This window comes from Drosophila hydei, unplaced genomic scaffold, assembly GCF_003285905.1.
Source record: "Drosophila hydei strain 15085-1641.00,03,60 unplaced genomic scaffold, DhydRS2 tig00000060-arrow-pilon, whole genome shotgun sequence".
Classification (NCBI taxonomy): domain Eukaryota; kingdom Metazoa; phylum Arthropoda; class Insecta; order Diptera; family Drosophilidae; genus Drosophila; species Drosophila hydei.
Genome location: NW_022045656.1, coordinates 3,151,393 through 3,257,100, shown reverse-complemented (window position 1 = coordinate 3,257,100; position 105,708 = coordinate 3,151,393). Strand labels below are relative to the sequence as shown.

At 39.1% G+C, this 105,708-nt stretch overlaps 22 protein-coding genes and 1 non-coding gene across 41 annotated transcripts; 13 read left to right on the top strand and 10 right to left on the bottom strand.

The window, feature by feature from the left end:
- Positions 1–19,117: 19,117 nt before the first annotated feature.
- On the bottom strand, positions 19,118–20,491 carry LOC111593787 (RE1-silencing transcription factor-like). The gene is made up of 2 exons (XM_023306809.2): positions 19,819–20,491; positions 19,118–19,717 (listed from the first exon to the last, which is right to left on the bottom strand). The coding sequence occupies exon 1, from the start codon at positions 20,478–20,480 to the stop codon at positions 19,860–19,862; it is 621 nt and encodes a 206-aa protein (XP_023162577.1). The 5' UTR covers positions 20,481–20,491; the 3' UTR covers positions 19,118–19,717; positions 19,819–19,859.
- A 12,263-nt stretch (positions 20,492–32,754) lies between these two features.
- On the bottom strand, positions 32,755–37,895 carry LOC111593403 (KAT8 regulatory NSL complex subunit 3). Of its 10 annotated transcripts, none has more exons than XM_023306179.2 (8): positions 37,657–37,895; positions 36,388–36,698; positions 35,809–36,335; positions 35,304–35,749; positions 34,994–35,228; positions 34,773–34,841; positions 33,710–34,444; positions 32,755–33,653 (listed from the first exon to the last, which is right to left on the bottom strand). In XM_023306179.2, the coding sequence occupies exons 1-8, from the start codon at positions 37,795–37,797 to the stop codon at positions 32,872–32,874; spliced, it is 3,246 nt and encodes a 1,081-aa protein (XP_023161947.2). In that variant the 5' UTR covers positions 37,798–37,895; the 3' UTR covers positions 32,755–32,871. The 10 variants fall into 10 exon arrangements, with proteins under 10 accessions (XP_023161947.2, XP_023161939.2, XP_023161964.2 ...); XM_023306171.2 differs by having other exon boundaries at positions 34,773–34,844; positions 37,657–37,894; XM_023306196.2 differs by lacking the exon at positions 37,657–37,895 and adding an exon at positions 37,444–37,510 and having other exon boundaries at positions 34,773–34,844.
- Positions 37,896–39,057: 1,162 nt separating this feature from the next.
- LOC111593696 (ATP-dependent RNA helicase DHX8) lies at positions 39,058–43,162 on the top strand. The gene is made up of 2 exons (XM_023306635.2): positions 39,058–42,427; positions 42,491–43,162. Exons 1-2 carry the CDS (start codon positions 39,175–39,177, stop codon positions 43,036–43,038), a joined length of 3,801 nt encoding a protein of 1,266 aa, XP_023162403.2. The 5' UTR covers positions 39,058–39,174; the 3' UTR covers positions 43,039–43,162.
- LOC111593700 (cytochrome c oxidase assembly factor 5) lies at positions 43,035–43,517 on the bottom strand. The gene is made up of 2 exons (XM_023306647.2): positions 43,218–43,517; positions 43,035–43,156 (listed from the first exon to the last, which is right to left on the bottom strand). Exons 1-2 carry the CDS (start codon positions 43,416–43,418, stop codon positions 43,115–43,117), a joined length of 243 nt encoding a protein of 80 aa, XP_023162415.1. The 5' UTR covers positions 43,419–43,517; the 3' UTR covers positions 43,035–43,114.
- A 228-nt stretch (positions 43,518–43,745) lies between these two features.
- LOC111594064 lies at positions 43,746–44,558 on the top strand. Its single transcript, XM_023307196.2, has 2 exons — positions 43,746–44,324; positions 44,387–44,558. The coding sequence occupies exons 1-2, from the start codon at positions 43,821–43,823 to the stop codon at positions 44,525–44,527; spliced, it is 645 nt and encodes a 214-aa protein (XP_023162964.1). The 5' UTR covers positions 43,746–43,820; the 3' UTR covers positions 44,528–44,558.
- Positions 44,559–44,763: 205 nt separating this feature from the next.
- On the top strand, positions 44,764–44,835 carry Trnah-gug. The gene has a single exon. It is a non-coding gene; the product is annotated as a tRNA-His (tRNA).
- Positions 44,836–44,960: 125 nt separating this feature from the next.
- On the top strand, positions 44,961–45,625 carry LOC111594192. The gene is made up of 3 exons (XM_023307390.2): positions 44,961–45,184; positions 45,240–45,356; positions 45,416–45,625. The coding sequence occupies exons 1-3, from the start codon at positions 45,014–45,016 to the stop codon at positions 45,608–45,610; spliced, it is 483 nt and encodes a 160-aa protein (XP_023163158.1). The 5' UTR covers positions 44,961–45,013; the 3' UTR covers positions 45,611–45,625.
- An 80-nt stretch (positions 45,626–45,705) lies between these two features.
- Positions 45,706–46,302, bottom strand: LOC111594302. 2 transcript variants are annotated; one of them, XM_023307543.2, is made up of 2 exons: positions 46,055–46,302; positions 45,706–46,004 (listed from the first exon to the last, which is right to left on the bottom strand). In XM_023307543.2, exons 1-2 carry the CDS (start codon positions 46,235–46,237, stop codon positions 45,711–45,713), a joined length of 477 nt encoding a protein of 158 aa, XP_023163311.1. In that variant the 5' UTR covers positions 46,238–46,302; the 3' UTR covers positions 45,706–45,710. The 2 variants fall into 2 exon arrangements, with proteins under 2 accessions (XP_023163311.1, XP_023163321.1); XM_023307553.2 differs by having other exon boundaries at positions 45,706–45,992.
- Positions 46,303–46,394: 92 nt separating this feature from the next.
- LOC111593069 (sentrin-specific protease 8) lies at positions 46,395–48,567 on the top strand. Of its 2 annotated transcripts, none has more exons than XM_023305659.2 (3): positions 46,395–46,667; positions 47,344–47,575; positions 47,640–48,567. In XM_023305659.2, exons 2-3 carry the CDS (start codon positions 47,477–47,479, stop codon positions 48,177–48,179), a joined length of 639 nt encoding a protein of 212 aa, XP_023161427.1. In that variant the 5' UTR covers positions 46,395–46,667; positions 47,344–47,476; the 3' UTR covers positions 48,180–48,567. The 2 variants fall into 2 exon arrangements, with proteins under 2 accessions (XP_023161427.1, XP_023161418.1); XM_023305650.2 differs by lacking the exon at positions 46,395–46,667 and adding an exon at positions 47,169–47,285 and having other exon boundaries at positions 47,640–48,527.
- A 461-nt stretch (positions 48,568–49,028) lies between these two features.
- Positions 49,029–50,291, top strand: LOC111593060 (putative gustatory receptor 59b). The gene is made up of 2 exons (XM_023305638.2): positions 49,029–49,988; positions 50,055–50,291. The coding sequence occupies exons 1-2, from the start codon at positions 49,035–49,037 to the stop codon at positions 50,220–50,222; spliced, it is 1,122 nt and encodes a 373-aa protein (XP_023161406.2). The 5' UTR covers positions 49,029–49,034; the 3' UTR covers positions 50,223–50,291.
- Positions 50,292–50,597: 306 nt separating this feature from the next.
- LOC111593688 (sentrin-specific protease 8-like) lies at positions 50,598–51,739 on the bottom strand. Its single transcript, XM_023306587.2, has 2 exons — positions 51,369–51,739; positions 50,598–51,304 (listed from the first exon to the last, which is right to left on the bottom strand). The coding sequence occupies exons 1-2, from the start codon at positions 51,465–51,467 to the stop codon at positions 50,765–50,767; spliced, it is 639 nt and encodes a 212-aa protein (XP_023162355.1). The 5' UTR covers positions 51,468–51,739; the 3' UTR covers positions 50,598–50,764.
- A 370-nt stretch (positions 51,740–52,109) lies between these two features.
- On the bottom strand, positions 52,110–58,359 carry LOC111593674 (fatty-acid amide hydrolase 2-A). 2 transcript variants are annotated; one of them, XM_023306565.2, is made up of 4 exons: positions 58,270–58,359; positions 54,539–54,853; positions 54,257–54,476; positions 52,110–53,457 (listed from the first exon to the last, which is right to left on the bottom strand). In XM_023306565.2, the coding sequence occupies exons 2-4, from the start codon at positions 54,737–54,739 to the stop codon at positions 52,274–52,276; spliced, it is 1,605 nt and encodes a 534-aa protein (XP_023162333.2). In that variant the 5' UTR covers positions 54,740–54,853; positions 58,270–58,359; the 3' UTR covers positions 52,110–52,273. The 2 variants fall into 2 exon arrangements, with proteins under 2 accessions (XP_023162333.2, XP_023162342.2); XM_023306574.2 differs by having other exon boundaries at positions 58,233–58,298.
- Positions 58,360–58,513: 154 nt separating this feature from the next.
- LOC111593733 (cytochrome b5 reductase 4) lies at positions 58,514–60,535 on the top strand. Its single transcript, XM_023306722.2, has 2 exons — positions 58,514–59,932; positions 59,990–60,535. The coding sequence occupies exons 1-2, from the start codon at positions 58,629–58,631 to the stop codon at positions 60,276–60,278; spliced, it is 1,593 nt and encodes a 530-aa protein (XP_023162490.2). The 5' UTR covers positions 58,514–58,628; the 3' UTR covers positions 60,279–60,535.
- A 327-nt stretch (positions 60,536–60,862) lies between these two features.
- On the bottom strand, positions 60,863–64,685 carry LOC111595070 (succinate dehydrogenase [ubiquinone] flavoprotein subunit, mitochondrial). 2 transcript variants are annotated; one of them, XM_023308630.2, is made up of 6 exons: positions 64,616–64,685; positions 64,402–64,485; positions 61,744–63,153; positions 61,476–61,678; positions 61,261–61,411; positions 60,863–61,184 (listed from the first exon to the last, which is right to left on the bottom strand). In XM_023308630.2, the coding sequence occupies exons 2-6, from the start codon at positions 64,456–64,458 to the stop codon at positions 61,005–61,007; spliced, it is 2,001 nt and encodes a 666-aa protein (XP_023164398.1). In that variant the 5' UTR covers positions 64,459–64,485; positions 64,616–64,685; the 3' UTR covers positions 60,863–61,004. The 2 variants fall into 2 exon arrangements, with proteins under 2 accessions (XP_023164398.1, XP_030081917.1); XM_030226057.1 differs by having other exon boundaries at positions 64,402–64,675.
- A 275-nt stretch (positions 64,686–64,960) lies between these two features.
- LOC111595091 (cathepsin L-like proteinase) lies at positions 64,961–65,415 on the bottom strand. Its single transcript, XM_023308654.2, has 2 exons — positions 65,272–65,415; positions 64,961–65,213 (listed from the first exon to the last, which is right to left on the bottom strand). Exons 1-2 carry the CDS (start codon positions 65,308–65,310, stop codon positions 65,016–65,018), a joined length of 237 nt encoding a protein of 78 aa, XP_023164422.1. The 5' UTR covers positions 65,311–65,415; the 3' UTR covers positions 64,961–65,015.
- A 111-nt stretch (positions 65,416–65,526) lies between these two features.
- Positions 65,527–66,970, top strand: LOC111594984 (facilitated trehalose transporter Tret1-like). The gene has a single exon (XM_023308487.2). It carries the CDS (start codon positions 65,609–65,611, stop codon positions 66,968–66,970), a length of 1,362 nt encoding a protein of 453 aa, XP_023164255.1. The 5' UTR covers positions 65,527–65,608.
- Positions 66,971–67,890: 920 nt separating this feature from the next.
- LOC111595082 (facilitated trehalose transporter Tret1-like) lies at positions 67,891–69,436 on the top strand. Its single transcript, XM_023308641.2, has one exon. It carries the CDS (start codon positions 68,058–68,060, stop codon positions 69,384–69,386), a length of 1,329 nt encoding a protein of 442 aa, XP_023164409.1. The 5' UTR covers positions 67,891–68,057; the 3' UTR covers positions 69,387–69,436.
- A 326-nt stretch (positions 69,437–69,762) lies between these two features.
- LOC111593153 (facilitated trehalose transporter Tret1-like) lies at positions 69,763–71,868 on the top strand. 3 transcript variants are annotated; one of them, XM_023305773.2, is made up of 2 exons: positions 69,763–71,054; positions 71,575–71,868. In XM_023305773.2, the coding sequence occupies exons 1-2, from the start codon at positions 69,824–69,826 to the stop codon at positions 71,619–71,621; spliced, it is 1,278 nt and encodes a 425-aa protein (XP_023161541.2). In that variant the 5' UTR covers positions 69,763–69,823; the 3' UTR covers positions 71,622–71,868. The 3 variants fall into 3 exon arrangements, with proteins under 3 accessions (XP_023161541.2, XP_023161527.2, XP_023161535.2); XM_023305759.2 differs by having other exon boundaries at positions 69,763–71,141; positions 71,575–71,867; XM_023305767.2 differs by lacking the exon at positions 71,575–71,868 and having other exon boundaries at positions 69,763–71,536.
- Positions 71,869–72,795: 927 nt separating this feature from the next.
- Positions 72,796–78,593, top strand: LOC111593284 (transmembrane protein 164). 4 transcript variants are annotated; one of them, XM_023305986.2, is made up of 5 exons: positions 72,796–72,880; positions 75,581–75,965; positions 76,393–76,585; positions 76,654–76,754; positions 77,889–78,593. In XM_023305986.2, the coding sequence occupies exons 2-5, from the start codon at positions 75,630–75,632 to the stop codon at positions 78,228–78,230; spliced, it is 972 nt and encodes a 323-aa protein (XP_023161754.1). In that variant the 5' UTR covers positions 72,796–72,880; positions 75,581–75,629; the 3' UTR covers positions 78,231–78,593. The 4 variants fall into 4 exon arrangements, with proteins under 4 accessions (XP_023161754.1, XP_023161728.1, XP_023161745.1 ...); XM_023305960.2 differs by having other exon boundaries at positions 72,810–72,988; XM_023305977.2 differs by lacking the exon at positions 72,796–72,880 and adding an exon at positions 73,776–73,895.
- Positions 78,594–79,724: 1,131 nt separating this feature from the next.
- On the top strand, positions 79,725–91,503 carry LOC111593935 (sterol regulatory element-binding protein cleavage-activating protein). Its single transcript, XM_023307018.2, has 7 exons — positions 79,725–79,993; positions 84,597–84,947; positions 85,068–85,251; positions 87,664–89,971; positions 90,401–90,603; positions 90,660–91,014; positions 91,078–91,503. Exons 1-7 carry the CDS (start codon positions 79,725–79,727, stop codon positions 91,254–91,256), a joined length of 3,849 nt encoding a protein of 1,282 aa, XP_023162786.1. The 3' UTR covers positions 91,257–91,503.
- A 247-nt stretch (positions 91,504–91,750) lies between these two features.
- On the bottom strand, positions 91,751–92,395 carry LOC111593501 (UPF0587 protein GA18326). The gene is made up of 2 exons (XM_023306272.2): positions 92,083–92,395; positions 91,751–92,028 (listed from the first exon to the last, which is right to left on the bottom strand). Exons 1-2 carry the CDS (start codon positions 92,330–92,332, stop codon positions 91,790–91,792), a joined length of 489 nt encoding a protein of 162 aa, XP_023162040.2. The 5' UTR covers positions 92,333–92,395; the 3' UTR covers positions 91,751–91,789.
- Positions 92,396–92,426: 31 nt separating this feature from the next.
- Positions 92,427–92,883, top strand: LOC111593509 (COP9 signalosome complex subunit 9 homolog). The gene is made up of 2 exons (XM_023306300.2): positions 92,427–92,589; positions 92,666–92,883. Exons 1-2 carry the CDS (start codon positions 92,512–92,514, stop codon positions 92,816–92,818), a joined length of 231 nt encoding a protein of 76 aa, XP_023162068.1. The 5' UTR covers positions 92,427–92,511; the 3' UTR covers positions 92,819–92,883.
- LOC111593504 (zinc finger HIT domain-containing protein 3) lies at positions 92,856–93,559 on the bottom strand. Its single transcript, XM_023306287.2, has 3 exons — positions 93,421–93,559; positions 93,200–93,369; positions 92,856–93,141 (listed from the first exon to the last, which is right to left on the bottom strand). Exons 1-3 carry the CDS (start codon positions 93,483–93,485, stop codon positions 92,939–92,941), a joined length of 438 nt encoding a protein of 145 aa, XP_023162055.2. The 5' UTR covers positions 93,486–93,559; the 3' UTR covers positions 92,856–92,938.
- Positions 93,560–105,708: the final 12,149 nt, after the last annotated feature.

Sequence of the window (105,708 nt, the reverse complement as noted above, 5' to 3'; positions counted from 1 at the left end):
TATTAATTGATATTATTATAAATGTTCTTCCAATAAAAACAAAATTCGAGACTCACAAATTGGCAAATTTGTTGAAGTAAAAGTTCTTATTATGTGCACTGCGACCTTTTTCTGGTTCGTTCAACTCGGCAGAGGCAGACAAATTGAAACTGGGTGCAGACATTTGTCTGTGCATCAATTGGAACATACGCTCACTCACACACACACACACACCATTAAGCAGAAGGTGTTGTCATAAAACGTTGTGCTAACGGTATTTGAACATGTAAGTGAGGCGCTAAGCGTCAAACGGTTCTTCTAATGGGCCACAAGAACACATTACACACATTACGTGTAAAGATGAAGTAGTCAAAAATTGATTTCAAACAGAATGTTGGCCCCTTCGGCAGACCCCAGATTGATGCCAAAAACAAAAAAATAACAGACGTGGAAAACCGGTTACCGACCTTAAGGAAAGTTGTTTTTTTTTATGCCCAACACGAGTTTTATTTTATATTTATTTTCTGACTACTTTTACGCGATAATTGTTTTGATTAAAGATTCGTTGTGAACGCAATTTGAGCATTGAACTTGTTTTTTTTTTTCAGTCGAATATCTCATAAATGCTGAGGGCTATCCTGTCGAAAGTTGACTGCTACATAAGCAGCACTATGCGCAATGAAAAAGATATAGAGTTGATTTATGGTATCAATGGAATATTTTACCATATGTTAATTAACGATTTTACAACCCTGAATTAGGGCTAAGAAAGCACTGCGAGATATATTTATATATATAGTTTAATTCGCTTTCTTCTTGGCTTCGTCACTTATGTCATCAAGCATATATCGCATAAAATAAAGTTTCTATACTTATATATATATTCAAACTTTGCAGTTCCCCAATTTATTTAGTCTTAGCTGAGCTTCTTCATTTTTACATAATTTTTAGCATCTATCAAACATCGCTTGATCTCTAATTAAACATGTTGGCAGTCCTGCTGTAAACTAGTTTTGTATTGCTTATGTCATCAATCAAATATCGTATCGTTTGTCAATCAATACGTACGAAATATCAAAACACACAATTATTAAATAATTACTTATTGGACATTAATTGCCGACATTTTTATTATTATTTGGCCACAGCAACAACATCAACAGCAACTCAAAGTTTTATAGGGGAATGCACAAAAATGGATGTACGAAAATTTGTGCAACGCCTACGAGCGAGCGAAAAATAAATCAATATAAGGCCAAGCCAACTCGCATTTATGACCAAACAAAATTAAGCTGAAGTTTATAGATATAGTGGATACACCGAGAGAATAGCCTGTGTATTTGAAATGTTAGCCCTTTCACATTATAACCTACAACCATTAATTTCTCTCAGTGCACTCGCATTACATTTATTCCTTTTTCAAGTGTTTTTTGTTTTGTGGGCTCGTGTTTCGTTTTATTTTTGCATTCGTCAACTGAAATAAAGTGCAAAGCTTTTCTTTTTCCTTCTCATTTGTTTTTTAATGTTTATTTAGTTTCTGTTTGGGTTTTAGTGCTTGGCTTTTAATTTCGTTGAAAACTTTTTTGCCGACATTAGTGAATCTGGGAAATTCAAGCTCAGCTCGGCGCCTTGTTAGAAAAAAAAAAATATATATATATATATATATATATGTATATATTTATATATACATATGCATAATTATGTGATTGTCGCCTAGACTCGTGTCTGTATTTCGATTTCATTTCATTCAAGGGGCATGCATCAAACGGCAGCCATTTTGAAATACTGAGTGCCTCAAAGCGAGGCAACACAATAAGTAAATATATATACATATATATGTGCATAAATATGTATATACATATGTTGTATATAGGCACAGCACACGTGCGAGGGCAGTTTAATCCGTATTCGTGCCTAGAATTCTGGCATGGATAATCACATTATTGGAAAGTTTTATTATTGAATGTTAAATTCTTGGACAACAATGGCAACTGTCAGCAAAGCAAGTATCCCACTTGTTCACAAGATTTCCACCTTGAATGAAAAAGGTAAAATTTCATTCTGCGAAAAAGAGAACAACACGACTCCAGTTCAACAAGATTTTTCATAAATCAAATACTCACTCGTTTTTCACCAATTCGGTGGAATTTTCAATAGCTAAACACCGCAAACCACTTAAAACAGGCAAATAATCAGCACAAGCCTAATGCAAATTAAATTTATAACAATATGATTCCTAAAATTTGTAATTGTAATTCCAAATAATTCGTTTTTCATTACTCAAAGAACTGCCCTCATATCTATCTTTACCAAAATTCAGGCAAAAGGTTTCTCTGATGAGTACCTTTTATTGTATGCCACGCCGCTAAGGCAAATATTTGAGGCCTGTTTCAACAACGGAGCCAACACAGATGATGATGATGATGATGATGATGATGATGATGATGATGATGATGATGATGGTGATGATAATGAGACAAGGCCAGCGTTAACTTCTCTTTGGAACCCACTGTTTTATTCGTTTACGCTTTTGTTTGAAGATTTTGACGCACTTGTCGCTTGAGTGTGCGATTGTTGGAATTGGTAAATAACACACACATATATACATATATATAGATATATATATACAAGAAGTTCACAAATGCAACTTTATATATATTTATCAACATTGTTAAAGAAAAGTTCTTCTTTAAACAATTGTTTTATTGTTTTATTCGCCTATAAATGCTAATCCAACCGGATGTTTTGATAGATAAAAAGAAATAGATACATGTGCTCCTTGAAGGCCTTTCACGTAGTGCATAATCAGTCAACTTGATGAAAGCCAAAGGCCTAAACAAGCAGCCTTGTTAGCAGCCCGAAAGCAAAATACCAGCGCACACATATACACAACAACAAGAACACACATAATTATGTGCGCGTAAATGCCTAAAAGTATCTTTTTTCTGTATTTGTAACTGCGTGTGTGCATCTGTATCTGATTACTTATGTATGTGGCCTGTTGGCTGTGTTGCCCGGGCTCAAATTGCCAGGGCCCATAAGCAGTCAGCGGCGTGATTTGCATTTTAATGCGACTTTGTGTATGTGTGTGTGTGTGTGTGCGAGTGTCTATGTGCACAAATATGCCCCGTGGATCTCTTTTAGCCGGCTCTATGCCCAGTCCCTCAGCGTCTTCGGCGCCTGTGGGGAGCTGGTAACCATGCCCAATTGCCCAGCAGCAATTTGTTGTACACAAGAAAAAAGCAAAGATAATTTAAAATAATTCAATATAGTTTAGAGTTAAGCAACTTTTCTAATTCTATTGAACTTCTTATTTGTTTTATTTTAATTTATACTGGGCTCATATTGGACGTAATTTCAATGTTTTTTGTTTTCAATTTCCTTTTGCCTGCCAGAAAGCAATCAAAATTTCGTTCAGTGTCTCCACAGCAAGTACAGCACACTTGTGCTCGCAACATATTTTGTGACTTGCCTAATGCTATATGGAATTTGATTACAATGTAAACCCCAACAATAATAATGACAACAGCACCAGCAACAGCAGCAACTACAAAAACAATAATAAAAATGCTGAAAGCAAAAGCCAAAAAGCAAACTCAAACTCGAAATTCCGAATCCAATTTGATCTCGATGAACAAAATTTTGTTAAATGAGCTGCAAAATAATTGCCAGCCGAAGGCATAGACTTGTTTACAGTTTGACAAGCTCAGACGGTGCGCGGTGGGGTGAGGTGGGTGTTATAGAGCAAACCAACCGTTCACCCCCTACCCCCTTCCATATCTATTATTATCATGCAGCTGCGAATTACGCAATTTGCTATTTAATTTTGTGAAAATATTTGTGCTCCGGCGGCTCAGAAGTTGCCTTTTAATTAAACTCCTGGTCATGCCCCCGCCTCCACCAGAGCCTCCTCGCCATTCGCCTTGATTGATTACAGTTAGTTGGGCCAACTGTTGCTCAACTGTTTGCATTCTATAACTGAACAACGCCCCAAACTCTGTCACGCCCTTTTTCGCGCCCGTAGAACTCTGCACAAGCACTTCCACTGGAGCCCGTTAATATTCTATTAACTTTTTTCCATCATGATGCTAAACGGGTTTTCTATTTTTATTTTGTGTCGGTTGGTTGCTGTTGCTTTTTTCTTTCTTTCATCTTCTATCGTCAATCTTGAGAATTGTTGCCAATGCGGAAGCTCCCTAGCACTTATTAAACTTCATTGCTTCGACTGCTCTGGCCCATTATCATCGCCCCTTCCATCAGAAGCCTCGTTTGCAGAGCTTGTGGCTCCTGATTGTTACATCGTTTGATTGATTGATTGTCGCTTATTTTGTCGCAAAAGCAGCGCAGAACCAAAGTTTAAGCCCTCGTCTCTGTGTTCTTCCCCTTTCATTTTCTTAAATGATTCTTAACTTTATAGCATAGAATTACACTGTAAGAAAAATATATTCTTCTAAGTTAAATTGCAAAATTGAATAACAAAAATAACTTAAGGAAATTTAATAATATTATTATATTAGTATATATATATTGCATTAACAATGTGGCATTACTCAAGTTCAATTTTGTATGATAAGAGAATATAAAGAGATTGAAATTTGTATAATTTTCTAACTCAATCGAAGCCAGTTTAAATCAAGGCACACCTAGCAGTGTATTAGACGAAATTCTTTTTCTATTTATTTCTCTTTCTTTGTTAAAGTGTGTTGGTCATGCTTACCTTACTCAATTTCTTGATCGCTGCCTGTGCCAATTCTTTTTTCTCTATTTGCTATACTGGCTTATAAAATATATAAGACATTTTTTTATATTTTTTATTTTTATCTCTCGTTGTCATTTGCCTGTTCCATCAAAAATACATTATGATTTGTTTGCTGTTTTCTTGGTATTTTATTTTTGTTTATCTGGGACAACATTTTGGTAGCGTCATTTGTTTTAAGTGGGTTTTGTTGATCCGTTGATCCATCATCAATTTCGCAAGCGTCCTTCAGAAATCTATTCATCATATTGCAGACCCCATACCACACACACTCAAGCTCTCGCCCTATATACCTCTCTCTCTCGCACTCTAACTTTGACCACGCCCTGCGACCATATAAAAATTCCAATGCATCGACGAGAGCTTCGCTTTCATTTTGGACATTGATTTTGTTTTCAATTTCATTTAATTTCTTTGAGCTCTTCTTTCTTTTAACTTTTTTCGCTTTGACCATAAAAATGTTTTTTTGGGCATTTAATTTTAATTCAGTGTCATTTGGTTGTAGTTTTTTTTTCTGTTTTACTTTCTAAACAAAATGCTTTTTGCCGAGAAAATTCATCAGCAAGTTTTGTATAATTTATTAAGCTTTTGTTTTCCTTCTTTTTCTTTTGCCGCTGATTTAGCCACATTTTGTTGCCATTTTTCTTGAAGCGGCTTTCTTCCGCGCTTAATTCAAGCGCACGTTGTGCTCCACACAGCGCAGCAATTAGCGTAATTTAGTTGCACTTAGCCAAACGGAAATAAAATTAAAAGTTTTTTTCTCTCGCGCTTTCAAGAAGGGGAAAAAACGTTGCAAGTGCTTTGAAAATATTATTACAATAGTTGTTATTCCCCTTTTTCTTGTGGTTTGTGGCTAGATTTCCTTTCTGCCTGCTCGTTGGGAATTTCTTTAGTCGAAAAATAGCTAATTAATTTATTAATTATTATTACTTTTTACCGAATTTGTCGTCAAAACTTGCTTCAAGTCACACAAAGTTGCCCCTCAACTTACTTGTCAGCTAAACTTCTTTAGTAAGCCCAGCTCGACTACAGCTAAGCCCATTGGCCTGCATAAGTTGGCTAACTTTGACGTAAGTTGGCTTAAAGGCATTACCACGCCCATTTGGCCTTACTTAACGCATTGCGTGCTTTCGTTTCAAATGGGATGCTTCTCACACTCCACAGGTAAGCGTCAGCGTCTCATTTAGAACAAAGTTTATTTTATTTACACTTGAAAAAAAGTTTGTTCGAAACGGAAAAGCGTGGAAACATTTCTTCTTCTTTCAGTGCATTGATACTTTTTCAATATTATTTTATTTGTAACTTTCGGAAGTTTTTTTTATAACTTTTTTGTTCTGTCTTTAGTTTCTTGGTTTTTTTTGTTTCTTATTTTTCTTCGAGTGTATTTGCAACGTTTTCCTTGGCCAAGACTGCGTGTCGTATGCCATTTGAATTCCCTTTTCGAGTTTGGCAAATGAAAATGCTGATTTGCTTACATCGAGGCACATTTTTCCCAACTTTTAATGAGCTACATAAACTTTAATGTTTGCCAAGTATTGTTGTTGCTGTTGTTGTAATAACACTAATACCAATTGATTTGCTTATAATAAGTGTGGCTAACAAGCATTTGGGTCACATTAAATAAATTCGCACTTAAATTTTTAGCAGGCATTAAATCCTGTCATGCTTTCGCTTATTAAAATTCCAGAGAAAATCAATACACGAAACAAAAAATACAAAATAATATTGAAAATATACATAAACGCAAGCGCAAATTTCCATATGCATTTTTGTATAAAAACTGTGCGATAAGCGAAAACAAATTAAAAATTTGCAAGAGCACAAAATGTACCAAAACGCCCACACTCGAGGCCCTATAGTCCGGCGCATTTATCTACAATTAAGTGCAAGTGTGGAGAGATTATTCGAATAAAATTGTATTATTGCAAGCAAAATATAAAAACCCCGAATGAGATAAAGATTCCATTGAATTAAAAAATAAAACCGAGGCAGAGGAGCCTTATCGAGAACCCCATTGAGTCATATATTGCTAATGATAGCCGGCCCACACTTCCATTTAAGCACTCATAAAACTGTGTCACACGACTGTTTGAAGGCAGTTGTGTAAAGAGTCGTATCTAAACGAATTGTTCTAGTCGAGTGTGCTTCACTTCATGTTACCCTGTACTTATATTTCAATTACATTAAAACACATTGCCTTGCACCTTACCTAAGCTAAGTATATAGACATGAGAATCGCATAGAAAGGCTATATTATAGAACAAACCAGGTTGAGAACGGGAAAGTCAACAGTGACACGAGAGAGAGAAAGAGAGAGAGAGAGAGAGAGAGAGAGAGAGAGAGAGAGAGAGAGAGAGAGAGAGAGCGAGAGAGAGAGAGAGAGAGAGCGAGCGAGAGAGAGAGAGAAAGTGAGAGCGAAACAGAGAGAGAGAAAGAGAGAAAGAGAAATAGAGAGAAGAAGGGAGATCGAGAGAGAGAGAGAGAGCAAGAAAGAGAGAGACAGAGAAAAAGAGACAGAGAGAGAGAGAGAAAAAGAGTAAAAGAGAGAGAGATCAGTGAGAAGTGCAACATTTAAAGAAAACAGAAATATATAATGGAGACACAAGAACTGAGCTAATGAGAGTGAAATATAGAAATACATAGAACCCAATTGAATCAACCACAAACAGAGCTAAAGTGGAAAGAGGCAAATAAAATCAGTGAATGAAAAGGAATTTGAGAAAAAAATTAACTAATCCTATTTTACACATTTACCAATAGGTACAGGGTATAAGGAACAGCTAATGGCCAATACGAGCGGTTACATCAGGAGGTAACATTAATTACGACTTGTTTTAATGGCTGTACATGTAATAAACGCTACTTTTGTTGACTTTGGTATTAGATAAGAACTTTAAACTAAGCTGCTTGTAATTGGTTAAAACACAAGAATTTCATACATTTATAAAAAGTCTATATATTATGGATCTGGAACCGTGTTCGAAGTATCACGCGAAGGTCACTTTTTTGTTTCTGCTTTGGCTTCAAGCTGTGAGATCTGTATGAGGTGTTTCATTCTTTTCATTTCTCGCTCTCATTCATAATGCAAAAGCTCCATTGTGCGCATAATTTATGCGGTAAAAGCTTGTCACGCCCACACACACTCACACACACTTTCAACAAACTATGACTGGGGAAGCTGTGCCTGTTTTGCATATTATTATCCTTGTGCCAGATTGATTTTAATGGCATGTAGTTCCAGATCCTTTGAAGTTTCTACTTGATTTGTGACTAGAAATGGATGTAGCTGAAAAACTGATTGAGCGATTGATCGATGGATTAAGGTATTTGTACACTAACCCATATATTGATCTACTCATTGGGTCGGGGTACATCATAGTCGTGCAAACCTCGCCATTTCAGGGCCTTTACGCTGGTGGTTTTTAGTTGTTGTTCGTTGTTTTCCACATGCTTCCCTTATTGATTTTTCTTTTTGCGCCCAATATTAAAAATAAAAAGAGGAAGCAAAAAGAAAACCAAAACAAAAGAAAATGTTTTTTAATTGCATTATGCAGGGCATTTCCCAACAAGTGGGCGGGGAACGGGCAAGAGGACAACTTAATTTCATTTGCCATGCCGGGCAGGATGCATGCGGTATCTGGCTGTAGGGCACGGAGCTGGAGGCGTGGTGAATATTTGTGTGCGGTTGTAGGGCTCGGCATTGTGGACTTAATAGTTCGAACTTTGCTTTACACTGATTTATACATACTGGTAAATGAAAAGAGAAAGAGAGAGTCAGAGCGATAATGGAACCTGATGGCTTTTCACATTTCCGTTCATTTTCATTTATGTGTGTGTAGGAAGGAGAAATTAGTTCAAGGATTTGCCAACTTTTTGGGATGTTCTATATATATATATATATATATATATATATATATATATACAGCCAACACAATAGCAAATCCAGCTCAAAGCGCATTCCAATACCTTTCAGAGTCGACTAGCAGATATCCTCTAGTCAGCTAGAACGTCCGTTTTTTGTGCACAATAATATATAGTCATAATATATAGTCACGAATTTGATTTCTTTTAACTACTTGTCCATATAAACTGAAGAACTGAACAGTATTCGAATATTTTTGCATTCTAGAGTATATATGTCAAAACTGATTGATTTTTGTTAGTTTTAACCATACCATTACAATATACACCCTTCATCTGCCCTATACAATTATAAAACAGCAACTGTATAAAGGAAAAATATCTTAATGGCTTTCTTTGCTGCTTATATATAACCAAATATTATATATGTCTATAAAGCTCTTATTATACTGAAAGTCTTCTTCAACTATCATTATCCTATATGCTTTTGGCAAGTGGATTTTCTTTCACGTTTACAGCTTAAATTCTCAGACTATTAAAGAAGACTTCCTTGTTCAAGATGTACCCTTGAACGGCTGGCTGTTTTTATCTTTTCTTTTGCACTCTTTATTCCAGTTCCAGTTCCAGTTCATAAATCAGCTTGTGCTTCGGTATGGGCATCATCAATTTGGTAAGCCAGGTAAAACCATCTCCCCCTTAGCTAAGCCACAGCGAAATAAATCGTTGATGTGGCACGTGGCACATTTGGTTATCGCTGCTATCTCTGTGCGGCAACTGGCAACAGCCACTGTCTGACCAAGAACTATTAACAAATGAAAGGCCAATAAACTAAATGCTCAACATCTGACAGTTCAATTAACTTCCAATGAAGGACTTGGAATGCAAAACTACATAAAGGATTCTTCCAGGAGCGTACATAAAAATGCTAATCATCTGCTCATTAAATGCGCATCAGGCAATGCTGGCTCCCAGGCTTGTGTTAATGGCAACACCCAACAGAAAGGTCCACGTCCACGCCCACTATCTACACCCCAGCTGCGACAGTTGGCCCGGGCCAAGCTGCTGCTGCTGCTGCTGATACAGCTGTTGTCTGAAAGTTGAGCAAAAATCTGCCAAAAAAATGGAGCATGAGCAGGAGAAGGTAGGGCATGGCAGGAGGAAGGACAACTGAGGGACGCGCCTGGTAGCTGGTGTGTCTGTGCAGACTTCTTAACTGCCTGTGAAACAGGCCTCAGCTAGCTAAATATATAGATACATAACTGAAAGGCGCCTGCTGTCAAATCATCTGTTTAAATCGATTTTCCTTTTGTTTGTAGTGTGCGTTTGTGTCTGTGCGTGTGTTTGGGTGTGCCTTTATGTACGTTCTCTTCCTTTTTTTCGTTCAGTACGAACTTGGATGCTGCAACCCAACAAAACTTTTCACTGCAAAACTTTTGTGTGCCTGATGAATGCAACTTTGCTGAGAAATAAAAAACGAAGAAAATAAAGAAACTCAAGTATGATTAGCCATAGAGACAAAACAGCAAAGAAAAGCCGCAGAAAAATTACCCAAAGAAAAAATAAGCTCAGTCATAAAAAAAATTTAGCTTAAGTCTGAATAAGTTGGGCAAAAAGAATTTTATTCTCAAAAATGGCAAGAATAAGATGAGCAAAAAATAAAAGAAAATATAATTTTTGATCTTAACTATTTTCTCAAGTCGGACTAAAAATATAATTGAAGTTTGCTATTAAAATCACAAAAGGAAAATTATAAGGATTTCAAATAAGAAAAGGGAATAAGAGAAACTTCACATTTAATACAACATGGATTAAGCATTGATTACCAGTGAGTCAATCAATAAATCAAACAAGCAGTAAGTTTGCTAAAAATTAAAGTTTTAACTAATACAAGAAGTTTAGAATATACAGTTAGTCAATCAATCAATCAAGAATTTGAATATTTGAAATGTATTTGTATATTATAGTTTTTTATTCTTTTATATTTTTATTAAATTGATGGCGTTTTAGGCATGTTGCAGATTTTATATATATATGTTAACTGTTAAACTGACACGATCATTTCAGTCCAAAATAATATCAAGCGATTTCAACAGTTCTCCGACGTCTGACTTAATTGACCCCAAAATAAAAACGCCGAAAATTGCCTTAAAAAGCAGAAGAAAAAACCTAAAACCTAAACAAATCACAGATCCAATCGCAGATCTGTAGCCGCCTACGGCCGACAATTTTTGCTCATTAAATAAATCAAAATGTGTTGACCATAAAAGTCTATTTTTGTTTTGTTTTTGTTTTTGTATCTGCAATTTAAATAATCAATTTATGCAAATGTGGTGAAATGATCAAAAATTATAGTTGACCGAAACAAAACAAAAAAGCAAAAAAAAAATAGAAAAACAATGTCAATTTGTGGGCCAAACAAATTTCGGGTGACTCAAAAGTGGCTGACAAGGCTATGACGTAGACTTCAGGTTTTAATTATTCTCCAATTCAGGGCTCACGAAATAGGTTTAATTTCACATCAATTTATTCCATACATATTAACTTTGTTTACCCGACGATTGTCAGCTTATTTAACTATCAATTCCAGTTAAGTAGAAAAATTAAGTATTGGCACACTTTACCCGAGCTAAAGAGAACTTACAAGAAGATAAAACTTTTATAACTGTACACATAGTAATTGCGATTACATATATGTATAAGCTGTTTTTATTCACTGATTTGATCTGATCGAATATGATCTTCGCTTTGAGCGGTACGTGTCATACAAAAACACAGTAATTAAAATTCCCCAACGAGGCTGCAACGCACGTTACGTGACCTGGGCATATGCTGAAAAATTTAGTTAATGTCTATCTGATAAAAAGTTAAAAATAATAACTCATTTTAAAAACCAAATATTACGAGCAAACACGCAAAATGTTCAATATCATAGTTATGCAAGCGAAACAGCGGGGGAGAAGGCAGGTATTACTATAACTAAAAAAAACTGAGGCCAACTCGTGCCATCGCAACGATCCAACGCCACAGTGAAGACTGTCCAAGAGAACAGAGCTTTAAAGCGTACTTTTATTGCGCAATCAACTATTCTTGTAGTTTTGGAATGTATAATTTTTAATATTTTATGCAAGCGGAGCTGTTCACTTAATGTAGTCCCGACTGTACCACTAATTTGAGTTACTTTTATTTGACGCTATCAATTCAAATGCTGATAGAGAACAGGTTCTATTGCTCGGCTTGCGGCTCTTGTCGTACTTTTTTTTTAATCACGCGAAGGTCGCAGCTGAAGAGCAGTAAAAATTTTTGAGATAAGGCTGAATATGAATGATCAGCCATATAAGAATGAGCATACATACGTTAACATTTATGTTAAACTCTCCATACAAGTGCACAGGTAAATATATATATAAGTTAACTTATAACACTTAGTTAGCTTATAACACTTAATGTAAGGTATTATTCAACACTTATTATCGGGTGCTAGACAAGTTAAGGAACAGCCCTGGCAAGGGCAACTCTACTTACGCCGGTGAGGCTATGATTTGTAAAAATATAGATCAGTCTCGTGTTTTAACTCGTACTGATAGGACATGCTAAAAATTGGTGTCATATAAGTAAAACTAAAAATAGTGAATATAATAAGAAAAACCAATAAAATTAACTGTTTCGATTATTCAAAAAAGAACAATTAAAAGCAGGGTTAAAAAGCGTTCTTCCAGTAAACCGCTTAAATAAATATTCACTCCGTCATTTGCTCGTTAAATGGCTTATTTCATTGTCTGAGCCCGAGGCCAGCAATAAGAGGCACAGTCGCCTCTCAACCTAACTTTCAGTCACCACAGGACTGGAAATCATATAATTGGCGCCCAACTAGTGGTCGGACTCCACAACCAACAACAATTAAGACAGCAGCGCGGGAGCTGCAATTGACAGATCTTATAAAGGGATTTTTTTTTTTTTGTTTTGTGTTAGTTGAATCTTGTAAGTGGATACTCTAGCCAAAATTTTTCTTCAAACACAAAAAGTGTTAAAATTTATTTTATAAAAAAATACCTAGGACTAGCGAGTATTTTATATTGCAATTGCATGTAAAAAAAAAAAAAAAAAATTAATGATCAGAACCAAGTGAGAGTGACTACTTTGGGAATTTTAGTGGCAGCAATTGATCATTCAGATCGTCAATAAAATTACATTGTGTTACTTTCTGTGTGTCTGAAGTTGTGCATGCAGTTCTCGTAGTTCAGAGCTGTGACGTAATTCGACCCATCTTCTGACGGTCCGTTTTATTTTTCGCGACCACTGACCTGCGCATGTCTCGGTTCAACCAATAGAGAAACCCTCGCAGGCAGTCTAGCGACTCAGATTCCGACTGTGCAGTTCTCCCACCATCAGGTAGAATGGATGTAGATCAGCTTACGGAAGTAATAAGGACGGCTATCAGCAAAGCTTTAGCCGAACAGGCTGCTGTAAACCAGCAGAGGGAGCATGCATGGACTCAAAAAATTAATGAGTTAGCTGAACAAATAGCAGATGCATCCCCATTAGTTAGAAGTTCTTTTTTGAAAATGCTGAAGACCAGACAAAAGGCCTTTGCAGACCCAGACGAGACGTTGCCGTATAACACATCAGTCGTGGCTACCATTAGGACCATAGATGAGCAACCGATCTATACCAAGCTTTACCCATATCCAATGGGAGCGGCTGATTTCGTTAATAAAGAAATCAAAGATCTACTAAAGAATGATATAATTCAAAAGTCCGTCTCTCCCTACAATAACCCAATATGGGTAGTAGACAAGAAGGGCACTGATGAAGCGGGCAATAGGAAAATGAGGTTGGTAATGGACTTTCGTAAACTTAACGAAAAAACCGTGCCGGACAAATACCCTATGCCAAATATATCAATGATATTGGGGAATTTGGGGAGAGCCAAATTCTTTTCAACATTAGACCTCAAGTCTGGTTATCACCAGATCATACTCGCTGAACGCGACCGTGAAAAAACCTCTTTCTCTGTGAACGGGGGGAAATACGAGTTCAAAAGACTCCCCTTTGGATTAAAGAATGCAGCAAGCATTTTTCAAAGAACCATCGACGACATACTGCGAGAGCAGATTGGCAAATTTTGCTATGTTGATGTCAATGACGTAATCATCTTTTCAGAAGATGAGGAATCCCACATTAAACACGTGGATCGGGTCCTAAAAAGCTTATACAAAGCAAACATGAGGGTCTCCGTCAAAAAGTCACGTTTTTTTAAGAAAAGCGTGAACTTTCTTGGTTTCGTAGTCACCAGCACTGGCACCACGACGGATCCTGAAAAGGTTAGGGCAATACAGGAGTATCCAGAACCAAAAACGCTGTTCGAGGTTAGATCATTTCTAGGCCTCGCAAGTTATTACAGATGTTTCATTAGGGACTTCGCCGCAATAGCAAGACCCATCTCGAATATCCTAAAGGGTGAAAATGGAACAGTCAGTAAGCATAGGTCCAGAAATATAAAGGTTCAATTCTCTGAAGTGCAGCAGAGGGCATTTCAGAAGTTGCGCGATATTTTGTCATCCGAGAATGTAATGCTCAGGTACCCCGATTTTAAGAAGCCATTCGATCTAACGACCGATGCTTCGGCTCACGGCATAGGTGCAGTTTTGTCTCAAGAGGGTCGTCCTATAACAATGATTTCAAGAACATTGAAGGACAGTGAGGTTAACTATGCAACCAATGAGAGAGAGTTATTGGCCATTGTATGGTCACTTGCCAAATTAAGGCACTATTTGTATGGGGTGAAAGACATTAATATCTTCACTGACCATCAACCCTTGACCTTCGCAGTTTCGGAATCTAATCCAAATGCGAAAATCAAAAGGTGGAAAGCGCGCATTGACGAGTCTAATGCACGTATCTTCTATAAACCTGGCAAGGACAATCTGGTTGCGGATGCCTTGTCAAGACAGCAGCTCAACGCTATAAATGAGCAAGAAATTGAGTCCTGCGCAGCAACGATCCACAGTGAGGTATCTCTCACCAACACCATTGAGACGACAGACAAACCCTTGAACTGTTTTCAAAACCAGATAGTGCTAGAAGAGGCGCGTTTCCCCTTAAAACGAAGTTTTATTCTTTTTGGAAATAAGAAACGCTACTTGATCAGCTATACATGCGTCGAATCGCTGCTAGACGAGCTCGAAGATGTAGTCTCACCCAAATGCGTAAATGCTCTCCACTGTAATTTACACACGCTTGCAATGATACAAGATGCATTGGTGCGAAGATACCCAGCCACAAAGTTCTGGCATTGCAAAAATCGCGTAGTGGACATATTTGCGGTTGGAGAAGGAAGGGAAATCCTCACAGTCGAGCATAATAGGGCCCATAGGTCTGCACAGGAAAATGTTAAGCAGGTACTCTCGGAGTACTACTTTCCACGGATGGCAAAAATTGCCAAGGAAATGGTACAAAACTGCAAAACATGTGCTAGGGCTAAGTATGATAGACACCCCAAAAAACAAGAGCCACAAGAAAAGATAGAAGAAAAGATCAGAAACGCTCAGACGACGCTCAGAGCTAGGGAGAACGCAAAGCGGCAGAATAGAGTCTTCGATGTTGGTGACAAGGATTTGGTCAAGTCCAACCGACGGCTCGGAAACAAACTCACACCTTTATGTGTCGAGAAGGCCGTGGAAGCAGACCTGGGGACCGAGGTCCTCATTAAAGGAAGGGTGGTCCACAAGGACAACCTAAGATGACTCCCTTGTTTTTTTATTACACCTTTTATTATAAGCCGCTAGGCAATTTAGAATAAGTTAGATATAGTTTTTCAATTTACCTTTAGCCACTTGGCATAATTTTTATAAAACAATTTGGTGGCGGGTACACCCGATGCCGGTGATTTAGAGCAGACTAGGTCCACTGAAATGCGACTAATGAATGCCAACAGTAGACGGATAGAAGTAAACACTGAGGTTCAAGACCAACTTAACCAGTTAACATTTGCTGTCAGTGGAGTTCTCGGGATAGCCAAAACTCACAAATTGATTTTATTGATTTATTTATTTGAAACACTGAAACACTGTCCAGAAACAGAATGCGGACGATGGAGTTGCAAAGTTTAATGCTTGCTATTACTCTCGCGAAGGCTCATTGTTAGCCCAAACATTTTGGACTCCTCAGATTTAAAATCAATTTGGCTAGAGGAATCCATCAACACTATACATTTTATAACCAAATTCCCAAAAATTAAAAAAGCCTGCAGAAAAATTACGATTTATCCTGTCGTCCACAAGAACCAGCAACAGCTCTATTCGCCCCATAGTTGGATGCTAAGCCAGAACCACAGCATGCAAATCTACAAGCGGAATCGTTGAGGAAACCCCCTTGTTCACGGCACCACCACCAACAGTAGAAGCTCATCAGCCAGCAACAACTAACGAACTCTTCGCGGCGGCAGAGCCAAGCGACTCTTCATCCATACTAGAACCAAGTCAAGAAATCCCCAAAACACCGCCAACTGCATTAATTCAAGAAGTTTCACAGCCACAGGTTGCTCCAACCGCTGCCCATCTCTGTCGACACCTGCCACGGCTGCCTGCTCATCCTCATCCTCATCGGCAGCGGCGTCACGTCAACTGCAGCTGCCGGCATTGTCGGCAGTTGCCGCACGGCAACAGCAGCTACTGCTGAACGGCTCTCTGAAGAGCAAGACGAAGACATTTCCTGCGTATCGAGCATCGGTGCGCAGCGAGAGCGACGACAAGGAGTACAGGGCGGCTAGCAGCAGCAGCAACACGATACCGACGACGGGCAAAAGTCGGCCAAGATCAGCGGCAAGAACTGTAACAATCTGCTGCACAACGCCGGCAATAAGCTAAGCGTGAGCAGCAACTCCTTCGGCCTATACGCAGCATCTGGCATCATCGCCCAAGAGCCCTGTCTCCAGCAACGGCCATCTGAACAAATACTGCCTGACGGACTTGACGCGCCGCAAGGCCGAATTCAATCGCCAGCTGAGCGCGCCGACAGACTACACACATCACTCGTCCAGTAACGGCTCATAGCATCGCTGGAGTGGTGGGACACAGTCATCACGGCCATCACGGGCACGTGCACGGCCAGTCATCGACGGCGCCAGCCACACTCAAGTCGCTGCAGCTGCACAACTTTGGTATGCATCATCCGATGCCAAGGCCCACGTCCACGTCGTGCACCAACAGCTTCAACAGACGCCACATACGTAGGCGCAAGAGCAAGCTTAGTAAGCGCCTGCTGAACGGCGATAGCGAAGAATCAGTACGCTGCTCATACTGCTCCGTATTGAATGTGAATGAGAACGACTTGCGGATTTCATTCGAGAACACCTGCACCGACTCGCTGGTCACCGCTGCTAATATGCGACCAAGGAACCGAAATGGTGCACTTTGATGATGTGTCGTTGTACGGCACTCCGAAAGAGGAGCCATATGCTGTGCTTTAATCTGCATTGGCTTCACTCTTTGGTGGATCATCGACGCAAAGAAGTCCGCGAAGCACTTGCGAGGAGTCGTCGCTGGAATTGGGTCGGTCGAGGACGACCTTACACTTGAGGGGGGGGTAGTTAACTTATAACACTTAGTTAGCTTATAACACTTAATGTAAGGTATTATTCAACACTTATTATCGGGTGCTAGACAAGTTAAGGAACAGCCCTGGCAAGGGCAACTCTACTTACGCCGGTGAGGCTATGATTTGTAAAAATATAGATCAGTCTCGTGTTTTAACTCGTACTGATAGGACATGCTAAAAATTGGTGTCATATAAGTAAAACTAAAAATAGTGAATATAATAAGAAAAACCAATAAAATTAACTGTTTCGATTATTCAAAAAAGAACAATTAAAAGCAGGGTTAAAAAGCGTTCTTCCAGTAAACCGCTTAAATAAATATTCACTCCGTCATTTGCTCGTTAAATGGCTTATTTCATTGTCTGAGCCCGAGGCCAGCAATAAGAGGCACAGTCGCCTCTCAACCTAACTTTCAGTCACCACAGGACTGGAAAACATATAATTTATATATATTTGTTGTTATTCTTCTTAAGTCCTATACGATTTATGCATTTAACATAGGCGTAACTAGAATACTGACCTTTTCTTTATTTTTTGTCTGTGTTACTGATGTTGCTGTTGTAGTTGTTGTATTGCACAGCTTGTTTACTTTTTGCTTTGTGTTGCTCTTCTTCGTCGTTGTTGTTATTGTTTTTATCGGCATTCGGTAGATTTTTCGTCAAGTTTTCGTTTTCATTCTCGCCTGGTACGTTTTTTGGTATTTTTGGCCCAAAAGGACGAAGGTTCGTGCGCTCTCTCGCTCTCTCTCTCTCTTTGTGTTTGTGGCCCGCGCACACTCAGCAAATTGATTTTCACTTTTGGCCAAGACTGTCAAAAAAATAACACACACACAAACAAATACGCTCGCAACTCTGGAATTTTCACTTGTGCCACTTTTTTTTCGCTGTTTTGTTTTGTTGTTGTTGTTTTTGTTGCATGTGTTGTTGTTGTTGAACAGGTTTGCATTGGCTATACAAATTCTTCACCTGGGCCCAAAAAATCAAAGTAGCAGCAGCGAAGCCGGCAGCGGCAACGACAACGACAAATTCCAACTGCCTTTTCCTGCTGCCTTTTCTTTGCACTAACACAGGCACACAAAAACGGACACACACGCACACTTACTCACACAAACAAACACCCAGAAAGCAACAAAAATTCTTTCACTGCCTTTGGCTTTGCCTTCCTTTACTTTGCCTTTGCTTTTGAGTTTTTTGCTGTTGTTGTTGCCACTGCTGATGCTGTTGCAGAGGCGAACCGGTTTTTGTTTTTGCACTTCACTTTGTATTTGTTAGCTATAGCTGATGCTGCTGCTGCGCTACAGTTGACAACAATTCAGAAATTTATTAAATTTAATTGAAATTTTATTTTTATTGTAAAAAAACGCGCTACAGTTGCACTCGGCGGTTTTTTGTTTGATTTCCATGCGTATGCACCGTTATTCCGTTTTCGATTTGCTTCTTCTTTGCACACTCACACGAAATCACTTCTTTTTTATTGCTGTTTCACTCGCACTCGATATTTAGCCGCTCACATTGCCGCGACGCGCTAACACCAACCGTTCCAAGTCGAAGTCGTATGCAGACTAAACACTGCTCTTATACCTGCGATATGAATTACCGCTGCTAAACTCAAAATGGCTGTGGCGTTAACAGCAACGTTCTCTCATACTTGTAATGTACTTAACAGTGGCAGAGCGCACAATAGATAACATTTCTGCTAACCGACTGTTGTATTTAAATTTCATACTAATTTATTTAATATAAACAATTAAAAACTGTATTAAAATATATCGTTTATTGTTAAACTTACTCGTACATTATATACAAAGGCACATTCACTTAGTACCCACTAAATATATCTAAGGTTAATTGTATTTAAAGTGATATTAAAATGTTTAATTTAAAAATAAGTTAAATATTCTTTTTAAAAAAACTTAGTATTTGGTAACAAGAACTTATGAATTTCACTTTCAATTTATTCGGCAACAGTCCATATAAACGTTAATTATCGCTTTCGAAATTTGAGGTTTTTCCACTTTGCGAATGGGCTTCAAAATTGTTTCCGTTTAGTTCGTACTTATACATTAAATATACTTATATACTATTATTGACATATTTTCTATTGCTGACAACAATTTTGTCCACTGTTTGCGCTTGCTGGAAGATTTATTCTCTCTATTCCCTACACTTTAGTACAATACATGGCTCCGATTTTAAGTCTACGTGAGATTATCTTTGATTGAAGAATTGGCTAAATCAGAGAAGGATCTATATATCGCGCCGATCCTTTGGCATACTTGTTTTCCGTCCTCTGTATGTGGCGCATACTTGCGCATTCCTCATATCTCTGCCAAATCCTTATCTCAATCATAAATTGAATCATTCATTTCATTACTAATTTCATTTGACTGAATATTGCTTGATTTTCTATTGTGATTCCTTTGTAGACTGAATATTCCTTTGCCCTGTATTGTGATTCCTTTCCATTCCAACTAAATGCAGCTGCACCTGTTTATGAATACCTCCAATTCCGGTTGCCAGAATATAGATCTAAAATTTAGATTAGATTAGAAACGTATTGGGAAATAATTTATGCTGTTCTCTCTTTCTCTCTCCCTCTGTCTCATCAAGGTGTTTAAAAAATATCTCACATGTGAAGATCGGTCGGTGGCTTTCGCTATGTATATTGATGTTAGAGCTCCTGGCTGACCACCTCTGCGGGCAAAAGCTCCACAGGGATCAAGCGAAAGGCTTCGCCTTCCAATGAGACATTGCAATACATTTCACCTGGTATGGGCTTCGCTTGCGGACTCAATGGCGTCACCAATTGCAGCACTGTAACTGGGCCCACAAGCAATTGCTCCTGCTGTTCCTGTTCGCTCTCTATTTGTTTATCTTTCGTGGCTTTCAGCTGTTCCCTTGGTCGTTTTTGCTCCACTGAATCCGACTTTAATTGTTCCGCCGGCTTCTCAAAATCTTCGTAGGCGAGGACAGTTATGTTGTGTTTCGATATATCCTCCGTCGGATGCTTGTTGCCCATATGACGCTTCAGATGCGCCCGAGTGGCTGCCGCGTAGGCACAACAGGGACAGGGAAATCTTTTGGAGCGCCAGTGCTCCTTGCCGTGGGTTTTTTCATGACGCTGCAGATTGTAGAGCCGTTTGCTTGAATAGGAGCATTTGGGCACAGTGCAGCGAAATACAATGGAGTACTTTTTATTCTTTTTCACTACATCCATCATTAAATTGTAATTTAAATGCAAGATTTCCGTAAATTTAACTTTTATTATGATGCGCAGGCGATAGCTAGTCATCCGATAACTAGTGGCGGCCAGTCGATAAGTTCACACGACATTTTCACGAATGCTCTAAATAATTTGTTTAAATAAATAAAAATTTTATAAACTATATTAAAGCTTGCGGTTACATAAGATTTTTATTTAAAACTAAAGCAATTTTTAATGCTTTCATTTAATTTGATAACCAAAATATACACCATATTATTATATCTCTAATCATTGGTTGGTATATTTACCAAGAGAATTAAAAAATACTAAAAAATACCAACAGAAATTCACGCGCGTTTTAAATTGAATATTTTAGTCTGTTAGGCACTCGACGATGTTATTTGCCCAGTTCGTCTCTTCACTGTAAGTTTTGCCTCTGCTTATGTTACACTTCTCTTAAACTGTTAACTTTAAATTGTAATGCTGCACATATGTAAGTGAGTAGCTGTTACCATTTATGTTATTACTAACTTGCCACTGTTACTAGCTCTTATATGATGTTATTGATAAATATACACAGCATCTGTTATATTGTTAGCAGTCTGTCACAACAAATAACTGTTTTGGCTGCCTTCGTTGCGCTATTGCTGGCCATTTTTTCATTGAGCGAATATAACATTCGAAGTGGGCGCAGTTACATTCAGCACCTCCCACCCACAACAAGTTCTGGGTCACTTGGGCACACTTTGCCTTTACCTTTAACGTTTTGTCCCGCAACAGCTGTTGCTCGCAAAGGGCTATGGGATGGGGCGGCTGCCTTTGATTGCCTTTTATCATTGGGCGACAAAAAGAAAGCATTAAAAACAGTTGTTGCCGGCCATTAGCCACATTGTTATAACGGTTAAACTAACATTGTTGTTATTTTAGTTCTTCACCTATTTCATAGAGTCTCTTATTTTTTCTTGCAAAATAATGTAAAATAAAATATAAATAAATTTACAAAATTTTCATATTTTTCTAATTTAATTATATTACAAATACGCCAATCGAATAATATAAAAAAATGAATATAAAAAAATATTATTACAATTTACAATTATTTATATATTGACAAAATCGTTCAATGTTTTAATAAATAAATAAATTAATAATTTTTAATATAATCTAAAAATATTAACAATAAATTTCTAAAGAACAATACAATTTTTTACTAATGTAACAAGAAAGGAAAATATTAATAAAAACTAATGTATGTATATTTATATATATATATATAATGTATATTAAAAATTTGAATTTTTTTTCCTTCGGCTCAACTCATTTACCTGCATTTTAGCCAAATTTCATTTTCTTCTACATTTATGTAAATCATTTTCGTTTCGGTCAGGAAATGAAAACGTTGCAATAAACGTGAGCCACGGCCTGAACCCAAAGGTCAAACGCAAGCGGGACGAACTGGACTCGTCGACAAGATACCAGGTAGCTCTGCCAATGTGCAATGTGCCATGCAATGAGTTTCATTAGCCCCCACTTTAAGCACTTACTGTCCACCGCCCCACTTTCAACCTCTTGCCAAACCCACATGCCCCCGTTGCAAATTTTGCACACATGAATTTGCCACGCAAAAGCTTTCAAATTTCACGCCCTATTAGATTGCTCAGCATAGGGGATGGGGCTGGGGGTGGTGATGGGGCGATGGACAGGCTCACGCCCAGCTGCCTAGCCGCCCAACTCCATTGACCAGGCAATTATCAGCGCTTGCTCCTGATTAGAGGCCAAAGGCTCTCAAACACAGAATTTGAATTTCGTAACTCGACTGCAGCGAAGTCGGTTTTCTGTCCATTTCCGTTTCCGCCTGCCCAAATCGTTGCTGACAAAGCCAAAATTTATAATGCGGAATAAAGCTTAAATGTCATGTGAATAGGAGCAGAGAGAAGTGTGCTGGACACCAAAAATAAGACCACATATTTAACGGTCTTCAGTAGTAGTAGAATAAAGTGTGAAATGCAAAGATACAAAAGATGAAAAGTTAATAAAAATTATTAAATGCTTATTAAATTTATGTCACTATGCTTATATCTTTTATAGTAAAATGTCTTTAAGACAGCTATTTGTATTTTATATAGCAACACCAAAGCTGCGCTTTACTAAAAACAATTTACAGAACCCTTCACGAAGTGATATGATTTCATGCAGATAATAAAATAATACTGCTGCATTTTACAAAACATAAACCAGATGAAAAGGTACTTAATTCGATTAGAAATAAAATAATGCCCTCTATTTGTTTAGCATAGAATATAAAGAATACAATTACACAAAAACCCTATTACTTTTGGTCAGAATTTATTATTTTTCCACGATGTTAGAGAGATGCATTGGAGAGCGATTGTTCATAGAAATAATAGTGCTGGATGAAAGTAGTTGAAGAAAATAAATATCAATATTATGTTACAAATAAAATGTATCAACAGTAATTGGTTTTTAGTATGTTATATTTTAGCTATTGGAATCTAGTTAATTGGCTTTTTTTTATTTTATAATAATTGATCTCGGCAGAAAAGAGAATTTTACCTGCTAGATATTTTATAAATAAATTGAAAATATTGTTTGATGCACAGCTCCTATCACATTCACTATCAGAAGAAGCCTGAAAGCCCTACAGGAAGACTTAAAACTAACTTGCAAGAGAATAGACAAGAGCAAAAGAAATAAAATACGAATTAGGTCAGCCGTTGACTTGAGCAACATATGAACAGGTAGCTTATTGATTCCATGCCACGCAGGTGCCAAGCAGCTATAAAAAACAATAGAAAACAACTAAGTATTAGACCAAAGAAATGTGTATAATAATAATATATAATAAAAAATAAAATATAATAATGTTTAATAGGTTTTTTTTAGTTGTTTAGTTGTCACAACAATTTTGATGAACAACTAAAATAATAATAAGTATAAAAGAAACTAAAGTTTGAAACCAAAACAAACTATTAAAATTTATACAAAATTTTTTAATTTTTAATTTCATTTCAAAAAGTTTTCAAAGTATTGAGTGCATCACCAAATTGTGTTGTACAACATTTCGTACTACTATTTTTGTGATTACAACTGTATATTAGTTTTTTACACTGTCCGCATTGCTATCGATTCGACTGACTTTTTTATAGAACGCTTTACTGTGTAATAAAAGCCGACCAGCGGGGCGTGGCAATTCGATTCTTTTCTTAAATAGTCGGGTAGGCCCGTCTGCCAAGCTCTTATTTCATCTTATCATTATTATCAATTTGACATTAAACTAGATTTAATAGGTCTTATTCCATATTTGTTTTAAACACTCTCATGTTTTACATTTCCGTTAAACGAAACCTATTTTATAATATTTTAAATAATAAACAAATAAACAACAAAATGTTAGCGAATGGGTCAAAAGGCGCCGCCGACTCGTGTTTGGAGGTTGTACAAGAAGTTTTTGTTGTTGATAATTTTGTTGTTGTTGTTGTTGTTGTTGTTGTTGTTGTGGCTGTTGCTAATCTGGTTGTTAAACAAGTAAACAAAATGTGACCAAGTGCCCGAAGCGACCATAAAGTAAACGTCTCAGCCTCCAGACGATCAGCTGAAAGGAGGTGAAGAAACAGAGAGACGAGAGCGAAGAGTGGCAGAGTGGGAGAGCGAAGTAGCACTGAAAAGAGCGGGGCAGAGCTTGGGCAGCCCAGTGAACTGAAATGGAAGTAAGCTGTGTTTCGTTTTTCATAGAAGACGTGTCTGGGGAAAAGTTTCAAATTAGCCGAATGCAGACAGAGAGAGAGAGAGAGAGAGAGAGAAAGAGAGTGAGGGAGAGCGAGAGAGATAGACAGGCGAAGGCAAAATTTGTTTATTATTTTTTGTGTTGTTTTATTTGTTGTTCCAAGGAAAAGGCAGCCGTTAGCAGCTACTACTCTTGTTGTGGCTGGGGCTGACGCTGGTGCTATCGTCTTTATGAAATCAGCCACGTGAGTCGAACAGCGCACAGTGGAGCAGCAAATGTTGTCTATAAATTATGTAAGGTAAATGAATCATTGAATGATTGACTGATTGACTGATTGATCAGCAGCGCAGAGTACTAAATGGGTGGAGACAAGAGCAACAAAGTTCGCACAGCACTTAACTGTTGTGACGAAAATGAAGAATTTTTGCTTGGCATCCGCTGGCAAGTGTGGAAAATAGATGAAAACTTAAAATATTTGAAAGATTGCTCCAGCTGGCATGCTTAAAACAATTAACTTTCAAATTTGATCTGAAAATTGGAAATGAGTTTGTTTTAAATTCTTATACAAACGTGAATAAGAGTTGAAAAACTTAAAATAAAATTATTTTATTTTTAGTTCATTAGATTTTAAGCCTAAACATGTATAATAATATGTAGATAGGCCATTTTTTAATTATTTTAATTTATATTGAAATTAAAAATGTTGTAATTTATTACTTTTGTATCATGACTTTGACCCACTGTGCGTTTTTGATGCGACGTAGACAGCTACAGCAACAACCACAGCAGCAGCAACAACAACCCGCAACAGACAACGCACTGTAAGTAGATGCAACGGACAATGTTTTTTTTGCCTTCCTCGCTCTCTGCCTCTTCTTCTGCGTCATTTTCTGCTTCTTCATCTTGCTGTTGGATCGATGCTTATCCGAGCATACAAACAGCCTCTGATACGCGCTCCACTACAGACGAACAATGCTGCCTCACAGTTTGACAGTCACTGTGGAGCTCATTATACGATTTATGTACCAGCTGCCGCACATTGCGTGAGTGTGTGCCACGCCTTCCAGCCCTCTCTGCACTCGGCGGCTTTCATAATGTCCAGACGATAAATAACAATCAGGTAGCTGCCACAGTGGGTGGAATGTTCGCCAACAGCACGGCAAATTGTGGAAGAGGAAGCTGGTGGGTGGGCAGGAGGATGCCACAAGAGGCGCAGCTGCAAGTGGCAATGGAGGCCACCCGCGTCAGCAGCAACAACATGCAACATGATGATGAGGAAACATTTTGACCAAAGTTTATGATGTGTTTGAATTTTAGATTCGAGATTCGAGCCTGGAATTGACCACGGTGCTGCTAAGCCAAGAGAAGAGACTATTGCAAGAGGCGCAGCGAAAGTCGTTGCAAATGCACATTGAGATGGAAGCGTGACGAGAAAACAGTTGAATTTTACTATATATAATATATATAAATATGCGTTTTTTTATGCATAACGTAGATCAATAGCATCGGATGCAGTCTGAAAAATAATAATAAATTTATTATATATTCACTCAAATGATTTTGGTTTATTGTTCTATCTATTTTAATTACTTTAGTATCAAGCAATTTCGAAAACTTGTTGAGCAAATAAATAAAAAATAATTCTTATCAAATTTCTTAGTTATTAGATTGATAGAATATATCGCATATAAATATATACATATATACTTATATGAGTGTACATAGAATGTGATATATCTGATCATTTTGATTTTCCTTCCAGACTTTTGTGAAGTGAAAGCCAAGTCAACAGAAAGATTATATAAATGTTAGATATGTATATAAAAATCTCATATATAGCTTATAATATATATAGTATAGACATATATATATATATGTATATCTATAGAGTATATATAGAGCTATATATATGTAGCAGCGTATAGTAATATAGTATATCTATAAAGCGAATGCTGATTTTTGCAATTCATGATCTAGTGTAGACATTTACATTCTCAGCTTTATTCGAAGCTCTGTCAAGTTGCTGTCTCGTGTCACGATGAGCACGCACAGCTCTAGTGCGCTGGCTGTCAAACTGTAGGCAGTGTTGCTGCCACAGCTCACGGCTCACGGCTCACTAACCTCGTGATTTACTATATTAACGAGCCGAAGCTGAAACTAAAGACAGATCCAAAAGTTGGGCCAGACAAACCGGCTGCCAGTCGGCCGGCTGAAGGCATTGAGTGACAGACAGGGGCGCTGCCAGCGGGGGTGAGGCGTGGCATGCGTTTAACATAATGAAAATGTTTGGCAGCAATAGCAACAGCAGCAGCAACAGCAAAAGAATGAGAGAAAAAACAACATTTGCATGAAAATGGATTTGCATTTTCTTTCTTGCTCAACTGCAGGAAAGTGAAAATTGCATAAATAAAATGCAAAAAAGTATTAAAAAAAAGAAAGAAAAAACAAATATTGAAGCAGGTCGCTGCTAAATGAGCGAAAGTGAACGCTAAAGGGGGCGCCGAAGCAGGAGAAGGAGGAGCAGCTGGGGCATGAACAGAATCAAGAAATGCGAAGAGGAAATGCCGCAATTGGCAGCGCCTGTCAAACTGTGATGCATGACAAATGGAAAAGCGAATTGTTCGATGAATCAAACTGCAAGCGATTCGACTGATCGAAAAGTCTTCTTTAACTGAATTTTGATTTTTTTCTACACTCAATAAACATGATAAGTTAAGAGCTTACTTATGGAAGGGATCATATATGAATTTGTCTACAGAACTTAAACGATTCTAGTTAAGATCTAGTTATGGAAGTTAAATATCTATTCAAATTATCATTGAGCAGCCAAAAAAACTTAAAGATCTAAAACTTTCACAATATTTGATTAGATTCTCAGGGTTTATGGCTTTTGCCAAATGTGGCTCCAATCGATAAGGAATTCTGTCTTGGTTTAAGTTTCGTTTAAGTTAGTATCTTAAAGAGAAATCTCTTTGGTAAACACAAATATATATATGTATATATGTTTTTATCAGGTAAACAAAGAGAGTTAAACTAAGATTGATTGAAATTTAAATTAATTATATTTAAATAAATTTTATGTAATTTTCTGATGAGAATTTCCTAAAACATCTTGCAAATAATTTTTCTGTTTTCTATTGTCTTTTCTTTCAGCCTTTGACCTGCCCAAAGTCAAGTTAATAATATCCAAAACTATAGTAAATATGTATCCATTTTTGGGTACATAAATAACATCAAATATAGCCAAATTATGATACATACTATGAAAGCCTTTAATGATTAATGCCATATAAATTAACTACATTTAAAATATTTTTAAATATTTATAAAAATTTAAAAGATTTCCATCATAATTTATAAATTAAAAAAAGCAGAAAAATATTGCCTTGTTTTTAAAATAAATTAAAGTTTAGGTAAATTAAAATATATATCTTAGTTGAAGTTTAGTCCAGCATATATACTGTGTCTATATACTGCATATTTATATAATCATGGATAACTTTTTAGGTGGATCGATATCAAATTTAGCAGCTTATACAGAAATATATAAAAGTAAAAATTGTTTTTGAGATACTTTTGCAGGCGTCCCGAAAAACGTTCTTTAAGGAGCACAACAGGGGTCTCTGGATATCTTCTAGTCGGACACACCTTTTACTTCTCATTACAGCTGCTGCTCCGCCAAAAGATTCTGTGCATCTGTTTTGGTCTTTTATCTTAAATCAGTTGGGATGAGAATTATGCAAAATATTTGTGCGGTCACCAACTAAGGAATTAGGCAATAAATTTATGTAAAAACCAAGATTTCAAGCTGTTAACTGTCACGTTGCGAGCTCAGCAGAAATAACAACAACAGCCACAGCAGCATCAGCAACAACAACAATCGCATACCTGGCCAAAATGCGGGTTCGCTTTGAGCGTATTACGCGCCGGCAATCACATTGTAATTCATATTATTCAAGAGTATAGTTAGCAGAGGATGGCGGGAGGCTTTGCCAGGGCAACTCTGCTGCTTCATTTCAAAGCCTTGGGGACACGGCGGATTGTTATTTTTAACTGCCTCAAGGTTGTCCTTGTCTCTGGCGGCCTTTGTGCTTGTCAAACTTTTCGGCCAGCGACTCCCACAAGGCGGCGAAGGATGTGGTAGCAACTCCAACAGCAGAGCAGCAAGCACGCATCAACGCAGCTTGAGCGTTCATCTCTAGTCGCTCTCAGCTCAGAACGAATGGCAGCTCTTTTTGGAGATGGGCGCGTGATTTGTTTAGCTCTAGAATATGGGAAATGAAAATTGTATATAAAAAATCAATTTATATTTAAAATATATTCCAAAATATTTATTATAAATTAAATCACATTTTTAAATTAATATTTATTAATTTTAAAAATTAATTGAATTGGGCTTAAATTAGTAGATTAGTATAATTTTATATTTATTAATTTTTTTGTTTTATAATTAACTGCAAAGTAACAAAATTAATATAATTTAATATTATAATAAATTTTAATATATAAAATAATATAATTTATTATATAAGTTTTTAAAATTAATGGAAATTATTCTTTTGTAATCAAATTCAAAATATTTCATTAATAATTTTTAAATTTAAATTTTAATTTTATTTAAGTTTTATAAATCAATTTTTGTGTGCAGCATATTTCGTAATTTGATTGGTTTTTAGCTTTTAAAATATTTACAGCAAACTGTCTGTCTCAGTGCTTGCCAAACTGCGTACAGGCAGACACTTTCCATTCATCATCTCAATCGCAGCCAAACGCCAGCTAAGAGGACGTTACTTCTTTTACCTTGTGTCCTGACATTTGATAGAGCTATGCGGCAGCAGCATCATCATCATCATCATCATCAGCTTCCATTTGGTTGTTTTAGTCCTTTGGGGTTATTTAGCACTTGCGGATTGTTGGGGCAAACGTCAGGAATGTTCCACTACGTCACATCACATGAAATATGAAATCAACGCAAAACGACAAAGGAAAACGAGAAAATGGAATTTTTCAAGTCGTCGTCGGCATTTTGAGTGCATCACGTGAGTGCGAGGTAGTGGCCAATTCCCGAATCGTTTTTCACGTTTTTCCGCGTTATTTTCAGTTTAGTTAGTATTTGTGAGTGGAGAAGTTCGCTAAGAGCAGGATTTTCTTGCATATCTTGCAAATCCTTTGCACAAATACTAATAAAAGCGCAGTTGAAGAGGGGGATTTGATTTTTGGCATCAGTCGCTGCCATTGCTGATAGTTTGTTTTACAAATGTGGCATGCCACGCCACACCCATGCCCGCCCGCCCACCATTTGGGAAGCTTAATAAAATGCAAATGATGTGAAAATGCAACGCGAAACGTGGGTGGAAACCAAAATGCTACTATCATTGCTTTCTCTTCTCCTCTCTCTCTCACACTCTCTATCATTCTCTCACTCTCTGCCTCTTTCGCAACTATTTGTCCTGCTTTCAATGCACTCTTAGTGTGAAGGCAAAAATGAGGGACTTTCTCTATGTGTGTGTGGGTGTGCTTGGGGGCACTTTCAATATTTTTCATACGCAAATAGCAGCATTTGCTGCCAAGCGACCATCTGATTATGCAGCAATGATTGAGTAGCCGAGGGAGTGGGGAAGTCCTGCCTGAAAGGACGTGCTAGCATTCTTATCAGAAATTCACTTTCTAAAGGCTTGCGCTGTAGAACGCAGTTAAAGTGAAACTTTGCTTTAATGTACAAATTAGGATTTGTATTTTATAGAACTTAAGTTTAAATATAAATGTGAAAGAAATTATTGGTTGAACTTTTATATAGCATATATTAATATTTAGCTGATAAAGCAGACTATGCGCTAGGTCTATCTTCACCTACTAGTTTTTATAATAAAAATCTTAAATTAGAAAATTAAATTGGATTTCTTTTACTTTTTTTTCTGAGAATATAATATGTTTATATCTTATAGTAACACATAAAATTAATTATTAGGAATATAATATAATATTAAAAGATTTCAAACTATTAATATTAAAGAGAAAACACTTATAGATAATATATAATTATAGGTAATATATAATCTATGTGTGAATAGAATGAAACATAACATAACTTATAACAAAATTCAATTCTTTATATCATATACACTGTATGATATCAAAGACTACAGAGCTTGATATATGTTCCGGACTATGTATGCAGTTTCTTAAGATACCGTTATATCGAGTGTAGAGCATCAAACTGAACCAAAATGCTAAGCGACTGAAGAATAAGTTTCCTTTTAATACAGATGTTCATTAAAAGAGTCTTCACTGTAACTACTTTACCCTGATTAATTGTGCATATCCTTCTCTCTCTCTCTGTCTCTGCAGACAAACCCTTTATTTGTCTACACCTCAAGTACGCACTTAAAAGTAAATCAAATTTTAGTAAAGTGCTTCCTGCTGCCAGAGCTGGTCGAATACGATGTCAATCATGGAATAAGCACATATATCACATATATCACTCGAGCTTGAAAGCGCTGCAAACTAGCGAAAATGATGTTAAGAAATTAATTTAAAAATTGCGAACATGTCGAAGTTGCAATTTGACTGTTGCCGTCGCAGTTGCAGTCGAATTTGAGATCTTGGTTTGGCTTGGCTTCGCTTGTGGCTAGGCAACTCGTGGGGCAGCAATAGGAGCCAACAAATTGGCGCAAATTAAACGGCTCAAGCCGCAGGTGGCAAAAAATGTTTAAGCAAAATATTTATATATATATATTTGACATATCTGCACATGGCAAAAAAACGTACAGCAGCCCAAAAATCAAATTCGATTTGCGTTTTGGCATTTTGTGTGACTTTTGAGCCTGGGAATTGGAGTTCGAACTGCGTTTTACAATTGCGTAAGCCAATTTAAGTCAAAGTAACAATTTCCAAAGCTAACATATTTTGAAGAATTGAATAGAAAAAGTAGCTCAACATGATTTTCGATCACTTAATAAGCTACATGTTACCCTTTTTTTGTAAAAGTAAAAAAAAAGTTTTAAACAAATTAATTGGGTTCAGTCTTTTTGTGTAATTTCAGAATTTCGTCTTTGGAAATATTCCGTTAAATTTAAAATTGAAGTTGAAATTGAAAAAAATTGCTTTATCACTTTGTCTATATATTTTAATTATTACTGTCACTTAACAAGCTCTTTTAGCCACTCGCTCCTCACACGTTCAACGTGGCCGCGTTACTAAAAGGCTAGCCTCGAGTTGGGAGCTCGGAAATCGACTTTGGCAACTCAACCACAAAAAACTTCACATTGTGGAACTGTACATAAATGTAATTAAATATATCAGACGACTTACAATATATATATATATATATATATATATATATATATGTATATGTGAGTGGGGAGACTCAACAAAATGCTTCTTGCCTTCGGCTTTGCCTTTAGCTTGCCTGTCTTATGTTCTTCCTCGTACTTCTCCTTCGAACTCAAATTTTTGCTGAATTATCGAAAACTTTTGTCAGACAACAAAAAAACATTAAGCATTTGCATTAGCTTATGTTGTAGCTGCACTTGTTGCTCTGCTCCACTGCACTTCAATGAAATATTAGCCGCGTCGCATGCAACAGCCCGATTCGAAGGGCAATTGTTCAAATACCAATTAGGAGATACCCTTTTTTCCAAAATTATTATCAAACTCTTAAACTATGGAACATATTCATGAAACAAAGTCTATTAATGAAGTGAAAGAAGAAGCGCTTCTCAAGCTCAAGCCAAATTAAATTTCATTGAAGAAATGATCTGAAAATTTTTTAAAATTTAAAATGTGAAACTAGATTCAATTATTTCATTTTCCAGCCCACGTTTTTCTGGTTGAAAATATATATAAGATCTAAATTAAATATACCAAATAAAATGTTTTTCTTTTAATTTTTCTAAAAATATATATGTTGAAATATATTTAAGGCATACGAAAATATTATATATCAATAAAATCAGATGACTGCCGGCAACTTATACCAATATCAAACTACCCCACTTCGATGCCTTACGAGCGCAATGCAACAACAAAATGCCGAGTTCAGCGAAAAAAGGAAATGCTTCTATCTGTCTACAGTTTGACAAGCACTAACCCAGTGCAGCGTGTGAAACGTAACTTACGTAACACAAACGCTTAACGTTCAAATAATTATGTATATTTTGAAATTCTTGCTTGAATTCCGTTTTACGCATGCAAATTGTCAATATGAAGGTGTTTTGTTAATATTGCTTAACTGGAATTTATGGTCTTGTGTAAGAGTCTTGGAAATCACCTTACGACTTCGCTTCCTCTGCGGTCGACGTTGCCTTCTTAGAACGACGGCCGACATCAAATCCAGATTTGAACACCAAAATTCATTTCAAAAGCTCTCCTTAACGAGAGCTTGCCTTATTGGACAACTACTTTAACAGGTCATGTTAAATTGCATTTGGAATATAACATCAGCTTTTTCGCTTTCCCGAACGGCCGACAGTTCCAGAACATTTCATAGCACAAAATGCGTGATTCAAAGTTAATACATTTCCGCTCATGCGAGTTTTCTGTACTCATATTAATGTTAGAAACACTTTCTTAAATTATGAACATATGTATATTTAAAAGATCAACATGTTCTATTTACACAACTGTTATATAATAACTTATGGCTTATATATCTTATGGATTCTAGAGTTCAAGTACATTTAAATGTAAACTCAACAAAGAAGGCGCGGGAGACAGAGGCTTGCAGAATGGCTACTATTCCAAGGCCTTGCTTTGTGGAAGTGTTCCTATGGAGCCTGTCGTCGTTGTAGCTGCTGTCGCTATTGTTACGGATGCTGCTGTCGTCGGTGATGCCTTAATGATTTTAGAATCCTTGACTGTCACAGTGGTGGGCTTCGTGATGGGACCAATGTTTAACACGCGGCGTACCGCAGCACCGCCCGGCGCTATGGTTGGTATTGCCGGCGATCGGTTGGACAACATTTGCACGGGCTTCAGACCTGTGGCGGATTTAAAGTATATGTTGCGTAACGGCTGCTGTTGCTTGCCATCATTCGTCACATTGGAGCCAATAACTGGATTGTTTATAAGCTGAAATTGCGGATAAGTCTTATTGCCCAGACGCAGTGCGCCCGTCGTGCCAGTATTTAGTACAGGCGTGCCCGCTGTTGTCTTAATTGCTTGCAAATTCAAAGTTTTCATATTTGCACCATCAAGCAGTAAGGGACTATTCGTGGTGTTTGTGCTCATTGCAGGCTTAGTGCTGCTCACAATGCGTATAGGAAGGGGCGTGCCAACGCTTGGCAGACGCGCTGTAGCTGCGGTTGTGGTTCCCGCTGCAGTGCCCATTGGCTTCATGTTGCTGCGATTCAAATAGACAAGCTTATTTCCAGTTGATGATGTTGTGGTAAACAGCTGCTGAATGCCTTTATTAATCACAATGCCTTTGCTGTTGGTCACAATACTGGTTGGCTTAATCTGTGGATTGGTTGCTTCCTTGATGATCTTCTGGCTGATGATTAAGGGGCTGTTCGCTGCTGCAAGAATGTTCAATATATATTCAGCTTATTGGAGATTTTAAAGGACTACTTACCAGTTTTAATAGACTCCGATTGCTGATGCTGTTGCTGCTGTTGCTCGGCAAAGTTGCCTTCATTGTCCGCAAACACAATTGGCATGTCTATAATATTCGACAGATCCATATTGTTACCTACAGTTGACTGCGTATTCGACACATTCTTGGTCATTTGAAGCATGGTTATTCCGCTGGCATTCTTGACCACAGTATACTTCTGCTGTGCCGCCGCTGCTGCCGCCGTTGCAGCCGTTGATGTGTTGCCACTAGCAGCGGTAACAAATTGCGTTGTAAGGCCCGACGGAGTCTTAAGGGTAAAAATCTGTTGACCACTGGAAGCTGGCAGAGTCTTAACAATGCTACCAATGCTTGTGCTGGCCACAGTTGTGGGGGTGCTGCTTATGTTGCTGCTCTTGCTGATAGTGTAGTTCACCAGTTTATTTTGCGTCGGCAGCGACTTCAGTTGCACAAACTGGCTGGATGGTATCATCTTGATCTTTGTCCCTGTTGAGAGCGCCACAGTGGTTGGCGTCGACACGGGCTTAATAACATTCGACTGCGATTGCTTTCCCACAGCAGTTGCAGGAGCTGACACGTGTTGCTGATTATCATCATAGTCAAGTGTTTCCTCCAGCATAGACTCAATAGACATATTCATCTCCTCATTGGTCAGCACATGCTTCTCTAATAGGTTTGGCTTGATCGCAGCTGCTGGCACGCCACCAGGCAGTGGACGCGTGCGTGGGCGCCCAACTGTGGAGATGCGTACTGTTAGTCGATGAAACGGGATGGAATGATCAGCATTTTAAGACAGGGACCGTAAATATAAATTATGAGTATGATGTACGCTCAAATTAAGTCAGTAATGAAATCAAATATCATGCATGATTAAATTAAAAAAAAAAGAAAATAAATAAATGAAGGATATGATAATGATAAATAAAAAAATACAGTGAAGGGTCAATGGAACAGGGATCAGGCAACCAATAAAAGTTGTCCGTTTAGAGAGTTTTCACTGTAGGTTTGTAGTGGTATCAGACTTATAACTGTTACGATCCCTGATCTTCAGACCATGATTTACCCTTTCGCTTCACCGCAAACGGATCAATGAGGCGTGGCGGCTTTGGTTTGGGCAATTTGGGCACGCGAGCTTCTATTTTTGATTAGTGAAATTAGTAGGTGGATTGGTGAGTGGATAGTAGATGATGGCAACATGCAAAGGTAAATCGTTTGGATTACGGGTACACATAATAATGATTAAATAAAACAATTTAGTATGAATGAGTTGAAAGTACGACTCACTGTGCGGCACAATTTTAGATTTGGCGGCCTGCATACAGCCCTCTTCCTGCCCTCCGTCATGTGCTTTACGTTTTCGTGCTGGTGCAAGCTGCGACTTGTTCATATTACCATCAGCCAAAATATGCTGCTGTTGCTTGGGCTGTCGTTGATATGAGTTACTACCTAGCAAAGAAGTGGGCATGCGAGGACCTGGTGGATTGCTCAAAGTCTTGTTGACAAACTCATAAACCTCATCCTGCAAAACGATTTGGGAATTATTGGGTTATATACATTGTTTCTGTCCATTGGTAATTAACTTGTGAAGACTCACCACAACCATAGAGTCGACCATAGCTTGGGTTACGCCCTCGATGCGACGCTTGCTTTTAGGAACTCGTAATGCATCGTCAGCACTACCGACGACGACTAGCGAGGATTCAGATTGCATTCGCTCACGCAAACCCTCCATTTCCTCCTGGCTGCTGCGTGCCGCATTCTGGCCGACGACAAACAAAATAGGTGCCTTGATGTCCAGAAGACGATCATCGGGAGCTCCGCGTGGACCGCGTAGCGTATTATATGCAAAGCCCATGCAAATTACACACGCAACACTCTCCGACATGGCAACTTGCAGAGCAAGTGCAGACCCTGCATTAAAACCTATTAGAATGATGCCACGATGAGGATTTTCGGTGCGTAGCTCGTGTATACGGACGCGTGTCAGCGAGACAATCGTCTCGGCCACTTGATCCAAATTTTGGCCTCCAATGCGATCGTCTGTAAGTAATACTTGCAATAATACATATATATAGTTGTAAGAAATATGTACCACTTACTCGTGTTTGGCAGAACAATCTGGACAATTTGTGTTATGCTCGCCAAGGCCTCATACCAATTTTGCATACGCTGCGGCACGCTGCCACTAGCGGGCATATTTGGCACTGCAACCATAATGGCATTGTGTGCCAAATGCCTCGATTTGGCCAAAATATCCGGTTGCCAGCGCTTCTTCATCACAGGAGCAAGTAACTCTTGGGAATTGTTCAGCGGACGACTAAAGAGCATTTTATCAACGAGTGTTGGCAGCTTGCTTTTAAGCGTTTGCATAATGTCCAAATAGGAAGCCATATAGGAAGGTGGAAGCTGCTCCATGAGCAGCGCATGCAGCCACTGTGTCGTACGTGGCTCCCAAGCAACGCTGGCCAAAGCACGTCGCATACGCGAACTAGACTTGTCAACAGCCACCCGTCGGTGCACTGCCTCATGTTGACGCTTATCGTTGGCCAAACGAGCTAATTGGTCCTGATCCAATATAGTAGCAACTTTATCAAACAGCGTTTCTTGCATAGTTGTCCAGCCAATGCTGTGAAGATAAGCTATTGATTATGGAAAAATATGTATCGTATACTGCTTACCGACTGATGCGTTCCTGCCAGTCCTGTTCATCGGAATTATTATTTCGAACATACTTGGCAATGCGTGCGCACTCGTTCATCAGCTCCTTAGCCGCAATTTCATCATAAGCTGGTATATGGGCTGTTTGCTGTGAGTCCCCCGAATCGTCGTGAGCTGGATATGTGTGGCAGGTGGGGCACTGCGGTGCATGACGAACGAGAATAGTGCGAGCGGGTGCCAAACCATTGTTTATTGTATTGTCCGGACGAGGAGCATCGCGCATATAAGTATGCTCCATGGAGGTTTCACTGGGTGCCGAAATGGTGCTAGACTGCAAACATATAATATATATGTATTAGAAGCAATCAAAAGTGATCATATAATAAGGCAAATGGAATTGGATGTCTGAAGTGATTGACTCATGCAGAATAAATCTGAAATCTGAAGTGAAGGAGTTGGAGAATGGCTATTGAAGTATTATTACACTCTCTGTTGAAATCGTTGCAGACGCGGATGCGGCTGCCGTCGCTGCTTTTGGCGGCGAGCTCAATATTGATGCCGCGCTGCCCAACTGTCCCGCCTTAACCACATAGTAAGAGGTATTAGCGGTTGCAGCTGTTGTTGGCATTTTAGCTGTTGTTATTGTTGTTGCTGCTGCCGATGGAGCCGACGCTCTGGCTATGTTTGTGTTTGCATGTGTATGTGTGTGGGTTTGAATTTTTGTGTATGGTGTTCCAGCCCTGGCAATAAATTTGCTCGGACTATATGTAATAATCGAGGTGTTTGTGTTGGCCGACGGCATCTTTGGTTTCTTCTCGACCACAATAATTTCATTTTTATTGTTTTTCGTTTGTTTTATTTGCAGCATTTTGTGTGTAGTTCTTGTTTGGCTTAATTTGTTTTATTTGGTTACTCGCTGACTGCAGACTTGTCTTCTTCTTTCTGGGCTGCTTTGCAGCGCTCTTAGCGGTGTCTTGCAATACACACACACACTTGTAACACTTGTATATATGTTAATTAAATTTTTATCTATGTCGTCTTCGGATATTTTTTTATTTTTAATTCGTGTTTTTTACGTTTTCCTCAACAAATCACTGCCTGCGTCTTTGCAATTAAAACATGGCGTGCACGTAAGGCGTTGCCACATTGGTTTGACTAAAAATACATGTAATTGTCGCGCAAGTCTGGCAACCTCAAGCTTTGCAATCAAGTGCCCTAAACTTATATATTTATTCAGCGCACATATTAACCAATATAATAATAGTACAGTATAATAAGACATCACTTACTGTATCACTGGGCGTAGGCGTTGCAGGAAGAATATTTGTATTACTCGAGTGATGCTGTTCGGCATCTTCATGGGCCACATTTTGCGAAATGTGCCCTCCACTTTGCACGAAATTGTTAAAGCATTCGATGAACGAAGACATTTCCGAAGCGGTTAATAAACAATATCTCACTCGAACTCAAACGGATGTTTTGAAACTTATAAACAATATACAAAACATTAAAAAGCGAGCGTAGCTTGATCAAAATGTCAAGATTACAAAAGTGTTGCCATACTATGCACCAACGGAGTTTTACAACACTGCTTCAGACCAGCTGTTTTGTTGATGTTTGATATGACAGTCTGTCTTGCCTTGCACTGTACTTCAAAATTTTTCACCTTATAAATGACAGTTGGAATTATGGATTTTTCCACATCTTATCAAATTTTAACGAATGTAAATATTACTAAAACACAAGTAATGGTACTATTTAATAATGAGCTAGTGTTTGTACATTTGTACACGCCGGGTAAACGTGATAAGGCGTGTGGCTGCACGCACTCATCGCTAGTTAACTTGTTTGTTTTTGTTTTGTTTCACTTCACTTGCCACTCGCTTTGTGCGGATTTTATAAATTCAATGTAAAATGTATTAGTTGAGTCCATAATGAAAAATGTATGAGCTTCAACAGCTGCCGAACTTAACAATCAATTTCATCCAAATTTGGAGCACCTACATTGCAGCTACTATTAGTAGTTTTTTTGCAGGTTTCTATTAATTTTGGTCTTTTTCAGCGCTCCTGGTGGTGTCATGCAATAATACAAACATATAGCGTATGTAAATTTGTTAAATCAAAAGGTTTACTATGTCTCATTGGTTGGACTGGAAAAATATGTTATTATCCCGCAACCGTAAGGCTTGAAATTTAGTGCCGGTTAAGTGATTTATTTCGCCACATATGTATTTGGTTCGATGCCCACTGCTTTGCAATAAATTGTTATAACATTTGGTGAACTAAGACATAACATGTACTTTAGTGTAACTCATACGGATGTTTTTAAATTTGTAAGCAATATACAAACAAAAACAAAAGTTGGCGTAGCTTGTTCAAAATATGTCAACAAAATTGTTGCCACTCATTGCGCCAACCGAATTTTTCAGCACTAGTCCAAAGCAGCTGTTTCGTTGATGTTTGAAATATCTGCGTGCTGTGTACTGTAGTACAAAAAGTTGTTTCACAAAAATTAGAGTCGATATTTGTGGACTTTAAAGAAGTTTTGATGATTATATGAATAATTTAATGTGTTTATTTATTAAAATTTATTTTAAAATATATCAACGTCGTTTTATGATAATATAAAGTAAAAGATATTGGTACATATTTAGCACACAGTGTAATCGTGTTATGACGCTGGCTTGCACGCGCTCATCACTAGTTGGCTTGCGTGTTTTTTTGTTTCACTTATCTTACCAAACGTTTTCTGTGGATTTTATAAATTAGGTATATAAATATTGTAGTTCTTATGTTCATAATGCAATATGGACGAACTGCAACAGCTGGAGTACCTTTCGCTGGTGTCAAAAATCTGCACAGAGCTTGATAACCATTTGGGTATTAACGACAAAGATTTAGCCGAGTTCATCATAGATTTGGAGCACAAGCACCGCAGCTACGAGTCGTTTCGTAAAGCGCTACTGGAAAATGGTGCTGAATTTCCCGATTCTCTAGTGCAAAATTTGCAGCGTATCATTAATTTAATGCGACCTAGTAGAGCTGATGGCGATGCTAAAATACCGGCTGGAGAGGAAGGCAAGGGAGACAAAAAATCGCAACTAATGAAAATGTTTCCCGGCTTAGCTCTGCCTAATGACAAATACAGCAGCAAGCTTGGCGAGGACGGGGCGAGCGAAGACGAAGATCCCAAGCACAAGTTGAAAATAAGGAAAAACGAAATGAGCGATGTGGATGCGGCCATGATGGAACTAGAGGCTCTGGAGCCTGGCGACCGAAAGGAGCAACAGTCAGTAAAAGAGAACAGTAGTAGCTCACGTGATCGCCACAAGAACAAAGAACGCAGTCGCAGTCGCGAGAGAGACCGCGATAGGGATAGGGATAGGCATCGAGAAAGGGAACAAGATAGGGATAGGAGAAGGGAGAACGATAAGCATAGAGAACGAGATAAGGATAACCACAGAGAAAGGGAACGAAATAGGGATAGAGAGCGAGATAAGGAACATCGTCGCCGGCGTAGCAGGTCTCGAGAGAAACGTGATCATGATCATGATCGTGACCATCGAAAACGTCGCTCCAGTTCCCGAGAGCGTCACGACAGACACGAGCAACGCAGACGACGCTCCCGTTCCCGTTCTCACGAGCGCAGCAGTCGCCATCAACAGCAGGCACAGCAGGAGAAAATGCCACCACCAGCATCTGGGATGAGCGATGATCCAGAGCTCGGTATGATTTACTCCGGAAAGGTAGCGAACATCGTGCCATTTGGTTGCTTCGTGCAGCTGTTCGGCCTGCGCAAACGCTGGGAGGGTCTGGTGCATATCTCGCAGCTACGCGCCGAAGGACGCGTCACCGATGTCACCGAGGTGGTGGCACGCAATCAGACAGTGAAAGTGAAGGTGATGTCGCTGACTGGCCAAAAGGTATCGCTGTCAATGAAGGAGGTCGATCAAGAGTCTGGGCGAGATCTCAATCCACTGTCGCATGCACCCGAGGAGGATGAGCTGGCATTACGGGATCGCAATCCCGATGGACCTTACAACAGCACCTCCTCCATGCTCAATCTGCAAGGCAACAACATTGATGGCGATGAGCACGAGTCCCGCAAGCGAGTGACGCGCATCTCCAGTCCTGAACGTTGGGAGATAAAGCAGATGATTAGCTCGGGTGTGCTTGACCGCAGCGAAATGCCTGATTTTGATGAGGAGACTGGGCTACTGCCCAAGGAAGAGGACGACGAAGCGGATATTGAAATAGAAATTGTGGAGGAGGAGCCTCCCTTCCTCTCTGGACATGGACGAGCATTGCATGACCTGTCGCCCGTGCGAATAGTTAAAAATCCAGATGGCTCGCTCGCCCAGGCAGCGATGATGCAGTCCGCCTTATCGAAGGAGCGACGTGAACAGAAAATGTTACAGCGGGAACAGGAAATGGAAGCAGTACCCAGCAATCTCAACAAGAACTGGATCGATCCGCTGCCCGAGGATGATTCTTCACGTCATCTGGCAGCCAATATGCGCGGCATGGGCGCCGCTCCACAGGAAGTGCCTGAGTGGAAGAAACACGTCATCGGGGGCAAAAAATCCTCCTTTGGCAAGAAGACCGATCTGACGCTCGTCGAGCAACGCCAATCTCTGCCCATTTATAAGCTCCGTGACGATCTTATCAAGGCCGTCACTGATAATCAAATTCTCATTGTCATTGGCGAAACGGGATCCGGCAAGACCACACAAATTACACAGTATCTGGGCGAGTGTGGATTTACGGCCAGGGGTAAGATTGGATGCACCCAGCCTCGTCGTGTGGCTGCCATGTCGGTGGCTAAGCGAGTGGCCGAGGAGTTTGGCTGCCGACTGGGCCAGGAGGTGGGCTATACGATACGTTTCGAGGATTGTACCAGCCCGGAGACAGTAATCAAGTATATGACGGACGGTATGTTGTTGCGCGAGTGTCTGATGGAGGCGGAGCTGAAGACGTATTCTGTCATCATGTTGGATGAAGCTCACGAGCGTACGATTCACACAGATGTACTCTTCGGGCTGCTGAAGACGGCCGTCCAAAAGCGACCTGAACTTAAGCTGATTGTCACATCGGCCACGTTGGATGCGGTGAAGTTTTCGCAGTATTTCTTTGAAGCTCCTATTTTTACGATACCTGGACGCACGTTTCCCGTGGAAGTACTGTACACTAAGGAACCAGAGACGGACTACTTGGATGCGTCACTTATAACTGTAATGCAAATCCATTTGCGTGAGCCACCCGGCGATATACTGCTCTTCTTAACAGGACAGGAGGAGATTGACACCGCCTGCGAGATACTCTACGAGCGCATGAAAAGCTTGGGTCCAGATGTTCCCGAGCTAATCATACTGCCTGTGTATTCAGCACTTCCTTCCGAGATGCAAACCCGCATCTTCGATCCAGCACCCGCGGGCAGTCGCAAAGTGGTGATTGCTACGAATATAGCGGAAACATCGCTTACCATCGATGGTATCTTCTATGTGGTCGATCCCGGCTTTGTTAAACAGAAGGTATACAATTCCAAGACGGGCATGGATTCCCTTGTGGTCACGCCCATTTCCCAGGCAGCTGCAAAACAGCGTGCCGGCCGTGCTGGCCGTACTGGGCCCGGGAAATGCTATCGCCTCTACACGGAGCGCGCTTATCGGGATGAGATGCTGCCAACACCAGTGCCAGAGATCCAACGTACAAATCTGGCCACCACAGTGTTGCAGCTGAAAACGATGGGCATCAATGATTTGCTGCACTTTGATTTCATGGACGCGCCACCTGTTGAGTCGTTGGTCATGGCATTAGAGCAGCTACATTCGCTCTCTGCGCTCGATGATGAGGGTCTGTTAACACGTCTTGGTCGTCGCATGGCTGAGTTTCCCCTCGAGCCAAATCTATCGAAGATGCTCATCATGTCTGTTGCGCTTCAGTGCTCGGATGAGATCCTAACAATTGTCTCAATGCTCAGCGTACAGAACGTGTTTTATAGACCCAAGGATAAACAGGCGTTGGCCGATCAGAAAAAGGCCAAGTTTAATCAAGCAGAGGGTAAGTCATTACTATATAAATAGCTGTAGATAAAAAAAGCTGATCTGATTGTTATCCCTGTAGGTGATCATCTAACTCTGCTGGCGGTATATAACAGCTGGAAGAACAACAAATTCTCGAACGCCTGGTGCTATGAGAACTTTGTGCAAATCCGCACGCTGAAACGTTCGCAGGATGTACGGAAGCAACTGCTCGGCATCATGGATCGCCATAAGCTAGACGTTGTTTCAGCTGGCAAGAATTCGGTGCGCATACAAAAAGCCATATGCTCCGGGTTCTTTAGAAATGCAGCCAAAAAGGATCCACAAGAAGGCTATCGCACCCTTGTTGATTCGCAAGTAGTTTATATACACCCATCTAGCGCTCTATTTAATCGACAGCCCGAATGGGTTATCTACCATGAGCTGGTGCAAACGACAAAGGAGTATATGCGCGAAGTAACAACTATTGATCCCAAATGGTTAGTGGAGTTTGCACCATCCTTTTTCCGTTTCTCTGATCCTACCAAACTCAGCAAATTCAAGAAGAACCAACGACTGGAGCCGCTCTACAACAAGTACGAAGAGCCAAACGCGTGGCGGATATCGCGCGTGCGTCGCCGTCGTAATTAATATGCTCAATTTGTGTCTAGTTTCTTTTTGTATTCAATAAAAGCTAAGTAACAATAAATATAAGTTCAAGGTTCCCTCAGTATCCCTTGTGGCCACGAAAACGTTGTCTATTATCAAGCTGAAATTATGCAAGCGTAGTTTTTATTCTGTAGATAATCTCACACCAATTAGGTACTCACCAGCGAGCGCTTGCACTCGTAGAAGGTGTTGCGCAGTACCTGACACTCGGGTGGTACGCTATTGTCCTGCAGGCACTGTCGTGGTGTCTTTTTATCTAAGCGGCAGCACTCGCTCTCTAGCAGACACATTTTCAGATCTGCACGAACCCCAGCGCAAGATGTTTCATCCGCCAGCTTTTCATTCCCCTCGTATCGCATCATTTTTTTAGTATTTCTTGTTATTCACTGACAGACTAAATTTTATTATTGTTAAATTCAGTTTGGTTACAAAATCGGCCAAAGCATCTGTTTTGTGGAAGTGTCTGGCAGCACTGGCAAATATAAAAATACTTATCGATACTATGTGTAACACTATTTCGTTATTTTTAATTGCCTACATTTAATTATCCACGAAATAAAACTTGGATTTGTTATCAAAACCGAACATTTTCAATAAAATATTATTTGCAAATGTTATTCAATGTAAAAATTATTAACAAATATATACTTTCAAAATATATTAGTTATCATTAATCGATACCTGAATTAATGAAAACAAATAACTATGCGATATGAATCCCAAGTTAACACGATAAGAAGACCAGCGCCAATGTGTGCGACAAGATGTATAATGCTATTGAAATACCCGATTCCGACGACGATATGTCGGAACCAACGCTAGATTTACCAAAATCAGTTTCCAGCATTGCTGAAATAAACGAGCACACACCCGAAAAGCAAAGAAAGACTTCGATTTCCACTGCAGCACCTGAGGCAGTCACAGCCACAACACCGGGATCTGCATCATACGAAACAACTGGCAGTGTTCCCCCAAAGACAAAAAATAACATCAGCAGCAGCTCTAATCAGATGCAAACAAAAAACCAAGGACGCCATAGATCACGAAAAACGCAACATACAGTACGCAATGCACTCGAAAATGAAATACAATTTGAAACAATACCGCTCGATGATGAAACTTCAGCAGCCCAAGAGCAACTGGTGAAGGAGAACGAAAAGCTAAATGTTGTCATCGGAAATCTAATAAACACAGACGAGATGCAAACAGTTGTGCAGAGAATTGCCAATGAACGAGTGCGTTGCAACTTCCTATTGACTACCTATCACGTAAGTAAAAGTAAAAGTGATATGTATATATTAAAAAATAATTCATCTATTAATTTTGTTAGTTGCCTGACATGCATTTTGCACTAAACACACCCATTGAAATGCTCAAGTTTCAGTTCCAGGAGCGACTCAAGCAGCGCAGGGAGCGATTGAATGCAACAAAACCAGCTACAGCAAACAAAAGCAAGTCTGAACAGTTATAGCAAAAATAAATTACGTATAGAGAATAGTTAGTAGAGCGTTAATAATATAAACTGTTAAAGAATTTCAGTATATAATTAAAAATAAAAATTTAATTATAAATTTAAATAAAATAAATTTTTGTTGTATTTTCTTTGGCTTGGCAAAAATCTATTTTTCAGTTGAGTTTATGTGCGTGCTTTTTGCGCATGTCTCTCAAAAGTGCGTTTTAGTCAGCAGCATTCAACAACCCAGCGTAGCCGTGATCGTCTAGTGGTTAGGACCCCACGTTGTGGCCGTGGTAACCCAGGTTCGAATCCTGGTCACGGCAATGCTGCGATGCGTTGTCACGGAGTTGGGTTGATTTTTTTTTCTTTATTAAAATTTCTAAATATTTCCAATGTTTAAATTTTTGTTTATAAGGTAGGCCGCTACTTACTGGCCAACAAACAAGTCGTTTTACACACACAATTTGGCTGATTATCAAATTGCCAGCTAACAAATTTACAATGGAATTTATGTTTGAGTCGGAGCTCAGCAATGATTCAAATTCACATCATCAGGAAACTACCGAAGAGTCCATCACTGATGAACATGAGAACCTTATTGATGAGGCCATTAAAAATATTTCTAGAAATTTGCGAAAAGGAGATTGGACATATTTGGGAAGACATCCAGAGGTAATTTAAGCAACATAAAAATATTTTAAAATATTTATTTGTTCTTTTTTTTTAGGTACGTGCTATAATTCGCGTGATTGTAATGCAAGCCGTTAAAGAGAAACCCAAAAACATTTTTGCTTTTGCGGCTGATCTGTTTAATATAAAAAAACAGAAAAAAATGAAAAAAATGGTATTCAGTTTCAATATTTCAGTAGTTGAACTTTCTATGTAATTTACTGTTTACCGCAGATCAACAAGCAGTTGAAATGGGTGAATAATCTGATCCATAAGGGCGCCTGGACATCTGTCGATGGATCTTTGTTGTTCCCTGAAACCAGCTCCGAAGATGAAATGCGCGGAAAATGCATGTCCACTTTCACACGGACCCCTGAGGTGTTAGAGGTGAAAAATATGTGCCGGGAAGATTTCAAGCCAAGTTGCTAAATTTATTGAAAAATATATTAAATATAGATAGAAAAAGTTTTAAAATTGGTAAAAACATAATAAAATAGATTAAAATGAATGCTCTTCGCTTGCTTAATTTTCAATTTTGAAGTTTCGGTTTAGATTTGTTATTTTTTTTTGCCTTCTTTAAAAAATTAGTAACAAGTGCAGCGTTCTTCTGATCATTCTCTCGTTGCTTTTCCATTTCGATGGCCGACGAAAATTCCATCAAAGTATCCATCTGATAGGTGCGCCGTGCCTCGATTGTCATTTTGAAATCCTCTTCGGAGCGTCGGAAATCCACTTGAAAAATTGAAAACGTTTTTAAAACGTCCAAACACTTGTCACACAAAAAACGCGGCAAGCCCTGAATGTCTTTTATCTGGGCAAAGGTCTTACTTATAATTACCCTTAAGTGATGTATAGATATATAAATTTAAATACCTCAATGTGTATTGTATTAGCTATAATGCGTGTTAGGCGTCGGCCATTGAATAGTGGACGTAATTTAATACCATTTTCTGTAGTTGCTCGACATTTACAGATCCGACAGCAATCGGTTAAATCGAAATCATTTGGATTGACAAATGCAATTCTCCTAGTTAGACTTCCTTCATTTTCGGACATTATGAATATATTTAAATTTTAAATTTATTATGAATCGGATATAACATTTTAAAAGTCTAAGTGACAATGTTTGTTTCAAATTTGTTTTTGAATACATATATTGTGTTTAGCAAATGATTTTGAATTCTGCCGCCACGCTATATTTTCACCTCGCTTGAAGTTGGCCTCACGCAATTTTTAGCTTACTTGAAGTTGGCTGCGCGCAGTTTTCGATTCGCACTAAGTTGGCTGCTAACAATTTTCCAACTAGAGTGCAGATACAAGTCGCAATCGTTTAATTCTTATTGATTATAATAGTGTTTGCATTGGTCGCATTCAATTTTTTACTAACTTGCGAAGATTTCAATGATAAGCCCATTAAAATTCACTGCGCCGAAAAAGCCCACAATCAATTCACAGAAATTTCAACTGGGGTCTGCCATATTTTTTGGTAAGTGTTGCCTTTCATGCCGATTCTTATACGACGTCAATTCGCTCCATTTTTTTCTCCTTTGTTGTGCTATGCTCTTTCTGCCGAATAATGCCGCAAGATTGGTGTTAGTTGTTATTGTTTTTATTTGCTGTTATTAGAATCAATAATCATTAAAATACAAGCAAATTAAAAAAGAACGATAGGATATTGTTTATTACAAATGGAGATTGTGTGATGAATCAAAATTAATTCGTAATGGTTGGCTTGACAAGGCACTTCAAATATCGTTTTAAAATAATAATTTGCTACACTTGAAAATAGAAATACTGTCTTGTGAGATATTTTTAGCTGCGCAGCATACTTATTTTTTAATTACTAAGCATATAATTTTGCAAGTACAATAACTGTGGCAACTTGGTCGGCCGGCCGGCGAAAAGGGAAACATGTCAATTAACATTGAGATAACATAGCCTTAACATAACAACGTTGGCTTTGAAAGGTAATATTCGGAGTTCGTAGCTCGCTGGAGTTTGCTTCAGTTGTGTTTATTACAAAAAAGAAAAGGAGAGAAAAAAGAAAATCCCCATACGTATAAATTTTTTGTAAAATGTTGCCAAACGACAGAAAGATATTAAGGTGCAGCAAGAATACGCGAACTGATTGCACCACATTAATTTTGCAACATCTTTTGCAGGCAACACGCACGTCAGAATCAAAGTCAGACTGCGCGCCGGCCTATCCAAAGACTCAACGCTGGAAGACTCAACAATCATCACAGCAGCAACAACAACAACAATAACACTAATAACAGCAACAGCAATCACAAGATGAGCAAGGCAGATCCAATATCTCTCAGCTTTCACGACTCCTGTCTGCGCATGTCCGATGTCCAACTGCTGCATGGACCGCGTTGGCTAAACGATCAGGCAAATAGCTCAATTAATTAACTAATAGCTCTGTATATTCATATATTGTATGTTTTGCTTACAGATCTTAAGCTTCTACTATGAGTATCTGTCGCATGTCAAGTACAAGAACAACAATGACTTGTACTTTATAGCGCCCGAGGTGACGCAGTGCATGAAATATATGGATGATTCTGAGCTGGAGATGCTCTTCGAGGAGCACGATGCACTGAATAAGCCATTCATATTTTTTGCACTGAATGACAATGGCAGCACCGAGGCAGGCGGCACCCATTGGTCGCTGTTGGTGTTCTCACGACCAGAGAAAACGTTTTTTCACTTTGACTCGTATGGCAACAATAATACGGGCCCCTCCATGGAGCTGATGGCTAAAGTGAAGGAACTGCTGGGCGTGCGGCAGGCAAAGTTTCGTCCGATGCGTTGCCTGCAGCAGGCGAATGGCTACGACTGTGGCATCCACGTCATCTGCATGACCGATCATATAGCTGACTATGTGAATCGCTATGAGGTGATTGAGGGTCTGGCCACGTTGCACATCGATACGGTGAAGGCCAAGCGAGCTGAACTGCTTAAGCTGATCCTTTCGCTGGGCGGCAAGGACTGAAAACAGTTGAATGCTTTCTTTGTTACATCTTGTAGCCTTAAGTGACCTTACATAAAAACGTTACTAACTGTATAACGCACTGTGAATACGATTCCACGTATACGCTTAAATTTATAAGACATAGAGAGAGAGAGGGGAGGAGGTAGTTTATGGGGTGCTTGCTTCAGCCGTTGAACGCAAGCTGATCTTCCACGTGAATGCGATATTTATATTAATAATTGTAATTTGTTTAATTTAATGTTTACTCTTGCCCAGTGCTAGGCACCACAACAAAAACAGAAACAAAAGCAAAAACAAACGAAAAGAAGAGACAACATCCAACACGAGCACATTTGAAAGAAGTGCGACTCATGTATTTTTCAGTTGGCTTACGGAATAAATATTTGTTTGTTCAAGCCAAAAGCTCATGTTTATTATTATCAAAGGACAGGCAGCATATTTCTGTTTGTTTGTCCAGCGGAATTTAAGACAAGTATCAAACGAATATGGGTTCAGATTTGAAACGTTTTTGGACCTGTGAATTGCTGAAAAATATAATGAATAAAAATAAAACCTAGAGACTAAAGAGTACCTTGATTACTGAATATATTTCTTGTCAGGTATACTCGTATTGTTACACAAATTTCAACTAAGAGAATATACCCCGAATTGATGTTATCATCGATTCGATATCTAAAGAGCAGTCTAGTAGACTATTTTAATGCTTTATACTCTGTAAATAGTCATGGTTTGACTCCATTTATCCGTTTTGATCAGACGATTCGCTAGTCAAGATACAATCATCATTTGCTAATTAGGCCTTGGCCTAGCTAAGTAGGAAAATAACATTCAGTTGGGTAAAATTGTCCGTTAAGCATGGTCGGCGAGTTGCTTTTGCGTCTGTATGACAGCTATTCGTTAATTCTAGGCGTTACCTCGTACTTTCGAGTGTCACAGAGTTATCGCGAGACGTGGCTAACGCGCGGCTATGTCCTGGTCGTGAATGTCTTGACGCTCAGTCTGCTGCCTTTGGCATTCTGGCTGTCAGCACAGTACGTCAGGACAATTGGTTGGTTTCCAAACTTGTTGACCTACACCACATATATACTCTTCACGGTGTCCTATGTCACTATCGTCTATACTCTAATCACACGTTCATGTCGGGATACGGCGCTGCTGAAGGTGCACGGAATCGTGCAGAGATTGAAGCGAGCACCAGATTTTGTTGTTGAGCATTCGGTCGACGGCACTCTTGACAATTTGTATAATTTAAAGTTGGGCTCTGTTCTGATCATCTGCCTGTTCGGCATGTCAACCTGCCTAGTGATACCGAACGAGAAGAGGTTCAGCGTCATGCTCTGCGCGTTCTTCTACTTAAATGCCATGAATATTCCTCTGATCGCCGTCCATCGTTATTTTCTGGCTCTATGGGACATCGCCTTTTGCTATCAGAGTCTCAATAAGGAGTTGTCACAGCTTCTGGATTCTCTGATCAAAGAGTCTCCATCGCGTCTCCAGCTGGAGCAGCTGCAGCATTTGTGGATGTTACACAGCCTGTTGGGTCGCTGTACACTGAGACTCAATAAGATCTATGAGCTGCTTATGCTGGCGGCGCGCTTTGAGAATTTGGCTTTCTTTGCGATTAATGGATATTGGGGAATACTCTTCTCATCTAACGTTAACTCGCCTTTCTATGTGATTCTCTACGGAGCGATGAACTATTATGTGCATGTAATGGACTATTATCTATTGAATTTCATGTTTGATCAGACTATAAGGTACCAGAGTGCGATACAGCACAGTCTTAGCGAGGTACCTTGGTCAAGGGAGGTTCATATCCACATTTTATATATATCCTAACATATATATATATATATAATACGCTTACTCTTGCAGCTGAATGCCTTTGTCCTGTATGCGTGCACTTCCAAGCTGAGCCTTTGGGTTTGCGGTCTCTATAAGGCGAATCGTCGCAGCTGGTTCCAGATGCAGATCTCCATCATAACTTTTTCCATTTTGTTGCTGCAGTTTCATTTGGTGCATAATAAGAAATATACTTTGTAAGACTTTTTTTGTATGTATATAATTTAAATAATTTATTGTTAAATTTCGATTGGTCCATGAAATATCAGAACAGACAAAAAGTTCACTGGAATTAATCATATCCTAAAATATATCACAACATGTTAAGAAAATAAATTCAATTTAGCTTAAGATTATAAATCTATTACACAAAATAATCAAAAACTAATTTCATATTCAGCTTGATCAGACAAAGTTGACTAGCTTTGTCTAGTACAAATAACAACCCAAATACACAACTATAACAGGATGGTCAGACAGTTATTTATAGAGCTTAACAATCATCTAAACAGTAAAGGGCAAGCAATTTAGTCGGATGAATACGATTCATATCAATATCATTATTATAATACACAGCCAGATGGAGGGAATACAATACTCTAATCAACTATATATAATCCATATCAATATCGTTAAGTGTACACATTTCGATCACATTACACACACTCATCTGCATTCGGTATTCAGTTTTCGGATTACATCGAAATATATATATATATATATATATATGAGGAAGGGCCGGATTAACAACTGCCTCCCAGAGAGAGGATCAGCTTCAGCAGCTCGGCTCGCTTGGCCTTCACAGTCTCGATGTGCAGTCCGGGCAGACCGTGTATCATCTCGTAGCGGTTCACATAATCAGCTATATGATCGGTCATGCAGATGACATGGATGCCACAGTCGTAGCCATTCGATTGCTGCAGACAGCGCATCGGACAGAACTTGGCCAGACGCATGCCCAGAAAGTCCTTCAATCTATTCATCAGCTTCACCGATGTAGCCGTATTGCTATTACCGAAAGAGTCAAAGTGAAAGAATGTCTTCTCGGGCTGTGACATCACCAACAGCGACCAATGGGTGCCACCTTCCTCAGTGGCTCCGTTATCGTTGAGAGCAAAGAATATGAACGGCTTGTAAGCAACATTGTTCTTGTCCAGCAGCATCGCCAGCTCAGAATCATCCATATATTTCATGCACTGCGTCACCTCGGGCGCTATAAAGTACAAGTCATTGTTGTTCTTGTACTTGACATGCGACAGATACTCATAGTAGAAGCTTAAGATCTGTAAGCAAAATATACAATATATGAATATACAGAGCTATTAGTTAATTAATTGAGGTATTTGCCTGATCGTTTAGCCAACGCGGTCCGTGCAGCAGTTGGACGTCGGACATGCGCAGACAGGAGTCGTGGAAGCTGAGCGATATCGGATCTGTTTTGCTCATCTTATTGCTGTTGTTATTGTGACTGTTGTTATTAATATTCTCGATATAATTATGGTTAGTGTTGTGGTTAGGTTGGCGCACAGTTGGGTATTCTTTGTGACGTGCGTGTTGCCTGGAAAGTGTACGAAAATGTTTAACAATTTTGTAATTTAGTATATATGGATGTTTGTTTGCTGTATTATGTTCAAGCTTCAAATCGTTCTGTATTTTGGCAGCATTTTATAAGATCTTTGATATTTTTCATTTCTAACATGAACTTCTCTTCAAATAGTGCGGTTAAAGTTCCGTTGTTAAGTCCATGTAATGTTAATGTAATGTAAATGTTATTTAACATGATTCCCTTAAAGTTTGGCTGTCACGTGTTTCTGTAGCGCAGTATGCTGCTACATACAAGTTGTGCGCGCAGTACGCTGATCAATACGCTGGGAGAAGTGAAGTTTCAAAAATAGTTAACAATTTGTGTTTTATTTTAAATGCAAAATCAAATGTGAGCTTAGATTACTGCTAAATTTATGATTAAAAACATATTGTATACAAAGTAATTATAATAGCAATAAAAATACATCGAAATATTGATATTACGAGGCACTAAAATGCATATAATATGCATATTTTACAGTTCACATACACACATCTCATATACATAAATATAAAGAGGACATGCTGATAGATCGTTTGTATATAGTATATACCAAGCCGCTGTTACTTTGTGTTTGGTGGGTTAATTGCGGGGCCCAGGAAACAATTTCCAAATACTAAAAACTACTTTCGGCTGTGTATATAATTTATAATAAAAAGAGTGCGCTTCACAGTCGCACCTCGGGTCGCTGCCAGCCGCCAAACTCACGCTCTAGCTCCTCGGCTACGGCCAGGCACAATCGATCCTGATTGAAGTTAGCTATGACCTGCACGCCCAGCGGCAAGCCTTCGCTGCCCAAACCAAGCGGCACAGCTGTGGCCGGGAAGCCCAGCACATTCACTATGCCCGTGTAAGAGAAGTTAATGGGACGCAGTATGGGTTCGTTGTGATAGGGCGCCACAGTGGGATGAGTGGGATAGATGAATACACCATTATCCCCCAACAGCTGCTGTAGAGTGGCACGCAATTCATCCCGCTTGGCCACCATATGCTTGTATTTAGAGGAGCCATGCTGGCACTGTGCATTATCCATCACGGCGGTGATTAGGCCAATCAATGTATGCTTGGAGGCACCCACCAGCCACTTGAGCAGCTCCAAATAGGTGTTGATATCGTATCGCAGATTGCCCAGTTGGTAGCTAAAGCCATGTCCGGAATCATCACGCATGTTAGCAAACCAAATGGCAGCCGATTGGCGTATCTGTGGCAGCTGAAGCTGTTTTACCTGACCACTGCCAAATTTCTTGCTCAAGTGCTCGGCCACACGACGCATGGCCTGCAGCAAATCCTTATCGACGGCGGATACCATCCGACCGCCGCCATCCGATTCCTGATAGAAGAAATTCATTTTCTCTAGCTCCACCGGCTTGTTCAGCTGCAATAGCTCCGCCCGATCCCCAGCCATAATATGCAGCATGGGTCGCAGATCCTCGGCGAAACGTGACATGGGACCCAGACCCAAAAAGGAGTTCTGTTCCTCACTGAATGGGGTAGGAAACTGGCCCTTATTCGAAACGATCATTTTGCTGGGCTTGTGGCCAAATATGCCATTGAAAAAGGCGGGCATCCGAATAGATCCACCAATATCGGAACCCAAGCCAAACGGTGAGCCGGCGGCCGATTGGACACAACCTTCGCCGCCGCTGGAGCCGCCCACAATACGATTCGTGTCGTAGGCATTGTTCGTTCTGCCATGCACCGTATTGTTGCTCTCCCACCACATACACATCTCGGAGACATTGGTCAGCGCAAAGGGAATGGCGCCCGCTTTTCGCATCAATCCCATCGCATCCGAATCATTTTCTGCGCGGACTTCGCGACGCGAATACAATCCAGCTGTATGGAGCATGCCTGCAAAGAGAAATCAGTTGGCATTAATATATGTGTGCTTATTTTATATATACAAAGATATATACTCTTTTTAATTAAAGCATTTTTTACCCGCTTATAGCATCATTTTTGTTATAAAAGTTGAACAATGAGAATGTTGCTTATCTTTATTTTGCAATTTTTTTAGATAAGCTAGAAACTTTTACCCCTGATGATATGGTTTTCGCTAAGTAAAGATATTCAACGAATCAATTGAAAATTTTTTTACAACCAATTATGATATTAAACCTAGTACAATATTTAAAAAAAACCAGGTAGCTACCGACTGCATAATACTCATTTACGGTCAAAACGCTGTCAGCTCCAAAAGCTAGAAAGATGTGGTTTTTTCAAATTCGAAATTTTGGTCCATCCTTAGAAGTCTACATTAACGTAAAATTTTGGGAATTAAGCTCCAAAACTGTGGCAATTACAGGGTATTTTCTATATACCCCATAAGAGGCAAAGTGTTTGGTAAAATAAAATGTTTTCGTCAATTTGTAGAGAATTTAAAAGTGACTCACATGCCAAACTTAAGCCCTATAGCTGTGGAAATTTTTACCCGATTTGATATCTCTTTCATTTCGTGAATGAGTATAATAAAAAACTAATTTAGTTGTTAGATGCATTTGACAACTTTTAAGTTCGTTTTCTAGCTAATCTAAACTGACAAAACTATTATAAAGTGAATTCAAATTAATATACCTTGAACTATTTAAAATTATAATTGATATATTAATAACATTACTCAATTGTATTTTATTTTTCGCCTGAACCTCACCTTTAACCGCTATGCAGTCCTTTGTTGTGATGGGCACGCCCAAAAAGGGTTTCAACGTGGCTAACTCTTCTACTGTATATTGCCCGGACTTGATCAGTTCATCCGCTGCGGCTGCCTCATTGTGTGCGTCATCGTAGCGCTGATCGACGACACAGTTTAGCAAGGGATTCACTTCCTTGACGCGGCGTATAAACGATTCCAGAACCTGAACGCTGCTGAGCTGTACAAAATATGAATATATTAGCTGCTAGGGATGAGATTTGGAAGATTTGTTATCTGTACCTCTTGGTTACGTATTTTACTGGCCAACGAAGTGGCCGATTCGAGGAGGATGGGATCCGTTATAGCCGGCATGCGTTTGCCGCTGGCGCCATATATCAAACGAAAGATAAATCGAAAGAAGGATTGCAACAGTCCAAAGACGAAGGCGCCAATCATGCGGCTAAGAGACACGCTCCCCTGCTCCAATTGCTTCTCCGGCATGGCGTCTAATGGAATGTCTACCTACTGCTATAAATATCTATATATATTGTTAGCAAGTCGTTTTTATAATTGTATTCGAGTTCCAGTGCTTGACCAGGCCCATGTGTTAATTCTCTGCAAAGATGTGAAAAGAAAAAAGTGTAGATAAGAAACAGACAATAAGAGCTTTTGAATGTATCTTATGTAAACATTTCCATGAGCGCATTTTATTAATGTATTTTCGGTTTATCTGGGCGATAAAAATGCTTTAGGCTGGCAGAGTATTGGATTAACAGTATGACTGCTACGCTTCATGTTAATAACAGCACTATAATAAAAACTTAACATTGCAGGAAACGGCCTTATTCAAATTTGCTAACAGGATTCAAAACTAGAGTTGAACTGTATGGTTCAATTTTATGAACAGGTTCAAGTCCGCTCTTTTTTGAATTAACTGCAGTTCGTGAACGAATTAAATAGCTTATGCTTGAAAACGAAAAGTTTAGAAGCATATTCTATTGACTCGTTCAATCGCATTTATTCGCAATATGTAAAATAGATAAGTGCATATTAAGAATTTTTTATGGACGATTAATAATGCATATAAATATACTTTTTTATAAATGCTGTTTAATAAAATTATTCAAATCTAAATTCTTGTCGCATATTGATTATATACATATATACATAAATATATATATATATATATTGTGTGTATATATATATTTGGACGATGAACTTTCATAGGCTTATATGTACAGAGCCCCACTATTTTTAGCTATCAAAGCAGCCACTTAAATATCGCCACGTGCCCCCTCGATCGCCGCAACAACTTCGACTGAGTCATATCCATTATCAAGTTTATGATGTCTGGGCCTCACAAAACTTATCTGCCCAACGGATCGGGAACAATACATATGAGTAAACAGCAATGGCGGCGGCGGCGGCAAACGGATATAATGCCGAGAACTAACGAACAATTGCCAATTTGCCAAACATAAACAACAAAAAGTTTATTTGTGGGGAAATCGATGGTCGTATACTTCGTAGAACATTTGAACCATTTTTTGTAATGAGTATTTCTAAAAGTTATACTTCTTATATGTATTTCCCAATTTTAAAGACCTGCTTCTTTTTTAATATACTAAATTTCACATAATATTAAATTTACCAATTTCTCTACTAAGTTCACACAACACAGATGACCTTAATCTAAAATACCTTTATGTCTTTATATATTCTGTAGTCTTTAAGCAGTCGTAATTCGATTCTACCTATTTTTTAGATAAATTCTAACTTGATATAGTCTGTTATTCACTTTAATCTCTACAATATTTTAAGCAAATAAGTTTCGAAGGCAATATTAGTGCTGGCAACTGTTTAGTTTTGGAAGTAGGCTATACATACACTTAAGTATGTAGACCCCAGTTTTGCGTGTGTTATAAATATTAAAGAATGCAAACTTTTCCATTCCAGTGACTTTTCAAATAATTTATGAAGCGCAAATCTTGAAATGAAGCGTGTGTATGTAGTATATATGTATAATTAATGTTTTTAAATTCAAAAATTAAAAAAAAAACACAAGTTGAGATTATTTTTGGCCGTACATATAATATAAATGAGCAATTTCTAATCATTTTTCATACACAAATAATTCTGCATGTGGCTTTGCCTGATAAACAAAAAAGTGAGCAACCAAGTTCATCAAACGACTAAATCTTTGCAGCTTAGCATTGTTGCCATATGTAGAGCTGCCATTCTATATCTACTAGTGCCTCATTATCTTATCGGTGTTCAATGCATGCTGTCGAATTAGCCAACGGGATTAACTTTGGACTTTTATGGTGATTGCAATAACACAGATTAACTGGGAAAAGTAGTCGACGTTTGGAACTACACAAGCTTATTACTCGGAACGAGAGCTGTAGAGTTCAGAAACTTCACAGTGTGACTCATTTCACAAGCCATACCTGAAAATGTATATTCGATAAGATTGAAATTAGTCATGGCACTAGGGTCTTAAGTGTCAATGGCGGGCAAGTCAATTAAGCATTACATCTAAAAAAGCTCAAAGCTCAAATTTAAAAATCAATTAAATCAAAAAAACGAAGCTCAAAACTCAGATTAATTGATTTAAATAACTTAAAATATAATTCATTAATAATTATAAATAATTAATTTAAAACAATTATTTTAAATGTTAAGGTTTTTACAGTGCATAGGGACGTCGCATATGCCGCAATTTATCCTATCTGTCTCTTATTTTCCTTGTTCTTTCGTTTTCTCTTTGTATGTCGTTCAGTCTGAGTTTCACCAAGTTGAAGGACGCTGCTCGTCTCTTTTTTCGCCTTATCTCACACAGTGCGGTGACATTGTGTAATTGTCTGTCATGGTCGCAGTTGGGTACAAGCTCTCAACATTGATGTTATTGTTACAACTTCTTATCAGGCATTTGTTTGACGCAGCATATCGCAATTTGTTCGAGCACAGTTTGCTTTCTTAATAAGTTTAATTGAATTGCGCGGCTTCCAAATGGACACGCTTCAATTTACACATGACAGCAAATATTTTATATACATACGAATCAACAGCTAATTATTAATACTAAATTTACCAATTGGTTTGCGCAAAGTTTGATATATTATCAAGTAAAGATAATGTGTAAAAGAAAAACCGGATTATATGTCCGATAAGATTGCAGTCAATATCATCAAACGTGTTCGTGATCGAGATTTTTGTATATGATAGGCCTATGCAAAGACGTTAACAACACTTGTTGCGTGAGAGTAACTATTAGTTAATAGATGAGGAGAGAGAACGAGGACTAACGGTGAGCGCATTTGGTTGCGTGTGCAAGAAATTAAGTGTCAAATTCGTAGAACTGCGGGCGCGCAGAGAATTCAATAGTGAAATGAGTAGAGCAACTGTCAGTGCGGGTGTGGTTGACTATGTATGTGTATGCGTGTGCGTATTTGTGGGGCCGGGTAGCGAAAGGTGGCAAAGCAAACGCAACGACCGGCAAGCGCTTGCTGGACAATGACATCATGCAAAAAAAGTATATACATAATGAAATTATAAAAGGATAAAGCACTCAAGTGTAAGGAAATTTAATATCGAACACTAATAAGAACCACCTTGTTGATATTAACTTCAGCAAATTGATGCTGACTGCTAAATACATATAAACAAACAAATATGTATACAAACGTATGTGCAGTAGTTGTATTTATACAATGCATAAATAAAAACGATTTAAATTTTCCACTGTGTGTCACTCATTTTACATTAAACCAGTTTCTCAATGAAGCATCAAATAATGCGCCAATTTATAGTATTCATTCCATTGAATGATGCACACAATTATACACACAACCCCACGCAGTAGCAATGGAAATTTGTTGTCTATGCGTGTTGGATTACACAGAAAAAATGACAGTTAATTTTCTTGGTATTTTTTTGTTATTCAAGCAAAAATCGTCACGATATTTGTACAATGGCTATTGAAAATGCATACACAAAAATTAGATTGTGTCAGGCGACAGGAACTTTACCCGCAAATACAACGATCCGAACAGCTGACCGATTCGTTAAGAACTGACAAAACGGAGCTGGTTTGTTAGGCACTAACAAAATGGTAGCGCAGTATGCAGCTCACATCTGTGATATTGTATTATTATTTAAATTATTTTTAATTTATTTTATTATTAATTTAAATATTTTAAAATAATATAGTTTTTTTTTGTATTTACTTGACTGATTGATTATTTAAAGCACATTTATTTTACTATTACTATTTAAGGCTTCCGATAGATTTCAAGTCTTACAGCTGTTATACCATTATGTTATCGATTGCAATCAGCTGATTTCTAAGTTTCAACTGTTGAGCCCATAACAATAACAAGTAAACTGCATGATGACCGATTCACAGTTGAAACCGCCAGTATCAGTAGAGAAAACTCCACTCAAACCACCAGCTGTGGCTGTCTTAGCTGCCAATAGCTTACAGCTGCCCAGCTCATCGGCACAGCAATTGGCGAGCTCGGGCTCGGCAACAGGCAATCCGCGCAATAAATGTGCACTAAAGCCTGGTTACTCTTTAATGAGTTGGATACGTCTATGCAATTCTGGCGCTGATCTCTCGGGCACCGGAGGACGCGTTGTACCAGTTAGTCGTAGCGAGCTGGCTCTGCACAATCAAGTGCACGATGCGTGGATGGCCATTCGAGGCAGAGTATTCAATGTGACTCGCTACATGGATTTTCATCCGGGCGGTGTAGATGAGTTAATGCGCGGTGTAGGACGTGATGCTACCAAGCTGTTTGACGAAGTGCACGCTTGGGTAAATTATCCTCAATTGCTGGGCAAATGCTATGTGGGCCCGTTGAAGGAGAATGTTGCGACCAACGTAGAAGCAGATCTAATCCGTCCACCTCCGGCGCCAACGGAGCTTGTACCACGCTTCGATTGGATTCAACAGCGAAGTGAATTGACACTCTATTTTTATACACGACGCATGGCTAATCCTGGTTTGCTGCTAAAGCGAAAGGACACGTCTGAGGTGGAGTTGGAGCTACGTGTCCAAATGGCGAGCTGCTGGCATGTCTTTGATTTTAAGCTTAGCGCCGCCGTAGTGTGGCCACCGAGGGCTGTGCGTGTAGGTCCGGAAACGGGCAAAATTGAAGTCGTACTCACCAAGCAGGTGGCCGAACCATGGCTAACATATGGCACTCAGGAGATTAGTAAATTAAATTCAACTTACGCAGAGCACTTGACATATGAGGTGGTGCTGTGCGAGCTCTTCAATCATGATTCCTTTGAGTTATGCCTTCAGAGCATTAAGCAATCGGTGCTTTTGCATCTGCCAGTGGGCTATCATTTGGACATACTGCTCCCACACAATGGTGAGTTGCTAGAGCGCAGTTATACACCCGTGCCACACAACTGCCTTCATTCTAATAGCGAACAAATCGACGCCGATGCTAGTCCAAACGTAAGAAATGAATTTCTTATCAAGTACTATGAAAAAGGAGCAGTGTCCAGTCAGCTAAAGCAGCTGCAACCAGGTACCACAGTGCAATTGAGTCTGCCGCGTGGTAATTTCAAGCTGTCCGCATTAGAATCACATCGCAACATACTCCTCTTGGCTGCGGGCAGCGGTATTACGCCCATATTAAGTCTGTTGCGGCCTTTGCTCAAGCGTCAGACGAATCGCATGTAAGTGCTTTGCGATTTAGCTACTTATGCTCTTAATAATCAAAGCTCTTCTCACAGCGAACGTCTTCAACTGTTATATTTTAACAAGACTCAAGCTGATATCTGGCTAAAGGATAAGTTTCAAGCTCTACAGGATTCCGATGAACGATTCACTTGTAAAAACATTTTGTCGGAGGCGGGTGGCCGTATCTCTCAAGAGCTGCTAACGCCTTTGTTCAATAGGCAGCAAGCCGAAACTTTCAGCTTTGTGGCTGTATGTGGTCCCGCAGGTTTTAACACAGCTGCGGCTAACAGCTTAAAGGAACTACAATTGAAGCCGGAACAGATTCATGTTTTTCAAGGCTAACATTGGTGCAGATAGTCTTAAGTTCACCTAACTAAACTAAGCTTACAAGCTTAACAACCTACTTTTCAATTTCTTTGTTTATATAATATTCAGGCTAGTAACAAACATTGTAAGCTTACTTAAAATATAGAAAATTTCCTGCAGACTAGTTTTTACAAACTTTTCTATATGTTATGTATATTACCAATGCAAGCTGCAGTGGAGAAGCACTAATAGCCTGATATATTATTAATATTTAGTAAATGTAATTCTTTGCCATTTAGTATTTAGTTTTTTATATATATATATTTTTTTACATATCTTTGTTTTAATAATTTAATAAGTTTAACAAATACTAAAAAATTGTTATTCCTGACGTTGTTGTTTACAGAAAAAGGCGTCGTTGTCGTCTTTGACTAAAGTTTGCACAAATGTCGCTCAGTTAAATATATATATATACATATATCTATATATATACAAATATATTTATATATATATATATATACATTTCAAACCATGAAAACAAATTATTTGTTATTGTAGAGGACACTGAGAAGCGTTTCAAAATAAAAACATATAATTTTGACATCAAAAATCCAATCAGGTAAAAAATTGGCAGAAAATTTTTCACATTTGCGACTATCGAATTTTTTTTCACAATTTGCTTGCTAACTGTTAAGTAAACATGCGAGTGTGTGTTTATTTTCTGTTCGAGTGTGTGTGTGTGTATGTAGGTTTTTGTGTCTTCTAATAGGAGCGAATTGCTGGTGGTACCGTCTCGACCTCCTTGTCCAGCGTCTCATCGATAACTGGTCTGTATTTAAGGTCTACATCGCCATCATCGTTACACACCCAGGCGAGCGTGTGCTTACGCCAATGCTCCTCGATGGGCTTCTTCTGCTGCGACTCCAAGGGCTTGCTATAGTCCTGTAACATATACAAAACCAAGCATTAATAAGAAGTAGTTAAATTAAAGCTTATTTCGAGCTCTTGTTTTTCTTACATATTCATCGATACGCTGCTTGAAATCTTCGCGTGCGTGGGCACCGCGTGATTCTTTGCGCGCTTCGGCTCCGACAATAGTCATCTGAGCATTGGCCAGCAGATTCTGCAGCTCCAGTGTCTCAATCAGGTCAGAGTTCCACACAAGTGATCTAAACTCGTGAAAACATATTAATAATCAATAGGAAAGTTTCAGCAAATTTTGGAGTTACACACTTGTCAATAACTTTGACGTCCTTGAACTGTTTGTAAATCTCCTTCATTTCGCTAACGCCCTTCTTCAAGATGGGACCATCGCGGAATACAGCAGCATGGTTTTGCATGCAACGCTGCATCTTCAGACGCAGATCAGCAGTGGTTATACTACCATTTGCATGGCGCAGTTTATCCAAATTAGCCACAGAGAACTCCCCAGCATTCTGTAAATGATTAAAAAATCAGAAAATCAAAGAAAATCAGGAATATATAGATATAGTTGACTTACATCCTTCAGCTCGGGCGCTGGCGCACCAGGTTTGTTTTCCTCAGCAATGGTCTTAGCGCAGGCACGGCCAAAGACCACCAGATCCAGCAGAGAGTTGGCGCCTAAGCGATTAGCGCCATGCACCGAGCTACAGGCTGCCTCACCGGCCGCATAGAGACCGGGCACAATCTTGTCTTTGCCGTTACTGTCAATGGTGAGCACCTGGCCGCGATAATTAGTGGGAATACCACCCATGTTGTAGTGCACGGTGGGCAACACGGGGATGGGCTCGCGGGTCACATCGACGCCGGCGAAAATCATAGCAGTTTCTGAAATGCCGGGTAGACGTTCAGCCAGCTGTTTGGGCGGCAAATGATGCAGCTGTAGAAATACATGATCTTTTTCGGGTCCAACACCACGGCCCTCCATGACTTCAATGGTAATGGAGCGGGAGACAACATCGCGAGAAGCCAAATCCTTGGCGACAGGCGCATAGCGCTCCATGAAACGTTCGCCCTTAGAATTGATCAGATAGCCACCCTCGCCGCGGCAGCCCTCAGTTATAAGACAGCCGGCACCATAGATACCCGTCGGGTGGAACTGAACAAACTCTAAATCCTCTGAGGGCAGGCCCTGACGTGCCACCAATGCGGTACCATCGCCAGTGCACGTATGCGCCGAGGTGCAGGAAAAGAAGGCGCGTCCATAACCACCGGTGGCCACAACCGTATTCCGTGCACGGAAACGATGAAGGCTGCCATCTTCCAAATTAATGGCCAGCACGCCACGGCACTCGCCATCTTCGAAGATCAGATCCAGGGCAAAGTACTCGACAAAGTAATTGCAATCGTAGCTCAACGACTGACCGTACAGGGTGTGTAGCAGCGAGTGACCGGTACGATCCGCAACAGCGCAACATCTGTGAGCCTGACCGCCCTTGCCAAACTTCAGACTCTGGCCACCAAAGGCGCGCTGATAGATCTTGCCGTCCTGGGTGCGAGAGAAGGGCATGCCATAGTTCTCCAGCTCAATGACAGCCTTGGGTGCCTCGCGTGTCATATAATGTATGGCATCCTGGTCGCCCAGCCAATCGCTGCCCTTGACCGTATCGTACATGTGCCACTTCCAGTCATCCTCCTCCATATTGCCAAGCGCAGCATTAATGCCACCCTGAGCAGCAATCGTGTGGGAGCGTGTGGGAAACAATTTCGTAATTACTGCTGTGCGGAATCCTTCAGCGACCAGGCCAAAGGCAGCGCGCAGTCCCGAGCCGCCGGCCCCGACAACAATCGCATCGTATGCATGATCTACAATCGGATATTGCTTGGAGATGGCATCGGGATTCGCTGATTTGGACTGCTGTTGCCCGGGCGTTATATGATAGCCGCGATGCTGCTGCGTCGCTGCGGCAGCCACTGTTGCCACACGTTGCTATAATTGACAAATTGCATGTAGATTAGATTTAATGAAACATTACGAGATAATCGCAATTAGTCACGCCATTTATGAAGTGTATAAGATACGAATGAATTGCAATTTAAGGTCAGCTGTTTTCCTGAAAAATAGACATATTTTAATAGGCACTATTTAGCGGGAATCATGCAACACAGTAAGATTCAATTAGAATTTATCTCCAAATTTCAATATTATAGAGATGTGAGAAACTTGGATTTGCTATATAATTTGTATATGTTCTTCTTCTTTTTAGCGTGCGGTTTTCAAAAATCCGCTAGGTAATTAAAGTCAGGTTTATTTGGTATTGAGATCTAGTAACACTGGCTAACACACTTTCTCACATCTGTGACACACATATATATATATATATATATATATATACATGCGAAAGAATCTATATTTCTGCTATTGCTGCATGAGGCACAATTATCGCAATATCTGAACTGGAAGTGCTAATGGAAATATCAAGATAAGATGACTTGTTTTTGCAAAAAATGCTACATATTTATACATATATATCCCGAAACGTGAATGTGTGTTAAATATTTGTGCAGAATAAAGAGAGCCCCACACGCCATGGGAAGATTCTCATTGACGAGTTTTGACAAGTGTATTGAGGTTTATCAGTTAAAGCGCCGCTTGAAGCAACACACACATAAACAATGAGTTGCTTATGTAATAATTAGCATTTTAAGTGTAGCTCATTTCAATAATGTGCATTGTATAATCAGCTGTGGATCACCGGTCGCGCCTCTCTCGCATGTGGACATTGAATGTGTGGGCTTATCAGCACGACAAAACGCTTAAATAACACAAAAAACAATCTCACTGACAACGCCTATCAGAAAGCCGAATTTCGATGTCGCATCTGTTGCCAAATTTATTGGACGGAAGAATTTCGGTGCGGGGTACGTGTAACATAACCTCTGTGTATTATTTACACTTATAATTTGAATGTGGCCAATATAATTACAGTCAATTTAAATGTTAAATTGTTAATGATTCGCGTTTACGCAATGCTAGAAAAACTTCATTGCAATCATTTGGCCAAGCACAAATTTAACAAATTACATAACACTGCCACGGGTTCGTTGAGGACCGAAATATTGGTCGCACTGCTATAGGCTTCGCCGACATACAGATTTACTTTCTGAGGAGTTAGTTATCTTGCCTAGTAAATACATACCATTGTTAATTAAATAATTACATTGTATGGATACCTACCATTGAGGCGAATGCATTTTTGGCCAAAATCGATGGCGCACGCATAATTCCGGACATGTTGGTTGTTGCTGCTCAGCTGTGTCTCTACAATAGAAGATACACTTTAGTCTAGTTTGTGCCCGAGCCACTCAGACAGTGTTGGCTTATAAAAGTGAGAGTAAAAACGCACGACCTATGCGTTTTTGTGGCAATGTGAATAAAAAAGTTTACAAACTTTTAAAAGTTATATGTCGAACGCAGTGTGACCCGAGTTCGGAAAACTGAGAAATACATTTCATACCAGGGGTACAAACAATTATCGCTCAGCCGCTGGCATCGATACTTTTGTGAATTAACATGTTTTGTTCCGCTGTTAAATGTTTTCCTGGAATTTAATAATATTTGAAGTATTGGTTTTACAATTCTTTGTTTTGATTACTCATTATTTTTGAGTATATAGCATGCCTGGCAAAATATCAACAGTTGTCTGTTTATAGTGTAACCAGATTATTCAACTAACAAAATTAAATGTTAGCATCAACAAGTTTTAATTTTGGTTGCATCGATAAGTATACGGATATATGATACATAGAATATATTTTTATTTAGGACAAATGTTGTGTACGTGAGGTTCGTTATTTGGGTGCTTTAGATCCACATCTACAAGCATATTCCTCCGGAGTAAAGTCGGTCATATGGTTAATGCCCATTTTCCAAGTTACTTCTCCGCTGTCGTATTTCTTATTATGCTCCACCATTTTGGCCTTAGCTTTCTCATATAACGAACGACGCATTTGATCTTCATCTCCGACATATTTCTTATTGTGCATATTCTAAAGTTCAGAGATGTATTAGATTGGTTGTATAGTTGTTTCGTCCAATAAACATTACCTTATAGAGGGACCACTCATCATCACTAACGATCGACATGGTTACAGTTATACTTTTAGGTAGAAAATGTAACAAGTGTTTATCTCAGATATTTATTCAATGCAAGATGACTCGTTTACAAACATTTAATGCGCAAAACAATGAACACAATGCACACTCAAAACAATGTCACCACCATACGCGTGAGGTTGGCTGCATTTTGTCTACAAACGAGATGGCCACACTGTTGTGGTGCAATCTATGTTCGAGCGCTGTTAACTTTAGATTTATGTTTGTATTTGTTATTTTTATAAATTGAGAAGAACGAAAAATCTATTTTTTTTATCAAAATTTTAATATGTCAAGTTTCTGGGACAGACCTGGAGGACAGAATCAATATATAGCGGCATTTTTTGCATCCCTTAGCGTATTTACCTGTGGTGCCACAATCGGCTGGGCCGCGCCTGCACAGATCGAAGTTATGGAGAAAAAATATTATGGCTTTCCAGTAAGTCTCACCGAATATGCCTGGACCTGTGCACTGGCCACTTTAGGGTGCGGCCTAACCGTAATGCCGGCCGGAGCATTAGCCAATTGTGTTGGCCGCAAGGTGGCTATGTTGCTACTGATGCCTCCATATTTAGCTGGATGGGCTCTAACGATTTATCCGATTAATTTGTACCTGCTAATGTTCTCGCGACTATTGCAAGGCCTATGCAGCGGCTTTTATGCAATGATTACACCCATATATTGTCTAGAAATTTCGCAACTGGAAGTGAAGTCATATATTGTCAATTTCACGATGGTATTCTATTTGATGGGAATCCTATATTCTTATATCCTGGGCACTGTCAACGATATGCTCTATCTAAATTGTGGGTGTGCTGTTTTTCCCGCATTATTTTTGCTCACTTTCATATGGATGCCGGAGTCGCCAGTCTATTATGTGCTTAAGGACAAGAAGATGAAGGCAATTCGTTCGCTTCAATGGCTACGAGGCACGCACATGGACGTATTAAGAGAGTATGACCACATTTTTAAAGGAATCGAACAGATTCGGGAGAATAGTTCGTACACTTGTCGAAAACTAAAGCACAAAGCTTCGATAAGGGCTATGTTGACATGCATATGCCTGATGGGCTTCAAGCACCTTTGTGGCAGCGTGGCCATTCTAACGTATTCTACATTGATACTAACTGACGCCGATAGCCAAATTTTCCTGAACGTCAAAGTTTCCACCATATTTATTGGCCTATCTTTCTTACTATCTGGCATAATTTCATTAATCGATTGCGCTGGGCATCGGATACTGATGATTTGGTCAGTCGTTATGGTGGCTCTAAATTGTACTGTGCAGGCCACGTATTTTCAGCTTAAGGACAACCATGAGTACGCGATTCAGTGGCTACCCATTGTAAACCTTTGCTGTTTCTTTTTCTTCTTTGGACTGGGTGTGGGCGTTTTGCCATACGTCATAATGCGAAAGTACTTTGGAGAAAACATTGACGTTATGGCATATAGTATAATTTGGACGTTTAACTGTCTATTCGCATTTGCCAGCGCATTGCTATTTCCCTATTTACTGCAAATTGGGAATATGTCATTGTGTTTCTGGATTTTTACAGCCATTGCATTTTTGTACTTAATATTTGTATACTTTTTTGTACCAGAGACGAAAGGGAAGACCTATGCCGAAATCAAAGAAATGTTGAACAACTAATGGATTACATTTCAGATATAAATTTCAAATATATACACAAATATGTGTGATTTATGTTTATATTTTTATATATAAATAAATAATGTTTTTTTTTAAATATATGTAATTGTAATTGTAAATGTATGTAAGAAGGCGGAATAGCTAACACTATTCTTGGTTGGGTGCAACGGCCGAGTCGTAGAAGCCGTAGAAGAAAAGTTCTTTCACTCTACATATTCTTTCAGGAGCCTATATACGAAATTTTTATCCATTCGCGCCATGATTACAGCTTATACAATTCACAAATTACAAGTTTATATTCAACCTTTGTCGCGGTCATTGGTAATTGCGCAGATTGGAGGGAGATGAAGCTGATATTGTCTTCATGTATTTGCCTGCATAAACTAAAACGTAACCAGAGTCGTTGTGGAAATTTGTGGCTAGCAGAGGTGTCAAAGTTTGTACATCGACCGACCATCTTCATCGATCGTAAATACCCCAACAGTTGTGATGCCTGTCAATTGCATTATGACGGTCACATTGCTGCTTCTGTGCATCTTTGAGGGTTTCCCAATGGAGTTGTGTCCCTAGCAGAGGTGTCAAAAACACTTATAATGTCGTCTTTGAATTTTAGTGTGCATAAGTTTTCTTTTCGAATGAATTCCACGCATTTTGTAGGAGAACCAAGGACTTTGCATACGCTTTGAAACAGGTCGCGGGTAGCGATGCGTCTGTGGTGAATTTCATGATGGCAGATGGCCCAATCGCAGTGTGGCAACACTGTATATGCTGGATCCGTGGTGAATATGAACATATTAACCTTTTTGTTCATTTGACTGTACAACAAGGCAGTAGAACGCTGGGGAATACAAATTTAAGATTTTGCTTTGGGTCAAGGCTGCTTTGCTTCGGTTGAGCGCTTTTGATCGAAACTACAAGTGAGGAGTCCAGTTGGATTTCGAAATTTGATATGTGTATATAGTTTGACGAATGTATACCAGCATTATTTTCTACGTTTCATTATATAATTCAAAAACAAAAAAATTAAAATTTTCGTACGTTTGTTCTTAGTTTTGAAGTTTATTTTAGATTTGCAGAATAGCTTAATATGACTGTAATACGACAATATTTAGCCGGCTTGGCAGCGGCGTTTGGAGCTTTTTGTCTAGGTGCATCAATTGGCTGGTCCGGACCAATGGAATTACCAATCAAATCGGGGGAGGCGTACAAGTTTGCTGTATCCGAGAGTAGTTGGGGTTGGATCAGTTCAATGTTGACTTTTGGAGCTGCCTGCATGTGTATACCCGTTGGCATATTGATTGCAAGATATGGACGAAGATTTATTATGTTAGTGCTATGCATACCGTATTTAATTGGATGGGGATTTATTTTGGGCGCGCAACACTCATCGATGCTCTACGTTGGACGGCTTATAGTGGGTGCCTCCGGCGGAGCGTTTTGTGTTACGGCTCCCGTTTACACAACGGAAGTCGCTCAGCTCTCAGTCCGTGGTGTAATGGGTTGTTTTTTCCAGTTAATGATTGTTCATGGCATACTTTACGGCTTTGTTGTGGGCGCGTACACCTCCCCACTTGTGGTTAACATATTGTGTACCATATTGCCACTGTTATTAATGTTATTCATTTTGTGGATACCCGAATCTCCTGTGTTTCTGGCCCAATTGGGTCAGCCAGAAAAATCACAAAAGGCGCTTAAGTGGTTGCGAGGAGAAAATGCGGATATTAGTGCAGAAATGAACATTATGATAGCTGAATCAAAGAAAGACGAGGCTTCTTTTAAGGAGGCGTTTTCTCGTAAAGTAACACTGAAGGGTCTTGTTATCGCAATTGGATTAATGCTGCTGCAGCAGCTAACGGGAATCAATGCCATTCTATTCTACGCGACCTCAATTTTTATGGAGGCAGGCACGAATCTGGACGCCAATGTTTGTACGATTATTATTGGTGTCGTTCAAGTTGTGGCTACGGTAATTGCGATACTGCTTATAGAGAAAGCTGGGCGAAAATTGTTGCTGCTCATCTCGGCTATTGTGATGGGGGCGACAACGCTTGTTATGGCACTATATTTTCTATGGCTAACAAATGAGGACTTGGGCTGGCTACCGACTCTTGCCATCAGTCTGTTTATTGTTGGATTTTCTTTGGGCTTTGGCCCGGTGCCTTGGTTAATTATGGCAGAGCTTTTTTCAGAGGATGTGAAGCCTGTATGTGGTGCATTTGTTGGAACCAGCAGTTGGCTGTTTGCATTTGCCGTCACGAAACTGTTTCCAGTTATTCTACGGGCGATTGGTCCAGCTTATACATTTTTTATATTCACAATTTTTGCTATCTTAGCTTGTGTATTCATAGTTTTTCTTGTGCCAGAAACCAAAAACAAACCTCTGGAAGAGATTCAAAGTATGCTTGCTGGTAAATAAGGTTACTCATCTGAAAATGTAATGAAATAAATCGGTTCATTGTGGCAATATTTGGTTAATGATTTTTGATTAAGCTTACATTAGTTTCCAAGCGAGAAGCGTGCATTCATTACATACCTGGATAGCGTTATCCAGTATCATAATTTAAAATCCTGTACATACATATAGGGTATGATAGTACATTAGCTGCATAATTTTCATCATATGTATATGATGTATACCTATATGATGTATATTTGTGTATATGTTTATGTGTATGTATATGATGTATTGTATCGTATAGAATATTGTTAAGAAATTCAAGCCATTTGGGGATATAGGCTTTGTTTTTAGTAATGTGCGTCAGTATGTAGGGAAACACACACATATACACATTTGTCTAAAGAAAAATATTTTTTTTTTTTAAATTTCGGAATTACTAGTTTTATTATTTACATATGTGTTTAAAAAGGCAATATGTTGCCGGTTTGATTGGCTCACTTGGGGCTCTGTGCTTGGGCATGGTCATGGGCTGGTCGGGTCCTGCGGAAATGCTAATAGCAAAGGGAAAAGGATACTCATTTGTGCCCACCAGCGACGAATTTGGGTGGATTGCCTCGCTGATGACTCTGGGAGCTGCATCCACCTGCCTACCGGTTGGCTATATGGCTGGCGTCTTAGGGCGGAAAATGGTGATGATAGCGATTTTGATTCCATTAATGCTGGGCTGGCTCTTGATCACGGCGGCTACACATGTCCTAATGGTACAGCTGGGGCGATACGTAACGGGTGCATCGGTTGGCGTCTATTGTGTACTGGTGCAAATCTATTGTACGGAAATATCCGAGGTGAAAAATCGCGGCGTAATGGGCTCTTTCTATCAGCTATGGCTTACAATTGGCATATTAATAAGTTACACCGTCGGTGCCTACGTCCCTTTATTCATCTTTAATATCTTTTCCACTGTCGTGCCCCTTGTATATTTCCTTTTGTTCATATGGATGCCCGAAACGCCGGCGTATTACGTTCAGAAAGGCAAGACGGATAAGGCCGAGAAGGCTTTGCATTGGCTGCGTGGCAAAGATGCGGACATAAGCGCAGATATTCAAGCCATTTCTATTGAGATCAAAAAAGAGAAAGTTAATATACGCAAAGCTATGGGTCGCAAGACCACCCTCAAGGGCCTTGGCATTTCGATAACGCTGATGGCACTGCAACAATTTATTGGCATTAATGCGATTGCCTTCTATTCGACAAGCATTTTTGAGGAGGCCAAAACCGGAATACCGTCGGAGGTCTGCACCATTATACTCGGAATTGTAGGTTGTATTGCCGTCGCACCTGCTATCATGTTCATCGATCGCTGCGGCCGCCGCATATTCCTGTTTGTCGCCGCTGCAGTAATGTGCGTAATGCATTTCCTGATGGGAGCGTACTTTCATTGGCTAAGGGATAAGAACGTAGGCTGGATGCCAATATTGGCGATTTGCATATTTGTCTTTGCCTTCTCGATGGGCTTTGGTTACTTGCCGTGGCTGATCATGGCTGAAATATTTGCGGAAGATGTGAAGCCTCTGTGTGCTGCCATTTGTGGCACACTGAATTGGATATTTGGATTCACTGTCACAAAATTGTTTCCGATATGCTTAAGTGTTGCCGGACCGGCTATAACCTTTTGGATTTTCGCAGGTATCGCACTGCTCGCCTTCTTTTTCACTTTCGTTGTGCCGGAGACAAAAGGCAAAACTTTGGCTGAAATCCAAGAAGAGCTCCAAGGCAAGCCTATTTGAGGAGTTCGACATCACTTAAACACATATATATATATATGTATATGTATAGACATATATATGCATACTCATATTTACATACTCCCACGCACTTTATATATGTATGTATCCATTCATATATCTATATATAGCTGTCACTTCGACAGTCGGTGAAAAGTGAGACGTATAAGAATTAATCTAATTAAGATGCATATATATATATGTAGTGTGATCCTCAGACATATAAGAGATTTAAGGTTCATAGTCAAAAAGATGCTTAAAAACAGCTAATTCGACTACTTAAGAACAGTCAAATTCTCTTTTTGTCATTTTCAAACCTTTAGACAAGACACAATTCCAATATAATAGACTACATGATACACAAATAGACTAATTAACCTTAGTAAGATTAAAAAAAAATCTGTCTTTTATTTACATATAAGCAAATTGTCGTATAAAAGGCGCAAGTACAATAAGGTTAATGATTTAAGTAGAATGGTCGTCAATGATGATACTTATGCTGAATACAACTCCTGAGGGATGCATATACTCATTTGTTCTCCAATCAGCATGCCCGGAATGGAAACGACGTATTAATAGTACGGATTTCTCAGATTAAACTTATTGGCTCCAATTCATTGCCAAATGGTAAGAATCTATATTCGAATATTCCGAAGTACATCAGGAGAGATGATGTGCCTGTGGTGAACAATTCAAGTGGAACTGCGACATCGTTTTACTTTTAAGAATCATTTGATTATTTGTTCAATGAGATACTTAATTCCCAAATGTAATTATATTCCAAATGCAATTATTTCCCAAATTATTTATTTATAGATTTTATTATAAATAGAATATACATAATTTCACTTAGTGTTATGATATATAAAATATCATTCATCTAGTCAAAAATTTTATTTTTTTCCGGGTGTAAAGAGATTCTTGACAAACTATATGTTTGTGCGGATTTTCTTCCAGTGCAACTCTGCTCGCATTTCGTAAGTACCGTTATTCAAACAGTTGGATCCATTTCGCTCACGCTACATCAGGTGATTGATTAACATTCGTCATATCGATTTATCGATTAGTTTAATTATTAAAGACGTCGCTGTTCACATACATACGTATACATATGCGAGTAACCTATTCAGGGGCAACTGTTAGCCACTTTTATTGGGAATAGGTTTGGGAAACGACAATGGAATATTTGATGTGTCCCATAACTGTAAATAAATCATTTCTGCAGTTGGCTAATTTGATTTACATGAATGTGTCTATTGCTGTTCTGCTCGCACTTTTTTTTTCATTTGCCATAGATATAATGCCACTAGCTTTGTCGCATGAGGTTCGAATACCCTTTAAATAACACATGTAGAGTAGTTCATATTTCACCAAATATTAAATGTTAAATATCTAAATTTGACTTATTTTTTTTAAATAAATTTTCTTATTATATATTATATCTAACAATAATATGCCAACAAAATTTAGCTTATTTTAAAATTATGCTATTTATACAAATTATATATAATATGAATGACATCTTCGAGCTCTGATAATTTCCATACTAAGCGTCAGAAAACACAGGAATTAACGCAATTTCTGATCTTGTGTCTATAGGTCATCTAAAAGTCAGCCACATTCGTTTTGTGCATTCTCGTTAATGTTGTGGTTCTGTTCCGTTGTTCTTCTTCAGTACACGCTTAATTACAGTTACATACGCGCGTTTGCCTATTTCGGTTGCTAACGGTAAAGTCGCGTGTTTTCAACAATAGCAAGCTCTGGGCGGGACTTAAAGCATAGAAAGAAAATATATAAAATTTGAATTTAAATCAACGTATTTATAATACACCAGAAGTGCGTTTACATACAATAATATACTGTTAAAATTAATTACATTACTGACTATGCACTGACTCACATACACATGCACATACTCAAGTGCAGACATAAATACATATACACTTAATTATAGATATATAAGTATGTATCTCATAATTATGGGTAAAGCTTCTCTGAGCAGATCATTTGTTTTCGTTCGTGTTCGCATTTCTTGTCTGCTTATAATCCAATTTGTCTGTTCATACATATATGTACGTTCATGTACACATACATACGCATAAATGCAGCTATCTCCATATAGATATATTTACATATATCTTTCTGTAAATGTGCTTTTGTGTACGTATGTATGTTGTTGTTTTGCTCGCCGTTTATCCGTTGTTTTGGCGCCAAATTGCCAGAGACCTCGTTTCACATACAAGTGCCATAAAGAGAGCGCAAAAAGCGTTCACTCTCTGAGTGGTTTTACAGGGTGGTAAATTTGGCTCTGTTAACGCTGTGGTGAATATGCTTACGCTTAAGGACTTGAAAGCAGCAACGAACACTCTATGAGGCAACCTGTTTCAATTTGATTTATATTTTAGTCAACTTTTAAAAAGCAGTTGGAGCTAAAAGAAAAAAATATATATATCACAATCAGCTGTTGTTTGTACTATTAAATTTTAGTATAAGCCAACGCACACCTAAGTGTGGAGACCTATGTGAAATGTCTTATAAGGAGTCGAAAACAAATCACAACCGGAAACAACCCCCAATTGGGGAATAAGAACAGACAGAGCGTCAACAGCAATTCAGTAAGAATTGCAGCCGCATTTACAGTAGACGTTGCAACGCGTTTTGTTTTTCGCTCCCAATATAAATTTCCATTTATTTTGTCGTGGCTCTTTTTCAATTCGAGGCAATTCACAATGCAATTTCATAAGTGAGCTAGTGCATAAATATAAATAAATCAAAAAGTGCTCTCATATAAACACAAATGTGTCTAAAGTAGAAAAAAAGTGGGTTCAGGTATCGCGTAGAGCTTTTTGAGCAATCACGTGGCCGTGTGTATTAATAGCGATACGCAAGAGTGTAAAATTATTAACAGTAAATAAATATTTTAAGCAAATCTACAGTTTAATTATAGGTCTTTTGCTAATTAGGTTATTTACAGTATTAAACTCATTGGAAAATCGAATTAGCTAAGGGCTGCTGTGTTAATGGGGTGGCGCCCTCTGCCGCTTGCTTTTAGCAAACAGCTGACACAAATGGCGCTTGTCAGCCAAGCTTTGCTGCCGCAGCCGCTGCCGCCGCCGCAGCCTGGTGTCTCCATTCAAAAACCTTGTAAACATTTACTTTGTTCCTATTGCAGCCGTTGCGCTCTCTCTTTCTGTCTCGCTTGCATATGCGATTGCTCTCTTTGCATGTTCTTGACAATGAAAACTACAATAACGGCTGTTTATTGTCTGTCTGCAAATGCTTGTATGTGTGTTACTTTACATGCTTGTATGTACGTGCATCAGTGAGTGTATGTGTGCTTTCCATTCAACATCAAACGAACGCTGGAAAGTAGGCATTAAAATATGCACTCTTTGTAAATAGTGGTACACTGCTGGTCAAAATATTGAGTGCTCCCTAGTTAAGCATTTTGTTTGCTATAAGTCAGTGCGTATCATTTGTATAGCCATCAATTGATAGATGTATGTGTGTATGCATAATGGTTGCTGCTTCAAGGCAGGCTGCCAAGGTAAGCGAACTGTGAATGGATATAGGGAGGGTATTGCGACTGTCACACTGGCTGGCCATCTGGCGTCAGGTATCTGGCATCTGGCCTTCTATCTTGGCACTCGGCCAAGTTTAGCCGCAGCTGCAGCAGCTGTCAACGTTGACAACAATTCATTTTCAATTTAGTTTTCTAATATATAGCCATAGAGCACAACTCGGCCCCCCCAAATCCTGCCCAACTGCTGACCTCCTTGCCGGCTCTTCATTTTATTGCTGCAAATTCAACAAGCAAGCCGCAATGCAATGCACGTGCCACGCCCATGTATGCAACGCTTCCCACATGACAGCTGGCCAGCAAAAGAATGCGAGGGGGTGGGAAGTGTGTTGTAGGTTGCGAGGGGCTGAGATTGGGCGTGGGCGACTGAGCTTAGCGTTCACCTGTTTGGCATTAATATTTGTTGCCTTCGCCTCGTCGCATTTCACGATTTCCGTAACAAAGACGGAAATAAAAGAGAAGCGAAGAGAAAAAAGTCGCAGCTTGAATACTCTTCCGTAGCGTCGCTGCGCTGTGGGCATTACTCCACGGGGTATTTTGAGTATTTCCAACCATAGGAAATGGTTTCGTATCAAATAATTAAAGTGAATTTCTTTCGTATGTATTTCAAGAAATATTTGAATAGCCTGAGTGAGTGTATTTCTGAGGTTTGGATTTGTGGGCCTAGTGGAGTTAGCTTGGAAGGCTTGCGCCAAGCAATTTATTTAAACGCTTTACAAACAAAAAACAATTTTCTTTATCTTTTTTATGCCTTTTGGGTTGTTAGCGACACGCAATGCGGTTACCTTTCAATGCCAGCCGAGTTGGGGGTTTGTTGCTAAAGGTTTTACCCCATTTCTTCATTGCAGTTCCTTGGAGCGTTGAGGCCAGAGCAAGACACAGACACATTGAGGCAAAATGGATTGGAACTGGGACTGGGCTGTGGGTGGCATTACTGATGAAATACCCAGGACAACGGGACCCGAGTGCATTAACTATATGACCGATCGACGACGCTGGACCGAAACGGCACTGCTCTCGGCCGTGTTCATCTATATCATGCATGGATCGTGGAAGCGCTTGGCTCCCATACGATTGCCGCCCACACACGAGATCCAGAAGCCGCACAGTCCGCTGCGTCTGCTGCTGCTCATTGCCATGTCCGTGATCTTTGGCATCGAGATGGGCTTCAAGCTGTCCGGCGGCTCGATGATCTTTGCACTGAATCCTTGTCATGTGCAAACGTGTCTCCAGGTGAGATCCATTTGGGCTTAGTTACGTATAAATCTGTCTACCCATCAGTCTTAAGAGATATATATCAAGCCAATTGATTACCTAAACATGTTTATATTATCACTAATCTTCATGAAGGGATGGATGCCATTATGTATGTATGTATGTAGGAATGGTTGTATATATGTATGTCTATTTGTCTATGTATTTATATATATATGTATTACTTATTAGGAAGTGGAGGTATCTGCTAGCTGGGCACTTTCCTCTAGAGTATTCCTACTTGCATTTGGAACTTAAGCATCCTAAGTTCAAACGTTGTCTAAATTACAACTAGGTTAAACCTCTTAATGTTCCCTATTACCTGAACAGTTGACTGTACTCAATGCCCATCCATTCCATTAGCTATACACATATCTCTCTGTATAATTCTCATATGTATTTCCAGATCTATCTGCTGGCTGCCAAGCCCACGAAGACAACAACCGCCTTGTTTCGCATTCAGATGAGCAATTTGAATGGACCTTTCCTTGCCTTCTTATTTCCGGAGGTGGAGGGTCGCACCTATCCCTTCGAGCAGGCCACCTACTGGATACAGCATGCTCTGCTCTACCTTATACCCATATACATCTTGAGAAGTGGTAACTAGCTGATATAGAATCGGTCAATCAATGATCAATCTAACATAGTCAATCGCATCTGCTTCTAGGCGCCTACACCATCGAGGATCTGGGCGACTTCAAGTGGTCGAAAATAGGCACCGCCTTCATGCTCTTCTATCATTTTGTGCTGCTCTCGCCGCTTTCCATAGTAAGTCACAGCTTTAAGATTATTGCTGCAAATAGGTTGATTGACGAACTGATTTACTGACTGATTGATGATATAACAACAGAGCGGCAACTGTGTTTGGCCCTTTGAACTGCTTTAAGCTTACAGAATGAGTTTGTGGTTGACTGCGCCTTTTATAGTAGAGCTGAAAAACGTATAAAAACTCTTTGGCTTTCTCATTATCGAATGTGGTTTTATATAGTTATTTAAAGGCTTGATAACTTTTGAGGTTCGACAGGAACTTTTAATCCACAATTTTCCAAGTGTTTGTTTAGTCGAAAGTTTTCTTTGAAATGCATAAAAATTTGGCAGAGCAGTCCAAGGCTTATGTGGGCTTAGAAAAGGTATGCACAGATACATTGGGGCCTTTGCTCAGTTCTCGTTGCATTATTATAACTTTTGAATTAAGCGAGATTCGAGATGTGAATGAAGCTCTTCAAGTTTAGCTTGGATTCAATTAGTTTTATGCTCTTATAGATGCAGAAATGTGTAATCAAATATGTACGATTTTAGGGTTCTCAAAGCAGTAACACCTGCTGCACCTGCTGCTCATAATACTCAGCCTTTTTGTATCCTCTGCTGGCGCAGTTAATCTGTTGTTGCTAGGGAAATGCTTTGCGTTTGAGTTATTAATAAAGTGCTGCTTAGAGCAACATTATCCAAAATAGTTCATTTCTTATAAAGCAGAAAAAGTCTTGACTAAAAGCAGTCCGATTTTATATTTGATGAAGTTTTCTTGGAATTCTTTACTTAAAAATCTTTAAAACTCTTTGGCCTGTGGCTCTGGGATGAGTTCTCCATCAGATTCACTCAACCAATTGATGAAAAGCTTAACTTATTCTAATGACAACTGGAATATACGATTTGTGATGTATTTAAGTAGAGTGTAAAGAAGAAGAAGAATATATCAGCTAGTTAAAGGTGACTAAATGCAGTGCAATTGACTTTTAAATGAGCTGAAAATTTGTCTAGAAAATATATTTTCAAATTGCTGAAAAACTTTTTGGGGATTTCGAATAGTTACCTTATGAAGAAGGTTTTATGCTCTTTGGCGCCGTTTAGTTTGATTGTTATTAATTAATTGTTATTAATAGAAATTTGTCTTTGGCTTTGCAGCTGACTGGCATCAACTTGGATCACATGCTGTGCGCAGCTATGTCGGATCCGTTCCAGGGCCAGAACTACAGACTGTTTGCCTGCTGTCATCAGGCGCTGCTTTGTCCGCTGCTCAGCAAGGGCACCGCCCTGATCTTTGGCTCGAGGAAGTGCCGCGCCAACGAGAATGGCGTGCACAACAATGCTGTTGCCGAGGGTTGTGAGACTTATATGCAGACGGGATCGGGATCGGTATCGGGATCGGATCGTGCGCTATATCATCAGCTGCCGGCGCAGCAGGAGTATATGTCGGCAGAGTCAATAACGGCTGAGTACACCATGCCGACCACCAAGATTGACTAGTACAGCGCTGACAAGGGCAGCAGGATATGTCTAAGTCGAGTATACCCGTCAATTTATAGACTCTTATTTGAACTAGCAGCAACAGCAAGAGTTGTGGCATGGCTTCTCCTGGAGCCAGTGACACTTTGTAGCTAGTCTAGTTTGGAGCTGTTGCGAAACAAAAAGCAGTTAAAGTGTATATAATATTCAGATTAAGATTTATGCTCATTGAGGTTTGCTTCAAATGAAATGAAACAGTTCGAGTGGTTCTAACTTGTTCAATTATATTGCAATTTTACATTTGATTTTTGGTGTAAAATCAAAAGGCATACAATAATATGTACATTTTTAAACGTAAGCGCCCTTTAAAAATTAAATAAATAATCAAACACTAAGCAAATCGAATTTAAATTATTAGAATTTAACATTTCAACTGGTCACCCTGTTTACGTTAAGTATATCGATATTAACATTATCAATTGAGCAAAGCTAAATGTTTTTGGGGTGCCCACAGTGGTTCGGCTCTTAGCTCTGCTCAGCTGTTTTATGTTGTTCTTTCAAAGTTATCGTGACGTGAGTACGCTCGAGCTTGTCCGTCAGCCGCAAGCAAAAACGTGTTTAATATAACAACAAAATTACACAACTGCAGCAAATATATCGTGCAAAATACATAAGGTGCAAGATAGAGGATTCATTGGCGTTAACAACTAATGGCTAAACATTGAAAATGCTCTGTTAAACTTTCTACGTCGCAGTCGTGCAAAAATACCAAAAAGGGCACCCGAAAAAAGCCAGCTAGAACGCAAAGGAAAAAAGTGCTGAGCGTATGAGAATTTGAAAAATTGGCGAAAAGCTATTTTAATAAGTGATAATTTGATAACAATAAGTATCAGCAGCACTAATAACAATAACAACAGCAATAACATAAATCGTATGCATACATAAATTGAATGTGCATGCAAATGTGAGCGTGAACCTGTGGATGGGTGTGTGTGCGTGTATACGTGCGCAATTGTGAGTGTGTATGTGTGTGCGCGCGCGGCCTGTGAAGATGCGCGAAAATGTCAATTAATTAACAACAGCAGCAACAACAATAACAGAAGCAACAACCACAAACGGAGGCCAAAAGGTGCGAATGAAGCGCAAGAAAAAGAAAAATCAATAGACAACAGAATGCAAAAATGTGTCGATATTCTTATACAAGTGAAAATCAAAGCGACGACGGCAGCGGCAAAACCTAAATCAAAGCTATTAATAAATAAAATCGCTGCCGCTGCTGCTGTTCCCGTTGCCTACGCAAATGATGCGTTGCATATGCGAAATTGCGTAATTTTTGGCATTGAAAAGTTGGTAAGGCCAAAACTCAAAGTTTACGTTTAGAACCGACGCTATAGCTCACCACACTCGCTCGTTCGCACTCCAATATCTCTTCTGTGTGCGTGTGTGTTGTAAATTCCGGTCGCGTGCGCTCTCTCACTAGATATCTGTGTGTGAGAGAGGCTGTGCATAGGCGGCATGGCAGCCGCAACAGATGGCTCTGCCAAGACAGCAGCTGCGGCTGCGGCGTCTGCGTCGCTGCCATTAACTGCAAATGGCAACGGTAAATCGCCAAAGCTTAAAATCAATTCACCACCAACGTCAAACGCAGCCACCTCAACAACGGCGTCTAGTTCATCCGGTCTGCCGGCTTCGGTGTCGCATTTCTACTATAAGCACGGCTTATTTTTATCCAGCTATCCGACATGCGCTTCCAGCATTGCCCTAATGGCGATATTGCTTTCGTGGTAAGTTCTCTCAAATACCCTATAACATTTGAAAATAGCGATAAGAAATTTAAGAAATAAACCATTTAATATGTATCATTTCATTTCATAAAGAGCCATTTACTTCCTGAAATAATCGATAATTCGCGCTATTTAGTCTGCATTAGTTACGAAATACAGTTCCTTGTAACAAAGCCAATATAACTGTTTTTATTTAGCTTTTTTGATTTACACGGTTCTATTTTTGTAGATCGTGTTTTGAGAAATTGACAATTAACTTTCAATAAAGATAGGCAACTAAGTATTTTTTATGGATTAAATATCGCTTTAGCACTAGCAATTGGTATTAACTTGGTTGTCATACTTCAAATCGATAAATATTCGATTTATAGTGTGTTTTGTAAAATGTCTTAGTTAAGCTCTAAGCTGACTTTATATAAAGGGTATTTACTAGTTGATAACTTTGTTTTTTTGTGCTTGTTTTTTTTTTCAAATATACCCTTTGTTATACTAGTGTAGGTATCGCTAACCAAATTCCGAGAAATCAAACAAATTTGGCAACTTGCTTATTAGCGAGAGTTGTTTGCCAAATATATGTACATAAAGAAATACATACATGCATTATATAACACATATGCGTAATTCCCACTGTCCCACAGGATGAACAACCCCTGTGCGAGAATTGCATGTCTAAAGCCCATTTATTTTTTATCGCATTTCAGATCAAACAAAAATGACTCAGTATTATAACATTTTTTAAAACTAGACTTTAGAAACTTTAAACAGTCAAAGCGGCAAAATGTGAATGCTCTAGCAGTGTTCTAAAGCTTGCATTATACTCATTCCCAAAGTGAAAGGAGTATATTGGTTTTATGAAATATCCATCTTGCTGCTGCTTGCAAACTTTTCGCCGCTAATAATTGTATAACTATATAACTCGCACCCAAATATAGACAAATACATATATAAACCGCAAAAGTTTTTATCCTCTAAAAATTAAATTATTGAGTTACTATCGACTTCCTTTATTGATATCTAATGGGGCGGGGCATATAAAAAATACCCTATAACTTCCAAAAATTTCGAGCTAAGTCCAGTTACACTACTGGAAGCCTCTTCTAAGGATTGGGCAAACATTAGACGTCTACACCCACTGCTAAACTGTAACTCTAAACTCAAAATTGATCCAGTATGTTATTTGTGACCTGCTCTATTGAGTTGCCAAAACGGATATATATGCCTATTGGGGGTGTGGCAAATGGGCTAAAACTCTATCTTTCAATGTTTTGGATCTCGTATAATGGATATTCAATAGTGAATGAGTAGACAGTAGCGCCCCAACATGTCCATTGTTGTCCATAAGCCAAACGCGCCTTCTAAATAGTTAATTATTAGGTAAACTTGAATTAGCCGAGAGCGTTGCCAAATCTAAAGTTAATTAAATTCTTTTTAGAGCTAATACATAATTTATTCATTAAAGATTACTGAAGCACACCATTAAATATTATATAATAGCTGAAAAAAAAAGACTTTTTTCAGTTTTTTTGAGTGCTCCAAAAAAACGTGTGTATGAAAATATCATCATGAAAAGCTTTTGTGTTTCCTCTGTTTTCCCATTAAAATAGTGACAAATACTGATTACATATGTGCGCGACTTGCATTTAGATTATAATGTTAATTATCAGCACAAATAATTGAACTCGGAAATCTCAAGCCGGCATGCGTCAATGGAGTTATTCAAAAAAAAAAAGCATTCATATACATATATATATATATTTATACACAATAATAATAAATAAATTGAATTTGTTGCAGATAAGCCTGAAATGCACAAATGCATACTATATAGTTGTTTGCTACAAATTCAATGGATTATGATACAGATTTAAATATATATTATTTCTTATATAGAGCTATATCTAGATCACAATTTGATGCCTCAATTAAAGCACCTTTTCGTCGACATATTAAAAATTCCAACCAGATATTTATTTTTAGATTTGCTAAACGTTCCAATTATGTATATATGTATGCGTGTACATTCGTCTATTTGTTCATAAATCTGTTCGATTTCGCATAGAGCCACGCGCACTATAGATTTTTATCAACTTGAAACGATGAACAAATAAATAAACAATGTCTAGACCCCAGACTGGCCCCAAAAATGCTCAGGTTGCGGCACAGTGTCCAATAGATAATTAAAATTATTGAATAATTCAATAATACACACTCATACACACATTCCTTCTCTCACACACACATTCATTATTAATGTGTGTGGCGCTACACATGTGGCGCTTGTTCCATTTCATGCACGAATTTTAATATATAGAATTCCAGGCGGCCTTATAGAGCATAGCAAGGCTGTTCTAAAAAACAAACTATACTATAATTATTTTTCGAGCACTTCCTGATCTGTATTTATTTATTGATTTCATTTGATTATCTTGACACTTTTGATTGCGCGGAATATGCTTTTCGGTCTCAATCTGTGATTCGAATCCGTAACAAATAATAGAAATCCTATTCCAATACTTTCTGATGCTTGATTTAAGTCTCCAATTAGTTAACATTTCAGTCTAACATTTACGTCGGCTTAACATTTTAACTTAACTTGCCTGTTAAATAATCCACTGTTAAAGTTTAAACTAACATCAAGCTTCTTGTTTTTAATACAGCGTGACCCAATGAAATTCTGAATTCAGGTCATAATGGTTTTGTGAAAATATATACAACAGGGAGAAGAAGGCGTGGCAGACCACACAAAATATATATATTCTTAAGATGAGTCGATCTAGCTGTGTCCCTCTGTCCGTCCGTGTGTGCAAATTTGGAAACCACAAAAGCTAGAGACTTAAAATTTGAAACTTATTTTATATATTATAAGTATACCCTTCGCAGCCCAAGGCTATATTTTTTACCGATCATTTATGCCATTTCGTTATTATAGATGAAAATCGATTGACTTGAATACCTCAAAAGACGAATGCTTTCAGCCTAATGGGGGCTTCCAGTTATAACTTAAAAGATTTTGTCTATTTTGGAATTATGATTCCTCATTCTTTTCTTAAATAAATATAAATCTAAATATAAATCTATTTTAAATTCTTTGGCAAATACACACATGTCAATGTCATTAATTCATTCCGCAAATTTGATAAAGAAAGCTCATCTACAAGAAAAGATATTCAACAACTCAGCTTTCATAGCAAAGCTTATGCGGCGCGTGTTAATGCGTGCGTGCGTGCGTGATTGGAATATCAGCGCTGTGCAACGCTTAGGGCAGCTGCTAGTCGACCAGCCTCGACTAGAGCGCTCTTATTTGCTCTATTATAGAATTGTTTGGATCTATCAAACTGTCTCCCTCAGTCTCCCTCTCGCTCGCTTTCTTTTTTCACCTTTAGCTTAATGTGAAGCCCTCATTAGTTTGCAGTTGCCAACCAACCGCCGCGTCTGCCTCCGCCTTATCGCTGGTGTAATGCAGCAAATGTTTTATATTTATTTGGTTACTTTGCTTAATCTCTTATCAGTTGGGCTCGGTCGTATTTCGGTTATAGCTGTTGTTGTTCTCGCCGTGGCCTGCTAACCTTGAATATATGAAATGCTGAGCGTTAAACTGAATTGTTGATAAATCAAATATATAAGTTCATAGAACATATGTATGTATGCATATGTGTATTTTGGGAAATCGTTTGTTACACACGCGTTTGATGACAAACTTAACGATCGCTAGTATAAAAGGCAGCAACTGCTTGGAGTGGTCAAGATAAGTGTGCTTGACTGGGTGCTACCCTGTAGAAATGAGAACTAGTATTGCAAGAGACTGCAGAATGGGAAAGAAAATGTATTAAAAGTATACATAAGATAGTTTATAATAAAAAAAAAAATTTATCAAATTTAAAATGTTCAATAAAATACGATTAGGAAATGAGTTGGAAACATGTAAAAATAAAAATTTAAATGAGAATTGAATAGAATTGTAAAAAGTCCAAATAAAATTAGAATAGAGTATTATATGGAATGGAAATTCAAAAGCACTTAGAATAAATATAATAAATAAATTGGATAACTTAATTTCAAATCTAAGCCGTTCAAATATTTCGCTTTATGTATAACCAATCAGAAAGCTTTACTTTATAAATGAAAAATATACATAGGCTTTAGTTTTATATATAAGTGATTGTATATAAGGCATAAAATCTCATTAAGCATCTATAGATTATAATACTCATTAAATATTATATATATAAGATAAAATTCTGTGAAACGATAAATAATGATTATTATAATTGTATAATGATTATATAATGATAAGCAATGATTATAGCGATATTAGCATAAATTGACTTTGCCATCGATTCTAAGTAGTTATACAAAATTGCTTAAATATTTAACTATTATAAGTTGTAATAACTATTCATAGTACACTATTTGCTTATTATGTGCAATCACCTGAACTATCAAATAACTTAAATGGTTACAGGGTATAATAGAGTCAAACACGCGCCTGCTCCGAAAATAGCTGAATTAACTAGATTCGTTTAATGGGCCTATTAAAAGCATCTCTCTTCTATCTCTTTCGCATTGTCTCTCATTCTCTCTCTCTCTAACTCTCACTCTCTAGCTATCCGCTGATGAATATACCTTTGCCTGGCACAATACCCACCAAGATCGTTTTGCCTTATGAGGGACGCTATACGCCGCTCTTTGGCGAAGAGGATGCAGCCGCCCATAATCAAAGTGGAGCCAGTGCATCATTCAATGCGAGCAGCGGTGGTGGCAACAGTGGAGGGGGCGGCGGGGGCGGCCTACCCTGGGCGCAGAGCAGTCCGGCCTTCTACGTGCAACAGATAACGCTGCGAGCGAGCGTGTTGCCTTGGGCAGATGAAATGCAGCTAATGGATGCGTTCCGAGCGCCGCTTTATGAAGTTTTTAAATTGCTCGAAATTGTGCGCAATCATCAGAGCAGCGAGAAGTAAGTTGACACGATATGTATATATATATATATATACTTATATATAGATCTATATATATATATATATATATATATATATAAATATGACATTGCCTTTAATTGAATCAAATTCCCTTGCAGTCAACGCACATTGGAGCAAAACTGTTTGCATGTGGACAATGTGAAGCGCGGTGCCCAGAGTCAATTGGAACAGATCTTCCCCGAATATGGCTGTCTATTGTTATCCCCGGCGAATCTGTGGACACAGAATGCACAGAATTTTACCAGAGATACCAATATACTAAATACCATCTTTCAGTATCATGTAAGTGTGTGCGAGTGTCTGTGCGTGTGTGTGTCTGTGTATGTGGCTAATGGATTTCATCATGCTGACAGTCAGTTAATTGTATTTGCCCAAGCTCTCGTCATTTTTCATAAAATCTGTACTGCACTTTGACTGGAACACATTTAATTAGCTAAAAGGCTGTTTTGCTAGTTGCTTAACCCCCAGCGCCTTATCAGTCAAGCGTTATGGCTAAACTATTTTGGAAAATGGTAGCCAGCTGTTGATTAGGCTTGCCATCGATACGTGTGCAAGCTGCTAAAATGAGCTGTACACGATTTGACTATACCCGTTTGAGTTGCTTAATAGCCCCTTGAATACCTGCACTTTAAATGTCGCTGTTAATTCAAATGGTGCATGTTAAATGCAATTTGAGGGCACATGAAAGCTGACAAGAAGGTTCAACAATGTTTTATTGTCATATTAGTAGCTTAGCATCGTTGTCTCTGATTCTTTACTTCACGCTACAAATTGGATTGTAAATCAAGTGCTAGATCTGTATTGAGATCATAATTTAGTTTTAACTTTTAGAATGTTGATGTTATACAATAAGCGACGCACTCGTTGGCATCATGTAAGCTATTTACGTCACAGCTTAGCAGCTCAGATTTGCCTCGTTGCTTGTTAAGTTAATATTGATTCTGTTAGTTTAACATGTTAAATACAAGCGAATGTTAACTTAATATGCACACTAAATGCCCATAAATACCCATTATAAATTGTTTCATTCTCTAAAAGTCTCAATTAACACGAGCAAATTAAAAGATATCGAACAAATTCACTTTTAGCCGCTATTAAATTGCCTCGAATGCATATGAAAAGGCCTTTTTAGCGCCGTCTGCTAACGCATTGCAATTATTTCGCATGTGCAAATATGTGTGTGGGTGTGTGTGTGTGCGTATTATGCATAACGCTTGGCGAGTCTCAATTGCAAACGGGGCAGGCCTTTGTTATTCTCTGTTTGCTCCTCTTGATAGCCCAACTACACTAACTTGTTGATTGTGCTAATGAAAAGGCGCACACAATCGAGACTCACCTGTTGATATGAGTGTGTAGATTTGTTTATATATAGATACTTATCTCTCAACGCCTTAAGCTTTATGAGTCATTAAATTTCTGTTTTGGCATTCATTCGGTGGCGGGAAATTGGATTCAACATTGTTATGATTTCATTGACCACACTCATGTACCTCAGACAATTATGGAAAGTTCCTGAGTATATAAAATATTAATACACTTCTTTTAGGTTTCCTAAGCTGATAAAAAAACGCTATGAATACATTTGATACTTAGGAAGTTTCGTGAAGAGGCATGCCAAAACAAAAACAAAAACAATTATTAGATAAGAACTCAATGAAAATATATTTACAATTAAAGAGATTAGAAGAATAAAAGCTTTTAGCCAAACCTTTTCGTAATGAAGCAAAAGATAATAGCCAACAGCGTCAAGGCTTAGATTGTGTTGTGGGCTGATTCAAATTAACGAAAAATATTTAAGTAGCAATGACGGGTTGGTAAGTGTTCGATAAGTCAGAAATAGGATTTGAATTTAACGCTTGTTAAATGGAAATCAAATAAATGAGAATTTTGATAAGCTCACTCGTGTAGCTAGTTGTTAGATTGGGAGACAAATCTGATTTCCTAAATTACACAGAAATCATATCGTCTGGAGAACTTAAAATATAACGAAAATTAGTTTTGCTCATTCCACTGGATTTATTAAGAACTTGATGTCTGCTGAAAGCAATTGAAATTGAGATTGATTAAATATTTCTTTTAACGTCTTTGCAAGTTTCAATTTAGCAAGAAAACATGTTTTCTATTAAACAAAAACTTAAATTGTAATCTATAAAATAACTCACCTCTATAAAAAATGAAGCATTATTGATAAACTATAAATTATTGTTGCGTATTTTATGCTTTCATAACTTGAACAAAAATAGAGTCTAATGAAAATCTGAATACTATATGTATATATTAAACAAATTTAGTTAGGAGCCTTTATCTGAGTTAAAATAAGTTTAAAAGTTTAGCTAATTGATAAAGAACTAGATAAGAGCAATTGATAAATGTTGCTTTACTTAAAGAAACGCTATTCTCCAAATTCCATTTGAAAAATTGAGTATGTGATGTTAAGAGAGAGGAGAAATCTGATCAATCATGCATCAATCATTAATATTACGTGTGCAATTAGATAGATGATACCCTTAATTTATTTCTATTACCAATCTAAGTGACTCACATGTCTTGTGTCTCATTATAACAATAGTAGCAAAGTCCGGCTGGGAGGTACAACATAGATAAGAGGCTCGATCGGGTCGATCAATTATTTAACTAAATGAACATTATCTATGCCGATCTAATTGAACTTTGTTTTCTGTCTTTCCCTTTTAGAACTTACAAAAATCGAAAGTGTCTGCGGCTGAAATGCTATTCGGATTGCCCATGCAGGATACGGGCTTCAAGCGTTATCCTTTGCGTGCCCGCTCGCGCATAATACAATACGCCCTGACGCTGATTCTGAATAAGAATGATCCGGAATACTTGGAGACACTGAAGGAGAAACTATTGCGCTACTATCCACCATTGAGCGTGTCACCAGCGCCATCTGCGGCTGAAGATGAGGAGGAACCGACCATCACGTACATCTTTTATCCAGGCGAATTTAAAATCTGGGAATTTCTGCCGTTATCCGTGGCGTTTGTACTGGTATTTGTCTATGTCTACTTCTCGGTGCGCAAGATGGACGTGTTTAGATCGCGCGTGTTGCTGGCTCTGTGCAGTGTGTTGACCACATCTGGCAGCCTGGCCATGTCGCTGGGCTTGTGCTTCTTCTTTGGACTGACCATATCGTTGCAATCCAAGGATATATTTCCATATTTGGTTATATTAGTCGGTCTGGAGAATAGCCTGGTTATAACGAAGAGCGTCGTGTCCATGGATGGCACGTTCGATGTGAAAATTCGCGTCGCTCAAGCCTTGAGCAAGGAGGGCTGGCATATATCGAAGACGCTGCTCACAGAGATCACCATCCTGACCATTGGACTGGCCACCTTTGTGCCGGTCATACAAGAGTTTTGCGTATTTGCGATTGTTGGATTACTCTCGGATTTCATGCTGCAAATGCTGCTCTTTTCTACCATACTGGCGATGAATATTAAGCGGGCGGAATACACCACAGAGGCCAAACACTTGCCCAAGATGATGCTCAGCTGTACGCTCGGCAATGGACAGGCTAGCGGTGGTTCGATGGCTCGTCAGGAGTTTCGTTTCTTTGGCGCTGCACCACCGCCGCCGTCGCCCTTGCTGCCCTTCGTTCCGGGCACCTTCCAACGCTCCCAGTCGCATCCGAAGTTATGCTTCGCGGATGCTGGAGATCGTGGTCAGCTGGTGAATGGACATGCCGGTCATACTGCACAGGAAGCTCGCATACCCAAGCGCATTAAGATTGTTAATTTCTGGGCACGCACGCGTTTTTTTCAGCGCGCCTTTATGATCTGGATGATTGTGTGGATATGCTCGATTGTCTACAATTCGGGATGTCTGGAGCAGCTGTTCAGCATGCAGAATAATGGCTCGATGAGCACCGCCTACGAGCTGCAACGTCATTTGCAAGCGACACGCGGCGCTGTCAGCAGTTTCCTCAAAGGATTTAAACCAGCCGGCGAACGGTTGGGCAGCACGCCCAGCTACTTGATCCCAACGACGGAACAGCCACTGCATGATATCAATGAGACGGCAGCGGAGATGCTGCGCCTGCGTTATCCCAACTTTGAGCTAAACTATTTTCTATCCAATTTTCATTGGTCTACCATAATGAAACAGTACAATGTCTCCCTGAGTGGACAATATGTTACCCTGCTGCCGACCATACGGCTGACGCATGCCATATCCCCGGAGCTGGCAACATTAATGCGCAATCCACAGGAGCAACTGCAGCAGAACTTTCAATGGAAGGCATTGGCCGCTGCTCTGGATCCACTGGACTTCAATGACGATGATGCAAGGCGGGAATCACCTACGGTCATGGCTGGAGGCACACCACTTGTGCCGAAGAGCCCCATGGAGATATTCTTTGCCGTGCTGCTTTGCTGCATTAGCATTTTCGTGCTGTGCTACACGATGGTCGTGTTTTATCGCTGCATCTGCACGCGCAACTATGCTGAATGGCGTTCCAGCTGGCATGAATCGGAGGTGCCCTACAAGGAGACCGAACACATTCTGGAGGGTGTGCCCACGCAAATAGCGGGGCACAAGCACCGCATCGAGTGTTTGGCCTGTGATGGCAACTACATCATCAGCTGCTGCTTGAAGGGTCAAATTCGAGTCTGGGATGGACGAACCGGTCAGCAGCTAGCCAGCATTGGACGTGGTGATATGCAGATAGCGCATCCGAGACAGGACGGGCAGACCCTGCTGCGCAAGCTGCCCACATCGCCAGTCTGGTGTTTGGACTATTTTGATAATCTCATTGCCGTTGGCTGTGCAAATGGCCGTGTCGAGCTGTGGGAGGTACCAGCCGGTGTGCTCAAGTGTGCCTATCAGGAGGATGCGAAACGAAATCAGGGCATTACTCACATCCATTTGAATGGGGATCGTGTGATTGTGGCGCGCCTCAACGGACGTCTCGATTTCTATCGGCTGGAAACATACTACAAAGGCAAACAGATTGATTGGGGCTTTACGTCCGCCTACAGACGTAGTAAGTCTTAAAATTAGCTAATTTTTGCTTTGCCAAAAGTGAATTAAATGTTTAAAGCAAGAGTTGACCTTCCTTATCGCAGTCATTCTGTTAGTGCGCTGTTAAAAAGTACGCTGTAACCGAATCACTGTTAAACTAACTATGTCACGATTGAAAAATTCACTTGATCTGAACTATTCTTCCTGTCTGTCTGCGTTATAAATATATCGATTCGCTGTTGGAAGGGCAACAGTTGAAACGATGTCACAGCAAGTGTAAATGTTCTCACAGTCTTGACATGACCTTCATCTTCTATATCCTCTCTTCATGTTAAAATTAAATTCAAATTATTTTTGATATTTATGAAAAGATCTTTTGCGAGTATTATTTATATTGCTTATCATTAATTTTCAATACTATATATTCTATTTACTTTATCTTTTTTTAAAGCACATGTGCGCACTGGCTCTACGGGTAGCATCGGGCTGATGATGCAGCAACAGCAGCGTCAGCAGGATGCTGCGCAGAAGACCACGAAGGAGGAAATGAAAATTACCCTGGAGGGCGTGCGATTGGCACATCAGCAACCAATTACTTGCATGCAGGTGGTCAATGACATGGTCTTCACGGGCAGTCAGGATCATACACTAAAGGTGCGTTAAGTGACACCTTTCGGGGATCTGTACTAATAGGTATTTGTTGCTTGCAGGTGTATTGTCTGAATAAATCTGATATGGAGTATACACTGCATGGACATTGTGGTCCTGTGACTTGCCTCTTTGTTGATCGCTGGCAGCCTGGCACGGGGGGCTCTGGCTCACAGGATGGCCTGCTCTGTGTGTGGGATCTATTTACTGGCGCCTGCATGTACAATATACAAGCTCATGATGGAGCGGTTAGTTGCCTGGCCTGTGCGCCCAGCTATGTGATTTCGCTGGGCACCGATGAGCGGATTTGTGTGTGGGAACGCTTTCAGGGGAATCTGCTGACGACCATTAAAATCTCGAATGCTTATTCGAGTCTGTTAATGTTGACGCCCTCGCTGCTGGTCACCAGCAAGATGGGTAAGCTAATTGCAATATTATACACCTATTGGTAAATGTGCTAATTGTGTAATCGTCTTTTAGGCTCTCTTATTGTGTGGGATGTGCGCACTGGTCAGCCGGCGCGGGAGGTAAAGCTAGACTTTGCCAATTTACAGATGTGTCCCAAGTTTATGATGCTCGCCTGTGACTCCGTGGTCTGTGACTATGGCAACGAGATACGCGTCGTACGCTTTCCCATTGTGGCGGACAAGTGTCACTAATAAAACTAGAAAATAAATTCGAGAATTTAAATTTTTAGCTCTTAACACGTTTAGGTTACCATTTGCTCTCTGTTTGATTTAATCTTAAAACAAAATGTAATCTAATTGACGCATTCATTAATTTAATTTATATTCTTAAGGGTTATCTTTATCTCTATTTGACGTGGCGTTGTGTTTATTCCTTTATATCTAGCTACATAACTCTAGCATAGCTCTATTTTGTTAAGTATGTAATGTATAACAACTAATCTACAAATATCACTGAATGGAATATATATTTATATATATGTTTGTATAACATAAATATATGTAATAATACATAGTGTCTTAAAGCGCCTCAGCCTAACAAAAAACGACAAAATATTAAATTATCTATATTTTATATACTATATTAATATATATTTATTCGACCTCACGTACGCTTACAATTTTCTATGTGAAAAGTAAATCTGCAAGACAACTGCTTTCAAAAAATCACAAAACGATTTTGTTTGTATATTTATAGATAACAAATGCTTTATTTAAATTGACTTTCACTTCTTTAGCTTGATAAATTTGGAGGAAAATTCGTAAATGCCCACTGAGTTTTTATTCTTTTGATCGTACTCCACCCAATCGTCTTCGGATAGATCCACATCTTCAAAGGCTTGTCCATTTTCCGCTGAAAGAACCTTCCATCCGGATCGAGGTGAAAATTCAACAGGTTCTACGCCGCGACAATCAAAAATCACAATTGTCTTGAATTTTCCCGCATCGTCAGCTGTATAGGCCACTATTAAGGAGAAAAACGTTTAGGACACATTTTTTAATTGGAGTCTCCGCTCACCATTCGACTTTTCGACGACGTCAATGCTATTTTCTCTTGCGCACATTTTGCATTTCATATAGAAATTAAAGCCCGCTGCATTGCGTGAATCTTGTTGTGTACGCTCCGATTCTGTAATATCATGCCATTTTTCTGATGTTTCTCCACAATTGCTGCAGGTTAGCTTCAAGAAATACGCATAATCGCAATGCGTTTCTAATTTTTCTATATTTTCTAATGTAGCAGATATCTGTAAGCCAACGCGAACCATTTTACTTAACAGAAGCCGGACAATGAACAGCTGTTTTGAATGGTGGTGCCAGACATATTAATTAATTTGACAGTTCTGATAAGTAACTGGCAACGCTGTTCTTTGTCAAAGCTAGGCATAAACTATTCAAGGGATATATTTATATAGCAAAAACTTACAAAAACATATATCAAAATTAAATGGACTTAAATATGAAACCTTCGCTTGCAGTCGATGAGATGTTCTCAGAGGGCGCCGGTTATATGGACATGGAGGAGGTGAGTTAAAGCCATATTATGCGTGTTACACTAATGTAAAAATATATTGAAAACTTTGTTGATAAACATTATTTAGTCGGGCAGCGCTACCGGTATGATGATGGATCATTTGCCTGCACCAACCAATGACAAACATGTACATGCCGATTTTTACAATGATTTCGATGATCTTTTTGATGATGATGACAACTGGGCCAAAATCCGCCGAACGGGTGAAAATGCCAAATAGATTAAAAACTCGTAGAATTGTCTATTTCATTAGCTGCTTAACTATATAATAAACTTATTTAAAGATTGACAATATATTTGTAATAATATTTTACACTAATTAAGTTTAAGTCTTTAGATATCAGCTGCATAATTTGAGGTCCTCTTTTTCCGCGTCCGTCATGGGCTCTACCACCTGCAAACAGGCATTGGCAAATTCTACAAAGAGTGGTTCCTGCATAGCAGCTGCCATGGCGAGATTTGCATTATGCGCCACATCGATTTCTCTGAGTAAAGCACGCAAATGTGGATTATGGAGAAGTTGTCGCAACGGTTCGGAGTGGCCTGTAAGCGCAGATCAATTTTCAATTACATCATCTAATACTTTTAATAAGCAATATACTTAGTTGCTGCAGTAGAGTAATGGGTACAGTATCGTCTGTGCTAAATGGTGGATATATTGTGGGTTCCTCTTCCTGAACATCTTTCGCTGGCTGCGTTTTTTGTTTGGCTGCTGATCTCTCCGCACATTCTGGCAGCTCTTTGTGTTTTTTGTAGCAATTGACGGAGCAACTGCGTGGACAGTTATTATAACAATCACTTAAGTTCATAATAATTACTTACTAGGGCGCTAAGCACTTGCTGCATTTGTATTTATTTGTTATAGTCGCACAACTAATGCATTCCATTTTTATGTATACAAAACAAAATAGCGCGTGTAGTTAGACATGAACAGCGGTTGCATGTACCAGGGCCACATAATAATTTAATAATTTATGTAAGGGTTGCATCATTTGTTTAGGCTTCCGAGCTGCGCTTTACAATGACGTATTTTGTTTCCAGCGTGTAGCGGAAAACTCGAATAGAATTAAGATTTACCAATTTTAAAATGTTCATTGTGTGTTCAGTAATTGCATTTCAATAAAAGTAAAATCTGATAAACATGTTCATACATAACAGCATGAGCTTGAAGGAACTGAATGCGATTGTTATACAAATATTTGCTATTATTTTTAAATTAAATAATTTAACAGCAGGACGATATTTATTTTGAATACAAAATAAAATGTATTCATAAAAAATATTACACAAAATGTAAATAGCTATTTAGACTGTTGCCAAATAACAGCTTTTTTATGTTAATAGCACATACATTGACAAGTCTTTGCAGTCTGGCAGCGCTTTGCTGATGTCACGGCTAACTGCGGGTTCAAGTCTCGGCTACAGCTAAAGGCATAAATTAGGTTTTCTATTTTCTTGGGAAGTTTGTCAGAACCTTTCGTTAAGATTTTGTTGCCTCTTTTTGTTTATGTTGTTTTTGGCGTCTTGCATGTCAACGCCAAAAGTCGTTTAATTTTGATTGTCTCATGAGACCTCGCGCCTCAAACGTCATTGGGAAAATTGGCCCACATACGTGCTCATATGTGTGAGCGTGTGCATTTGGTGGCATGTTTGCCTTCGAACTTTTTATGGATGTCATGAAATTAAAAAAGAAAGAATGAAAATAGCAAAGGGGCAGCACGTTAACTATCGCGTGGAGCCAAGAAAACAAACAATTGGCTTATCAACGGGGCGGTCGGCTGGCTGTCTAATAGAATATGGATAAAAACTATTCGATTTTGGATAGGGATAGAAAATCCCATTCCCACTTCCTCTCTATCTCTCTTTCTCTCCCTCAATCCAAGCATAGGACGATCTTAAATTGGCAACCATTTAATTTTGCCACAAAAAGCAGTTGTTAATTCAAGAGCTTTTTTATATATATAATTAAAAAAAGTGTATAGACCCAAATATACAACAATATAATATAAAAAATGCAGAGAAAATCGACTATGGCAGTGGCGACAACAACAACAATAACATAAACAACAACAATAGCAATCAAATGACGGTCGGCGTGTCCACAAATTGCAAACACATCCTGCACACGAAACGGTCAGAACTCTCGGCCAGCCGCTATCAACACACACACACACACGTACACTCTGAAGAAAAACGCGGCACAAAACTTAGTACAGTTGTTCGGCAAAAACAACGTGCAACATTGGTGGCAATAAATGACTTCAATGACTGACTGACTCACTGCCTAGCTGCAGTATGTGAAGGGGTGAAGGGAGCAGGGGGCAAGGGCCAGGGTTGAGAGGGGATCTCGTTGTTTTTGGGCCATATTTTGGGACACACGAGCAACGGCAAGCTAAAACGGCATCATAAATATGTGTCTTAAAATGTAACATTTTATTTGTAATCTATGGCAATAGCTTCTTGAAGTTTTGAAATCATTAATAAAATTGATTTAACGTTGCAAATAATGGCGTAAAAAGTTTATTTAAACAGTTAACTGGAAATTAAAAAAAAATTAAGCTTCAATTTGAATTTTTTTTATGTCTAATATTTAATTTGATTATACATTGAGTTATAGAAAATAACAACTTTTTTTTAATTTGCTGTTTTTATTTGCAATCTGCCTTATACTAGACAATAAACTAATTTTTTAACAATAATATTACATAACCGAATGGTTATGTTCCAATGAGATGAACCCATAGGTCTAGGACATGAAATCTTTTAAGTCGCCTAAGTTAGCTTGAGTCATCCAGTAGTCTTAGTGCTACAGCATTATCCTGGTTATGTAGTCTATTCCTGTATCTTTTTGCATATAATTGTATTTCTTCTTTAACAAGGTTTAACATCTTTGTGAATATTATAATTAGTCGCATACCTGAAAATAACTACTTGAAAGTAGATCCTCTGAAAGTTTTAAAAGTTATGATTAATATATAGACATATTGATATATAGATAAAGACTTCTACATGGTTCTGTAAAATAAGGCAGAATGTATGTACACATGAGAGCTTTGAAAGATTTGGTTCCATGAAGGCACAGAGAGACACAGAGGGACTTAGATGCAATAGAAAATATAATGAAATATAAATAATGCAATAAAAAGAAATAAAAGAGTTTGAAATCTGAAGGATTTGCAGCACAGTACATAGAGCTGACAGCTGTCGTAAATATGTCGCAGTTAAGAGTATTTAAGCGTTGACTTCGTGAAGATAGCTCTACTTACTTATTTCTATTTTTTGTTGTTAACAATTGCATTGCACAAAAAGATGGCAACGAGGTAAAGGCAATAGTAGGCTCGCTCGCTCGCTTGGTTTCAATTTTTTTTTGGCGGCGGGCGGGGATGAGTAAGGGTTGGAGTGGGTAAGGGTACATGATGGCGCCTCTGCCGCTTCCGCTGTTCGTGCAACACAAGCGCGATAATTGCCAGCGTTATCCGCTCGGCCTGCCAGTCAAATAGGCGCTGCAGCTCGAGAGGGAGCTGGAGAAGGCTTCGTGTGACTCGCCTACTTTTGATTTACAACATTCGTGCAACAGCAGCAGCAGCAGCAGCAGCAGCAGCAGCAACAATTTCGGTGTATGTATCGCAACACTGGAAAAAATAGGTACAAAAAGCCAAAAAAAAAAAAAAAAAACAAAAAACGGACAACAAATGCAATGCAAACAGCAAGAAGCGAAAAAGGCGGCACACGCTAGTGGCCCAAGCCAGGTGCGGCTGTCGCAGCTGGCGGCGCCTCCAGGTGTCGTTCGTTAGTAGTTTTCAGCGTTTCTTTTTTGCTGGCTGGTAAAAGCCAAAAGCGATATAAATAGATAGCAGCACTTTACGCTTGCTTTTTCTTTTGCCTTTTGCCTTTCTTTTGCTTTTCTCCATTTTCCATCTGTTTTCTTTTTTAAGGCAGCGGGGCGTGCCTTGGCAATTGGCTAGATTGACAGATCATGCAAACATAATGGCAGCATATTGTGTGCATATTATAAATATTCAACTATATTCAACAAACTGGCAAATCCTGCCAGTGCAAGCGCCACCTAGCGGCGAACACGTGCATGTGTATGTGTGTCTGTGTGTGTGGGTGTCTGCATAGCAAATCTGTCAAACTGCAAATTTGATGAGCTATCAGTCAAGGCATTGATTAAATAACATTGATTGGAAATAATAATGTAGCGAAAAACTTTGAAAATATTCCCAGAATATGGCAATTTGTGTTTTACTTTGAAAGATTGAGTATGATCGAGAGAAGGAGAGGAAGAAGATTGACTGAAGTCGACACACAATTAAATAATGCAAATTGATGGAGTCACAGAGAGAAAAAGGCTTAAATTAGAGAAAGACACAAAACTGGAGAGATAGAGAGGGAGAAAGAGAGATTGAGAAAGAAAGACAGCGTTGGAAGAGAGCCAGAAGAGTGGAGATGCACATCTCTCTCTTTGTCTCTTTCTAGATCTATAGATTGAAGGAGTAAGAGAGAGAAAGAGCTCTCTCAAAGATTTAGAAGGAAATCTAGGGATTACGAGAGAAAGACTCTCCAAAGAGAGAAAGATACCTCCCTCAAAGAGGAAAGGGGCTCTCTCAGAGAGAGAGAGAGAGAGAGATACCTCACTCAAAGACAGAAAGGGACCTCTCTCTCTATCTCTCTTCGTCCCTCTTAATCTGTAGATCTCCTTCTACATTGTTGAATCCTACTGGAACGCCTGTTTGTAAGTGTTAATTGTAATAAAATAAAGCAACAATAATATATTGAGCTTTATATATAGAATGCTGGTATATATATATGCATATAAATGTGTTTATTTGCTCTGCTGCTGACGACAGACGACAATTTTGCAACCGCAAAATGTTTGCAGTCAATGTCCATTTTATGGTCTCAGTTTATTATAACGTACTTAAATTGTGGCCCGCTCTCTATGTGTGAGATACTTTTATGTATCTAGCTCTCGTTTCTTACTGGGCTGTTTGTTTGATTTTGCTTCCTTTTTTGCTTATTTTAGATGTATTTTCACATATTTCTATAGATATATATATATATTTTTTGGCGCAACGCCGCCGCATTGAAGTAATCACATAAATCACGCGCTCGCAGCTCCAGGAGCAAAGCGCCTGCTCAATGGCTGTGCTCCATTATGACGCGACTCGCAGATAAAACTCTGATACACAGATAAAAAAAAAGGAAGAGGAAAAATAAAAAAATGAAAGGCAGCTTTATTAAGCATAATATGACCATAAAGCCGAGCCGAGTCGATTCGAGTTGAGTTGAGTCGAGTCATAAGTGCCCCGAAAGGATTACGGCTAAAAAGGTGGACCTCGTTCTGGCAGGCAGCTCTCTCATTCGCCCTGCTCCCTCCCTTCAAGTGATTGATGAGCCATTGCGGCTAATTCTTGGCGCTCGCTTTGTTTCTCTCAATAAACTGTAAATCATGCCCGCGCTGCGTGCCAAGTCATAAATACAAGTACTGCCGCTGTTTCGCACTAGTAAAACCCTCTATATGCCGTGGTGCCGTACCGCCCCTAGACCCGTTTTGAGCTCTTTCAGTACCCATTGATCCAACTGCACTGAGCGCGCTGTAAAGCGGCATGCAGCTTTTTAATTAAGGCGCCGCATTGCAATAGCAAAACAACAAGAAAGTGCCGAGTAAACTGGGCTAAGACGAACCTTGAATGCTCTTCAAGATAAATTTGTTTATTCTTAGTTGAATATGCAGATAGTTCATAAAAGCAGTTCTATCTTTCGAGTATGTTTTTATTATTTTAATAAAACCCTAAGTATTCTTCTTCAAAGTTGCGTTTACCTTAAGCAGACGTACTCAAAATAAATATCGACTCGTGCTCTATCAGAAGAGCCTACGGCTTGTTTTTATACATAGTCAAAAGCTATTGAAAAACTGGATTTTAATACGGAATTTAACTATGAGCAAAATCTGCCAAAGTTGAATATTATTAATTGCTTTATAATTGTAAAAGTTATAATTTTATTTCGATTAGGAAAATAATGAGTCTTGATTTAGTTGGCATATAATGGAGAGATGAGATGAAACATTCAACTTAGATCACAAATTAAGCGCTGAAATTCCACATCAAAACATCTGCCTACTTTCCTCACTTCAAACTGCGTGTAGATGGTACTAAGCTGAGACTAGAACTCTAGACTTTAACTGAATGTTAACAATTTTAGAAAAGCCTTCGCCTTGATCCAAAATTGCCTGCAATTGGAATTAATTTCAGGCAACTATCTGCTTTGAACTATATAATTCGATGATTCGAGGCAGTGACTTTATTTTTAAAATTGTTGATAAACCAATGAACGAACCATATTGTTGTTTACTTAATAAAAAGTTCATGGTAATCAGATAATCTATGCCTGCTTATCAAATACTCTCATTACTTCATTTCAGTTAAGTAAATAATTCATAAAAAGAGTTAAATTCGAAATTGGTTAACTTCACGATTTCGTGCTCTTATGATAATTAATTTGAGTTACTTTTTTAATTGAAAAGTAACTAAGCCATGTTGGCAAGTGTAATACGCTCACTTCACAGCATCAGAAAAACGAAACAAATGGCCAAGGCGCGAATTGTTTGACAACAACGTTGAGCCGCGGACTAAGAGTTGGGTCAACGGGTGGGCGCGCCATCTATCAAAGCGGCCTGGCAGCGTGCAAATTGAAATGGCAGCAGTAGCAATTATCGCAGCAGCAGCAGCAACATCAGCAATTGCAGTAGCAGTAGACAGAGAGAGAGAGAGAGAGAGAGAGCTGCCAGCAGCAGCTAGAGTAGTAGAGAGCAACGCGTCATATGTCTCGAATTGGCTTTTGATCATTTTTGTCGCTAGATTAGGCTCAACTGGTGATATATAACTGAATTAGCGCTGCGGGGCATCGTTTTGCAAACACATACATATATTTATACTACGCTTCTATGCTTTTGCATGATGTCAAGAGAGTATATTGGTGGAGAGTATATATCTTTGGAGAGACTTGAAATGTTGAACTAAGGTGCGTGTGAGCATGGCACTTGAGGAATTACTATGTCTGCTAATGTAAACGCTACTAGATGAATAAATATATATATATATATATATATAGACATATATATAGATTGAGATTGAGATTGACGAGTATTATGCAGTCGGTTAAGTCGGACTGAAATGTTCTTGTTATTTGATGAAGTTCGTCGGGAGCTAAACAAATATAAACCCTCTCTTCTCTACCGTTTGATTGTCAGCCTGGCAGTTGAGGTGAGTCGTTCTGAATAAGTTCAATTGAACGGTTCCTCAGTATGAACTATGACACAGCAATGACGAATACAATGCATATAACATTATATTTACTAAGGCACTTAATCGTTCGAATTTGAGTCTTTTTTATGAATTATTTGCTCAACTGAAATGAAGTAACGATAGTATTTGATAAGCAGACATAGATTATCTGATTACCATGAGCTTTTTATTGAGTAAACATTCATATGGTTCGTTCAGTTGTTCATCAACAATACGTTCCACTAAAAAGTTCAGTTGTTCATGAAAGATTCGTGTTAGTGGCGCCTTTAGCTATTTACGTGTATTGTTCTGGAACTGCTGAACTGGTACTTGAGAGCGATATAGTTCACTAGTGAACTAGAGCTTGCAGCTCTATGCTGCAGCATGCTAGCCTGTCATTTTTAGAGGCCTGAGCTCGTTTTTTTCGACTCTCTCGACTGCAGTGCATCTTTTCGTCATGCCGTTAGATTTATGAACAACCGCCGACAAGTCGCAGTCCTTTGCCTGCCTTCGGCCTGGCTGGGCAATATTGTAAATCATTTCCAAATTATTTAGTCGCTCTCTATTCATATATGTATTCATATTTTTGGCGCCTTTGCCTGGCCGAGCAGTGGTGCGAGTGCGGCACGTGATTGCGTTATAAATTATGAACCACTAGATTTGCCTGCCCTCAATTCTTTACTTTACTTTACTTTTCATTTTTTTTAGTGTTAGTTTTTGCTGGTCGTTAAAGCTGAAAACAGGAACTTGCCCATCCATAACATATATGGACTTGGCTTTAAAGCAAATACACATTACGCCACACAGGGAACTCGAACTCTGTCCCAGCTAGAGTCTGAGAATTTGCTATGGCTTGCCATTAAGTTAATTAAGCTCTTTTTTATATGCTCAGCCATGCAAATGCAACTTGATAAAATAATATTGTAAAAATATGATATGCGCAGCTTGATAAAATCATATTGTAAATACATGAAATGCAACAACTTTCATAACTTTCAGAAATGCCCGAGAGCTTGTAAATATATAAACATATATATTTTGTTCGACAAATCTATTGCTGAGGCGTGTTGTAATGCTCTTTCATTAATATAATCATTATTATTATTATTATTATTATTTTTGTTGGCGGGATGCCTTCCAAATGCAGCTGTTGAAATTTTTTAATGGCCTTTATTGACTTGCGCCAAAAAGCAGGCAACACATTTTGCCCGCCATCGACCGCTAATGAGCTACGCGACTCAACGCGACTCAACGCAACGGCGCGCAGTTGATTTTCAATTTATTTTAAAGCACACGAAATGCACGCATTTATTATGTGAGTGCCAGCTATATACTAGGATAAGCACAGAGTTTATGTGCCAATTAAATACCCTGTAGCTGGACTCTAGTTGAGGAGGGAGTGTGAGCTATGAGGGACTTTGAATTTTCCACTTGAAATTAAATTACGAAATTTGACGTGTGATATAGCCAGACAAATAAAGTTTTGGTGCCACTCTAAGGCATATACAGCTCGAGAGGAGCTGAGTGTCTTCGCAGTGACAGCTTTCAAATGGGTTAATTGGTATTGTAAAAACGTTTAAATTGCACAGATTCAGAGCTTCTCTTTGAACTTCTTATCTTGAGCATCATATTTGATTAATTTACACAGTCATATGAATGTCAAGAAACTGTTTGTCCAGTAGACTCTAAGTGGCTTCACAGTCAATGGATGTGTCATGTGTGGCAGTTTTTGCAGGTAGCTTCACAGCCAAATTTGAAAATCAATAATGAGTTAACTTTGAGCTGGGCAGCATAGGAGAAATAGTTTCGTCGATGCAGTCTCAGAAAAGCAGCGTCGAATCTAGACTCAATTGTTGAGTCAAATTGATAAGAAGTCATAATTTGATCACAGATTGCAAAGCAGATCTTAAACTAAGTTTCAAGGTATTGAATCACAGTTTGACAACCATGAGTAAAGTTTTAAAGTCAGCAGAAAACATGCTACAAAGTTTATGCATAGAAATTTGTCTCTTTCCGCTGCAATCCATCTTATTATTTGTATTTTATGCAGGGTATGTATTAGTCGCGCAGCTGCTCACTGATTGGTTTTCTTTTTATTGTTATCATTATATTTTTGTTAATTTTTTTTCAGATATATATATTTTTTTATACTTTTGGCTGTATATTTATTTATTTTATTTCCTTTGCCGCAGTGGCACAAAATCATTTTCCCCAATTGGGCATATAAGTCCTGCGGCTGCCACTGCCGCTCTCCCCCTCTCTATCTGTGTGTGTGTATGTGTGTGTGTGTGTGCTGTGCAAATTGAAACACTCGCAGTCGTTACGCGGCATTCGCTCTCTTTTAGCCAAGTCGTTTTCATTGCGTGGTCGTCGCTGCTGTGGCTCTTATGCAGTCCACTCATTCATGAATGCATTTAACATGGCCAACAGAAGGAGGACAAGGGGCGGAGGAGGCGTAACATGGGCGGGAGTGGGGGATGGATGTCCTGGCAATTTAACAGCATTTACTGTAACACGTGTAATTATTTCATGAGATTTATCTGCAGCACATTGGCCACAAGCAGCAGCAGCAGCAGCAGCAGCAGTTGCCGCGTGTCCCGCTGCACTTTGGGTAAATGCGACAAAAATTCCAATTGCCAGCGATGGGGCCGCAGCGCAAACAAAAGTAAACTGTTGGCGTGGCATGCCACAAGTGACCGCAGGTCCAGGCACCATACATAAACCAGAGCATCTTACGGCCTCCGCTGCTTGATGCCGTTGTTGCTGCTGCTGCTGTTGTTGTTGTTGTTGTTTTGATAAGCTGCCACGCGGTACGCACGCATCCATTTTTGGGCCGCAAGCTGAGCTGCGCCTGGCTGCAGCACCTTTTTTTATTTTCAGTTGTCAGACTTCTGTGTGTGTGGCTGCTGTATATTCTGATACCCTCTAGTTTGGAAATGAGGTGTGCTGTAGGCCATGTGAGCCAATGAGTCACTGTATTATATTTTAAAAACTTTCAATCAACAGAAGATTTTTTGCTTATAATTTCTTATTGAATACAACTTGAAAAATAAAGCAGAATATTTTTAGATTGATAAAATCTTTCTTTTAATTCATAAAGGTCCATAGCTATCGAATTGGAATTGTTTTAGATAAGCCCAGCAAATCACCTTCACATATATATTCTGAGTTCTGCTAAAAATATATTTATTTATATCATTGGAAGTTAAAAGTGTTAAAAATAAGGCAAGAAAAAGGCAACAATAAAATGTCTCATTTGTTTAAAATCGGTAGTATTTGGCAGTTTAGAAACTCAGAAGCAACACAGCTGGTTAGTTAGAGGTACAGGATATTTACTGGTCGTCCACTATTCGCTAAGTTGGGCTTACTTGATTCGCATTTGGCATTTGGGGCGCAGTCGTGCGTCAACTTACAAGGCGCACGCAGCGCCATCTGTTGTGGTTTATTTGCGTTAAAATGATTGGATGCACGTCATATCTGCGACTGCTGCAACACAGTGCAACACGGCAACAGCCCGTTGTCCGCTGCACCTCTGTCGCTCGGTGCTACGTTCGTTCTTTTGTTGGACGTTGCCAGCTCGTAAATTCTTTTGCATGCCTCGTGCAGCCGCTGCGATAGGCGCATTTCTCTTGCTGTTGTTGCCGTTGCTGTTGTTGTCAGCCATTTCCAGGTGCTTTATGAGCCTTGTTGTGGTTGAGCTGCAGAGTGGATAGTTACCAGAGCAGGGTAGGGGCATGCGGCTGTTGCATATTTAATATGCAAAGCCATGGGCCAAGCGACGCCGTGTAGAACTTGCAGACGCTGCAACCAGCCAAAAAAATCAAAACCAGCTTGAAGCCTCGTGTCCAGCCCGTGCGACTCACACAGTGTGTTATCAGTTTTTCGGTAGCTTCGCTATATATAAATAAATAAATATATATATATATATATAGAAGCTATATGTCGCACTTTTACGTAGATATGCAGCTGCTGCTCCTGCTGTTGTCGTTGTTGTTGTTAGCAGCAGTCGCTGTCGAGCTGTCTCTGCTCGTGCGTTGACAAAATATGCACTGCGCGAAAGGTAATAAAATGATGTATTTCAGACGCATTTCAATGCAAAATATTTATTATAAATACTCATTCATTTTCTAAACTGTTAAGCCCAGCTTGTGATATTAAATGTTAAATACTTGAAGAAGATTAGCTTGTCTAATCTGCATGTTAAAGATGAATTGCCTTTATCAAATAGTTAGGGTAAGCAGTTAAAAGCTTTCTTTAGTTACTCTCTAGCTACTCTTTAGCTACTGTCTAGTTACTTTTTAGCTACTCTCTAGCTACTCTTTAGCTACTCTCTAGCTACTCTATAGCTACTCTATAGCTATTGTCTAGCTACTCTTTAGCTACTGTTTAGCTACTCTCTAGCTACTGTCTAGCTACTCTTTAGCTACTCTCTAGCTACTGTCTAGCTACTCTTTAGCTATTCTTTAGCTACTCTCTAGCTGCTCTCTAGCTGCTGTCTAGCAACTGTCTAGCTATGGTCTAGCTACAGTCTAGATACGGTCTACTGTTTAGCTACTCTCTAGCTACTTTCTAGCTACTGTCTAGCTACTGTTTAGCTACTCTCTAGCTACTGTTTAGCTACTCTCTAGCTACTGTTTAGCTACTCTCTAGCTACTATCTAGCTACTCTCTAGCTTCTCTCCAGTTAGTTTCCAACTAATTTTTAGCTGCTCTCTAGCTACTACAAATTTGTTATTGTCAAATACAAAGCTTAATATTTCAATGATCTAGGAGAGCTCAAAAGCAACAGCAAGTTAATTTGTATAAAGACTTAACTAAGTTTATTTAGTACTAACACATAAAGTCGTTTTATTAGTCATGAACAAATTGGTTTTATGACCACAGCTAGCTTTTCAGTAGATTTTTCTCTGTGTGCATTATGCAGCTCATCAAAGCGGCTGTGGCACGCGTTCGCATGCATAACTTGGCTCATCTCACTAAGCTGGCCAACAAGTTGTGCATCTGTAACTGTCAGCCCTGGCCAGGCTGGGCCTACCTGGTGTCCATGTTCATGGACCATGGACACACAGAGGCGCAGCATGTCACCAAAAGCAGAATTTCATCTTCGTGCCTCTGCCGCCTGCCCTCTGCTCCAGACTCGTTCTCTTTCGGTTGCAATGCCCGGGAGGATTTTCAATTTTACTGCATCATAAATTAAATTACCTCTTTCGATGTGCAATGTGCGAGACCTGGGCCCATATTTCGTTGCGGGGCCTGGCTACATTTTATGACCGCAAAAGAAACGCAACAAGAAAGCGGTCAGAGTAGCTCAGGGGCGGTTCAAACGGGGGGCGGGTCGGGCAGACCTTTGACTTTGCCAAAAACTGCCAAAGGTATGCGCAAAAATGCACAAAACCAGGATGAAGCTTGGTTGGGGCTTGGCTGGGGCTGGGGCTGGGGCTGGGGCTAGCTTTTGAAGGGAGACTGCGACTGCGACTGGGACTGGGGCAAAGCAATTCCCAAACTGCAGCAGAAATGTACAACAAGAGCCGCAGACAACGAACCTAACAGCACGACTGCGATGAGCACTAAAAATGCAACATTACGTATACGCAGTGGTGCACCGCCAAAAGCTCCAATAAAAAAAATAGAAAACCCACATACACCCCATTGACAATCCTCTCTCATTCGATGCTCCATGGCTTCTAATGAAATCAGTAATGTACCAAAATCAAGACTTTTTTCGCTTTCAAATACCCTGTAGACCAGAAGTGGGTGAATCGGGGTCTTAACAGCTTATGCTAATCTGTGAAATTTGACTGTGGACAGCTTTGAAGAGTTTT

What these genes read in the sequence shown, in the direction of transcription:
- LOC111593504 (XM_023306287.2), bottom strand. Translation starts at nt 93,485, where the DNA reads ATGGAATGCATTAGTTGTGCGACTATAACAAATAAATACAAATGCAGC. An exon ending in AGCAAGTGCTTAGCGCCCTA is followed by an intron (nt 93,370 to 93,420) that starts GTAAGTAATTAT and finishes CTGTCCACGCAG; the next exon opens with TTGCTCCGTCAATTGCTACA. An exon ending in TACTCTACTGCAGCAACTAA is followed by an intron (nt 93,142 to 93,199) that starts GTATATTGCTTA and finishes CTGCGCTTACAG; the next exon opens with GCCACTCCGAACCGTTGCGA.
- LOC111593501 (XM_023306272.2), bottom strand. Translation starts at nt 92,332, where the DNA reads ATGGTTCGCGTTGGCTTACAGATATCTGCTACATTAGAAAATATAGAA. An exon ending in CGTCGTCGAAAAGTCGAATG is followed by an intron (nt 92,029 to 92,082) that starts GTGAGCGGAGAC and finishes TCTCCTTAATAG; the next exon opens with TGGCCTATACAGCTGACGAT.
- LOC111594302 (XM_023307543.2), bottom strand. Translation starts at nt 46,237, where the DNA reads ATGTCCGAAAATGAAGGAAGTCTAACTAGGAGAATTGCATTTGTCAAT. An exon ending in CTAATACAATACACATTGAG is followed by an intron (nt 46,005 to 46,054) that starts GTATTTAAATTT and finishes ATTATAAGTAAG; the next exon opens with ACCTTTGCCCAGATAAAAGA.
- LOC111593403 (XM_023306128.2), bottom strand. Translation starts at nt 37,235, where the DNA reads ATGCTGCAAATAAAACAAACGAAAAACAATAAAAATGAAATTATTGTG. An exon ending in CAACGATTTCAACAGAGAGT is followed by an intron (nt 36,699 to 36,851) that starts GTAATAATACTT and finishes ATATGTTTGCAG; the next exon opens with TCTAGCACCATTTCGGCACC. An exon ending in GTTTGCGGTGAAGCGAAAGG is followed by an intron (nt 34,445 to 34,772) that starts GTAAATCATGGT and finishes GCATCTCCACAG; the next exon opens with TTGGGCGCCCACGCACGCGT.
- LOC111593284 (XM_023305986.2), top strand. Translation starts at nt 75,630, where the DNA reads ATGGATTGGAACTGGGACTGGGCTGTGGGTGGCATTACTGATGAAATA. An exon ending in ATGTGCAAACGTGTCTCCAG is followed by an intron (nt 75,966 to 76,392) that starts GTGAGATCCATT and finishes ATGTATTTCCAG; the next exon opens with ATCTATCTGCTGGCTGCCAA. An exon ending in CATATACATCTTGAGAAGTG is followed by an intron (nt 76,586 to 76,653) that starts GTAACTAGCTGA and finishes ATCTGCTTCTAG; the next exon opens with GCGCCTACACCATCGAGGAT.
- LOC111595070 (XM_023308630.2), bottom strand. Translation starts at nt 64,458, where the DNA reads ATGTCCGGAATTATGCGTGCGCCATCGATTTTGGCCAAAAATGCATTC. An exon ending in CAGCGCCCGAGCTGAAGGAT is followed by an intron (nt 61,679 to 61,743) that starts GTAAGTCAACTA and finishes AATCATTTACAG; the next exon opens with AATGCTGGGGAGTTCTCTGT. An exon ending in GACGTCAAAGTTATTGACAA is followed by an intron (nt 61,412 to 61,475) that starts GTGTGTAACTCC and finishes TCACGAGTTTAG; the next exon opens with ATCACTTGTGTGGAACTCTG.
- LOC111593787 (XM_023306809.2), bottom strand. Translation starts at nt 20,480, where the DNA reads ATGACTAGCTATCGCCTGCGCATCATAATAAAAGTTAAATTTACGGAA.
- LOC111594192 (XM_023307390.2), top strand. Translation starts at nt 45,014, where the DNA reads ATGGAATTTATGTTTGAGTCGGAGCTCAGCAATGATTCAAATTCACAT. An exon ending in ATTTGGGAAGACATCCAGAG is followed by an intron (nt 45,185 to 45,239) that starts GTAATTTAAGCA and finishes CTTTTTTTTTAG; the next exon opens with GTACGTGCTATAATTCGCGT. An exon ending in AGAAAAAAATGAAAAAAATG is followed by an intron (nt 45,357 to 45,415) that starts GTATTCAGTTTC and finishes TGTTTACCGCAG; the next exon opens with ATCAACAAGCAGTTGAAATG.
- LOC111593153 (XM_023305759.2), top strand. Translation starts at nt 69,824, where the DNA reads ATGTGTTTAAAAAGGCAATATGTTGCCGGTTTGATTGGCTCACTTGGG. An exon ending in AATCCAAGAAGAGCTCCAAG is followed by an intron (nt 71,142 to 71,574) that starts GCAAGCCTATTT and finishes TTTACATATAAG; the next exon opens with CAAATTGTCGTATAAAAGGC.
- LOC111593700 (XM_023306647.2), bottom strand. Translation starts at nt 43,418, where the DNA reads ATGATGCGATACGAGGGGAATGAAAAGCTGGCGGATGAAACATCTTGC. An exon ending in ACGAGTGCAAGCGCTCGCTG is followed by an intron (nt 43,157 to 43,217) that starts GTGAGTACCTAA and finishes GCATAATTTCAG; the next exon opens with CTTGATAATAGACAACGTTT.
- LOC111593060 (XM_023305638.2), top strand. Translation starts at nt 49,035, where the DNA reads ATGGTCGGCGAGTTGCTTTTGCGTCTGTATGACAGCTATTCGTTAATT. An exon ending in AGGTACCTTGGTCAAGGGAG is followed by an intron (nt 49,989 to 50,054) that starts GTTCATATCCAC and finishes TTACTCTTGCAG; the next exon opens with CTGAATGCCTTTGTCCTGTA.
- LOC111593509 (XM_023306300.2), top strand. Translation starts at nt 92,512, where the DNA reads ATGGACTTAAATATGAAACCTTCGCTTGCAGTCGATGAGATGTTCTCA. An exon ending in GTTATATGGACATGGAGGAG is followed by an intron (nt 92,590 to 92,665) that starts GTGAGTTAAAGC and finishes AACATTATTTAG; the next exon opens with TCGGGCAGCGCTACCGGTAT.
- LOC111593069 (XM_023305650.2), top strand. Translation starts at nt 47,257, where the DNA reads ATGTTGCCAAACGACAGAAAGATATTAAG. An exon ending in AACGACAGAAAGATATTAAG is followed by an intron (nt 47,286 to 47,343) that starts GTGCAGCAAGAA and finishes CATCTTTTGCAG; the next exon opens with GCAACACGCACGTCAGAATC. An exon ending in CGCGTTGGCTAAACGATCAG is followed by an intron (nt 47,576 to 47,639) that starts GCAAATAGCTCA and finishes TTTTGCTTACAG; the next exon opens with ATCTTAAGCTTCTACTATGA.
- LOC111593688 (XM_023306587.2), bottom strand. Translation starts at nt 51,467, where the DNA reads ATGAGCAAAACAGATCCGATATCGCTCAGCTTCCACGACTCCTGTCTG. An exon ending in CGCGTTGGCTAAACGATCAG is followed by an intron (nt 51,305 to 51,368) that starts GCAAATACCTCA and finishes TTTTGCTTACAG; the next exon opens with ATCTTAAGCTTCTACTATGA.
- LOC111593696 (XM_023306635.2), top strand. Translation starts at nt 39,175, where the DNA reads ATGGACGAACTGCAACAGCTGGAGTACCTTTCGCTGGTGTCAAAAATC. An exon ending in CAAGTTTAATCAAGCAGAGG is followed by an intron (nt 42,428 to 42,490) that starts GTAAGTCATTAC and finishes TTATCCCTGTAG; the next exon opens with GTGATCATCTAACTCTGCTG.
- LOC111593674 (XM_023306565.2), bottom strand. Translation starts at nt 54,739, where the DNA reads ATGCCGGAGAAGCAATTGGAGCAGGGGAGCGTGTCTCTTAGCCGCATG. An exon ending in GTAAAATACGTAACCAAGAG is followed by an intron (nt 54,477 to 54,538) that starts GTACAGATAACA and finishes TATTTTGTACAG; the next exon opens with CTCAGCAGCGTTCAGGTTCT. An exon ending in GGACTGCATAGCGGTTAAAG is followed by an intron (nt 53,458 to 54,256) that starts GTGAGGTTCAGG and finishes TTCTCTTTGCAG; the next exon opens with GCATGCTCCATACAGCTGGA.
- LOC111595091 (XM_023308654.2), bottom strand. Translation starts at nt 65,310, where the DNA reads ATGTCGATCGTTAGTGATGATGAGTGGTCCCTCTATAAG. An exon ending in ATGAGTGGTCCCTCTATAAG is followed by an intron (nt 65,214 to 65,271) that starts GTAATGTTTATT and finishes TCTGAACTTTAG; the next exon opens with AATATGCACAATAAGAAATA.
- LOC111594984 (XM_023308487.2), top strand. Translation starts at nt 65,609, where the DNA reads ATGTCAAGTTTCTGGGACAGACCTGGAGGACAGAATCAATATATAGCG.
- LOC111595082 (XM_023308641.2), top strand. Translation starts at nt 68,058, where the DNA reads ATGACTGTAATACGACAATATTTAGCCGGCTTGGCAGCGGCGTTTGGA.
- LOC111594064 (XM_023307196.2), top strand. Translation starts at nt 43,821, where the DNA reads ATGTATAATGCTATTGAAATACCCGATTCCGACGACGATATGTCGGAA. An exon ending in TCCTATTGACTACCTATCAC is followed by an intron (nt 44,325 to 44,386) that starts GTAAGTAAAAGT and finishes TAATTTTGTTAG; the next exon opens with TTGCCTGACATGCATTTTGC.
- LOC111593733 (XM_023306722.2), top strand. Translation starts at nt 58,629, where the DNA reads ATGATGACCGATTCACAGTTGAAACCGCCAGTATCAGTAGAGAAAACT. An exon ending in AAGCGTCAGACGAATCGCAT is followed by an intron (nt 59,933 to 59,989) that starts GTAAGTGCTTTG and finishes CTCTTCTCACAG; the next exon opens with CGAACGTCTTCAACTGTTAT.
- LOC111593935 (XM_023307018.2), top strand. Translation starts at nt 79,725, where the DNA reads ATGGCAGCCGCAACAGATGGCTCTGCCAAGACAGCAGCTGCGGCTGCG. An exon ending in AATCATCAGAGCAGCGAGAA is followed by an intron (nt 84,948 to 85,067) that starts GTAAGTTGACAC and finishes ATTCCCTTGCAG; the next exon opens with TCAACGCACATTGGAGCAAA. An exon ending in TACGTCCGCCTACAGACGTA is followed by an intron (nt 89,972 to 90,400) that starts GTAAGTCTTAAA and finishes CTTTTTTTAAAG; the next exon opens with CACATGTGCGCACTGGCTCT.